General features: G+C 40.7%; 2 protein-coding genes across 2 annotated transcripts; one reads left to right on the top strand and one right to left on the bottom strand.

Annotated features, from left to right (window-relative positions):
* The first annotated feature begins 10,104 nt into the window (after window positions 1–10,104).
* Window positions 10,105–15,536, top strand: LOC149297848 (leukotriene C4 synthase-like). Its single transcript, XM_089488065.1, has 5 exons — window positions 10,105–10,162; window positions 13,349–13,448; window positions 13,767–13,837; window positions 14,462–14,543; window positions 15,401–15,536. Exons 1-5 carry the CDS (start codon window positions 10,105–10,107, stop codon window positions 15,534–15,536), a joined length of 447 nt encoding a protein of 148 aa, XP_089344191.1.
* A 2,145-nt stretch (window positions 15,537–17,681) lies between these two features.
* LOC149297847 (alpha-1,3-mannosyl-glycoprotein 4-beta-N-acetylglucosaminyltransferase B-like) lies at window positions 17,682–127,310 on the bottom strand. Its single transcript, XM_089488040.1, has 15 exons — window positions 127,214–127,310; window positions 63,036–63,215; window positions 61,094–61,234; window positions 60,667–60,800; window positions 55,728–55,774; window positions 52,423–52,536; window positions 50,303–50,378; window positions 49,690–49,804; window positions 37,402–37,532; window positions 27,039–27,146; window positions 26,429–26,622; window positions 25,193–25,271; window positions 20,038–20,125; window positions 18,596–18,708; window positions 17,682–17,705 (listed from the first exon to the last, which is right to left on the bottom strand). Exons 1-15 carry the CDS (start codon window positions 127,308–127,310, stop codon window positions 17,682–17,684), a joined length of 1,641 nt encoding a protein of 546 aa, XP_089344166.1.
* Window positions 127,311–127,835: the final 525 nt, after the last annotated feature.

Below are 127,835 nucleotides of genomic sequence, written 5' to 3'. Positions count from 1 at the left end.
CCTATGACATCGTTTAAGTGACTGTGTGTGTGTGTGTGTGTGTGTGTGTGTGTATGGCCGGCCGATGCCAGTTTATCACAACCCCCCCTACAAGCTCAGATCTCACTCTGCTTGCTCTTTAGAACAATCATCACATCATCCACTGTGACGCTAAGGCATTGGAGCCCCTCGTCCTTTGATTAGGTGCGTCTCTCTCTGCCTTATCTACCTTATCACAGCGACACACGGTCCTTCGATTCTAATACATCAGGGTGAAAAGACAATTTTTGGGGGGATCTGGGCACAAAATAGTTTTTTTTTTAAAAGAGCATCTGTGATGTTCATCTCATACATTTTTTTTTTTTTAATAAAAGCTCCTATTTTTGCATGTGGGGAACACAATTTACTCAAATGATTAGATACCTTAATTGTATGTTGATATGACAGAGTCCTATTTTTATGGAACAGTTAGCGGTATTTTGTGTACTGCATTATCATACCTTCACACCCCAAGAAGCTTGGTGCCAGCATTTTTTTCAGTATAAATGTTTTTTTAGTATTATTAAATTAAACCATGCACTTTGCACTTACTGCCCTGTGCTGTTCACAAAACAGATATCGCATGGGGTTGGGGATATCAGCACTGTGTGTATTTGCTTTTCTTAGGTGAATTCCTCCCTTTTTCCACTATGTGTAGGTATACCGATTTTTTTATTTTTTTTAGTTTACCTTTTTTTGAAACAAAATTCTATTAATTTCCAAACCGATAGGATTCTCCAAAAACTATGCACAAGCTGATTTCACTTCATATACAAAGTACACCTGGGACCGGGAAGGCTATACCCCCCCCCCGACATTACAATTTAGGGGGTCTTTCTTACTTTGAACATTGAATTCTTTGGATGGCCATTCTTCTATCTTCTGCGGTTTCTACGTGTCTGTAATGAAAGGTGCAGGTCCACCACTCTTTGTATTTCTAGGAGGAACACTTCTGTATTTGTACAAGTTTTCTTTTCCCGAGGAGGTACACACGAGGGTGTAGTTAGAGCTCTATAGTGTACATGTATATTTTAATGTACAGCACAGAGCATTCACGGTTTCCAGTCTCCATTCCCACTTTTTATACAGTTTAAGTATTTCGTGTTATCCTCCATACAGCATGGGAAGCTTAGAGAAGGAGGCTAACATTTCCATTGGCTTTCCGAACGCTCTATTTCAGATGTTCTGGAGTAAAGAAGATATTGGGAGGCTTTTTTCTGATATTAAATTGTGGGATAAATGCATTTCCACTTAGAATTGTGGCCCTCGTGGTCTTGTGCCTTTTGCTGTCAGCATGGAACCCATGCAAACGTGAATCAAGTCCTTAGAATCGGACAGATTATATGAATGGGAACGTATGCCCGCACGCTCTTGGTGTATAGAAGCACTATACATGTGGCAAGGAGTTAATATACGTCGCGTGAGCCCGATGTCAGCCGACGTACGTGTACTGCGCCTACCTGTATGTGTAAATACAATGCACCTGTTTGCCATTTGTAAAGCTCGTACTGTCGAGACGTTTAAAGAGTCAGTAATGCCTTAAAGGGGAACCATTTTTTATTTTATTATCACATTAAAAACGGATTTTTAAAATATTGTGGTGTTTTCTGTTTTAAAGCATCTTAAGTTTTCGTACAAATGTGTTAGACAGCTGCATGTGGTCGCGTTACACGGGTTCTGGCTCACTTATCTTAATACAATCTCCCAATGCAGAAGCAAGAGATTGCTGGAGAGTTATGGAGGGCCATCCTAGAATGCTATAAGATTTACTTTTCTCACAACAGTTGATAGGGAAAGGAGTTTCACAAATTCACTTTGGGTTACACAGTGGGTTGACTCTCCTGTCAACTCTTGATTTAGTGAATAAACCGCACTGACTCTTATTCTACCTCGCGGTGGTAGAATGTCTCACTCTTAATCACCCAGCCATACCTTGTGTAAGTCTATGGAGGAATGGTCTAGAGGACTTTATTAGCATGGCAGCAGGAAAGTCACTCATAATATCACACGATTACCTGCAATGGCAACCCATCTAGAGATTAAAAGAAAAATGATTAGTGTTGGAGAAAAGTGTTTTCTTTTAAACTACATTACTGTACACAGCATGATACTTAATTCCCACTGAGATGTTTTTTTAATTGCCATTCCCCCTTAATATGTTTGTTTAGCATAAAATAGCACAAAAGATGTTCAGAAAGAAGGTCCTACAATGTAGTGAAAGGAGGGATAGAGAAACGGGCTGAGTACACAAAGTGGAGAATGAACCTTTTGCCCTCCTGGTGTTTTCACGGAGTCAAAAGCCAACTAGAATTCCTGATTGCCGGTCGCCAGTCAGGAAATAGTTTTGGAGAAGTTGGCTGCTGCTCGTTGATTAAGCATTACTGTCTCTTTAAAATATTATTCTATGTATGTCCCAATACTACAGGTGTATAAGGAGGGGAATACAAATAGAAACAAAGTGTTGCTGGTCCTTTAACTTTGTGCTACGGATCGTGAAAACCAAGAGTGTATCGGGATTCTTGGGCCGCAGCACCCGTAAGAAAAAAACAAACAAACCTACTTCAGCATCAGAAAACTTAAGAGTAGAACATAAATGGTTGGAACAGCTATAGGAAAATTATTCTTCTGTTTAAAATAAAACATTTGCAAGTAATCCGGTTAAACCGGATTTCATCTATGAGCGGCTTGTTCTCCGCTTGACCCCGTGTTCTGCAGATTTTACATTTTATTGAATTCCTCTTTTGGTTACAAGGCCTTATATACTATGATGAAGACAGGTTTGGCCGTTACCAAGACTTTTTCTTAATGTACGCACGTTGCTGTTTACAGATAAACGGCAATGTTTTTTACCTGAAGTGACCCATCAACAGGCTTGAGGCCTGCAAAGCAACCTGGGTTCAAATTACCCATCAGAAATACTTACCGTGATTTAGTGACTATTGTTGCGGTACGGAATTTAATGAACTTGCATATTCCATTAACACATTTTTATGACATTCGAGGAGCACTATCGCTCGATAGCATCGCTTTTCAGTCTGTTTTATGACTATTTTAGAGCATTAAAAAAAGTTGGTACCAGGAATCTGTACATCTGTCCCAAGTGCCCCAGCAGTCCCTGTCCAGCTAACGTTATTTTATATCACAGTAATTGGTCCACCAGTTGTCCAGTCTCTGAAAATATCTGAAATCTGCAGAAGGTCATAATGTTTTGGCTTTTTTTTTTTTACAGGCGTGACCATCAAATGTTTATTATCTTAATGTGTTTATAGAACATGCACATTTCCAAAGTAACTGGCCAAGTTATCCTTTTTGTGGCGTTTATGTAACAAAATTATTTGGGATTCCTTAGAGCAGAAGGACCTGCAAGTTTTCTTGATCGCTTTGGGGTATATTCACTATGAAGGGCCAACGCCGGCAAATGTCTTCAGCAAGAAGGGCTCAACTGGCCCTGTGGGTGAGAAGACTTTGGAGAAATCTCACTGATTTGATTATACAGGGTCAGCCGAGCTCTTCCTGCAGCAGAAGTCCTCTGGGGTTGGCTCTTCATAATGTATAATGAAGCTAAGGAACTTGTTTATTCACTAAAGGGAGTGTTAACAACTCTGATCCATTCTTACAAGTGTTCCAATTCTAGGTTCACCCGGTCAACATACTGTACCAGTTTAGCAATAAGAATTTTATATATATATATAAATGTTTATATATAATTTATTTTTTTCTGTGGGGGAGGAGGGGGGGTCTGGGAGTGATAGTCAATGTACATACCCGGGTGTGCGGATTCATTATCACTGTGGAGCATTATCCTTAACAAACACATTGGCGTTGTCTTCAGTAAGGAATGAGATGCTATTCATTCGCTGAAACAAGTATGTTGTGTTTCTACTTTAGAATACGCTTCCTCCTATGTAAATAAACGTTTACAGTTTTTATATAAAAAAGATGAAATGAGAGCTAGATCCTGACTGTATATTTTTTACTTTTTAAATAGATTTTAAAAGAACTGTAATGCTTTATATATATTTTTTTTCCTTGAGTGTAAGGGGAGGTTTGTAACTTTCTTTCCCCTGCTTGTAAATGGAGAACTTTTCTCGAAAATGTGGGCCTTTTTGTATGTCTTTGAAAATGTGTTAAAAACAATACTTTATTCTTGTACCACAAATATCATGGCTGATACTAAAGAGAAAAAAATCACTTATGTTCTGCCATTCAAAAATATTAAAGTATTTTGCTAGTGTATTAATGTATAGTGTGTTTATTTTCTGCATTCTCCATCTGTTGGTGGTTTGAGTTGGTTTGCTTTGTCTTTTAGTTTTTTTTGTCACTGTCACACTCCTCATTTTTATAACTCACCAGACAGCGGGATGTGATAACGCACTGTTTAGACAAGCTTCTACTTTATTTCTGGGGTTTTTTGGTTTATTTTTTTCCTTTTTTTTCTCTTTTTTTTTTTTCTCATATTGTTATTAAAGGTGCAGTTCAGCCATCATATTCACTTGTATCTACAAGGTACACACACACACACACACACACACACACTTAGTAGAATCCGTTCCCCTATGCATTTGTCTCTTCCCTGTCTCCAGCTCCTTGGCTTGTAGGACATAGGTTTGGCCAAACACATCTCCTGCTCGCCACTGCGCATGCATGCAATACCTTTTTATTTCAATGGAAGCATTTTCATACTGATTATTGGTTTCTATAATGTCATATTCTACACTGCTGTATGATTGGGCTGCCAAAAGTATTTTGAAAAACCAGACTACAGAGGAAGTTGTGTATAGTAGCTCTGAAGCTGCAGTTTCACTTAAAGGTAAGTACTCTATTTTCATACAGGCTACTTTAGTATGCATTCTTCATTGGAAGGGCTTAATGGGGTGCCAGACTGTATCGACGAAGGAGATTTTTATTTTTAAGTTGGCAAAGTTAGTATACAAATTCCAAGACAGTAGTTGATGTCATCAAACTGCACCTTCTCCCCTTTAAGCCGTATATTTGACTATAGGGAAATGTACAGAATGGCGATGATTGTTATAGTATCAATTACATTAAAATGTACCAGACCAGGGATTATCTCACAGATTAAGCAAAACCTAAAACCTGCAGTGTTCAAGGAGCTCTCTGTGTCTTACTATGTAATAGTTTTTTTTATTCTGCTGTTTCTTACATCCTACGTTACTTTATTAAATTATTTTAAATAAATGAAAATTTGAATTTTTTTTATCCGATTAATCGAAAAAATAATCGGCCAACTAATCGATTCTGAAAATAATCATTAGTTGTAGCCCTAGTCTCTAACAAGCCACAGTTAATATTAACGGGATAGTCAAATATACTTCCGCACTATACAAAGGGACCCTTATGTTATAGAAGGGAAGTAAGTTTTACAGCTGGAAACACAGAAACAGGCCATCCAACCACGGATGCCTAATACTATTGCACAGTTCTCACAAGATATATAGTAAGGGGCTTGCATTTCTCCAAGTGACTTGCTTTCTGTAGTTGGCCAGTTCGTGCGCTGCAGCAGCACAGAAGTGGTATATTTGGTAGAATATAAGTATACCAACAGTGGGTTTGTGTCTCAACCAGCAATAAGGTTGAAGGGTTTCTGACAAGAAAACCAAAAAAAAATTTGTTTTTTGCTTAACTGTTTTTTCCCCTTAACTGGGTTGCTCTGTATAAAGGAAGTGGTTAAACTCAGAGCTTGCTCATAGTAAGGGGTTTGCATTGTTTAAGTGGCCAGTTTGTGCACCGCAGCAGTTACAGCAGCACAAGAGGTCTGCCTCCCCAACTTGCTCACTTAAATGGGCAAATTTGTTGGGATGGAGAAACTCTGGACTGGCTTCCCTCTTCCTCTTCCCTCCCCCACTGCAACTACGTCTTACTGTCACCCAGCTGTGTGCCTGACTCCCTTCTGACTGACCTCCTCTCTCATTGCTAGGGGCCCCATCTAAACTCTGCTCAGGAAGAGACTCCTCTCAAGCTGGCTTTTCTAAAATGAGAATATGTGTAGAGGAGTCACTATCAGACTGGGGGAATTTAAATGGAGTTCAGGAGAAATTGGATTATTTAAAAGTTATATTAGGCTGCGCACTAAGAGCAAAAAATTAAAGAAACTGCTGTGGTACTCTGCAGAAGTGGCCAAAATCATAAAAGAAAAGAAGCTGGTCTTTAGTAGATTAAAAGACGTCAGCGGGGCCACTCACCGACATCAGTGTGCAGTCCTGGCCACTTCCCGCAAGGGAAGGCTCCGGGTAGCCAGAGCCCACAAGTTCCCAAGTATGTTCATTTGCTATACAAGTGACATCATCATGGCTCTGTGGGGGCCATACCATCACTTCCAGGATGTTTTTAATTCTTAATGACTTTGGCTGTATGTTTGGGGTCGTTGTCATGCTGCTGAGTAAATTTGGGGCAAATCAGATCACTCCCTGATGGTATTACATGCTGAATAAATATATGCAGTCTAAACTTGCAAGGAACCTCCACCACGGTTCAATGTTGCCTGCAAATATTCTTGGACCGCTGTCCAGCCCTTTAGCGAACTGTTTTTTGTCAATAGTTACATTTATTGGCCTTGTTTCCACGGCAGATGTATGGCTTTTTGGCTACAAGTCTCCTGTGAAGACAACTTCCGATCAGACTTCTATGGACAGTAGGTGTACCAGGGTCCCACAGCTTTCTGCCAATGCTAAGCTGATGGCACTGTTGGACATCTTCCTATTGTGATTGATAGTAAGCATGATGTGTCTTTCATGTGCTGCACTAAGTTTTCTTGGCCGACCACTACATCTACGGTCCTCAACATTGCCAGTTTCTTAATGCTTCTTCAAAAGAGCTTACGCATAACCCTGTCTGCCCTGAGATTTCTGCCTGTGAGAGACTTTCCTGATGCAAGACACTACAAGACACTACTGTGCTAAGTCTTTGCATGTAGGACTTTTGACATTAAATTATCTTCAGAAACCTCACCTGGTTAGTTAATATTAAACTATCACAGTTTTATTATTTAATGGTTATAGTATAATTTGGTTCTAATATTAAAATCCATAAAAGATCGATTTATACTTGAAATACACTTTGCTTATATATTACATTAGTATTTGGGAGGCCATTTCAAGGAAAAGAAGTCTCACAATAGGGGAAATTTCTCCTAACGGCTCATCAGCTTGCCCTGGTATGACAGGTACAAGATTGCAAAGGCAAGTGCTTCTGATTGTGTGTGCACCCAGTCAACAAGGAGCTGCTGTGCTTCTGACACTTGGTTCGAGTTGATACTGTGTGAGTGTGTGTGAGCGAGCGTGTGAAACGAGAGAGGTGGGCGGTGTAGTGTAGCCCAGCCTTCTCACAATGTTAGAGGCAAATGAGTACAGCATCTGCAACAGAAGCAAGGAACATTTTTAGAGAGAGGTAAGAACCTTATACTACAGGCAATAGAAGCTTAGCAGCCTCCCCATGTAGCAGCCATATGTTGTAAAGAGGCTCAATCAAAGAATATATGCTTAATAACTTTCCATACATATCTGGAGCCCCTGGTGCTTTACATCGATGCTAAGGAATAAGAGGAAACATTACAAGATTAGGCTACTGTTTATAAGCAGCAAATATTCAATATGCCAATAAATCTGAATCTACTGAATGAGGCAGTGTCACACCGAGTCGGTGGCATGGGTTGCACAGCACCCAGGCAGCAGGGAGCGGAGGAGAAAAAGGGGCATCAAGCGGTTGCTTATGAAAAAGTGCATGGAGCCCCTGGGAGTGTGAGGCCTCTGTCTCGGTCGCAGCCCCAGTATTTGATGCTAAGCATCCGAATATGACGTCATATCCCAGCGCTCAGCAGTGAAGCCTCGCGCAAGACAGAGGCCTTGCGCTCCCCCTATAGGACTTCAGCAAGGTAAGTGAATAAGAAAGGGGGGTAGTGAGAGAGGAGACGGGTATCTATTCTGATCATATTCTTAATTGTGCATTCTGATGGGCCAACCTTTTATAGTTTGTTCTGCATTCATTGTTTATATACTGTATTTGCTCGATTATAAGACAAGGTTTTTTCCAGAGCAAATGCTCTGAAAAATACCCCTTGTCTTATAATCAGGGTAGTCTTATAATCAGAATCAACTAGGTCTGACTATGAGACTAAGATCCAGATCCCTGGCAGCGATGCAGGGGACCTGGATCCTCATGTCTGTGCGATGAAGGATGTTGGACGCAGACAACCCCCTCTGCTAAACGCACCTCCTCCCGCCTGCAGCGGGAGTTGTGTACGCGAATCGCGTAGAGCTCTACACGCTGCCCGGAGTACGCACCGGGGACTCAGAAGCTCCGGTAAGTTTGGAGGAGAGAGGGGGAGTGTTAAATGGGGGGCATAAGGCACATTTTCACAGTGCTCTGTGAAATGCCTTTTAACCCCTTAATGCCACTCTGCCTCCAGAAATGCATTTTAACCCTCTATGTGCCACTCTGCTTCCTGAAATGCCTTATACCTTCCTATATGCCCCTCTGCCCCATAATATGCCTTTTAACCCCCTAAATGCCATAGATAAGGCAATTCTGGAGGCAGAGTGGCACATAGGGGGTCAAAAGGCATATCATAGGGCACAGTGGCATTAAGAGGGTTAAAAGGCATATCATGGTGCACAGTGGCATATAGGGGGTATAAGGCATTTCTGGGGCAGAGTGGCAAGCCAGGGGGCAGATGTGCATAACTGGGAGGACAGGTTGAAAAAAAAAAAAGGAAATAAAAACAAAATATTTTTCTCAATCATAGCTTTTATTAAAAAAAAATTGTTCACGTAGTTTACATGAATTAACATTTACTGGTAAAACTTTTTTTCTTATAGGGTCGTCTTATATTCAGGCTTTTTCTTTTTTCATAAATTAATATTCAGATTTTGGGGGGTCGTCTTATAATCGAGCAAATACGTTATTTTAAATTGGCCCCTCATAATGTATAATTATTGCACACGTTTTACCTACAACTACTTGGTGTAAAAACAAAAAATTCATTTGTCAATGGCCCATTACATAAAATTAAAAAGTGATGCAAATATACTGTTGTGATATTGGGATTTATACTGTACTACCTTCAGTGTCTGGCTCAGTATATAGGGATGGGAGATATGCCATACAACTGTCTGCATCTTTCTTGCTATAATAAGAGAGACACTGTACCACTCTTAATCTCTGGATCACCATATAATGATAGGAGTTATGCTGTAGTGGTTGTGGTATACCACTGTATCACACTTGGTGTCAAAACCTGAATAAATCCCTGGATTTGGGCATATTTGTTTTACTTTTATGTTTTTAACTCTCTACAGTTCTAATATCATATTTTTTTTGTCTTATTATCTACTTTGCACAAAAAAGCCTCTGTAAAGATGTAGTGGAAGGGCACAATATTCTGTTCTTGCCTTGGCCGCAACGCTACGGCTTTTCCCCTCTTATTCAACAACTTTTTTAAAGTCAGCTCCAGATGTCACTGACACATTTAGTGTAATGCTGTTTGGGGGGAAACGATGTCGCTGAGAAGCTGTTTGGGGGGTAAGATGAAACTGACAAACTGGGAGAAAAGCTGGCACTGTGGGAAGTGAGTGACATGTTACATGGCGAAGTCAGGGAAACCAAAGCGGTGTAACGGTTGCCATAGAATATGGGTGTAGTTAGAGGGGCTATGTTTAAGGGGAGGAGATAGCAATACTGCGACACACTGCGACACTCACCTGGGGGGCCAAAAATTATTTTGCACTCAGGCGTCAGTGACCCTAGGCTCTGCCCTGGAATGAGACAGTTATAAAGCAGGAGATAGGCAGGGAATAATCATGAAAGCTTTACTAACAACCTCAATGCTTTATGAACAGGAAACAAGTGCAGACTCTTCAACTGGGGAAAGATCTACCACCTGCCTTCAAGTCCTTACCCCTGCCCACCAGCAAGCTACCTTCTACCATCAGGATTCAGAAAAAGGAACCTATCCTCTCTGTAGGTGGAAGAGAGATCAAGTGATAGACAAGATTACAAGTGCTTGGTTTGGGTCCCCAACAAGGAGCAACATTTTAGGGCACAGACGGCCTCTGAAGTACCCTGTCTGACATGCGTGACCAAATTGCTCTGCTGGCTTTTGTCACTGTGTTGGCTGTTTTGGAACAAGGTAAGTGTTAGCAAACGCTTAACCTTATGCCGCCAACAGAATAACCTCTTATTTGTGAGTAGCTGCTAGACAGGAAGCTAATGGGTTAAATGCCAGCTTCTATGTAAGCTAAAATAACAGCGTTTGTTAGATTATGGTGCAAGGTTAGCTCTGCGGAGCAGCAGTGCCCATTGTGTCTACAGTTGACAAGATAGTCCGGAACAAGTTAAGCTCGGCATATATTTAAGCTTGAGCTCTTCAGCCCTATAGGTTTTGGGCCAAGTAAAGACTATTTTGTTTAGAGAGGAGCAGTGCAAACTGAAGCTGAGCCAACTAAAGTGCACCTTTTATTTACTTGCCTGTGTTTGGTAACCCTACTTAGTTTCTATGCCAAATAAATTGCTTGTCACGTCCCCTGCGCTGGCTGGCTAATCCGTACTTGGCTCTAGCCATCTTAGGTACTTCAATGCATATGATAGCCGAGAGGTCCCGGTACTTGTGTATTATCCAGGCGCCCCCTAGTGTATTATCCGGGATGCCACCAATTTTTTTATTTTTTTTTATAACATTTTATTTTCACTAAACTTAATTAACATTACAAGCAGGTAATTCTTTATACAATTTACATATAACACATATGTACACACATACAATATACATATAACATTTAATGTAATCACACAATGCATCAAAGAGATTTTCGCCACAAATTCTGCAAACTAAATTTGGATGAATCATCGAAGTTCCACAATGTTTCTTATTACGCCATTTAACTGAACCATCTAATCTCTCAAATGTTTGTGCATGAGTACCTGTTTTTGGATCAACAAAATTATATTTGGGATTTACTGTCAAATGTTGAAAAACTTCAGAATGTATTGTATTTGAAAATAGTATTGCTCCTTCTTTAGCACATTCTTTTATGAGATGTAATAATGTTAATCGCAGATCTCCTATCAGGAATTTGAACAAGAAAACCCCTGTGTCTGTGTCCAACATATACTTTGTCACACACATTTAAACACAATTACACAAATTTACACATGTTAACACACACACTCTCACACCACTTATGCAAACACACACAGTCCATCTCACACCGCTTACACATCCATGCTCACGCATACATATCCATATCCATGCTCAAATAAAACATGTATAGACACATCCATGCTGACACACTTATACTCACATACATGCAAACATATATACCCCTTCCTGGGGAAGTGATATAATAAAAGGGAAAAATGATTCTATTCTATAGGTGAATTGATTTAATCCTTACAGGGGATTTCATATCTCACATCTGTGAGTTGTTCCATTATTCATTAGTACATAAATTAACCTGTACTTATGATTTAACATTTTTGATGATGTTATATATGTATTTTTTTCTTACAAGCAGTGTAGATGCTTATTGGTCAGTTTTAAAAGTCGCTCATCCATCCTCAACACAGCGCTATTTAGGAAGAATAGGTCAGGTGCATGATGGAAAATGTTACAAGAGAATTAGACTTATATTAGTAAAATATATCGAGTTGCTAAATCGAAACATATATTAGTAGATCTTGATTTTTTTAAATATGACTGACAGGAGGATCAAGATCAAGTGGGGCCCTGGGGCACACACATGTACAGCAGTTATAGCAACATATGAGGCACAGCCACATGTAGTTTATTGTATAATTAAATAATGTATTGAGGAATATTATAAATCTATAGCCATGTTTACATACGCTGCCTGTTTCTGGCCCAGTCCTCCTACCACCACATTTATAATGCATGAAATCTCTCCCTCAGAGAAGGAAGAACTCCATATAACCTCTACTGCAAAGCTCCTAGGTATGTCTGGATGTGTATACACACTACCGTCCAAGTGTTGTCCCTATGTTAATAAGGATGTTTCTTTTACACCTACCTCTAATAACCATACCTTTAACATTAGACAGTTTATTAATTTCACCACACATAATGATGTTTATTTAATCATGTGTAAAAAAATGTGGTATGTACTACACGAAGCCATAATGACAGGATTAGGGAACATATTTTAAGTGTTGAGTCATTTGTTTCTTCTTCACCCATTGGCAATCATTTTATTTTGTGTAATAATTGTAATTTACAAGATTTCACCTTTATGGGGATAGAGCGTTTCACCTCTCCCCCTAGAGGTATTGATGTTATTACCCTTCTTAACCAACGAGAGGTATACTGGATTTTCATTCTGGCCACTAGAAAGGGTTAAATTCTTGGGATGACGTGTCCTATTTCTTTGATTAAGGTATTGTTTGCTTTAAGATTTATTCTCATCTTTGATTTTATTTGAGTATATTATATATTTTTATTTGTGATTTATTTCTTTATTTGGGTATATCATGTTTTTTTAATTGTTTCATATTGTTGGGTGATTCATTTATTTTTGCTATTATCGGGTGTTTATTTTTATTAAGTGTTTGATTAACATGGCTATATTAGGGTTGCTTTTGATAAAGTAGTCTCTTTTTCTGCGGATGCTATGATATTCATTGTGTGTTTTTTATTTTCTGTTCCTTTTCTTGCATAATTTTGGACACGCTATTTTTTTTTTGTACATATGGGATCAAGCATCCAAATAAAAGACATTTTTTTATACTTCTATTTTCATGGATTAACAAATACAACGTGCTATTGGAACACAGGAGTGATGGTTGCTGACAAAGGGCTTCTGTACACCTATGAAGATATTCCACTAATAATCAGCCATTTCCAGCTACAATAGTCATTTACAACATTAACAACGTCTACACTGTATTTTTTGGTCCATTTCATTGTATTCTATTGGACAAAAATAGCTTTTTCTTTCAAAAACAAGGAAATGTCTAAGTGACCCCAAACTTTTGAATGGTAGTCTATATAGGTATCTTGATCTGAAGGGTAACTTGCGGTCCACCCATTTCAAATAAAAAAGCCAGAAATGTATTTATAGTGCTTCTGTAAGAAAAATTCCATCTAAAGAATGAACAACAGGAGTTCTGAAAACTATTATCTTGGGCCAACTATAGGTAACGCCTTTGGCAGTCAACTGTAGATGTATAATTTTTTTCACCCTCTAGTGACGCCAATAATGCAAAAAAATATGAACTGTGTATGTGTCTTCCAGTGCATTTCCTCTTGGACTGGTGGGTGGACGTTTGTTTCCCGTCCAAACATTGCTTTCCTTCTCTGCAGCATATTTTTCCATGCAGGTCATCTGGGCACGCCGAAAGTACAACATTTCTCCTCCGAGCACGTCGGGTCATCCGAACTTTGAAAGGACCTTCAGAGCACAGTAAGTGGCTAGTTCTCATACACCAAGACTGGAGAGAAATATGGAATTGGGATATAGACACCAATGCCTTCCACAAGTTTCTCACAGACACCAGCATCTGGATTCAAACACTTTATTCCTGAACAAAAGTGACATTTTAGAACTTATGGTTTCCTGGCTCCAAGAGTTCTCGCAGCCCCTTGATATACCATTAAGAATTGGTAAATAGTATATGTTAATGGAATATTATGCTTTACAAAATGTTCTGTAATGATAAATTTGCTCTTTGGAGTTATCGTTACATCCAAGTTTACTGTACCCTTTTCCGTTTTCCACCAGACTGAACTGCACAGAATATTTTCCTATTTTTCTCTCTGTTCTTTGGATGGCTGGATATTTTTTCCATGAAGGTAAGAAAACCCCAAACAGCTTGTAGTCAGAACTGGTCGACACCAACACAATGAACCTGTGACCTACACTCACAAGGGATGACCTAAGTAGTCTTTAATAGTAATTGAATAATCAGATTTGATCACCACACTCCTGAATAAGAAAAATCAGTTGCACTACCAAGATCACCTTATAAAACACTGTAAACATTAAAAATACACCCAGCAGAAGAGACGGACTTATACAGCTACATAATTCTGAAAATACTTTACTACTGCAACAGAACAAAGTCCTTTAGTTCAGTAGGTGGCCCTCTCAGGAGTGCAAGTGCTGTCATCTAGTAGAGGCAACCTACTAGGGAAGACCACCTATTAGATGGAAGGACTTGTGGCAGTGAGGTATTGTGTTTTACATATGGAACGGTCATATATATATATATATATATATATATATATATATATATATATATATATATATATATATATATATATATATATATATATATATATATATATATATATATATATATATATATATATATATAGCACAGGAGTTCCTTGTTTTGCCGCATAAATAATGCATTTTTAATATCATTGTGTATTTGGTAGACTTCATACATTACTTTTTAGATTCTCTTTTTTAAGGGACAGCTGCAGCTTGTGGTCTCTCTTACCTCTATGCACGTTACAAGTACTTTCATGGATACGCAGCGTCTGCAGTGGGAAGGTAAGACATTAGAACAAGGGAAGAAAACATTTCTCATACATATGGTTTTGCACTTGAGTAGAAGTGGCTAAAAGTAGTGGGAATGCTTTTTTTCTCAAAAATATTTTCTTTTTTCTAGAAAACCCTATAGCGGTCTTTAACTTGGGACAAAATAGGCTCTTCAAAGCTCCATATACATTTTATTTATATATATAATGTAGTGTACTCTAGAACGACTTTTTTTTTGATAATACGGTGCTCATTACAAGATTAACAACATTTACATGGTATTTCTAATCCATTTGATATTTTAATGGATGAAATGTGCTTTTCTTTTAAAAACAAGGAAGTGTCCCCAAACTGTAATTTTAAATATAATACACAATTTACATTAGAATAGCTCATTAACCACCCAGAGGGACACTGCCTACTTACAATCTGAGGAATAGATTTTATTAGCATTGCCATAAAGAATCAGCTAATTGTGGTGTTTGAGCAGGGAAAGTCACCCAAAATATTATGATTGAACAAACATGGCAAAAAAGCTCTGGTGTGTAGGGCATCAAGTACTGTAGGAAATAAGGGGGCTAGAAGACCTGATATAATGACGAGATATTTATGGGTGCTTGGAAATTGGAAATGAAAAGGATTGGAACTTAAAGGAGCTATGGTAAAAGGGAGGTTGGGGGTGCAGGCTTGCCCCAGATTCCATTAACAAGAAAAAAAGCCTGTGAGACAAATGTAAAATAAATACAAGCAAAATGTAACTATTATCTGCCAAGCCCATGCCGTATTGCGGTCAGACTCCATAGCGATATTACGTTTATTGTACAGGCCAGCCGTTGGCTAATGAGGTATCTCCTCCTTTTCATCCACAGATTGAGGCCTATGTACGTCAGTGCGTCACTAATCTGGATTCTCATTGGGCTGTCGCTCGTTGGACTTGTGGAATATTTTATATCTGCTTACTTTGGTGTCCGTATTAAAGAATTCCTGGGCTGGAGACTTTTTTGAAAGCTTTACATTTATTGGTATTTACCTTTATGGTATAATTCATAGGAGATGTGGTTTCTATGCTCAATTTGACCACTGTTGATAAATGTAAGTTACACAGAAAGAAATATCTTATTCCTTGACTGTAAAACACAGTGCTGCATACAGTAATGTAGGTTGGCATCGACAAGATCTTGGTTTTATCTCGCTTTATTCCGTTAAACGTCTTATCTGCAGACTTGGAGGCTGCCATTCCTGCTCCTGCTCAAGCACCACACTGAGCCGATACTTTATGGCAGTGCTAATGAAGTCTGTTCCTCAAGTCTGGGCTAAGATAACACAGCTAGAAAACCTACAAATACATTATATAATCCTGCGGGAACAGGGCCCATCATTCCTCTTGTATCTGTATGTCAATTGCTGTATTGTACTTTGTTGTTATCTAAAATTTTCTTCTGTGTCAGCGCTTTATAAATAAAGTATAACAATAATAGAGTAAGAAAATAAAGATGTTTTAATGAATTGTCATAAGCCTATCTAAGAAATGTATTCACTGTAGCTGGACGTCCCAATGAATTTTATGGGCCATCCCTACTGATTTAAGTCTGCATAGATTGCTTTCTCAATATAATGATGACATGCTCTGGGGCAGGGCATTAACGGGTAGAGAATAGCCCCATTAAGGGCAGGGAGATGGAGGGACTGCTGACCACATGTGGTTTTACTGAAGAAAGATTAATACAGAGCACACCGATGCTCATTCCCCACATATTGTCTTCCGTTTTAGGGAAAAATAAAAACAGGCTACAGTGTCGGATCCAGATAATTACAGTGCACATTTTTATTTTCTTCGTATAGATCTATTAGAGAAATCAATAAAAAATACAAATGACAAAACACATTATGATTTGTAACATAGCCCAGTGTATAACCGAAGTGGAAATGTATGGCATCAGCTTTCTTTAAATAGCAATCTCAATTTTTCCCCAATAACATTTTCTTTATCATTATGAATCAACATATACAGAAAATAGATTCAAAGCGTACAAACTGATTTTGTCATATCTGAAAGAGAGAAAAACTTTTTTTTTTATTATTTTAACAAATGGGACAACCTGCGAGGCACTGGTTGTTGGTCAATGGCTACAACACCCACAATTCTCTGCAAGCTATGGCTGAGAAGAGGATTATGGGAAATGTAGTAGATCAAGAGCTGGAGTGCTCCAACACATCTGTATACAGTGAAGGAACCTCCAGGTGAAGGGGCTTTTTTTTAACCCTATCCCTGTCAAAGAAGCCTGTTTTTGATTGCCTCTATAAAGATTTTTACCTTAGAGGTCTCTACACAGACTGACAACACAGACTGACAACGCCGTCTGTCCCTCCTGTTAAAGACAGATAGTTGGTGGGTGGTTTCCTCATGCTCTTACAGGGCAGTAGTACATTGATTTATTTTGTAACCCCTGCAAGGTTAAAGAGGACTAGTGAAAGAAAAAACAAATCCAGCCATTACACATAACATCTGCATTGCTATAGCATGTAAGAATCTTAAAAGTAGTACAGGAAAGTATCACTCGTAAAAGAAACATAAAAGGAAAGTTACTTTGCTCACATAAAAAAGGCATTTAACTGCTTCAGTACTTAGCAGTACTGCAGAAGTTAAGGTGACAGAAAATCAGTGGTAATAGTGTCCTGCTGCCCCGGTCCTCTAGCGACTCATGAGAATAGTCCTGCCCTGTGTATCCAATGCAGAAAGCAACGCTTTGGCGTCCACTTATTGTGCTTTCCATGGCAATAAATGCCTCAGACTTTCATGTCTCAAGTGGTGGGTTAAGGAGGGCCATGGCAGAGAAGGAGGAGAGGCCAATCAGGGCCCCAAGAAATGTCACCCCATCTAAAACCGGTTGGAGGGTGGATGTCCTGTTGTAGGCCGAACCGCCTGCATCTGTAACAATGCATTTGGAGACCCCTGTGTGGTTGGAGCAGCTTCCGGTCCGTCCCCAGCCGCGTCACATGGGAATTGGCGCCAAGTGTCTCTGCTTCTGTCCCACCCCTGCTCTTGAAGGACTTTCCTGTCATAGCAGTACTGGCAGGAGAGCCGTGTTACGGGGCAGCACGGGAAGTTGCAAAGTCCACTTTTCTGGCATTTTGTTGGTCCAAAAGAACTCAGTCTGCTTTTTTAATAAATATCTGTTTGGAGACAGAGATAATAAATTAAGAGTGGAAAGTGCTCGAGAAATCTGTCGGCCTCGCATGTTCTACAGATACTTCAAACTTTAAAATGTGGTCTTATCACTGCAGCAACCGATGGAATGGTCCAATTAGCAGGACAAATCCATTGGTTGCTATGGCGATAAGACTACCTTTTAAACCTGGCACCAGAATCACCTTATGTAACATCTGTGTTTTCCATTTTGTTTCACGCGATGCAAATCACTTGAGTAATGAAATGAAAAGGGATGTGAAATTCAAATCGAATATAACGCCAGGAGAACCACTTCGAACAGGAATACTTTCTGTATCCAAAAGAATATTAAACCAAAGTATGCTTTTAACTATTGTACGTAATAATGTATCCTGTATAATCAACAAAAATATTAAATAGTCATATAAAGGGTTTTTTTTCACCACATTGAAACTTTGAAGAGTTGAGTGAGCTCATTACTTTCCATTGTGAAGGACAATCCTAAGCAAAGGCTCCAGAGTAAAATATGGCATTGACCCTATATAACACAGATTTGAGTGTTTCACACAAGCTCGTCTCAACCTTCAGTGAACAAACCCCACACAGTCATCTAGCAGTGATCAGAAACAACCACAAGTGCAAAATGTGGTCACAAATACATACAGTGACTGCCAGCCTTTAACACACACCATCAGAGATGTTTAGATCCCTTTAGGCAGACGATGCTGGTAATCAATATCCAGGAAAGGACACTAAAGCTTTATACCAGCACAAAGGTCTCTTACAATCTTTTATTAAGGTGAATCCCCATTTTTTATACACGTTCCCCTCCAGAACAGAACTGGGGCAGTTGTTTGTACATCTTGCAAAACTGTTCTACTGTAACCGTCCATACCTCACTCAAGATGACCCAAACGGGAGAATCTGTCTGGATAGACAGCCGCAGTGCCTCAAGTGGCCCAAACGAAGGATCTACTTCACCTTCTGCAATACCTTTAGTAAAGGATCCTGTGAAACAAATACAATGGCAAGAGTCAACCATCTCGACTAATAGAGTATCTGAAATAAAACCAAAAGCATTCATTTCTGGGTTCTGGAATTGTCTCATGAACACTGCATACTGGATACTTTGGGCAGTGGGTGTTCAGGGAACACTGCTCGTGGTGCCTACTAAAAATGTATTGAAAAGAGAAAAATGTCTACTGCGGTATCGTACACCAAGTGTTTACAACAAGCTAAAACCGAACATAACTTATGACAGCCAAGTGCTGTCATAAGGATGGAATTCCCTCACAATACACCCAAACCACATACACTACCATTCAAAAGGTGGGGGTCACTTAGAAATATCCTTGGTTTTTATTTGGGGGGGGGGGGAGCATAATCTTTGTCCAATAAAACAACATGATATGGATCAGAAATATGGCGTGAACGTTATTACTGTTGTAAACGGCCTTTATTGTGTCCGCTTATCCAGGTTTAAGTTTAAGGCTAATCTATCATTAAAAAACCCTTTTGCAATAATGTAAGCAGAGCATGGAAAACAAAGACATTTCTGTGAGCCCTAACTGGCAGTGTAATATATACAAATTAGTGCATATTATAGGAGCAACCCCTTTGCCAGTCCTGTGAAAAGCTGGTGAATCAAAAATGTGCAATTTGGGATTAATTTTAGTAGTGCCGGTCATACTCCTTTAAGATTGCTAATTACTGCAGACACAGAAAACGTTGGTGATTAAATGCACGTTAACGTGTTTTAAAATATTTAATGGAGAAAACCAACCTTGAAATTTGATTAATGCTGATTCACATGCTATCCGGCTTTTTTTATTATTATTATTTATAATTATTGAAGTATGTTTTAATCTTAATTAATTAGCTTGAAAATGAAAACCAATGTGACATGTTTGAATCGTCTCTTCTCCAGGGATTAGAAATCTTGTAACATCCATAGTCCTTTTCCGGGTAAGCATTTTAGTCTAAATATTTCAATGGGTAAAACATCCCACAAGCACTTTAAAGCTACCATTAGTCTAAAGCTGATAGATACACCAGTTTAGCATATAAGTCCCCTTTTCCACATTCAGATATGTTGTTCCCTTGTTCCCAAACACAGTAAAGTCTGTTTGACCAGCAACCAACAGCAGCCGTCAAGACCAAGTCAAAAATATCTCCAAGCATCTTGCTTAATGTTTAGCCATTAATAATCATTTAAATGGCACAAACAAAAAATTATGCAGCGAACTACAAAAGCAGACAAGGGGCGTTCATAACTCTCTGTTTCTTACACTTTCTGTTAAGAAAAAACAAACAAAAAACAAAGCTCTTCAATGTTACCTATCTGAAGGTATCCGTCTGGCGTGCGGTGATATTTGGAAGGCTTTCCTCTCCCCTCTTGTAGAGCTTCTTTATCAGACTGCAGGCTCTGTATAGGGAAGAATCATCAGATTTTGTATTATTCGTTTATTATTATTATTAGAACAAAAACGTCTGATCCCGAAATAATCTTACATTTTTGAGGGTTACGTGAGTGAGCAATGGATTTGGTCATGAATCCAATTAATTTAAAACAAACCGGTAACCTGTCAGGTATAAATAAGTCAACTTAGAAGCCTGAATCCTGCTGAGCTGAGTGTTAAAGGGATAGTCAACCTCATAAAAAAAGTAAACGGAGGGCATAGAAGGGAAACATAAGCTATGGTCTCAGAAGGACCACCGGTGTTCACATTTCCTTCATACAATCAGTTTCATGCTTTCTCCCTTCTTTGTTGCCTCTCCTTATTGTTAACGTAGCCTTAAAATCGTCACTTTTTCCATAGCATGCATTTTACCAGTCAGTCCACTAAATAAACCAGCGTAATAGTCCTTGCAGATTAAAATAAACAATACACATACATGTAGTGAATGCTTATACTCTTTATATAACATATACTTCCTTCCAGGATGTCTACATGTCTATCCTGCCCCTGTTAAGCTGCCGATTGCTGTTAACTGGTTCAGGTGGCCTTTGTACGGGTAGAGCGAGGAGAAGGGAGAAGAGTCAGGCCAAAGGATTGATAAAGCTGGCTCTGCCAATTTGTGCCTAAAGATCTGAAGAACAAATACACTGTATTAAGCTGTAGTATTATTATCCCCTTAGAGATCCTAGAGAGCCTAGATAGCGAAGCCAAAAAAGCCCTGGATGCAAAGTGATCACTCCAAAGAGCGATCACAAGCACCATGAGTGATATTGGCTTTGGCAAGATGGCTGCCCCCATTAAAAAATAAACAAGTTCACAGGAGGCCCTCTAGAGACTCTGAACACTGAGCTCTAGCACTGTACCTTTCAAAAAAAAATCCTATCCCGGAAAGAGTACTGGCATTTGAAATACTGATGGGTTGTCTAATTTTCAAAAATGTATGGTTTGATGGGGCAAATTGAATTGGCTGGTTCAAAGATGTTCCAAATATGACATAGGCAAAGACTGACCAGATGTCAACATACATTTTTTTTTTAAAATGTGCACCTTCCAAATTTGGCCCTTGCCCTCCCAAACAACCCGGCGAAACTATGAGGGAGGGGAATCACTGTACTCAGGAGATGTTGCTGAACACAAACTGGGGTGTTTGTTCAGCAGTGACATATACAAGAAGCTGTAAATTCATACCTAAATTACATTGTTGGTGGGAAAAAAACCCCACAAAAAATACTACCACAAACTTTGACAAAGGCTGTTGGTAGAATTAGTGCATGGAAAAAAAAATAACTTGTGTGGGTATACTGTGGGTATAATGAGAGAGAAGAAAACTACAGCTAAACACGAGCACCGCAAAAATGTTAAAACAGCTTGGTCCGTAATGGGTTAAAGCTTTTTATTCTGTGAAACCAAGTGGACGTGTTCTCAGTCAGGCCACTAGGGGGCAGCCGTGTCTTATCCTGTCGACATATGAAACAAGGAAAGCAGTTTCAAGGTTGAGTGTGTAGCCCAATTTCGCCAGAATCGTAGCACACAAAAGCCAATTTATATGCGTATTACAGATAAGATGAGAATGCTTGAGAGCAAGATAAATATTTGTGCTTTTTTATTACTATTCTTCGTATGTACGAGGCACAGCGAACTGAGCTGGTAAACTAAAATTACCGCTGTGTAATCCAGTAGGACAAGCGATTCATTCCTTTGCCTGTTAAGAGATTTACAATCAAAATTACAGCAAAGCAAAATATGTTCTCAGAAGGAGGTGCCTGGCCATCTTCCTGAAAGTTATAGTGCTGCCTCTGTAAACCTGGTTCTCTCCCTGTTGGGCGTACAGCCTGGATTCCTAATATTAAACTCTATTTATGACATGTCTTGGTGAATCGTACACAATTTCAATCATCAAATAAAAATATGGGAAAAAGAACTGACTGGAAAAAGAAAAAAGCATCACTCTTTACATAACCAATGCTCTCAACCTCCGGAGCTTTTTTTTCATGCTGGAAACACGAATTTATTAGTAGCTAAGGTATATCCTATTCATCAAGTACAGAAACCTATTGCATTATATAACAGCCTCAGGGGATATACTAATACCAAAAAAAAAAGGAAAAATGCAGTAATATCATTATCTTTCAGACTAACCAGACACACACCTTGAATGGACCATGGAAGGATAACATTTTAGCAACTACCTCCGATATCAACCAAGAGGTGTCCTTAATAAGAATAATGTGGTTTAAAAGACCATTGACACGTGAAAGAAGTATACCTAACGAAAGAAAAACAGAACAAGATGTTTTCTCCCTCATCGGAGAGCTTCTCCCATCACCGCCTCTGGACTCGGTGGAGGTGGCTCTCCTTGATATGTTTCCCGAATATCTCTTTGTTTCACATCGTACACTTTTGTCCCATGTATTGACTGCTGCGAAACTCTGCATAGCCAAGCGTTGGAAGAATCGCGTATCTCAAACTATCCAAGAGGTCCTCTATCCAGCTACCCGCATCATTAAGAAAATGCCCCACTCAGCTTCCAATACCTCACATATTTTCGCTAAGACATGGAGCCAGTGGGTTCTACACTCGCAACTTTTTGACACTTACACCATGGTGTACTAAAGCTCTCTGCACCTGCTGAATCCCCCCCATTGCCTTCTTTTCTCTCTCTCTCTCCTATCTCTCGTGCCTCCTCTTTTCCTTCTTTCTGACTTTTCTTTCTTCAATGCACTTTTGAGCAATCTTTCTTCTATTATATAAATAAGGGGTTTAACAGCCTATTCCCTGTAGTTACCCTTAGAGAATCTACCTTAACAAAATATAAGTGACAACGTGATTCATTAGAAACAAGATCCCAGCTTAATGACAATTACTAAAACTTTTTTTTTTTTTCAGTAAGCTGTAAACACCCTGACATTTATTTCAGTGCATTGTACTAATGAACAATTTGGGATGCCCTTAAATTCCTTAAAATCAGCATGTTGAAAAACCTCAACTATATATGAGCGCAATAGGACCAAGAAACCGGAACACACTTAGCAGAGTTTCCCACTCGGATTTCCTAGAACTTGGCTCTCCGATATTAAATGGCGTGTGGGCCGGGAAGGCAGGTACATTTTATTCTGCTTTATAGTAATGTATTTGTATTCAAGCCCCTTGAGCTTAAAGAGTCTGTGCTAAACTGCATATGGATTCCCAGTTCAATCTGGATGATATACTCCTTTGGGAAAGGATTTCTTTAGCAGGTGCCTTCACCAAGCTCCTTTGCTGCAGATACCTAATCCATAATTTAATAAGAGACGCATGCCCGCTTTGTGAAATACACAGACTGAGCTCTAAACCCAACTAAAAATACCTACTGAATTGTTTCATTTCTAAATTCAATCTGTAGAACACTTACAGGGGAAGTTACAATTCCAGAAAGATTTCAGACGGTATCGTTCAGACCTCCCCCGGGTTAGCCCCCCCATATTAATTTTTTTTACAAAAGATCATGGCATTTGTTAGATCTTTGTTAGATCAGGTTTGATCAACTGTTTTTTTCGTTAGATCTACTCTAAAATAGGCAAAATTAACAATCTTTTTCAGGGGGGCTAACCCGTAGCCAGCCCCCCCTCAACAAAAATTTCAACAAAATGTTACTGATTATGATAGCTCTACGTTAGATCAGGTTTGATCAGACAAAATTTTTGTTAGATCTAGTCTAATTACTGAGATATTGCATATTTAATGAGGGGGGGCTGGCCCCCCTCAACTGAAATTTGGATTTTTTTAATGGATCTTGGTAGATATTCGTTAGATCAGGTTAGATCAACTGTTTTTTTCGTTAGATCTACCACGCAGGAGGCGGTATTCACAATCCTATTTTGTGTGCGGGTGATGGGTATACATACGGTCTGGCCCCCCCTCAACTGAAATTTGGATTTTTTTTAATGGATCTTGGTAGATATTCGTTAGATCAGGTTAGATCAACAGTTTTTTTCGTTAGATCTACCACGCAGGAGGGGGTATTCACAATCCTATTTTGTGTGCGGGGGATGGGTATACATAGGGTCTGGCCCCCCTCAACTGAAATTTGGATTTTTTTTAATGGATCTTGGTAGATATTCGTTAGATCAGGTTAGATCAACTGTTTTTTTCCGTTAGATCTACCACGCAGGAGGCGGTATTCACAATCCTATTTTGTGTGCGGGGGATGGGTACACATACGGTCTGGCCCCCCCTCAACTGAAATTTGGAATTTTTTTATGGATCTTGGTAGATATTCGTTAGATCAGGTTAGATCAACAGTTTTTTACGTTAGATCTACCACGCAGGAGGCGGTATTCACAATCCTATTTTGTGTGCGGGGGATGGGTACACATAGGGTCTGGCCCCCCCCTCAACTGAAATTTGGAATTTTTTTTATGGATCTTGGTAGATATTCATTAGATCAGGTTAGATCAACAGTTTTTTACGTTAGATCTACCACGCAGGAGGCGGTATTCACAATCCTATTTTGTGTGCGGGGGATGGGTACACATAGGGTCTGGCCCCCCCTCAACTGAAATTTGGATTATTTTTTTTTAGGGATTTTGGTAGATATTCGTGATCTTTTAATTACTCTTTTATTCATCATAGTTCAGTTGAGTGTCAGTCTTTCAGCCTGTATGTGTGAAGCATGTAACCAGCCTCAGGTTAGGTAGAAGAAGCAGGCCGTGGACGATGTGCCAGCTCTACTTGGGTTTATAAAAGCAGAGCTACAGAGCAGACATGCACTTAAAGAAATGTAGGTGTACTGGCAATGGGAACTAAAAATAACAGCACAAGTGACTAAGAAACACGATGTGCAGTTTCTGTAACAATTATCAAGACCACTCTCAGTGCTGATTATTTTATAGGCTATATTTGTCTTTTACATGTCTGAAAAGCATGAATAACTTATGCAGAACATTAAAAGGATGTCCTTCACAGTGCTGTATGCTAAATAAATGTTATGAGACTTAATTTCATTTTTTTTCTTTTCTTAAATATAACCTTCCTCTTGCCAACCCAAGACTTACATCGAAAGGCAGGATCTCTACCGTGGTGTTGTACAGCTTATCCTCGGGGTGCTCGATGTTACCGCTTCGGAAAAAGTACCTGCCGGAGGAGGAAGGAAGCGAGGATTAGACTAGATGGATCCTATGCAGCGGGTCGATATTAAGATGAGGCGTGATTATTTCTCAAATTCTAATTAACTGAGATCCCAGGGAGAAGATGAAGCTGCAGCCTGAACAGACAGCGTCTACTTCACATCTGCTTCTAGCTCTTATTTTGACACCTTTTAAAATTACTTACAGCTGTGAAAATTGCTTGGTGCAATCGAGCATTGCTTAATTGCCTCGTGTTACAGAAGGACAAGGTTTACCTCCACTGACAATTTGAAAAGTTCATGCTTGTGTATAATGCTCCTATATCATTTTAAAGTTTAAGTTGCTTTCAAAGCTGTAATGCAATGGCTCGGGCCTCTGCCCTAATTAAAGGGGTGTGGAGGGTTGTCAAAATCCAAAGAAGAGCACTGAGATCCTTAGTCCCACATACATAGATCTCTTGCTATCACTTCCTTTGAGCAGGTAGAGAGAGAGACTGAAATCAATGGGAGTGCACATGGAGGACATTGTTTGACCCTCTGGAATCCTTGTGTGGGCAGAGCTGGACCTCACTGGTGGAGAACATGGTGCACATGCTTAGTGGCAAACAAGAAATGTGTTTACCCAAACACATCCCCTGAATCCATGCACGCAAGAGGGATAAAACAACTTAACGAGGACACTCAGCTATTTGTATGCATTTAAGTCTATAAGCTGTAGTGTCCCTTAAAAGGTTACATTTTTTATATTTAGCAATAATACGACTGATTAATTTGTTTAAAACAATGTTAAAAGCCCAATATATCATTATTGCATTCATCATACACTCAAATATCTGCACACATACATGATATTAACTTGCTAGTCCTCGATTTGTGCCCAACCAGACACCTGGTGCTATGTAAAGGCCTGGAAAAGTGTGAGTATATGCTTGGAACAGGTGTTGGACTACAACTGAAACAACATGTCCACTGAGCCATAGATTTGCCATTTCCCACTAGAGTAGCTCCACATACAGAAGTTTTATGCCCAATTATATATTTCTATATCCAATTATGGATATCTTATACATGTTCTTCTGTGAAAATACATATGAAATGCGAGAACAAACAGTAGTAGCAGCCTACTAGAAATGTTACAGTTAAAAAAGCACATTTGCAAACAGACCTTTCTACCCTTAAAGGCTTAAAGAACCTGAAGCGAACAAAGTCCCCAGCGGTTGGTGTAAAGGCCCAGAAGAAGTCCTCTCGCAGATAAGCCTTCTCCAAGGTGAAGTGCTGGTAGGTTTTCAGGCTGGTACTGACCTCTGCAGCAGGGTTGACATGCTCTTTGCGCAGTGCTTGCTTCCCAAAATCTTTGTCCTGTTTATCATATGAAAGGAAATACATTTGTCCGGATGAGACGTGTTATGCCGTGACGTACTGAAGTGTTGATAAAAGTATGTTATAACATGGGCAGGAAACGGCATCCCAAGGGACATCAACTGGGCTGGGACTAATGCAAAGTTTCACACCGACAATGATAAAAGGCAACACTTCTCAAGATGGTAAATGCGGTAAAAACACAAATTATTAGAAGGTCACATAATGAGTCCACTGAACATAAAACTCTCAACAGCAGCTTTGCATGGGAATCCTGGAATAAGACACACACATGGAATATCTACACTGGTCTCCTATCTGTATTGTTTAGTTGGGGGCAGACAGCATTCACTTATCTCACCCGAGGTCTGCTCATACCTTTTTTTTAATATAAGTAACTAAATGAGGTTACTTACTTTTAATTTCTGTATTTTTCCTGCCAAAGAGGAGTGGGTCCCCACGTGCTGAAACAGTGACGGTTTGAAGCGGATCCTCAGATTAGCTTTTTGACGATCGCAGTGTTTCTAAAAAGCAAAAATAACACAGCAAATGTTTTACCATATGTGTATTGGCTAGCAAATGTTCACTGTTGCTTAACAGTCATATACTTCATTTAAAGGTATATTCAACCGTTATTATTTCAAGCTCCAGACGGCAGCAGCTTCACCGGCTTTCATGCCATGTGGCAACTGCCTTTATACAGAATTCTTATATTCCTATTCAATGGCTTTGGAATAATATATATATATATATATATATATATATATATATACACAAAAAAAAAGTTGCATTTAAAATGAAACCAGCTCATGTATATTCAGGCATATGCAGTACCGGTTACCGTTTTCTGGTATTATTATTTTTGTAATAAGGCACTTGTGAATCATTCTCCACATCCTGTGCGTTTGCCTCATCTCTGCTCATATGAAATGTATTAAGCACTTCAAGAAACTGTGAAGTTATGCACAGCTACACCGGGGTGTAGATGTTAGGATTTCGCTCTAGGAAAAAATATATCCATTACAGACCAATTATTTAATGATTAGAAATTGGCACGCTGCACCAAAGCCCAAATCACTAAACTGGCAGTAAATGTTCTTTTCATGGTGGATTATGGTCCTTTAGTATTTATTCTGGAAGGATTATACTTACTATGACACAGAATTGAGCTTGTTTTGTTACTTTTTCAGACTTTTGCTAGAGGGGTGTATTATGCCAAATGTTCTTGCCAGTAGACATTGGGATGTGAGATGCCATCTAGAGAAAGGAATGTTTTTCTAGAGGCCAGTAAGAATGTGACCGTAAAAAACCCTAAAAACTAGAATAATCAACTGGAAAAAGAAATGCTATAATATACGGTATTTCATTGTTCAATTGGTATATTTTTCCCTTTTAATGTTATTCTGAATTTTGTACTCTTCGTCATAGCATTATAGTATCTAATGGTACTTCATAATTCAAATGTATACAGGTGTAAATTATATGATAAAATAGAACTTGTAATTCAGAAATCTAAACATAACTTAATGAAATGAAACAATAATGAATAAACCATCCCTAATACGTATAAAATAAATAGACACTGACATAACAAATGTGCTACATGCACAGAGTGTATAATCAGGGCTGCATTGCCATAAGACACTTAAAGGGTTAAAAAGCAGATGAATCCCCATAACCAACCCATAGAAGAAATATATGTAACAAAACCAAGTATCAATATGAATAAGTAAATAAATAGATAAATGAAACGTAATGCAGAAGTAAAGTCTGCTACCGAACATCAGACCGCACATCAGCGTCGGGCTGCGAGAGGATTTATCAAACTGGCTTCCCAAGGGAACTGCCGTAAAATCCATTCTCAATTAGAAGAAACCGACGGGTCAGGTAGGCAAGAGGGGAGAACGCCATGTTACGGTTTCATTCCATTCATTTATTTTTAGCTTTATGAATTAAAAGTTCTCTTTGAACCCTTTATTTCCTCTTTAGTTTAGGTATCATGTTGAATGGGTTATCCCCGTACTCATTATTCTGTTTATTATCCAGCCCCTCTTTCTATTTTTTGTATTAAAACGTATACATAATCCAAGATATATTGTCCACCTCACAAAACTTGGCGGACTACAAAAAAATACTACAAGAATCATATTTTCAGCTGATTTTGGTACCGTTAAGTACCATTTTGTTCCTTTTTTTCTACAATGTGAGCATTTGGCCTTTTCTGCGGGCATCTGGCACAAGGCGGTAGTGTTCGAACGTGTGCACACCATTACACACGTCTCATCTGAATCCAAGTAGTGCATCCTGTAAGGCGCTCCACCTTTCACAATCACTGCTTGCGAACAGGATGACCATACTGGCTATTCTTTGCAGGACACTCATCATTGTTCACATTACTTACCAGTGGAGGTAAAGCACTGTGCCCTGCAGTATGGGCCATGAATATCGTATTACATTATGAAGTAACGTATTACATTCTTTGAGTTTCTGCATCCCACATACTGCACGGGGCAGCAATTTTCCTGTATTGGTCAGCAACAAGTGAAAATGGTGTAAAACATGGCCAAATTGTCTTTTTGCTTGTCCCAACCAGTTTTGGGGTTCTCTGTAGACTTGATAGCACCATGGGCACAGGCACCTGCGGTATTTCATATCCAAGTCTAATCCTTCTTACCTAGCACCTAAGGAAGGCATATTGGGTACCAAATCTACCTTAATTAGTCAATGTGCCACATTCTATTGCTGAACTGAGGTGGAGTTGCAGCATGCTTCGCCTTAGTGTTTTACTGCATGAAGGAAGCGACTGCAGAGCTGTAAATTACATGCAATTCTCATGGATGGAGTCTGCCGCGTCCCTCTGCTACATTCTCTCTGTACCTGCTTTGGATAAATACTCTCAGTCCTATCCTAAAATCACAATTAATGATCTAATTTCTAAACAACACAATTACAATAATTAAACAGAAAAACCTATAGGGTTAAATAGCTGCATTTAGCTATTAAAAATGATAGGGAAGCTAACAAAAGAGTAACACAATCTCCACTGATCAATATGCTACCAAGGAGCCATTCACATCACCATAACGGAGATAGCTGTGATTAATAGGAGTTATAGTCACTCACCGGAAGAGCAGCTCTGGGAATTTACAAGTAAGCTAATAATAAAAGTCACATAAAAGTCTGTTTATCATGAACTGAAATTAATGCAATATTCCATAATGAGCTCCAGCACATAATCTTTCATGCAGTGTTAATTATCTGAAAACGCACGTGATAGAATTCTCGTTATCAGCGCGCAAGTTGCAAATTTAAGCAGGGAGGTGTGAATAGGGATTTAACCCCGTAGCCGCCAATAACACGGGGCTACATGCTACCAACAAGTAAAGGCGAAACACAGTAACACACACAACCAGATGATACTTCAAGCAAGAGCGATGCTGCATGTTTGCCTAGGGCTGGGCAAACAGTGAAGACTCACGCCTAGCTGCTCATTCAATGTAAATGACATGCGGGACCCAGCTTAATGTGTAAAGGTAACAACACGTCATCACATCCACTTCACTATGATTGGGGATGGAAAAATTAAAGAACACTGGTAGTGGGTGGTAAAAAAAACCCCAAAAATTATGGAAGTGGGTAAAATTATTTTTGACATAAAAGTTTTTACAGATGTTACTCTAGCCCTTGGAAGAGACCAAAACCTCTCTGGCTCGGCTTATAAATCTGTTATGCGGCAGCACATGCAGACAATAATTAAACGGCACCGTAAACAAAGACCACTGTTTTTAATCAATTTGCTTTGGGTCTCGCAATACCTCCCAATATATCAAGCGTGAGACCTGTCTCTGGTCCAATGGGCATGGCCTGTGATCCTGCATGATGTGGGCCTTTTGACCACTGGAAAGCCTGTGGCTATTAATAGCAGCTCAATGTTTAAGTAAAGCTCAGTATAGAAACATCCCCATGTATGCCTTAATTGGATAAAAATGTCCTGTAATCGATTTAGGAGATTTTCGCACAGCTGCCTGCTTAAATACCTTGAGTGCCGATCATCTAAGATACAGGTTGGCCACCAGCATATCCCATATTTGGTTTAAGGTTTAAAACAGACTTTCGTTTTATGCTCTATATAAGGAAAATACCTAACTAGATTACATGTGCTATATTTTGCAGTATTATATTAGCTGTTTAGAATCATGGAACACAGTGCAGTATTTGACTTTTGCAAAACTGCTTTTCTATTTAACCAGTGAATTTGTTCAGCTGTACTAAGAGACAACAAATGCTGGAATTAGGGATCAGGGCAGATCATGAATGGGGACCACCATCTTGTGGAAATGTCAAACCCAACTCTCTCTCTCCCATGCTACCCTGTGACTAATTTGGCCCTTAATCTGATTTTCCAGGGCTTTTTTTTTTTTTTATATAGAAGACTGAAATTAGGCCTGGGGACCATTATTAATTTTTGATATGCATAGGGTTGGCATCAATGGGGCCTAAAGGGTTAAGTCTTGTGCTTACACCCTGAGACTCTGGAAGCAAGAGTTTAAATTAGTGGCTTTACGGTAAACTCTCCGGGGAAGGAGATGGAGTGTGAGATTCACAAAAGCAATGAACGACGTGACCCACCCTGACCCCCAAGCTGCACCAGAGATGCCGAAGGAAAGTAATATGGAAAGGAAGATTTTCATCACAAATCCTCTTCTGCAGAACCTTGTGGATTATTGACTGTAAACTGCATTCACATAAAACCACCAGGAATTATTACTGAGCAGTAAAACACGATTTTACAGCACGTTTAAGTACATTTCATGAGCTGAGGCTGAAAAAGTTGAAGTGAGAGGGAAAAACACATCCATGGTACCCAGTAGCATCACAGGAGACTGGGAAGAATATGTTCCTCGCTGGGAAGTTCTCATGAATATAAAAGGTACACAAGACAAGATCGATCTAAGAGGAATCACAGAAATGCTGCTTATAGTAACTCCTGAAAAAGGGATTTGTTATCACATCACCGGCTTACTTGGGCAAAAATTGTACATTGATCTTAATTCATAAAATAACTATGTATGTAAGGACTGCTTTCATAAGTGTGCAGAGATGTCTAGCCATTGAGATCCACAAATACGTATTGGTATTTGAGTGGATCACTTTTAGAAGATGCAGGATGGGCATCTTTGGCACCGAGAAGTGAAAGATCACATATATTTATGTCTTTAGCAGTTGACCGCTAGGCTAAAGGATGCCAATTCTGGCCAATAATTAACTACTAATTATTCTAGCACTGTGACATGCCATGGTGGTACCATAGATCATGACTATATAATAATGTGTATTCTAACATCACTTAATAGTGGTTGAAAACACTTACGCATTTCAGCAAGCGTCTCTGTCGATGCTAAAACAAAGGAAATTCAGCTGCTGTGGATAAGAATGATGTCAGAGCAGCCCTGCAGTAACTGCCATCAGCAGCAAGGATATTACATGTACTAAATTATAGGTACATCACCATCATCATTACATTATTATTTTATTACAGTCTAGCTCTGACAAGACTGCTATTATTTAATAAGGCAATTATACAAAGCTCCCTAAAACCGTATTCTAAATTAATCTAGAATTATAATTCTACTTGCGCTGATCCTGTTACCAGCGGAGCTGATGCTATGCTAATTTTAGAAGGTTGAAACAAGCATCAGAAAAGAGAGAGAACAAATACAGACATTCCCTCTTCTATAATACCGGTCTATGTTTCCGATAACCTTTCTGTGCTTAAGATAACTGTTTAAGAAACACCAATTTGAGAAATACAATAAAACCTCAGGTTCCAATAAACTGAGAAATGACCTTCAATATAATGGTTTACACCTCTTCATAATATACCTCCCCAACACTGGGGGCTAAAGAGGGCCACATTGGTTTTAAGAGGTATTTCCTCAAGATAAATGTATGTATCATATATGTACAAACCTACCCTGCTTGTAATGTTTTGAATTAACTGTAGAAACACTTATGTAACTCAAACCGCACATTTCCTTGATGAAGTAGGTCATCATCGCTGTGTATGACCAAGACTCACTCGGCTACACATTTGCTCTTTTACATTCTATATAAATGCATACACTTGGCTGTATATAGTTAAACTAATTTCAAACTTCCCTTACGAAAAAATTACTGCAGTTTTTCTGAAGTAATACTGCAGTTTTTTGGACATGAAAAAACTGCAATACTGCACTTTTACTGCAGTATTACTGCACATTTACTGCAGTTTTACTGCACATTTACTGCAGTTTTACTGCACATTTACTGCAGTTATTTTTGTACGGAAGTACAAATGCAATAAAGCTGCGGTACATTGAAGCACAACTGTAGGTTTGCAATATAATAAAAAAAAAGTGCAGTAAAAGTGCAGTACAGTGAAGTACAAATGCAGTAAAACTGCAGTAAATGTGCAGTAATACTGCAGTAAAAGTGCAGTATTGCAGTTTTTTCATGTCCAAAAAAACTGCAGTATTACTTCAGAAAAAACTGCAGTAATTTTTCGTAAGGGTTTAGACAAGAAGGTCATGTTTTGCACCTCTAATTTCTAATTACCTTAAACATACCTTCCAAAAGTATATATATCCCACATATTGCAGGGCAGCATTTTATCTGGGTCGATCAGCAATATGTAAAAATTAAGTGTTTCCTGGAAAACATGGCCACCCTAAAGTATACCCTCTTTGAATTATATACTATTCTTTCCTGATATGTAAAACCAATCATCTGTTCCTTAGCAGGTCTAAAAATGAGGTAAATATAACCTCAGATGAACAACAACACATGACATATTATACTAGGTCATGATTTATTCAACAAAAATAAAGCCAAAATGGAGAAGCCATGTGTGAAACACTAAGGAATTAAGATAAGTAGCAGACAGGTGTGAAAAAAAAAGGAATTAAGATGATAAGTAGCAGACAGGTGCTGCTAAGCAAATACCCTCGATTTATTGATCATCAGCATGTGTGACCACCTCTAGAAGAGCTGACTTTTTAGAAGTCTGCTGGTCTGGAGCATTCAGATGTGTGTTAACACTATGCCAAGGGGGAAGTACATCAGCAATGATCTTAGAGAAGCAATTCGTGCTGCCATCAATCTGAGAAGGGTTATAAGGCATTTAAAGGCAAACGATTTAAAGTATTTTATTCATTGAGAGAATATTCAAAAGTGGAAAAGATTCAAGACAGTTGCCAATCTTCCCAGGAGGAGACATCTCAGCAAATTCACCCTAAGGTCAGACCATGCAATGCTCTGTTGCATCTGAACAAACCACAAGACTTCTGGAACAATGTCTTTTGGACAAAAGTAGAGATGCCTGGACATAATGCACAGCGCCACGTTTGGCAAAAACCAAACAAATAATAGCAACTGTCAAACACGGTGGTGGTGGTGTGGAGGGTGGATGATTCCGTCTTGTTACATAGCAGGTGATTGGGATTATGTCCTGATACTTTAAACCATAAAATTCAAAGAGGGTGTACTATTTTACATGACTGTAGATACTTTCCATGAGCAGGGAATCTCTATCCTCCACAATTTTTTTGGTTCCAACGCCAGTGAAGGACCGAATAGTACAAACCACGTAGATACTATTAACATGCTTCTGTAAGAGCATTTGGTATAGCGAACATGACCCCAGAATAGCTTTAAATTAACCAGGCATAAAATGGTCTATGTGATGCATTAACACATCTAAAAGTCACTTGTAATGTTAATGCCAGCAGCGTATAAGACTTTATTACTGTAACATTTCCAGCAACTTGCTTTGGCACAGATAGATTAATTAATTAAATAGGTGCTATTTTCTTCGTTGAATTAGATGAGATCTTTGAGAGTCCAATTGTATACTGAACAACTTTCCCAGAAACATACAAAAATGGTTGCTTTTAACTGATATGTAAGTTCATCTACCATTTGAAGACAAGAAGAAGGTTAGAAAAATCAGCTTCTAGTGAAACATCTTGGGATTGATGGGGGGGGGGGTATACCTCCATGATATTGGATGCACAGGTTGATTTATGCTTCACATGCTTTTGTAAGACTGAAGGGTAATCTCAACTAAACATAACCTAAACAAATAATTTATGTTTTGAACAAAATATGGACCAGGTGACTGCCTCTTCCTGACTGGCAGCATACATATAAGGGGCATGTTATGATTTTAGGCAATTTCATTTAGTGTCACCAGGGTCTTAGCATACCCAGACCATTCCATGTATCTAAATTGAGACACCTGTGTTGGGGTAGGTGGCCACAGATGTTGAAGCTTGTGTGGCCAATGTACAGGAGGGGCACGGTCAGGGCAGGACCACCTGGTCACCATTACCAAAGAGCTAACTCTTGCAGCTCTCTGCTTCAGAGCTTTGGGAGGTGGCCATGATGGAGCTGCAATAGAAGTCTGTGCTGCACGGAATTTATAGCTTCTTAAGCCAGTTAGGGGTGATCAGAGGCTCTCCCCAACTAGCCCTGGAGCCTAAGTGCCCACTAGTGGGACAGTGGGGCAGTTACACTGAACATCATGATGGAGCTTGAAAATTGGGCTTGTCCTGCGAAAAGAAAATTGAAGGTATGCTTTAGGTATATTGTTTGGACTGTTTGTTAATTGTGTGCTGAACAGTACTGGATACTGAGCACAGAGTATACTGTCTGCTTTACCACTAGGCTGAACCTATCTCCTTTGACTGAACATGATGAACACTGTTGAATCTTCACATCAAGTAGCTCATGTATAGCTAGTGTAGTGTAGAGTGTCCAAAGTGGTTGTACTGTAATGACCTTTATGAAAGTAGGTCTAAAGGTCTAAAAGGCTGTGGTATATTCTGCATTTTTTTCCATATTTGATTGAAAAGGTAGGCAAGTCAGAAAACCAAACCAATTAAAGGAGGATTCTTAAACATGAGGTTTCTCTCAAATCTTTATTAATTTCTGAATGGCTATCCTTCTAAAAGTATAATGTAACAAAAGGCAGCAAACGGAAAGAATAGCCAGGGCAGGGCTCGACAAGCCTCAGGTTTTTGAAGGACAAGGGGTAAAAAAAAAAACCAAAAACTGGCCGTGGCTGCCATCATAAATACAGTACCCTGTGCTTCCCTGCAGGGGTGCGGTGAATCGGGTACTCTTGCAGGAAAGCACAGGGTGCCGGATTCATGATGGGAGCATGGTAGGTCTCTACGAGGTGAGAGGGGTAGGGAAGGGGAATAGTGTATGTGAGTGAGTATACTGTAGCTTCAGAGTCAGTGTGTATATGCATAGTGTCATATTCAGTATGTCTACTGTATTGTAGTTCCAGATTCAGTGTGTGTGTGTCATAGTCTCTATTTTTATATATGTATAGTGTTAGACAGTGCAAGTGTGAGTGTATGTTAGACAACTTTAATGTCATCTCTACTGACTGCTTTTGGAAAGCCACTGGCCCATTCAAAATAACAGTTGCCTGATCTGCAGGCTTACACCATAATACATTCAGCAAACCAACCGATTTGTTTTCTTCCCGTGAAGCATTATTGGTAGGTTTAGTTGGGACACGCACTATACTGTTTGCTGTGATTTGTGAGCTGACCACACGGTATAAACAATAGTAAGTTAATGCATTTTTTTTTTTTTTTTTAAATTTCCAATAATTTACCAAATACACCCAAGGAGTTGCAAAATAAGAAAGGTGGTAGGGTCAAAATAATGGATAAACGTGCCGACATTCCCACTAAAGAAGAATGCATTTTAAAGGCTCTGTCAGTACCTGAATATGGATTCTTTAAAATGAATAACTTGGGGGTGGGGAAGGGGCAAATACATATGCAGAAGCCCCATTGCATTTGTAAAAAGGAACACCACGGACATGTAAACGGACAGCACATTTATCAAATGCAAAGTGCATTATGACAGCTAAAGTGTCCCTTAAGGTGCCTTCCTTTTTTCATGATTTCTCGTTTCCCACTAGAATCTGTATCGCTACAGACGGAGTGAAATGAAATCATTATTTTGTTTTTGATACATTTGTGGTAAATAAATCTGTCACTCTTTTCTCACAATAAATGATACTTTTCACGCAGAAGTATCTATAGCAAATTACAAAAACCTAGATGGACCAAGAAATGAAAACATCAAAATAAAAACTTACATCAAACATTATCTGTTTATGTGAATGGATAAGATGTGTTGGCACATTTTATCATAAGTTTAAAATGACTAATGCTTAAAGTGACAGATACTTCTGATAAATCGGTTTTATCACACAATAAAGGTTCTAAGAATGTTTCTTAGTCAGTTCGGTGTCTAATTATTAAATCCAACGTGTGTCTCCTCAGACTTCTCTTCTCCAGACTTATGATGAATATACCATATTGACACATTTACAGCTCCTAGCTGTTCATTTCCATATTTAAGGATGTTGTTGGCCAAATGCCACTTACCAAAGTCTCCATGATGGATATGTTCCTTAAAGGTCACTTGGGATTCAGAATTATTCTAGTGAGCTCAGAAGAGTGCAGTATATATATATAAATTGCAAATTACAAATTAGCCCAGAAACTGGAAGCTTGAAATTCCTCTTGGAGTGAAATCAATTTTATTACCCTATATTTTAAGTAACGTACAGTGATAAGTCTCTTGGTTTTAAGGCAGTGTGTGTAATGTTCTCGCCATTAGTTAACTTGCGCTGGCAGGTGTGCACTCTTACTTTGTCGATATTCCAAAAGGTCAGTATCACTTTAGTGCTGCTATAATAACAATATTACTTACAGCGTCTTTCTCCGGGTTGCAGACTTTTACCCACAGGACATGATCCAGCAGCCAGTCGATGGGTTTGTCCTTGTAGAACATAAGGATGAACTCAACAATCAGACTGAGGTCCAGAGACTTAAAGAGCTTTCCTGGTAGCAAACAAAAAGCGCATTTTGTTTGAATGCTTCATAGATATAATTCAACAATACAACATCTCAAATATATCTGACAAAATTGATACCACTTAAATGTTAATGACAGCAATCAAGACTGAAGGACAAGTGTAACGGGGTAACTAAGACTAAGTAAGACCCCAAAATCTTGAAAAATGCAATTTAAAAAAACGCTATGAAGAGCTTTGAATAATAGTCAAGATTTTGAAATTAACTCTTGGAGCCCACAGGCAGCCAGCGAAAAGACTGAGGGAAGAAGTGTTAGTAAAGCGATGAAGGAGGATAAGTCTGGCAGCAGCATTCATGGTAGATTGTAGAGGGGCGAGATGGGTATGAGGTAGACCAGCTGTTATAATAATTGAAGTGGGAGATTATTAAGGCATGGACAATGTGTCGTCTTGTGTTAGGAAGTGATGGATGCAAGCAATTTGGTGAGAAAAATGTTCAACTCACCCACAAAATCAACTTTTAGAGAATAAAGGCAGTTAGATTAAAAGCAAAACCGAGAGGTATGCAGAGATGGCCCCTGTGTCTTCAACCTGCTCTATGACCACCTTTAGATCCAGTTCTCAAGGGCTAAAACGCCAACAAGTTTTGCAGAATGACAGATATACAACACAACGATTGGTGTTTGGGGGAAGGTGATGGTGGATTCTATCACAATACGAGAAAACCAATAATGCGTTGTTTCAGGATAAAGAGACCTTTGAGGACCATGTTTGGGTCTGTACATCTGCAATTTGGTCCTCCAATTACAAGTGAAACTACTTTGGTAAAAGCTTAATAATTTCCATAAGATTAGAAACGTCTAACAATGTCACAGAAGAGGCTTCTTCATTATGGTATGGATCAATGGAGCGTTAGCGTAACATCCGAGATAAAGGAAGATTATCTGCAAAGTTTACGTGGAGATTCTACAGAAAGTCTTTAAATGAAAAGCACAATGTGATTAATGATGAAAAGGAGCAGGTCAGTTACAAAGCCAGAACTTTGAAGTGAATTTTTCAATCGGCGGGAACATGAAATGACAAAATACCAACTCATTATCTCTGCAAAATAATTTTGTTAATGAGCACCATCGAACGGCAAATGCTTTATGCCTAAAATGTATTGTGTATGTGTTCACAAGAAAACGCACAAGCCAGATGCACCAGAAATGGTTTTGTTCACACTTGATCCCTGTTAACTGTATGGTTTGGACTTACCACTCTCAGAAACAAAGAAAGAAAAAAGCCTGCAGGTCCAGAAGCATCCGAGAGATCTATAAAACTACTCTGCAAACTAAGAGCTGGGACATATTAACCATATCCAAGACTACCCAGGGGAACAGATCACAGGCACCTCGTCTCCCTCTAGGCCTCACTACTGTGCTAAAGAACAAGACAGGACATCTGCTAAAGCAATACTCTTATCATCCTCTTATCTCAAAGCCCCTGTGGCTACAGTATCAATTAAATATACCGCAAGCGGTTACTTGGCCACCTGTCTCGGCCTTCTGGCTGGCAGTATGACTAATTCAACCACTGGCATTTTAGAAAGCGGAGGAATGTGACGCGTGGCTTTAGACTAAGCATTCGAGTAGAACCTGTGATATTGGATACTGAAGAGCTCAACATTATCCAACGTAGTCTGAACATTTTTCTATTTTAATAAATGACTTTATGCTGTAAAGATGAAGGTTCCCCTCTAAATGTGATGGTCAAATGAAGAAGTTGTCATAAGCGATCACTGGTTGCAATAAGGCGTATCTCATACCCAGCAAAGGTAGCCTATTTGTTTTGGGACGTTAGACAATATATATTTCATATGGTATCTGTCATAACTAGTATGAGAGCAGCCCTAGAAAATATGGTGCTTACTAGCAACAAAAAAAGATTTACGGTTTTACCGTACACAGAGGAAATGCATGATATTTATCATCAATGACATAAGAAAGATATCTCCACTCGGCCGTCAAATAATGTCTTTGCTTCATACATTTTTTACATTACTGGCTCCCATACATAGTAAGCAGTATTTTATGTAATATAGCGATTGAAGCCATGACAGCTTCTTCCTGTTTCAATGACTTGGTGGGTTAAATTACTGTTTGGGAAATTCAAGGGCTGCACAGATTTCTTTTCTGTGCATAAGCATGTTCTGAACGCTGGGATTCACAGCTTCACTACATGATTTCCTTTTACAAAACCACCCAACACATGAGACAGTAAAGCTTGAGTAAGACCAATGGAGATTAAATGAATCCATAAATCCATCAGGGCTTAGATGGTCCGTGACGGTGTTGTTGGAAGGAACATCGTAAATCAGAGATGTGCTAGTTACCAATAAGAGATTTTTTTTTTTTTTTTAGCCATGTCAGATATATGGCTGTATAAATACAAAAGATATTCCATCCACACGCTGGTTCTAGGTTGGGGATAGGTGACTAGGTGTTGGTTGAGGCTCTCTCTATACATCACACAGCCCCACAGTAGTAAACTTCACAATAATATGTAGTATGAGTGTATCACAGAGCCCCACAAAACTCACAATAATGTGCTGTGTGTGTATCACAAAGACCCCAGTAGTTAAATTCACAATAATATGTAGTATGAGTGTATCACAGAACCCCATAAAACTGAATAATTTGCACTATTACAGAGCTGCATAGCAATAAAACTCTCAGTAATGGGCTGAAGTCAGGCAGACTGGAGTACACTTGGGGTACACTGAGGTTGAGTTTGCTGTAAACCTAACCAATCACCCTGTTTTTATACAGAAGGTTGTAGACTGCAGATTGGGGTATAGCTTGCTCCTCTGATGTTGGTGCTCTTCTCTTCTTCCCTCTCTGATTCTTGATTCATGACCTCACGTGAGGTGAATGCGCTAAGTAGAAGGGGGAATATTCAAGGATATTCAAGTTGTCTGTAGCACAAACTGCAAGAACCCCTGCTCACTTTCTCCCTGCACTCCCAATTCATGGATGCTGTTGATATCAACAATGGAAATGATAGGAGGGTTAAGAACCTTTCCCTGATCTTTGGGCATTGGTTGGGTTCTCCAATCCAATTCAAAGTCCCCTGATGATCATGCAGGCAAAGGTGATGAAGCTGCTGCTCTCCTTGCCCTGTAGTTGCTGGATCCGCACTCTCTCCAACTAACTGATGGAGGCATGGGCAGATCCAGGGGCATGGGACACTCGCACACGCACACACACACATCCAGACACACATGCACCCAGACACTTAGCGCTAACACACACACTAAACAAAACTAGATACTTGACAATAACACAAATGCGCACACACACACCCAAACATACCCAAAGACCCATGTTCACGCACTAACATACCCAGACCAACACGCTTACATATAAGCACAATTTCACAACAATATGGTTGAAGATGTCAACCACCATGTATTACAATAAATTATATTCCTTCTCCCCGAGCTCCCGGGAAGTGTCTTTAACCCCTTGATGACAATTGCCGGTCTGGGCACGTCACGGAAATTCAAGTCGATAACGACAAATGACGTGCCAGGACTGGCACGTCATTAAACGGGTGCAGAAAGCGATCTATTTTCGCTTTCTGCACCGAAACGGCGTTGCTGTAATGCCTCGACCTCGAGGCATTCAGCAACGCCATTATCGGCACAAAGGGGCCATCAACATCCGCCATACTTTGTATGGTGGCGGACGCCCGCCAAAAACTTAAATGGTGTCGCTGGAATGCCTCGATCAGGAGGCATCCAGCGACACCAAACACTTACCTGGGGATGGACTGTGACCGCTCCGGAGAGCGGTCACAGCCGCAGCTGCCGGTGATCTTCGCCATCAGCAAGATGGCGGCGGTCCGGGAAAATTCAATAAAGAAAAACAATAAAGTCTAAAAAGTTCGCTAGACGGTCTCCAGACCCTCTAGAGAACTCTGGCTCCACTTGCAGGTTGAATATAGGTACTGCATTCAACCATGCAAGTCAATGGAGCTCAGCTTTCTAATCACAGTGTGATTAGAAAAAATAAATTAAAAATAAAATAAAATTAATAATAATTAGAAAAATATTAAAAAACCAGTAAAATGTAAAAATAATTTCCCACTGATGTCAGGGGAACCTTCAAGTTGAAAAAAAATGTTAAAAAAATAAAAAAAAAGGCAAAAAAAAAATATATATATAAAAAATATATTTTTGTGAGCAAGTCCTAAAATTAGCATATTAGCTTAAAACAATTCTCGCATGGAAAGAGTTAAAATACTGGCATATTAAATGCCCATGGGGTGTTACCTTGTTTTGAATTCTGCACAAAAATAAGCATTTACCTGTTAGTCTATCCAGTGAAACCGCTGATACATTCACACCTCTATTTCTACACAAAAAACTAGTCAATACGGAGATGCTTGTTCTGCGTCTTGGAATATTATACACAAAGCTGTCCTTCTTAGCAGTTTTACTGAACATTATGCAAAACTGCAGTGCATGAATGATTTAACGAAAATGTATATAAATTCTCTGTAAATGCCTCCAAGGTTTTATGTTCAATTTTTTTTTTTTTTTAAAAGTAGTACACAGTTGAAATTGTGTGCTAGATTTGTCATTTTATTAATATTGATATTATATCTATTTTATAGCTGACAGACAAGGAGCTATAAGATGCTCGGCCAGGAGCTTGGGTGTCGGCAAGCAAAAGGTTAACTAATGTTTCCATCTGAAAGACATGCAGTGCGCTGAGAATTCAGCATGTGAATGCTTTTATATGTGCTCACGTACACCGACTCATTAGCGGGAAACATGTTTTGGAAAGGCCACAGAACCCACAATAGCCAAATTAGTGTCACTCATGAGAGGTAACAAGATACATTTATGCCAGTGTGGTTTAGATAAACCTCAAAAGCTGATGCTACAACAATTTCAGCCCCATTTTTTTCTTCTTCAAATCATCTCATTCTTAAGCATTTGGATGTTGGCTGCCATAGCAACAGAGGTAGCAAGACTTGACGCCTATTATAAAAAGAGGAATGAACCAGCAGCAGGGGTTGGGGAGCTTTGGTTAGTATATTGTAAGAAGAAAAAAAAAAACATAGTATATATATCCAGTTGTATGGTTTATTTTTAGGATCCAGTTTTCAGCTAGATTTTATTTTACCAGCAATAAATATACACAGGTATTTGTGAATAGCATTCATGCGGGGCCTTGCAGTGGATACAAGAAGCGGTTTCCTAAAAATAAAATTTCTTTCAGACTACACAACATTCCACTAATGATTCATTTTGGAATTCATATCCCTATACACGAAAGGAAAACAAGAAAAAAGAACCTTATTCATCATTTAAAGGGACAGTCTATTTCTAAAGGGATTACAGATGCACCAAACTCTCCCTCTGATATTCAAGTAGCACTTCGGTAGGAAATGCTGCTCTGATACTTACTGCCCGTCAAACACAGGATGAGCAAAGGAACCTCATCAGTCATGTAGGCCAGGCTATGTTCTTTTTACAATGCTTAGTGTATTGCACATGGTTGGATGAGTACTGGACTCGTGTTAAAGGTACCCTACCCACACCTTCACAGAATGAAGACTGTTAATCTACAAACAGATGGCATCTAACTCTTTATGCAATACAGAAGTAAAGGGGTCAATGTGTCTAACTCCCCGATGAATAAAACGTAACTTTTAATTTGACACTTAAAAAAATGGGCACCAGAAAAAAAAAGGAATGTAAATTCTGTATGACACCAGCCATGATAGGAGAGGTAAGCTAGAAGCTCTCAGATATAAAACTTGGTGGAGAAGGACATGTCCAGGAGGTGAAACTCACTGGATACCCCATGTACTCAATCCTTCCTCCACCTGTCTTAAAATAGATAGCAGTCATTCAAAATTATTCCAATGTCTGCAACAAATTAGTCTAGTAGTAGTATCGCTATCTAAAATTCAATTGAGGCATCTAACCCCTAAACACAGTATTAAGCCTCTTCAGAAACAACCCGATGCATGTTTCACCGGCTTCATGCCGGCTTGGTGTACAATTAAAGGTAAAGTTTTATTCATCAGCAGTGTTCTCCTTTGATTGATCAGAGCAATTTAAAGGGTTTTTCGTTACAAAACAGAAGTCTCCGTGCAATGTGAAAGATACGGTTGCCCAATGACTCACCAGCCAACAGGCCAGCTTTCCACGGGGGAACTAGAGAGCCATCACCTATAAGTGGTCAGTCTCCTGGCTCCACCAGGCCAACCACATATCTCATACAAGGGTGGCACTGTTAAATATCCTAATGTGTTGCACTAACATAACTGAACAGCCATAAGGAATGCTTTGTTAATAATCATTTAACACACAGTTTAGGTTGTATCCAATAAAATAAGTATATTTTGTATGGCTATAATATGCAATACATAATGACATGAAACGGGGGGGGGGCACTGTGAAGAAAAGATTATCATGTGAAAAATATTAAATGAGTGGCTGATATTTGCATACAAAGAGACCAAAGGATGAAATGTTTACGTAATAAAAATCCAGAGGGTTACAGTAAAAACCAATTTAGAACAACTTCTTAAACGACTCATTTTATTTTATTTGCCTGCAATGTTTTCTGAAATAGTGTATAATTAGTTGAATATTTTAAGCAATGATTATAAATCTCTCTATATTTGTTCTTCAGTGCTCATTTTCTAGGGATAATTGGAAACGAGTAATTTCCTCCGTCTGTGGTATTTCATCCCACTTGCACTTCTTGACAGAATAATTAACTCTACAGTGAAAAAAAATCAGGGGCGAAAAACAGCAGAATAGCAAAAATGGACATGTATGCTAGAGCAATGTATTTATGCACTGTGACATATTGTAAATATTGTAAATGTCAGACGTGTCCCAGGGGCCCAAGCTGCAGGGAGCCCATTCTACCACTTTACCCGTCCACCCAGTCACAAAATAAGAAAAACTGGTAAGTTATATAACAGAAATAAAGCCAAAATGGAGAAGCCATGTGTGAAAAACTAAGTAGATCTTATGATTCAATAAAACCATCTTTAATATCAATAACTTGCTGTACGACTCTCACATCTTTGTGGAGGAATTTTGGTCCACTCTTATTTACAGCTTTGCAAGGCATTTGTTTATGCACAGCTCTCTTAAGGTCCCGCCACAGCATTTCAATTGGGTTAAGGTCTGGACTTTGACTGGGCTATTGAAACCTTGATTCTTTTCTTTTTCAGCCATTTTGTTGTAGATTTGCTGGTGTTCTTGTGATCATTGTCCTGTTGGTATGAGGAGCTGGCTAAACATCTGCATTTTGGTCTTGTCTGTCATTGTTCCAGAAGCCTTGTGGTGTGTTCAGGTGTAACTTTGCAAACCAAAGCCATTCCTGGCAACCCTTCCAAACAAACCATACTTTTTCTAATTGTACTGTCATGAACATTAACATTTAACAATCTAACTGAGGTCTGTAGAGTCTGATATGTAACTAATATGAAATTTCTCTGAGCATTGCTTGATCTGACCTTGAGGTGAATTTGCTTGGACATCCACCCCTGGGAATATTTTTCCACTTTCAAATAATCTCTCACTGTAGAATGATGGACTTTAACTTGTTTGGAAATTGCCTTATAACCAGACTGATTGGCAGCAACAATTGCATCTCTAAGATCATTGCCGATTTTAACACACACCCGAAGCAAACTGCTAAAACTTCGGCTTAATTAATCAATGGCATTTGATTAACAATTGGTAACACACAACGCCGTGAAGAACTGAAATCCTGCAGCGCCCACAGGGTCTCCTGCTCAAAAAAAGCACGTGTACAGGCCTGTCTGAAGTTTGCCAATGAACATCTGAATGATTCAGAGGAGAACTGGATGAAAGTGTTGTGGTCAGATGAGACCAAAATTGAGCTATTTGGCATCAACTCCACTCGCCTTGTTTGAAGGAGGAGGAATGCTGCCTATGACCCCAAGAACACCATCCCCACTATCAAACATGGAGGTTGAAACATTATGCTTTGGGGTGTTTTTCTGGACAACTCCACAGCATCAAAGGGATGCTGGATGGTGCCATGTACCGTCAAATCTTGGGTGAGAACTTCCTTCCCTCAGCCAGGGCATTGAACATGGTCCGGGGATGGATATTCCAGCATGACAATGACCCAAAACACACGGCCAAGGCAACAAAGGAGTGGCTCAAGAAGAAGCACATTAAGGTCCTGGAGTGGCCTAGCCAGTTTCCAGACCTTAATCCCATAGAAAGTCTGTGGAGGGAGCTGAAGATTCAAGTTGCCAAACGTCAGCCTCAAAACCTTAATGACTTGGACAGGATCTGCAAAGAGGAGTGGGACAAAATCCCTCCCGAGATGTGTGCAAACCTGGTGGCCAACTACAAGAAACATCTGACTTCTGTGATTGCCAACAAGGGGTTTGCCACCAAGAACTAAGTTATGTTGTGCAAAGGGGTCAAATACAAAATACGTACAAAATCAGCAGGGGGATCAAATATTTTTTTCCTTCACTGTATGTAAAACCACAGAATTCAAAGATGGTGTACTTTCTTTTTCACACAACTGCATTTCTTGGAAGAGAGGAACAAGAGAGGGGATTCAACCACGTTCAGGAGGGAAGTATATTTTACTGTAGTAGTAATATTAAGACAAGAAGTCATCGTCTTAAACTAGAAGCTCAGATGTAATGTAATAAAGTTTTAGCTCACGGAGAGGTTGACAAGTGGAACAGCATGTGTTAAAGGCTATTCTGAATATAAACCCAAGGACCAGGTAACGTTTTTACACCAGAAACATGAGCATGACTAGAAGGGGTGAATTATTTTTATTCATATTGTATGTTTCTTTTAAAGTGTAATGTATTCAGATATATCTACTGTAGACGTAGCCCAAATTAATTTTACAGCAGGTTAAGAAAGTCAGACAAGATGGGTTGAAATTGCCAACAAATTAGATGATCGAATACCTCATTTGTGCTAGGATTTGAGAAGCACGGCCCATTATGGAAAGCTTTCCAAAGAACACACCAGAGCTGTAATGTGGAAGATCGGTAACATAACAAAGGAAGCCTTTGAATTTACACTTATATATTTTATCATGGTGTAACCTTATCCACAGCTCCATTCATTATGCAGTGTGCATGTGCTGGATCAAGTCCCTCGACTTGTTAAACGCAGGAGGAGCCTTGAAGGCTTCCATTCCCACTTATATGCAGCTTTGTAGCGTAATGTGATTGAGATGCTCTTCTCTAGGGCTGATTGTGCTCCGCAATAGAAGGTGCTACCACAATATTTCTACTTTAGGCAAGCACGAGGAAAATACAGAGAAAGTCAAAGCAATTTGCATTTTCATGAAACTACATTTCCTGTTAAGATCAGCCAGGAACATTACTATTGTATACAATGTCACAAAACATTAGGAAAACCCTGCAGTTTGAGATTTTAAATCACATTAAAATCTTAATGTGTGCTATGGAATTGGCTGGTGCAATGTAATGTAGTTTTAAAAAAGGATTTTTAAAAAACAAACAAACTCATTTTTAACTCAGGGCATACTCCAACCATGATATGAACCCCATGACCCCCAACCCCTGCTCCCTTGCTTGCTGAAGCGTACGGCAGAATGCATCTTTGTACTTTACAACTTACAGCTAGAGTAACTTCAAGTCTCAATAAGGCTTCATGAAAACTTTTGACTTGACCCTTAAGACTCTAGTTTTATTATTATTATACCTTATTTATAAAGCGCCGACAGATTCCGCAGCGCTGTACAAAGATGAAAATCTTACAGACGACAAGTACAATACAGCAATTGACATACAGATACAAGAGGAATGGCGGGCCCTGTTCCCGCAGGAACTTACAATCTAGGTGGATAAGGGGTGAGAAAGAGGTGGTGAGGACTGCGTGGTAGTGAATGATGTTAATGTAGAGCCAGATAAGGGTTGTAAGTGGGTGAGAGACAAGTTTTGATGTTTATGCCAGTGGTAAGTTTTTAGGGAGCGTTTGAAGGAGGGTAGAGTTGGTGAGAGTCGGACAGCACAGGGAAGAGAGTTCCAGAGGGTTGGTGCTGCGCGAGAGAAGTCCTGTAGGTAAACGTGGGAGGAGGTGATAAATGAAGATGCAAGGAGCAGGTCATTGTTGGATCTTAGAGGGCGGGCTGGAGTATATTTGCTGATGAGGGAGGATAGGTACAGGGCAGCGGCGTTAGTTAGAGCTTTGCAGGATAGAGTGAGTAATTTGAATTTAATTCTGCTATGGATGGGGAGCCAGTGGAGGGACTCGCAGAGAGGTGCGGCAGATGCAGAGCGTCAGGTGAGATAGATTAGTCTGGCAGAGGCATTGAGCACAGATTGAAGGGGGGGATAGTCGGGAGAGAGGGAGGCCGGTAAGTAGGTTGTTGCAGTAGTCTAGACGGGAGATTACGAGGGAGTGGATTAGTTGTTTTGCGGTACTCAAGGTGGTGGCTCCACTTTGTCCATTTTTATTATTATTATTTTTTTTTTATACTGAGCCCGATTAATTTAATTATTACTTTATTTGCGGATCATGTTTGCTTTTAAGTTAAATATTATTGAGGCCATAATTAAACAGGGAATTTTTCAGGAAAAGTTTAAAAAGAGAATAAGTCACAATGAAAACCATAAGATTGCCCCTGGTTTGGGCTTGAATATATCCTTACTGGTATTAAAATGGAAACACATACATGTGATGTACAAATGGTTTGAGAGATCTCCGCCTTTACAGTGTAGACAGAATTACAAACCCAGTCATATCATCACGCAAACTGGCACATGTATAACATTGAAAATGTCGCCACTTTAGGATGTATTCAAATGTAAATGGGATTCTACAGAATTCTGATGACATTCTTTTTTTAAACAGCAATGGCGTGATTCACTTACAATGAAATGTAAACACATTCCGGCTTAACAAACACTCCAATTGCCGGGGAAAAAAAGCAAAATGCAACTGAAGCAAGTATTTTTTCTTAGAAAATTAGCATGTTAATCCAGTGATAACATAATTCTCAGATGGAAAAAAAAAAAAACACCAAGCGGTTAATATATATTTTGCAAAGTTAACTGTAGCCATTGTGACTTTGATTCAATCTGTACATATTTTTATGTGATATTTTGTTTTAAACGTCATCTCATAGAAGCCAAGATCAGTGGCTGGATGTCGCAGAGCCAGTATTATGTAATAAATCATCTGTCCTGAAGTTCCCAACCTTCTCCACCTCACCCATTTCATACATGGGCTACTGAACCAAAATAAGCAACTTAACAACCAGGGAGAAATAATCGAAAGGAATAATCATGCAGACCCTGAGCAGGAAATAAATATCAATAATAATAATGATTTGACTTTCTAATATTATTTTATATTTTTATACGTAAATAGCTTTGCATATTTAGTATATGTAACTGAAAAATGATTCACATCAATTATGGGGAAATGGACAGAAGATAACTTTTAAGTTCAGAATTGCCTAAGCAAATAAAAGTCGTCATGTTACATTGACCTTGATGATATGTACAGAGGTCTCACACTAGTGAATATTGTTCCTGGGCTTGATGTCTGGGCTAAAAATGGCCCCTAAGAGTCTGTATATAATGTACTTGTTCTTGCTAATAAAATGACTCCTTAGTTATGTAAATGGTGTAACTAACAATTGTTTTCTTAGAATCAATGGATTAGCAAGGATCCAGTTTAGGGATTGACCAGGAGCTCTTGGACTCAAGAGCAAAACATTGTCCTGGAGGTTCTGGAATCAGAACTGCACACCAGGCCTTAGGTATGGCATTTGTGTTTGGCACTGCCTATCCCTCACCCAGGTGGTGCCCACTACTATCCCCTTTCCCTGAAACTGTGAGTTAGCTGCAACCCGCCATGACTGGTCACGCTTTCCCAGCTCATGCTGTCCTGCCTCCTCCCAGGGTAAGGGAGGCATCTGGAGGATCACCGCTGGAAAACTACCAGGTATATAAATATGGCCAATCGTATGACTGATTATGTTATTATAATGGCTAATGCTAAGGATGTCTTATTGATTTGTAAGTATACAAATGCTAAAATCTACTGTAGAGATATAATATGTTCTATAGAGAAAACAAACATTGGCAACATTCCACGTCACAATTCAGAGTCTTTCAAAACTTACCGATAAAGCCGAGCTGGGAAAATTCCAGAATCATCCACTCCTCAGAGGGCTGCTGGAGGGCAAAGTTCTTCATGGTGCTGAGATAGTTGGGTTTGGCGACAATATCGTCTTCCAGCTGCAAGAGACAATTCAAAGGAAAAACAGCCACGATCAGTGAGAATGACCCAGGTCTGGTACACAGCCCACTCACCGCACAGCTGTGGAAACAGATCTTTTATTAAAGCACATTACCTCCCAGGCCAGGGCCAAAACAGCTGCCGACATAACTATTAGGAGGGGTGGAAAATACTAAGCATGTACGCAAAGTATCTGTATCTGAAAAGCATAGGGCTTAGTAGATATACTATAACGAATAAAGTTTTCTATGCAGGTTGGGTAACTATAGCAATAGATTTTTGTTTTTAGCTGTGGGTAGTACTCAACCCTACGGAATTGACAAGGGGCCATAAATGCAACAGACAAAGTAGCTCTCTCCATTGGCAATTGCACAGTACCATGCACCACTTACCTTCAATCTTCACAAGGGTGAACATGCAAGCTTCCCCATCACAACCTGCGTCACTCCAAACCACATCCATGCATCACCCCAGCTCTACATGTGAGGTACACTTACCTGAACATAGTATGTGCCCTTAGACTGCGCGTACATCATTAAGAAGCAATAATCTAGATTCTGCTTTGTCCTCCATCTGCAAAACAAATAGCCAGTTAGATTAATTTCGGGTTATGCAGCTGAATATTAGAGCTTCTATATTTAGAGAGGCAAATATTCTTCGAATTAACCAGAGAACATATCGGGTTGTGTTTAATAGTCTCTACTTCTTTGAAATATACTTCCGTCCTGCACGTTGTTTGAGTGGCTTTTTGTATTTAAATTCTAAAAAGGATGAAGGTTATTTTAGTCCCAAAGTTGTCAGCAGGCATCTAACTGCCCAGTTCTACAACTACTAAGGAGCATTTCTCTACCTTCCAAAGTAGAGCTCACATTAAGTGGTTACAATATACAAGAAACAGTTAAGAAATTAGGACTGGAAAATCTACCAACTGTAAATAGATGGGCCGAGAAAGTCTGGATGTGTTCTTTGTTGACAGCCTAATAATGTCCAGCAGAGCCAGGTTAAGGTTGGAAGAAACTAGGTTGCATGCCATGCCTAGACCCCAACCCACTCACTTGTAATGGTCAGTAATCTGGCATCAAGCACAATGAAAATGCAAGGGAGGAATGATAGAAACCTATACCAGGAATGGAATGGTCCTTAGTAAGAAACTCTAGATAGAGCGTTTTACACGGGACATTTTTCTCTTTAGAATGAGTCTTCATGTGTTAATTTTACATTGTGGTAACCAAGAACTTCCTAGAATTTGTGCTTTGGCCAAGGGCTTTCAGAATCGCAAGACCTTGTTATATTTATTCTATTTTAGAACAAAATGTAGATTAAACAATGTAACTATATGGTAATGATTGCAGAGACCTAAAAAGCAAAGACGTAGCAAACAGAACGACAAGCAAACCTCGCCCTAGGTCACATTTCAAACCGCTAAAGTCTAGGAAAAGTTGGTTGATAAAAACAGTCACGTTTTCCAAATAAATTCTGCATATCTGAGATGCTGAGTAGCCTAACAGTTCTTAGTAAACTGCACTGCTCTTCACTACCTACTGAAACCTCCTCCCCAAATCCTTTAGATTTTCACTTAATAGGCTTAAACGTGGGCACAACAAACACAGATCATTTTGGGGGTTTCTTGCCGTACAACAACATATATCATTTGCAAACCTACTGCTTTATGAGTCATGTTCCACAATAACATGTCCCATACATAAAATGTTCCTGTGACTTTAGTCCTATAATAACTGTTTGTATCATACACTAGTGTTTATTTTTTATTTTTTTAGAAAAAAAAAAACTAATTAAATGAGACCAGGGGCAGGTTTTGCCTGTCTGAATTTGGCCACCATACAGGAGCTCAGTGATGTCAACAACTTTACATGACCCTATAGTAGTAGTAGTAGTAGTAGTAGTGTGTGTGTGTGTGTGTGGTTGAGGTGTTGCCCCAAAGAAGCGCCAACATTTTCCCGAATGTAGCTGATTTGGCCAACAATCTGTTTAAAATAGTATAAATTGTCTTTACTCTGCTGTTTCTGTTGGAAAGCTTAGAAACAGAAGAACATTCCAACAACGCTTATAACAAAGGAATCAGGATGGTGCAAGTTGTTGTGCTTCAGAAGTATGTTATAAACAAGAAGAAATGAGAACCAAAACACCTTCGACTATACCTGAAACTAACCCAAACACTGCTAGCAAAAAAGACACACAACATTTATCTCAAAAAAAAATAAAAAAATAAAAAAAAGGAAAACAAAGCTGTGTTTGTGTGGGCTCCTCTATTATCTTTTTGTAACCGTAGTCACTTGTAGTGTGCTGAGGGTGGAAAATTCCTCAATGAAGCGGTTAACATTGAAACTGGGAAAAACAAGGAATCCAATTGTAGTCAATTTAAGTGGGTCTTGCTTTAAACAACGTACGTTCTGGATAATAACAGCCAAGCTAACTCAAGAATCAGCAAATTCTTCAGTATGCAAAATGGTAGAAGACACACATATACTATATATATATATATATATATATATATATATATATATATATATATATATATATATATATATACATATACACACACACACACACATATATTACATACATACATTTAAAAAAATAATAATAAAAAAATTACCTGACACGCTCTCTAGGATCACCAAAAGATTCCCTAAGACGTGAAAAATCAGGATAAAAATTGGGTGATGGAGAGATAACTTCCAGAAGGCCAGACTGTATTTCAACCGGGAACCTAGATAAATTAAAACAAATATACTTAATAATAAAAAAAAAAATTAAATACAAGATCCGTTTGTTTTAATTATTGTTATGTGGTTTTCCCTGTTGTATCACCAGTGTATCACATGCCCTTACGTCTGACCAGGTCCTGGCCATAATCCTCTGGAACTGTTTCTCGGCTGGGACCCAAGCAATTGCCCTCTGACTTTTAACCCCTCATAACCAGGACACCATTGACTCGACCAGGGTGCTCTTTTGTAGAGTTAACCCACATGTGGTGGGGTACAGACCAGGGGTGGTTTGGAGAGGGAGCCTCCTATGGAACCCGAGTTTCTGGTGACTTCCAGGAGCAGGGTTCAGCTACCGTAAGTTAAACGACAAGACCACGACTGACGCTTAGCCCATGCCCTGAGTAGATGAGCTATTAGACCGCAAGCTACAGATCCCGCTGGCCACGGAAGCAATTTGGAAGTCGGCATTCATCACCTCCTTCGGCTTGTACCAGTTTAAGGTTATGCCACTTGGGATGAAGAATGCCCCGGCGACCTTTCAGCGGATGATAGATCGGCTCCTCGATGGCCTCCAGGATTATGCTTGTGCATTCCTGGATGACATTGCGATCTATAGCAACACCTGGGATGAACACCTCACTTGGGGGTTGTGTTAGACCGCATCAGGACTGCGGGTCTAACCCTGAAGCATGACAAGTGCACGATAGGGGTTTCTGAGGTCCCACTCCCAAAACAAAGACACAGGCCTTAGCCTTTCTGGGTACGGCCGGTTACTACCGGCGGTTCGTCCCCGACTACAGCTCCATCGCCAGACCCCTGACTGACCACAACCCACTAATCTGGATTAACCAAGTCTCCGGGGACAATGGACGCCTATTACCGTGGAGTCTAGCCCTGCAACCCTACAATTTCAGTGTTTTGGTTTTTTTAAGTTTCATTTTAAATACGAACACCACGCAATCCAAATAAACCACAAACACTGCTAATGTATCAATAACAAAGTGATTTGAGTTAAATCGGTGGATTTGCTAGCATTACATAAGGTAACTCATTAAATCAGATGTATAATCACTCCTAGACAAAACATACCAGGCATAAATAGTACATTTTGTGTGTTTCTTCACTACACCTTTTTATTGTGTATGTATAAATAGGTCTGGCAAATCCGATGCCCTACTGCTGTTCAGGTTGGCTGAACATTAGACAATTATTTTACCTCACATTTACCACACATTTCTTAAAATAGAGTTTGCAAGTAAACACGTCTGAAGCACATTGTGTGCAAACGAGAAAGCCGCATAAGAACACAACAAGCATAAACATTACTGCATGAGAGTCACTAGACACAATAGTGCAGTGGGTTCTATTGTTCCCAGCAGCTTACGGTTTCCAGAAAACCACCTAGAAGAGTAAATGGAATATGTTGTATATGTTGTAAATGCACACGTTACTAGCTGGAGCTTTTCCGAATGTAAGGAAGCATATGGTACACATGACGTTGGGTGTACCATCAGTCCAACGTGAGAACGATCTTCTCTAGCTGTCCTTGACAAAAACAATTAGGCAAACCTTACTTGCATACAAAGTGAGGCATGTACAATAATTCTATTAAGAGATACCCTCCTTTACTTACCCCCACCGATCACTTCCGCCTTTTCTGGCTCTGCACTAAAAATCAGTAGGCAATGGAAGACAATAAAAAGAGGGTTCTCTTAAAGTATATAATTATGCAAACATTACATGTAATAAGGTTTGCTTAATTGTTTGAGGAAACAAAAAACATAACTGGCACTTTCAGGAACTGGCAAGCTCGCCTGTCTGAATAATGTTTTTTCCAAATAATGCTCAACTACCCGATCCAGGCTATCCCTGAAATAAGTAAATCCCACATTATTCTTCATTGCTAAACATAGTATGAAAAACATACTTTATATATATTATAGGCATACCAATACTTTTTCAACCCTCAAGGGTATTGTGAAATAAAAAGGGTTAGTGGGATCAGCGGGCTATACCTAAGAGGCAGACATTAAGTACACGTTGACTGATGACCTGTCCATCAAGAGAAGCAACGCAGCCGGCATAAAACACATTTAGAATTTATCTCGTGGTAATGTCAGCAGCCCCCCGCTACACAATGAGCCCATTAGAAGCAGCCCGTTATCCTCTGATAGCCGTCCGTTATTCTGCGTGTTGGCAGGAACTGCCCGTCGCATCAGAAGATGCATTTGCTACTCTTTGAGTGGGGCCCCGGGCCGAAGGACGATTCCTTTTGTGCTTACGCTTCAGTCTCAAGAGGTTTTTCTGAGCCTTTTCATCCTACAGTGAATAGCTGTATCTAGATGGAGAGTCCTAATCCCACATACTACACAGATTGACGGATCATTTGAAATGCTGTCTGCATGGTCCCCAGGCAATCACAGTGTTAACCATCACTATGAAAGCCATGCTTACCCCTGTGGCAATCACAAAGGTTCATAATAACCGGAACAGCACAAAACTAAAGCAATTGGGGGATGAAACTCTAATTTTGGAGTTATTAACAAACATCTCATTGGTTTCTACGACATGTTTATGCCGTTTGGTCCAGGTGTAGCACTTTTCATCAGAGCTGCTCCGACTTTGCATGGATATGAACGGCACCTTTCTTTTGATGAGGGAAAGATGGAAATTATGACCCATGTCCGTACAAGCTTTTATAAATAGTATAAATACAGAAGCACGTGCTCACATCAGTAGCATGTACAATTCTCCGATGCCTGCAAACGGAAAGGGAGACGTCGGTGCATCCATGCCCCCCCATTCAGGGCAGTTTTAAGGATGTATCAATTGTGTCACAAATCAACTAAGAAGAAAACCAATAAACAAAAAAGTACAAACATTTATTCAAGTAAAAAAGGTTTTTTTTTGTTTTTTTTTAACCAACAAAATGTTTTGTTTTTTAAATGTTCCTATATTTTTTGCCAATATGAGTGAAGACGCATTAAAAACTTGAAAAGGACAAATATTGAAATAAAATTAAAGTTTTTTGAGTGTTGTTTCCAATCCTGCCCTAGACACCGCTTTTTCATCTTATAGTGTTGTGTTCTCTCTTACAACAGAGTTTCTGGGGTAAGATATTGTATTGTGATTCTACTCTATAGATTTCTACAGCCTGGAAAATATAAATGGATTTGGTTACATCCAGACTTACGTGGTTTTGATGTTTTCTGCCACTGACGTTGCATACTGAGCATCGGTCTGCAAGGAAAAAAAAATAAAAATAAAAAGAGAGAATGATAGGAAAAATAACCCGATAAGAAAGCGCTGGGATCTTATCAAACGCACAAGTGAAGTTAATAGAGGCTTTTTTGCCGATATTGTCTTTCCCACAGTTACACGAACTACGAAACAGACGCCAGCTGTCTGCTCATCCAGCTCAACGGGTCCCCAATTCGTGAATCAATAAGCTATACTTATCACCTTCTGTAGATGTGAGTCAATCCTGCCAAGCCACATACCCGCCATATTCTTTAATGATGGCTAGTAGTGCTACAAAGTCTTACGTCAAATGATTTACAATAAAAAAAAAAATTAGAAAAAACTCCCAAGATGTCTCAGGTTTTATTCTGGTGGAAGATTTTTGTAGTGGCACATTCTGGAGCCAGGCCCTTCGTATTCTACTGTGATTAAAATGGGAATTCCCACCATGCTTTTTAATATAACATTAAGTATGTAAATAATACATCCCTAATGCTTTATCTGAAACCTCCATAATAATTTAATTTTATTTAATGTTTCACAAGAGTAATCACCTACCCATGATACTCTCCAAGCTTGACCTCGCACACTATAGCAATTATGTGAAACACAGCATGTAGCATAATCACATTATATATTATAATTATATTATATATATATATATATATATATATATACACACACCATAAATGGCATCTAACATCCCATACGTCAGTGGAGGATAGCACTGCCCATTACTAGGTAGCCTGCTGACCACGGAACTACATCATCAACTAAAAAACGGGGAGTTGCTCTTTAAAACAGAAATATTTTTCCCCAACTATAACTAAAAAAGGTAAAAAGAAAAAAAATATATAAAAATATATATTTTCATGTCGTAAAATGCACTTGAGTCCGTGCAAAGTGAGCTCCAATGTGCATTAAAAGTATACATGCATAATTAAGGACCATCATTTTCCTTTATTAGTAACATTTATAGTCCAGCAACACTGTGAATTTAAACAAAAATAAAAATATAAACTCTTGATATATCGCGGCAAGCTACGGCTTTAGATTTTGAGAGATGCTGCGTATCACTCATGTCCGCTGCTGCAAGCGACAGCCACAAATAGTGTTACAAGAGCAAAAAAGCTCCGGAATTATGTTTGACACATATTGCTGAAGACAGGAGGAATGTTTAAAAGCAAAGTCCCCGGAGTTAGATGACAATTTACGGCAATACTGACGGGGATGCCCAAAATACTTCAGTTCTGTGATATGTTTGCACAGCTATATTTACCAAGGAAAAACGGCAACCATTAATTCTTGGCCGATAAATTCTCAGAGAGGTTTAAAGACCGGACTCTTGGCAGCGTCTATTAATGTTTGACGCTGGTTTTCTTTGCTTAGAGGCCAAGGAGAGGTGGGAAAAACACTTCTCCCGGGTTAAATAACCCTTAGCTCGGGGACAGACATCACACTTTCACACCATTCTGTATTTCACGATGTTAAAGCAAGGCTGGCTTGCCTGCGGGCAAACATGTCTCCAAACATCTAAAATAGCCAAAGAAGGACACTTATATTCCATGCCTGACCCGCGGCAGAGCTTCACCACTGAGACTTGGTACTGTGGGAACGGTACTGTTCTTCCTAAATACGGACACTTGGGACGTATGGTTATATCAGGCACCACAATTCCAACTAAGTGATTCGTGGCACATATCCGGTAGAATGGGTTTGCCCAAACGGAAGTCAATGGATCTAGAGTACCCCAGTTTAGTTCTTCTAGGATCCCAGCCTGGAACTTTATACACCATACTTGTTCTGCATACATACATACATACATACATGACCCGTGACATAAACATGATGGCCAGTAACGGCCTAACACATGCTCCATCTTTGACCTTTACAATAAATGCAGTCTGGTGTCAAGGGGCAGCATAAATATCGCTCCTGTCTAGATTTAACACTTTCTGAGATGAAATTATCTTAATCATTGTAGTTCTAGGAGGGGTGAACTCGAAGCATTAAATGGTTAAACGAAATCTACAGCCCAAAAACCGACGTCAACTAAAAAGATTATGTAGCAGTGACAAACACCGAGACATGTTGACATTGTGTGTCTCCAACACCCAGCGAGGAGCTAGATTTAAGTTCTTGCTCTCCTCTTCCTGCTGTGTTCTTCAGTTGAGCTCTGCCCTGAAAGTTTCCACCGCGAGAAAATCTCTTCCCCGGTTTGGTGGAAAGTACAATGTGACATTTTAAATGCATCAACCATACACAACAGTGTTAGAAAAGGGTATTTTAAAACCAAAATTGCAAGGTTATATTCTCACAAGACAATAGCTAAAGTTTAAAGAGCGCTGTTATTTGAGCAGAGTTTACTGTAAGAATACAGAAAACACATGAAATGTTACTACCATATATATATATATATATATATATATATATATATATATATATAACAAATTAAACATATTTTTATTTTAATGGTGGATAAGCTCCTACTACTGTGTTGTTCTCCACATCAAGCTAGAAAAACTCACCAAAAATTGGATCTCAATTATATGTCTTTTTCCAAGGAATCGATTCTATCTATTTTTAGGTACATAAAAACATATTTTTTTTTTGTTTGGCAGATTCGCAGTAATACAACCATGATACCTGGGATTTGATATGATTACACACTTTAAGAGAATGGCAGGGGAAATCCAAATAAAAATGCTCTTTAAGTTCCATATAAAACTCGAATCTTTTAAGGGGTGCAGGTCACCGGCTACAGGGGTTCGCAAATCATGATACTGAGATACAGCCTTTACACCTGTGCTCATCCCAGTTGGAGCAAAATGGGTTAAATTACACTAAAATTACACAAATCCACATGTCAGAGAAGAATTGCGGAGCTCTCTTTCTAAACACAGCATTTGCCCTAATTTTCGATATATATATATCAGATATCAGTTTCTATTAGAATGACATCATGGGAAAACCGTTGTCTCGGCACAGATGGACGCACCATGTTTAAATTAAAAGCTTGTTAAAACAGGTCACTTGAGGCCGCCGCTATTTAAAATAAATATTTGCACTGGTTGATGTACAGCAAACAAAGGCAGCGGTCCTGAACTTCGACCGCTGTGATCACCCAGGTCTGGGTGGGCTCCAATTATCTGTTCTGCCGCCAAAGCAAGTTTTGCAATGGAGTGACTGCAGCGTTAATGCAAACGCTACCTGCCAACGCCTGGCCAGACTACACGGGAAATATGTCGGACTCCACCTCGGCGTCTCGGTAACAGGAGAGCGGCAGATTAATTCTCAGGAGCGCTCTCTATTTCTCGGGAACTAGGCTAGCTCATCATTATCTGCCCTAGATTGCTATTGGTTTTCTCCTTCTCCAGCCAAGGTCAGAGGGAAAAAAAAAAAAACAGGACAAAGCTACTAAGAATACATAATGATTGAAAATATAAAGTCTTTAACCTCTGTTAGGCTTGCGATTAATAGTTTTAGCTTGGACGCAGTCCTGTAAAGGGACGAGAAACGCAAGGTGTCATATTCTAGAAATTCCCAAACTCATCAGCTGTAGATGTCTACAGCTCTCTGCGGACAAAATGTATTAAATAAATGACAATTCTAGAGATCACTTATTAGTTGACTGTTAATTGCCAGATTTTTTTTCTACAATCACCAACCCTGAGACCATAAAATTCTGAGATTGTATTTTATGAAAGGCCCTACATTTCAACACGGATAAAAGGCTGGACATTTCACCTCGCAGAAAATTAACTTTGGTAAAAATAGGCATTAAGAGCAGAGTTCAGGTATCAGACTTTACTGTGCACTAGACGGGACCTTCATCAGTGACCCGGTTCTGCAAAATTCATAGTTAAAACCTTCTTTGAACAATGCATTACACGGGGCCAGCTCGGGCCATCTACAAGATCACTGCTAAGGCTGGCCAATCATAATGCAATCTGTGAATGAAACTGCAGCTCTCCTGTGAACTCTCCATGGATTTGGTGATGTTGAGCAGCCCCCCATAAAGTTTCATGGTGTTTTTTGTTGTTTTTTTTTGTTTTAAAGCTAAAACTTTACTTCCTAAATATTGATCAAACATTTTACTCCCAACAAAAGATGAATACATTGACATTGTAACAAAGGAATGAAAAGGAATGAAAAGAAAGGGGAAGTGCCAACAAATGATGGGTTTTGGGGTTTTTTTTTCTAGAAAAAACTGTTTTTGAATTTTCCCTTCCCTTTCCTGAGCTGCTGGATCTCTCCTCCTTTTCTATCTCTTTTTACTTAATAGCATTGGCTTGGGATGGTGTTCTGCATTGGTAGACTGTCTAGTTCCCGAATCTGCATTGTACAGGAACAGTGTCATCCGAGATCAAACTACAACTAAATCTAAATACCATCTCTAGTGTTATTTTGTTTTATGGTTTTCTTTTTAAGCTACTCATATTTTTTCCTGCCATCTCTTATGCCTGCTTTTTTACCCAAACAACAAAATCAAACTCATGGACACGTACGCATCAGCTGGACTATAAAATAACAAAAGAGGACCTTGTCAGCAGAAGACAGAGACAAATAAACCTTTATGCACGTAAGAGAGATAGCAGGAAGAAAGCGACGGGTTGCATAACCAGCTCTCATGTTACCGTAATTCCAGTGTCAGGCCTTTTTGTGCCCGTGGCCCTCAAAAATAAACAAGCACACAAAAGGTTAGCGCTTATCAGTATTTGCCAGAACAAAGCTTGGCTGCCTCAACTCAAACAGATATCTTGGCACCTAGCAACTATAATCTGTAGTCAGGTTGAGTGACGAGTCAATGTCCGCTGTAAAGCTGTGATACCAAACGAAGGATGGAGAATAAATTAAGCATTATGGATCAGGTTAGCAAAACACCGCGGTACCTCAGCTATTAGCACTACGATCACGCAGTCATCCTTCTCCTGCTGATTGAGCTCGGAAATCAGCGAGCTTAGGGTGTCCGTCAAATAGGAGTGAACTTCCCGCTTCACGCTGGGGATCCCCATCACTATAGATACTGAGGGTCAAGCAAGGCAAAATAATAAATTACAGAGTACACATCTTGCATTAAAAAAGCCAGTTTTAATAAGTTATTCACTAAATCAAGTTTTAAAACCCTAAAAAACCCCCATAAAAGAATAACAGCTGCCTCCAACCATATCCTATTTTTAAGCTCTCTAATGTCAGGCCTGTTACCGTATTAAACGTCTATGTTGCTAGCGGCATTGATTAGTTCATATATATATATTAGTCATATATATAATGCTAAGCTTCACCTATGTTTCAAACAGAACCGATGAAAATGCTTACCTCCAGTCCGACCCTGGCCCACGTGGACAGCCGGCTGCAGGCTATTCTCCTTGGCCAGCAGGTGTGGCAAGTGATGGAAGATAGTAGGCAAATGCAACACATTCTTATTTGTGATATTCCACAGCTTTAGCTTTGTTTCATCTTGAACAAGAAGTTTGAGATGAGAAAAAAAAATGAGTTAGACATAGCTGACGATCAGTGGGTAGCATTTGGACTTGCTGTGATGTAATACGTAGGGGAGGAATGACGGGACTCTGTTTCTAGGCAACTCTAGTACTTCAGATAAACTTTTAAAAATAATTGTGTAAGTGACAGGGAACATTAAGGAGAGAAACATTGACAGACAGGTTTCTTTAACTTCTCTCTACACAACACAGCAGTTATCTGGGGATATATTTAGAGGCCCACTAGGTGGAAAATCTTCTTTAATTAAAGATAAACCAAGTAATACAGCATTGTAAAAGAATGCATGCCATTCTTTGTCACCATATGATTCAATGGAAGGATTTTGCTGATTGGACCTTTTCGCTGGAGAGCAGAAAACACTTAACCTTTGCACCAAATTTCTTCTTTATACATATAGTCCGGTAAAAAAAGAGAAAGAACACCCTCTTTGAATTCTATGGTTTTACGTATCAGGACATAACAATCATATGTAACTACAACTTCAGATGAACAACAACAAATGACATATTACACCGTGTCATGATTTATTCAACAAAAATTAAGCCAAAATGGAGAAGCCATGTGTGAAAGTACGCCCTTATTCCTTCCATATGACTTAAGATGCTAAGTTGCAGATAGATGCTGTAAACTAAATGTCGTTGATTAATTGATCATGAGCAAGTGTGACTACCTCTATAAAAAAGAAAGTTCTAGCAGTTTGCTGGTCTGTAGCATTCAGGTGTGTGTTAACACAATGCCAAGAAGGAAATACATCAGCAATGATCTTAGAGAAGCAATTATTGCTGCTCATCAATCTGCTTTTCCAAACAATTTAAAGTCCATCATTCTACAGTGAGAAAGATTATTCAAAACTGGAAAACATTCAAGACAGTTGCCAATCTTGCCAGGAGTGGACGTCCCAGCAAATTCACCCCAAGGTCAGATCGTGTAAGTCTCAGAGAAATTGCAAGTGTTACATCTCAGACTCTACAAGCCGCAGTTAGCATGTTAAACGCTTAAGCTCATGACAGTACAATTAGAAAAAGATTGAACAAGTATGGTTTTTGTTTGGAAGGGTTGCCAGAAGAAAGCCTCTTCTCTCTCTAAAAAAAAAAAATAAAAAAAAAATACATGGCAGCATGGCTTAGGTTTGCAAAGTTGCATCTGAACAAACTACAAGAGACTTCTGCAACAGTGTCCTTTGGACAGACAAGACCAAAGTGGAGATGGTTGTGCTCATATGCTGTGGTTCTGTGCGTTATGGCCAAACATCAACTGTTAAGCACGGTGGTGGTGGGGTGATGATTTGGGTTTGTTTTGCAGACACAGGACCTGGGGACCCTGCAGTCATTGAGCCGACCATGAACTACTCTGTATACCAAAGTATTGTAGAGTCAAATGTGAGGCCATCTGTCTGACATATAAAGCTTGACTGAAATTGGATTATACAACAGGACAATGATCCCAAACACACCAGCAAATCTACAAAAGAATGGCTGGGGGAAAAAAATCAAGGTGTTGCAATGGCCCAGTCAAAGGCCAGACCTCAACCCGATTGAAATGCTAATATATTTGGGTGGATTCTGCAGAGTACCCCCATACATTTGCAAAATGGACCACATAAAAATGTAAAGGGGTCATGCAGCTATCGTATTTATTAAAGTGCATACGACGGCCTGAGTGTCCTTTAAAGTGTTGCCAAAGCATTTATCCTTCTGGTTTCTGTAACCAGCCTTGGCGTTTCAGAGATTACTTTTTAGTTCCTGGTATCCCTTACCAGACAGGCTGCTCCACGTTCGGTTGATATCTCGCAAGGCTTGTTTTTCGGATATGGCCCTTTTTATTTCATCCAATACAAGGTTCAGTTCTTTGGAGCGTTTCAGGTTCTCCTGCTCTGCCGCATGCAGCCGATCCTTGAGGCCCAGGAACTCCCGCTGGTACACATCCACCACATCCCCTGTAGACAGAAGATAGAAGCCTTATGAGATGAGCTGCTAATTAAAATGAAAGCAATAAAGGACCAATCTTTCAGATCTCAACAATGGTGCAAAATTCACTAAGCTTTGAGCTGTAGAAAGATGACATGTTTCATGTTACAGATTTAATGATATGCCATCAAGGATCCACAGAGTTTGTCCTTTTAGAAGAACTGCATCGTTAGAACAGAAAAGATGTATTTTGATCAATGCATTTCAAAAGAATGGGTAAGCCCATAATGCGTAGTTAATGTGATGAATGTTTTATCCCACCACAAATTCCTGCTTACCAGATAAACCCCGTAGTCTTTTATAAGCACCATTTCCATTCTCGCACGTAAACACAAGACCTGGCGTATTCCAGCCACAGTTCACGTGGGTCCGTTACCTATAACTTGTGGGTAACGTGACCTGCTTCAAATAGGACATTAAATTCCAATTTTTTGTACAACGTGGAAGCACTGGTAGATGAAAGCGAATCTTTCGTGAGGCTGGGGGCACTGGAAATCTCTGCTTTCCTAACATTTTCTGTTTTAAAAAAACCCTGTTTTATGTTTATCAAGCAAGTAACAATAATAAAAAATATAAGACTACTAAAAAAGCTAATTTGTGATTTGTAGAATAGGGCACAAGACCATGCCTGGGAACTTTCTAAATGAGTCGACCCTGAGACTTTTTAAAAAATATTAACCCTTTAAGGGCCCATCATGCACATTCTATGTAGTGACTCATTAAATGTGTTAACCAAGTGGCTCTACTCTCTAATGGAAATGGGTGGGGAGTGGGGCATGTCACCCCACTCCCGCAACCTAGAGAAGCAGCACTTCTCCCATAGTCTACGGACAAAACCCGGAGAGTTCCTGGGTATGTTCATGTCACATGCAGCTTAATCACATACGTACAGTGGCTGTAAATGGCATTCTTTGTCCCATATGGAGGCCATGTATTGCTAAAAAGGCCACAAAACACGGCCTTGCTTTGGCAATATGCAGCTTCACGTCGGGTGTGTGGCATCAGCAGAGAATAGCACCGCTCCATCTGGTCACCCCTCTAGCTGAAAGAGGCAAAGCTGGACCACCGGAGACAGCCATGTAAAACGTCGGGCACATTTTCCAACTAATCCCACATGACTGCTACTGGCTACACGACTATGCTACCAGTGAAAAACTAATGGAGGATCCATTAAACACCAGCCCTCATTTCCGGGACCCCATTAAATTTGTCCCCTTGTGTTCTCGAGTCAAATCGTGTGGTAGAAACAAAAGTGAGGAGGCTGGGTGAAGAAGAAAAAAAATCTTAAAACACAAACAGGTCCCCGCTGGGATCTTTATCTAGGCCAGGTAGATTGACGTTCTACATTATAAAACAGAACAAAGAGAAAGTAAATAAATCACTTGAGTTTCGACCAGCAGCCCCCACACGCCGGCTCTGCATCCATTACATTGATTATTTCATCTCCGCCTAACAATTGCTTGAATGCAGAAGACAATGTGCATTGGATTCCCTAGAGATGTAGTCAGCATTACACACGTTCACAAATCCGTTATGATGAAATACGTACTATGCTAGAATACTCCCATAATCCTTTAGGCATGTTGTTGGAGACAATACAGATTTTTAAAATCAAATCACATTTTATAGCGCAGAATAACCCGAGATTGTACATATATATAAACCACAAACCCACTTTATGTATAAATCTCAGGAACAGCCATTTTAACTTTCTCCACTTTTCATAAGTTATTGTCCGTCTTTGGTGGGAACTGATTTGTTCAGGGAACATAACACCAGGATAGGACGTTACAAAGTTCTGCCACCTATTGTCACAGAACCCAAGATCTGTGAGAGTCGCAGTTACTCTTTAAAACATACCCTACCACTAGAAAGTGTTACATACATATATATATATATATACATATATATATACATATATATATATATATATATACATATATATATATATATATACATATATATTACAATTTCTTTTACTAAAAAAATCAGGTATTTAATTATTTTTTTTTTAACCCCTTAATGACAAAGCCCGTACATGTACGGGCTCAAAATGCATTGTTTTCAATGGCTTTAGGGACCGCCCATTGTTGTTATGGTACAGTCCCTTTTGTTTTAATTTAATTTAACTAATCTGTGTTAGTTGCCTGTTAAACAGAACAAAAATGATACAGACTGAAGGTGACCAAAAATACAGAATTTAAAAACTTTGCAAAAGTATAAATCAGCTTTAGGAGACAGCTATGCCCAGGCTTTTAAACATGTAGTGAAGACCAACTGAAGAGGAGGAGCACTTTAATTTTCTCTTTCACGGCACATCGAGCACGGCTTGGAAAGAAATGTCATTGCCTACCTAATCCTGCGGTACACCTGGCTTCTGAAGCATAAACGTCACACTTTTCATTAGGCTCAAAAGGAGATGCTCGTGTGGCTGCTGTAGCAAAAACTAAAAATAATGAAATACTTCTAGTTTTAATGACTTCCTCCGCAGCCACCCGCAGTGGGCTTTTCACCGAGCTCTTAGAAGTAACACCAGTTAGTGTTCCCAACAGGTTTATTAAGGCGTCTCGTGCAGGGAGATGCAAGGGCAGGGCGACTCGGAGGTTGTTAAGAGCTCAAAATGTCCTTAGGTTTAGTAAGAGAACTCTCCTAACAAATGATAAGATCCATTGAGAATGCTATGCTAGGAAGATGAGCTTTTAGGAGCAGACAAGAGAAAAGGTAAATGAGCGGTTTTACTTTTTAACAAGTAATACTAAAAGAAGTCTTTTTACTATAGAGGAGTTACCATAGTCTCCCAAAGTGTCAAGAAGAAGAAGTAGTCTGAAGGGAAGTAAACAGTAATGGGTGAGGAGCTGCCCCTGAAGAATACCGTAAGTAGTGGTCTCGTTAAAAGGACTTCAACTCCCTTAATACCAAGTATTGTTTGAAGGGGGAGATCTTGGACGGCAACGGTTAAAAGTGATTAGTTGTATGATTTCAATTTGTAAATCAAGTTCCAGCTGGAACGGCTTGAGAAGTGACAGCATGGCTTCAAGTGCAAGTGTTTACTTAGAAGATCCCTGGAAGAAAACCAACTCTAAATGTTAGAGATAAAACCCTTTTGTCTCGCACAAGAAATAAAAATCTACTTCAAAATTGTAACTAGTCTATCTTAAGGGACTACTGAGGTTTTAAGATTTTACACGACCCTCCTTCTTACTCACGGCATCGCATCATAGCGTCCTTTGAAGTTTCTCCTCGGTGGCCAGTACCGAAATATCTATATTTGTTTTTATAATATCAAAAGCCTTCACTCGTATCTTCCATTAACATATACATTCCTATGTGATTGTTACCCGCTATTTGGGCGCTCCTCACCTGTTGTAGTCAAATTGTTAGGTTATATACTAGTTGTTATGTGGAATATGATGTCGCTATATAAAACAATAAATAATATTTCTGGCAGCGCCAGAAGATGATCCCTCTCCCTTTAGCTATAGTGCAAGGGTTAATGGAAAACCAGTGTAACCTTTGTAAGATTAGAACGCTCTTTCTTAGTCACTTAGACTACTTGCTATGAGGAGGGTAGAAAATAAGATTTTGATCAAAATGTAAAAGGGGGGGGGAAATACCCTTCATGTCAAATCAGTTGAGATAAACATTGCTTAATTCTTCCACAGAACTAGTAGTGTACACAGAGCAAAAGGCCAACAAAATCACGCAGGAATGTCTAGATCGAGTCAGATTATGTTAAAGCGCAACTTCATGTAATTTAGGATCTATTGCAAGTGCCCTATTTCGAACTGACAGGGTCTTCTTCAGTACCGTCAGTCACATCAAAGGCCTTCCTTTGACATCCTGGAATACCTCCAGCTAGAGACAAAAGATTAAAAAGGGTCCTTGTTTCATGTTCTGTTCTTTTCGAGATGGCAATATACCGGATGAAGGGTATAAAGAAGCGAAATGAATCGTTACCAAGAACTTTAAATGTAAATCCAATTAGAAAGAGGATTATATAATAATAAAACTGCTAAAATAGACACAGTCGGTGGCACTGGGGACAGAAGGGGACAACTGTCCCTTGGTTGCTGTAACTTAGATACTTTGGGCCCTCCTGATGGTTTTCTACTTTTAGTGGTTTTCATCAAGTTTTGCAAAGCCCTCTATTTAGCATGACTGTTTTTTCTTTTTGTTTAAAGTATTTTATTTGCATTTAAGCATGAATAAAAGGAAAACAAAACAATAAATGACAAGACTAAAGTGTTAACAGCATTGCAGAGCAGGAATCAGAGACGCATAAACACTGCACAATTACCATGTTACAAAACCACAGGCAAATGCAGATTAACGCCACTTAGATGCATCAACGGATACAGATACCGACTCCCAGACCCCGGGGGGTACCGGGTGTAAACAGTGAGCCGACCCATGGTAAGGCAAGGCGAGCAACCTACTGTCAAACACTTCCCATGATAGGGGGAAGGGAAAAAGGGACGGGAAGGACGAAAAGCAAAAGAAGAAAGAGACAAAAGAGACAGAACAGAGAGAGAGAAGAAAGGCAAAACCGGCTAGGACGGGTCACCACCGAAGTATTGCATGGGCCGGGCGAGAGCCCGGAAACGTAGAGAGCCACGGCTGCCAAATAGACTCGAACTTGGACATATTATCATAGATCTTGGCGGTGATCTTCTCCATACATATGAGATGCCATATATTAGCCTGTATTTCGCCGAAGGTCGGAGGGACGCCCTTCCACCTCCTGGCAATAGCTTGTTTGATCGCAGCGCAGATCCTATGAATAAGCTGCTGGTTTGGTGCGGACAAGGTGCCTCCCGGGACATCCATCAAAAGAAGCGCCACCTCAGGGGTTAAGCGGACATCGGTAGCTAACACTCTCGACAACTGGAGTGAAAAGGAAGACCATATAGATTGGATTACTCCACACGCCCACCACGCATGCAGATAGGTGCCTTGTTCGCCGCAGCCTCTGAAGCAGCCATCGCTGGAACCCCTAACCATACGAGACAGTTGCATGGGAGAAGTGTACCACCTCGCAACGACTTTATAAGCCCTTTCCTTAACCAGCGTGTTGACCGTGAGTTTGTGCAAAGTCGTCGCCGCCGAGTCCCAGACGTCGTCAGGGTAAGTAGTGAGCAGGTCAGCATGCCACTGGGAACGATATAAAGGAGGAGAGGCGGAGGTAACAGAGATAAAGCTGGAGTAGAGCGCTGAAATCGATCCCTTAAGTCGTTTCCGAGCCAGAAAGCGCCGTTCAAACACTGTGGGAGCGGACATCTCGCCCCTAGTCAGCAGGGAACGAATAAAGTGACGAATTTGTAGATAGCGAAACGTTTCCGCATTAGGGATATTCTTAGAGTCCCGTAGCGCGGCAAAAGAAAGCATCCGACCGCCTCGCACAAGGTCTCCCAGAGTAGATAAGCCCGCTTCCGACCACCAGTGAAACGACAACCGGTGCATTCCCTCCGGGAAGAGGGGGTTGGACAACAGCGGCGTGAGTGGGGACAGAGGCCCCGCAAGGCGGAGACGGAATCTCCAGGTCCGCCAGAGCCGAAGCGCTGTCGACACAACTGCAGATGCGGGAGAGCCGAGTGCCAGCGGGTGATCCTGCCACAATACTTGATCGAGGGGCTGGTGAGGTAAGTACGACCGTTCTATATCTACCCACGGGAGGGTGTTTGCAGGTAATGACCAAGCCTCCAATTGCGACACTCGAGACGCTACATAGTAGAGGAAGAAGTCCGGAACAGCTAGACCCCCTAGGTGTTTAGGTTTGAACATAGTAGACCTGTTGACACGTGCCCTCCTCTCTGCCCAGACAAATTGGAAAACAGCAGACTGAAAGGCCCCAATCTCATCCTTCAGAACTGGAATGGGGAGCGCCCGAAAAAGATATAAAAGTCTGGGTAATAAGTTCATCTTGATAGCGTATATACGCCCTAGCCACGATATGTTGTACCGGGACCACACACGTAACTCCGATCGCAGCGTTCGCAAGAGAGGCGGATAGTTGGCATGATACAATGTGTCAAAATCCTTGGTCAGACGTATGCCCAGGTATGTGATGGAGGACGGCTGCCAGGCAAATTTGAAATTAGCAGCAATGAGCTGTTGAACAGAAGGCTCTAAATTGACATCCAGCGCCTCACATTTAGCGTCATTTATCTTATACCCAGAAATGCGAGAAAAGTCCGTCAGGAGGCGAAAAAGGTTGGGGAGTGAAACCTGGGGATTCGTTAGCGTGAGCAAAATGTCATCGGCAAACAGGCTTAATTTATACTGGACTCCTTGGACCATGATCCCTTGAATATCTGGACTTGCCCTGATAGCCGCCGCGAGGGGTTCCAAGCACAGGGCGAACAGAAGTGGAGACAAGGGGCAACCCTGACGCGTGCCATTTTTGATACTCAGCACTGAAGACTCACAACCCATCAGGGCCACCGTCGCCGTAGGAGAACTATAGAGTGCCCGGACTCCCGCCAGAAAGCTGCCTTGAAAGCCAAATCGATTCATCACCTCCCACATATACGTCCAGTCAATTCTGTCGAAGGCTTTCTCGGCATCCAACGCCAACAGCATCGAGCTTTGAGTGGAGACCTTGGCAGCCCCAAGCAAATCAATTGTGCGCCGAATGTTGTCAGGGGCCTCCCTGCCCGGAATGAAACCGACTTGGTCTGGGTGGATTAGGGAGGAGATTACCGAGCTTAGACGGGACGAAAGTAATTTAGCATAGAGTTTGATGTCCGAATTGATGAGGGAGATGGGGCGATAACTCCCACATGTCGAGGGGTCTTTACCTTCCTTATGTATAACCACAATTTTAGCTCGCAACATTTCAGTGGATGGGGGTTCACCTCTGAGGAAGCGTTGAAAGAGAGCCATCAGACGTGGAGCAAGCAGGGACCGGAACTTTTTATAGTATGAACCTGGGAGCCCATCAGGGCCAGGAGCCTTGGAGGACTTGAGAGTGGCGATCAGTGCCTGGACCTCCCCCTCTGAGATAGGAGCATTAAGTGTCTCAAGTTGAGCGGACGAGAGACGCGGTAGCGCCACCGAGTCCAAAAAGCAACGCAGAGGACGGTGATCCCGGAGATTGTGAGGGGCCTTATTGCCATCATATAAGTCCTGATAAAATGTGGCAAACTGGTCAGCTATGTCTTTCGGGTGCACCCAACACTTCTTATGGGAGTCAATAATCCTGGAAATGTTCTGAAGTTTCCGCTGAGCTCTCAGGCGCCTAGCCAACATGGCGTCAGGTTTATTTGCTTTGTCGAAAAATTTTTGTTTGGTAAGGTTCAGGGAATATAGAACATCTTGGCTCAACAAAAGGTTCAGCTCCCCCCTCACCCGTACTATATCATGCAGTATCGAGCTATCGAGCAGCTGTTTGTGACGGGACTCCAGGGCTTCCAGCTGAGACGTAAGGGCCTCGATCTCAGCTTGTCGCAGTTTCCGGCGCCTTGCCTTAAGTTTGAGGAAGGAGCCTCTGACGTAAGCTTTATGTGTCTGCCAGACCAGAAGAGCATCAACACCCGGGGTCTCATTAAAATTGAAAAACTCCGACAAGTCTTTCGTAATCTCCGAGACTAACGACGGGTCCGTCAGCATAAACTCGTCAAGCCGCCACTGTCTTGCGCCTCCGTGACAATCCGTGAGCTGCAGCACACATTCAACCGCTCCATGGTCAGACCATATGATAGGATGGATCCGCGCCTCATGAAGGGAACAAGCCATGTGCTGACCAACAAAAATATAATCTATCCTCGAATATGTCCGGTGGGGGTGGGAAAAAAAAGAATAATCAAGGGCTTTAGGATGGAGTAATCGCCAAACGTCAACCAGCGCCACCGTCTTGGCAAAGTCTTTAAGGCGACCAGAGTTTGGCGGAGCATAGGAAAGAGGAGAGTCGCTCTTCCTGTCCAGATAGCCGTCCCAGAGCGTGTTAAAGTCCCCCCCAACAATGAGATTGTGTTTGCGGTATGGCAACAGTAGATCCGTGATGTGCGAATAGAAGTCAGCAGCTGCCGTAGAAGGAGCATAGACATTCAGGATTGCTGTAGGATGATTGTGAAGGAGCCCCAGGATCAGGATGTATCTGCCCCACTTGTCTCTGTGTATAGACTGCAGTTGAAATCCCAGAGAAGAGCGAAAAAACACACTGACTCCATTTTTCTTTTGGCTTGGATGCACGGCGTGGAAGTGGGAACCATAGGACTTGTCCCAGTAGGCAGGTAAGTGAGTACTACGCAGGTGAGTTTCCTGAAGGAGCAAGATGTCCCCATGTAGTTTACGGTAATAACGCATCGCAGCTCTACGCTTCTGGGGCGAGTTCAGACCCTTGACGTTGTGAGATATAACCTTAAGGGTACTAGCCATGACAACTGACATCGTGGCACAGCATGAGGAGGCTGCAGAGGAGTGGAGATATCACCGCCAGCCGTGTTCTAGAAAAAAAGAAAAAGAAAAGAGAAAGAGAGAGAGGGCAGAACGAAAAGAGGGTAGGAGGGGGGAGGGAAAAACAAAACAGAGATACAGATACAGTGCATAACCAACAAAACAATAGAACACAGGGACACTGGTCCCCTGAAAAGGTGTCATATGAAGCGCATAGAACCAGTGGAGCGCTGCTCTGACTAAGCCTATGGTGAAGTGTGGAAAGCATAAGTGTATGTCAGGCAGAGCGTGGACCAACTCAGGTCAAGGGGGGTGTAAGGAAAGGAACCTCAAAATGGTACCTCCAGCCCGTCGGGGAGTAGAATCACCTGACATGAGTAAATAGCCAGGGCCCAGATCTATATGGTCCGCAGCCAGAGGGCAACAGGGGAAAGAAGCCAGACGCTCCAAATCTGATGCCCAGTTTAATAGCCACCTAGGCGGTATCATGTGTAAAAACTAAATCAAAAAGCAAAATAACAAAACGTGTGCGATGTTGTACCGATAGAGCGAAAACACAAGATAAACGACGCAGAAAAGAAAAATACGCGATACGGAGCGAGCGAAGAGCCGAAAGTTCCAATGTCGAGACCCACCGAACTCCTGCGGTGGGATCAGCATGGCACACAGTCAAAGCCGGGACCGTCGACCAGTCCACCCGGGTGCTTCAATGCTTGAAAACCTCAACATGGAGGTGCCGCCGCCACGATGAAGTAAGCTCCTCGCTTCCCAGGGCTCCGAGAGTCGCGGAGCACCGCAGAAACAAATGGTGTCCCGGCAAACGCGTTCCAAGCGGCAAAACAAAACAACCGAAGCGCAAAAAATTATAAAAGCAGTAAAAACGAGAAAACCATAGCTAGACGTCCGGTGATCTGTCTATGGGAACGGTGGCTTGGTCGCTCCTCCTCGTTGCCGATGGAACCTCGGACCATTCTCCTGCTGGAAGGGAGCCCGTATCCTGGCGGCTTCTCTTTCGGCTCACAGGTAAGGGCTGTAAATCCAGATAGTGTAGGAGCTCAGCAGCCTCCGATAGGTCCTTAATCGTGTAGCTTCTGTCCCCTGCCGCCACTTGAAGGGCGAAGGGGAACCGCCAACGGTAAGTGACACTCTGGGCCCGCAGGTGATCCGTGAGGGGTTTGAGGCCCTTACGCCGCATCAATGTCCGCGGAGACAGATCCGCAAAGATGTGAACCTCCAGGTTGTCAAGCGAAAGCTTGGTGCCTCTGGCCGCTCTCATGACCTCTTCCTTGACCGCATAATCCCGGAGCTTCACAATGATATCACGAGGCTTGTCGGAGGGCCTAGGTCTAGGCCTCAAAGCTCTATGGGCCCGATCCACGATGACCTCGTCGGGAGACTTGTTCGGCAGGAGTTGCTGAAGAATAATGCCCAACACCACCTCGGCATCTTGATAGGCTTCAGGAACACCACGGATCCTGAAGTTAGCTCTGCGCGACCTATTCTCCAAGTCCTCATGAGCCTCCTGCAGGTCTTGTACCTCATGGCGCAGCGCGGCTATGTCAGCCTCCATCGCCCTCTCACCACGTTGCATGTCAGACTGGACCCTCTCCAGGTGGTCCGTACGCGTGCCAATATCAGTGATGTCCTTCTTGAGGTCTCGGATCTCGTCTCTGATGTGAGCCATCAGATCCCGTTTAACGGACAGGACGAGGTCTTTAAGCTCATCTATGTCACGCTTCGAGCAGGCCACAGCATCGCCATCCATATCCTGGCTCTGGGACGCCATTGGAGAAAGAGCGGGAGCTTCAAGGTAAGTCGCCTTTTTCTGAAAAATGTCCGGCACAACTTTCTTTTTAGCGGACTTGCGGATACCTCCCGGCATTCCCACACTCGATCCTGCCAGAAAAGCCGGAAAACGTCAGGTGAAACGCTGTTATTAAGTGCTTAAAACCGGGCGGCTTGGAGGAGCAGAATCACTGCACAGCCATCCTGGAGTCCAGCCGACCACGCCCCCCCCATGACTGTTTTTTCTGTGTTTCTTCCGCTCCAGAGCTGCAGCTAATTGGAAGCGAGTGCATTGGGTTGAGGGAGACGAGGGAGATACAGGACAACTCTTGTATGGCATTTAGCTGGGGGGTGGGCAAACGGGCAAACGCATATCTGTGAAATCCCCTACACATTTGCAAAAGGGACAACACTAAAAGGGATCACACAGCTACCAGATGCATTAAAGTGTCTATGATGGCTGGAGAGTGCTTTAATGGAGGAGGCAACACCAAACCCTAGAAACATAAGTTGCTCCCCTTTAAGAATTTTGTAATATAAGGACCTTTAACTTTACTGAGAGGATGGCAGATAAACTGAACAGCCTCCCAAGCAAATGTGGTAGAAGTTAATACGGTAAGGGGAATCAATAACGCATGGAATATGCATACGGCTATCCCGAACCTACGATTAGGACAATAACTGATTAGGGTCTGAGTCTTTACATCAGGAAAAAATGGGCAGACAAGATAAGTGAATGGCTCTCCTCTGCCTTCAAATTATACGTTTACACGGTTAGAAAAAACCTAACTAGACTCATTTCATTCCATCACTTTAAATCCACAGTTCTGCTCCTGCCACGTGACGTGAAGCCGATAAACAGACACTAAATAATTAAATCCCACATGAAATGACTTGTCAATTCAAGATCCTTTTTTTTTTGTTTTGTTCTGAGCAGTCAAAACTTCCGGCGGTCTAAATACCAAGATGCTCGGTAACATTCTGAATGGAGCAGTCCTCCTCCCTTCTAGATTGCTTTATTCTCTTCCAGTCATCTTCTTGTCACTTTGTTATGCGCTAATTTACTTTCATTATTGAAATGTAGATCATGGCATTTCTCTCCGGGAGAAAAACAAAAAAACGAACACGAAAAGACGGGATCGAGTGTCCCTTAACAGCACCGCCGTAATAGACGAGGATGTACCCTGTGCTATGCAACGCGTTTCCAATTACCTCTGCCGGAAGGCTGTAACGGGGTGATACACCAGCACCAAACGCGGGGGCCAAGGATGGTAAATGATGAATCAGAGTCAGGAGCACCGGGTCAAAGGCCATTAATTAAGTCGGTCCTACTTTTATTTACTTGTTAGTGGTCTATAAACAGAAAAGAAGCTTTGAGGATTCACTAAAGCAGGACTTGGCAGCAGAGTTGTGGTTTCAACACCGTAAATTCACTACGCAACATAAAGGGCCATCATTGGCTGAGCCGGCCCTGAATAATTCATAGTTCAAATCAATGAGGTCAATTTCAAACAATCTTACTGTATGCTTTATCCAGGGCCACCCAAGCTATTTTACTAGATAGTCAATTAAGTCAATGAGATTGCACCGTTCCAGCATGCTCTCCAACCAAGTCCCTGTTTAGTGAATAAACACCTTTTGGGGATTATTCATTAACAGGGTGTGTGGGCATCAGGTCTGTCTCACCTCATTGGCTATGCATTACGACTGACCACCTCACACCTTTCGTGCAGAAAAAGGTCATCAGGGTCGACACGATGCATAGTAGCTGTAAATTTCAACGTATAGAAAACATCCCCCACTATACTATTGCTAAGACATCTATGCAGCGTGTATCCAATAGTCGCAGTTTGATAACTCAAGAAATAGGATATATTGATTGCTCCCCCCGGGCTGGGTGCACTTTTATTTCTGGTGCGTCGCCGTCACCTCGGAACAGCACAGTTTTTATACACAGTAGAGCCGACGGTCGGGCCAAAGTACATTTAAATATTACATCTAGTGATCACTGCGTTAAGGCATAGTTTACCATGCAGAAATAAAGGACGGCCGCTAAACATTTATTTTAATCAATTAAGCAAACTTTACTTACAGGGGAAAAAAATGGCCCCCTAGAAATTCTAGTGTAGCAGACACAATTAAGGCTTTCTACCTTAAATAAAATTATAGTATATCGTTCTTTTTGAGTTTTGGGTCTGTATAAACAAATAATTCTAGCATTCTTCTGTTCCACGAGGGCTACTGCTATAAATTCCTTGAATGACTATGCGCGCCGATGCTTTTCTCCGAGAGTCTGGGTAATCTAAGGGACAGCGCTTAGAATATCCATTACTGATTCGTGTTGTTGGAGGGGATTTTTGTCTTTGCAGAATCAGTGAGGATACACGGGGGCTCTGGGACATTGTAAGCATGCTCAGATCATATTTCAGCCTAAACTACCAATTTAGTTCCTATACAACATCTAGACATAGGTGGTCTCTGGATAGGTGCACCACCCATGGAGAGAAAAGCAGCAGCTTCAGGGGTTAAAGCATACAAAATGACTTTTGTGAAAAATCTATGGCATTATCGCCAGCTCAACTCATGGAGCAATTCCACCCCATTCCTCTGGGCGTTGATGATGACGCCATATTTCAAACATCGCACTTGCTTTCAAACTCTGCTCTCGAAGCGTGTCCTACAACGTACCCTGTGTTATATTGAAAGCATTAACTTCACTGGAACATTAGCTTATACAAACATTGGTTTTCTAGGTGCTGGGTAAAAGGCTAGACAGAATAAATTAAAATGTGGCTTGACATATATATTCAGTTGCCGGGGAAATGGACTCCTAGGAACGCTCCAGGTTTGGCCCTGGGGCTCCAGCAATCACAGCTGGTTAACGGGTCTCTGGGGCAGCATTTAATCTGTGGGTGGGGGAAAAGGATCCTTTTGCTTCACTCGCTCACTCACTCCTGCCCAATTTAGCATTTTGGTCCATGGGGTAGCATATTAAGGAGATAGCACACTCTATTCACCAATAATACATATTTTTGTGAGTAATAAAAAAGAATCCTTTACCTACCTAAAGGAGAAGCTGAAGCTCTGCCCTGCTCAACACCCCCCTCCCCCCGCAATTAGAGCTGTATCTTGGCTGGGCGCTGCCCTAGGCATAACATCACATCTGAGAAGAATAAGGTAACTATGTATGTTGTGCCGGTATAGCGCTCCACGGCGTGTATGGGCTGGTTACAAAGGATCTCCGCACCCAGTTGTGGCAGAGCGGCTGCCGCCCCTGGAACTGCTGCCCCAGGGGAGAATGGTGGGAAGCGGGCAAAGGCACATAAGGGGGTCCTGAAGAATCACCCCGGGCATTTGCAAGTGGAACACCACCCAAAGAGATCACTTTAACGTTTATATAATGGCTGGCGTGTCCATTTAAAGTCAGCCTATCGTCCGAATGTTTGTTTAACAAAGAACTAAAAAAATAAAAAAGCTTGTTCTCGACATAGAATTTAAAAGCACTGTGCATGCAGCGTTTCTGGGCAACCAGACATGACCGCTCCAGCAGACACTTGATGTGATTACAGATGCACAATTGCCCTTCAATGCAGCTGAAGGCGTACCCTGCAGTTTGCGTACAATACGAGCAATTTAACGTGACAGTCACCTACATAGTAGTTACGCTGGCACATGCATACAAAATGATCTATATATCGTGTCAGGAGAATGTGAGGCAAATGTGTAAATCAGGGTTTTTCTTTTATTTGGACTACCTGGCATTAGCAATATTATCACTACAATGAAGAACAATTCATTTGCTCATAGCGTGACGTGGCGATGTCATATAATGCGACAGAGCCCACAAATGATCCCATTTTCTTACTCTTGATTTATGCATTTGCTTGGGATTCTCCTAGCGGACTGCAGAGATTGCATACTCTGCTTCTCACGCTGGGAACTCTCCTTGGCTGACAGAGTAGCCTAATTATTTTCCTAGCCATGTAGCTGGATGTAATGTTCAGTAACATTAATTCTCACTTCCCAGTTGGTATGTAAGTTGTGACATTGCGGCTTCCTAATGGTTTGGAGCTTGCCATACAGACAGCGTGAGAGATTAATATTGCCGCAAGTGCCTGCCAGATGTTAAAAAGAAAGCTGCTTATAGCAAGATCCATACAAGTCTTCAAATCGGGATCTTAGGAACACCCTATGGAAACACTATACAGGGAACTGCGGTCACTTGCTGTATAATACGGGAGCTGGTATGTTTCTGCACCCGCCACAGATTTACATATGAAACGCCAAACTGTTCTATAATTATCTTTGATGAAGACAAGCCAAGCTGCATAGCAAGCTCCAGCTGTCATTATTCCATACCTGCCAAGTGTCCCTGACCCAAAGCCTCCTGAACCTCTTTTCTGGAATGCGTGCCGTGTATACCATCGTTCACCAGTCAGGGTGAATAGAAGTAGTAGATAATATGTTTAATAACGTATTTTACTTAAATGCCTTAATGTCTAGTGTTCTTAAAAGAAAATTGCCAATTTTAAAACCTTTAAATTGAATCAACGTGCAATTGTGTTTATAGATTAAAATAAGGTGGGTTTCTGATACATATATATATATATATACTGCTTGTGAGTATACCGCTGCAGCGTATTTATTGGGGAATATTAAGGGTTAACGGCTACACGCTAATGATATTCTGCCTGTTTGGCCACCGCTCACAGCTGATGTGCCCCACAACGATGTGAAATTATTTAGGGCATGAGAAATATTTACAAATGGTAGAATTCATACTTTCCCATCAGGTGTTTTTTTCTTTTCTTAGAACGATATAATAACGAAACACTTTCAAGGTCGGAAACTGGCCGCTCTACACTCGTTATGACGTTCCGCACATGCGATGATAATGAAAGCACTCCACGTCTCAGTCCACCGCTTGCATCGGTGGAAGGTTTGTTCGACTGCTGGCACTAAAAGGGCTGCAACAGTTGAGCTATCTATCCGCGGCCAGATTCATTTGGAGAGTAGAGCCATCTTTTCATATTAAAGTAAGCAATAAGTAATGAAACCGGCTTGTAACGCTGATTTGCCAAAGCCATCTCATTACAGTCAATGAAAATGACACTCTAGTGTCCCAGGAAGCCCCCCGAACAACAAATGCATTTAAAGGTATTTTTTACGAGTTCATTTCATCTACAAAAACTAATATTTATCTTAGACAAGGTCCGAGGTTTCTTATATCGCGCTACTTTCGGTTTCCGGTGTTTCGGGCAGACTGACGGCTTGCATTCATCACGCAACGGCTCTGCCGATTCCTCCCCTCATTTATTTTAAGGATTTTAATATTGATGCTTCCTTTAAGTAGCCCCCTTTTTATATTAAAACACTACACTATGACAGCCTTGTGCTGTGCTTCTGTGTTTTAGTTTGGTCTAACACTGTCCCAGGATTTGGGGGATTTTCCTTACACGACCGGCAAACTTTATGGACCTTATTTGCCTTCCGGATTATTATTTGTTCAAATCTATACATCTATCGTAACTTTTTATTGTATGGTTTTGATATCCTCGTTATTGAGGAATATATCTGTTTAATGGAGACCAGGTTTTCTTTATTTTCCGTTTTATTGTTTGATACATACAGTACTGTGGAAAAATCTTCGGTGTGAAAAAACGCTATGAAGTAAGTTATTTAACAAAAGGAAGAAAGTAAACAAAATAAAGATCTAAATCAAATCGATATTTGGTGCGGCCACCCCTTGCTTTCAAAGCAGCACCAATTCTTCTAGGTACATTTGCACACGGTTTTGTTTAATGAACAAGTAGGTTTTTTTACGAACATCTTGGAGAACTATCCATAGTTCTTCTGTGGATTTGGCCAACCATGGTCCTCAACATCTGGAAGCCCCTTTCTGCCCTGAAATGTCTTCCTGATGCAGTATAACTACCCTGTGTCTTGTTGTCTTGCCATGGCGTAACGCTTCACATTAAATTACCTTCAGCAACCTGACCTTGTTAGTTTGGTTGTTTTTCACAGAGTATTATTCCTCCTACCTGGCTGTTTTTTCTTCTCAGTTACTGATTGTATTTCACCCTATATATTGAATTAACGATCATCCGCATCTGTATGGTAAAAAAAACATTATTGTACACCTTACTATATGCCTACAAAACTGCTGACAGTGCACCTAGAAAAATTGATGCTGTGTTGAAGGCAAAGGCAATAATGATTTGATTTAGATGTTATTTTTTTTTTGTTAAGTGATACAAATAAAGTATTAACATGCCTAGTTTTGAAAAGCATTCTTACTTTACAGCCTAAAACATTTGCATATATATAACATCCTTCTTAGGACAAAAATACATCATGCTCTTATATTTGTGGTGTAGAACTCTACTGCACCTGTTGTCTTTTTTGTATCTCCAGTTGACTCTCTCACAAATGCTCATGAGATCTAAAAATGCTACTCACCTGCAATGTCTCACTTTAGTGAATAAACCCCTTCATCTACACCATAATACAATTTTCTTCTTTTAACCTCTAGTAGCAGTCAGCCTTGCTTTCATGTGAAAGGCAGTGACGTTAACCTGGCATTTACATTGCTGGTTAGATTCATATTGGGGTCAGTTTTAGATGGACTCCAGCACATTTCACTGGTTAATGGAGTTCTTCTGTCTCATTTAACTCCCCCCATAGGTGAGTATACTGCAAGCAGGGAGCATTCTACAGTATGCCATTTCACTTTCATTCTAGCCAATGGGAGCCGAGTTCCTTTTGAAATCAATGAAAGAAGCAGCAGCCAATTACATGAATGTTATCTAAATGTGATTGGCTGCTGCTTTGGCGACTTTATTTTGAATGCAACTGATTTTAGTAGAGGCAACCATGTGAGGAATTAAATAAGATTAAAAAGTCTAAGTCACTAATTCCAATAACTAATCAACTAATTTTGGGGACCACTGTAGGTGGTGATGAATTGTGCCGTGCAAAGATTTTTCTCATCTGAGAAAAAGTGCTGTGACGTGATTAGCGTGCTGAAAGTATCACACTGGGAATTTTCTACTGAAGCGACTGAACATGAAACAGTTAATTGCGTCTTTTGAGTAAGGAAATGAGCAGCTGAAATGTTTGCTGACTTTGAGGTTGCGGTGTATTTTTCAATGGACCATGCAACCTAAAAGTCGAGTAGCAGATGGCCCGGCCCTTTCCTTCCTTTCATTCTTGGATGCTGATAAATTGCTTTAGAAACTGCAAAGACATCAGTCCTCCCAACTTCCCTACGAGGACGTTAGAATCTGGGGTATGCAAATTAAATAAAGCCTAAGTGGCTTGGTATATAAAAAAACACACAAACATATACACACACACACATATATATATATAAATACATACACACACACACACACACTAATATATATATATATATACAGAAAAAAGAAAAAAACATATATATATATTATTATAGCTAAATACAACATAAGGAACATCATACGCAGTATTGTTAAATGCTCAAATTCTTCCCAGAAATACTGTATTTGCTCAATTATAAGACAAGGTTTTTTTCAGAGCAAACGCTCTGAAAAATACCCCTCGTCTTATAATCGGGGTCGTCTTATAATCAGACCTCAAACAGGTCTGACTATGAGACGACTAAGATCCAGATCCCCCGCAGCGGCAGGGGACCTGGATCCTCCTGTCTCCCCCCCGCCCCACTTACCGGTGCTTCTGAGTCCCCGGTGTGCAGCCGGGGCAGCGGAAGGAGGTGTGGCTAGCAGCGGGGGTTGTCTGCGTCCAACGCGCAGCTCAGAGTTCTCTCTGACAGTCGGGGAAGGTCTGCACGATGGACGCAGACAACCCCCGCTGCAAGCCACACCTCCTTCTGGCTGCAGCGTAAGTGCTCTACGCGATTCGCGTAGAGCTCTACACGCTACGCCCCGGCTAAATGTCAGCACGGGTAAGTTTGGAGAAGGGAGGGGGAGGGAGTATTAAATGGGGGCATAAGGCATTTCTGGATGCAGAGTGTTCTATGAAATGCCTTTTAACCCCCTTAATGCCACTCTGCCTCCAGAAATGCCTTTTTAACTCTCTATACGCCACTCTGCCTCCTGAAATGCTTTAAACCTCCCTATATGCCACTCTGCCCCATAATATGCCTTTTAACCCCCTTAAAGCCAGAGTGGCATATAGGGGTATAAGGCATTTCTGGAGGCAGAGTGGCACATAGGGGGTCAAAAGGCATATCATGGGGCACAGTGGCATATAGGGTTAAAAGGCATATCATGGGGCACAGTGGCATTTAGAGGGTTAAAAGGCATATCATGGGGCACAGTGGCATATAGGGGGTATAAGGCATATCATGGGGCACAGTGGCATATAGGGGGTATAAGGCATTTCTGGGGCAGATGTGCATAACTGGGGGGCAGGTTGGAAAATAGAAGGAAATAAAACCAAAATACAACAAATACTTGGCCTTAGGATGTTACCAAGTTAAAAACGCTATTCCACCCACTCTATTTAACTTCTTGCAAACCTTCTTAAAGATTCTTAAACACTGTTTTAAGTGATTAAAGCTTCTGGAGAAAAGATAAATTGACAGATCTGCTAATGTCCCTAACATACTAGAAAGAGCATTCAATGGCTTGTTTAACGGTCACATCTTTAAGGCTGAATACTGCAGGTGGTGGCACATCCCAACCAACAATCGAATGTTCCTTTCAATAAAAGCAATAGTTTATGTTAGAAGTAGTATTAAACAGCTTCCGATTTCAGAAAATTGATGATGGCAAACTGAACAAGGCTGAAATCATAAATCAGGGATTTTACTGTACGGTACCAGGGACCAACAAGCATGCTACCATTTAACATACAGTGCCTTCTATAATAAGAATAGGCGGGTGGAATCTCTGGAACCATGGCCCCCAAAGAACATTCTGCGTGTACCTATTCCCTGGCTCTTAGGTAGAGTAAGAAGACCACAGGTTAGCTAGTCTACAGCCAAACCAAACATGAATGCTTATTAAATTACTTAGTAAGAAAGTTAATTTGGATTTTTTAAATTTTTTTCACAAGAAAAAATGTGATTCGATCCCCTGGAAATCTCATAGGAGTGATCTTGAAGCTGGTTAGAGGTGAGTGCCGTGCATTAAAGCAGTCCTTGGCAGAAGATATGTTTGGCCAACTCCTGCAAAGGACGGTAAGATGGGGGATGGGGGAGACATGCTCAGTTTTGGCCAGCTAATAACTGGCAGGAAAGCATTCTTACTGCCAAGCCAAGAGTTTCTCCGTCCCAAAAAGACACAATATAGAGGACAGGATGACAAGCGGAATAAAAGGACATGAGATAGAGACACAGAATTTTACTACAGATAAGAACCATTTGGCCCATCTAATCTGCCTTTCCTGCTGTAAAAACCTCAATCTTTATTCACTCCTTGGTCTCATCTTATTTTAGGTTAGCTTTATGCCTATTCCAAGCACGTTTACATATGATCACTGAACTTCTACCACGTCTCCTGGAAGGATGTTCTACCAGGCTCTCAGTGACGTTAAAGGCCCTTATATTACATTTTACAACTAAGCCTCTGGTCCTCTAGATATAGACTATGACTGCTTGTCCTCACATTTAAAAAAATATATATATTTTTTTTAAACTAACAGGGAGACTCCTATATGATTTTACAAGATAAGATGTGCTCTCCTTCGAGCAATGCTAAATAAGGATTTCTAGTTAATATTTACCAAAAAGAATATAAATCTCACCCAATGCGCAGAAGATAATGCACCTAATAATATCAACCAACAATTACAGCCTAAATAGCGGAAATGATAATCCCGTGCAATAACTGGTGTCTGGTTCTAGCAAAGGGGATTTACTTTGCATTTCTCGTCAAACAGAGTTTTTTTAAGGAGATGCACGCTGGGCGTCAATATTGAAGATGTTTCCAGTGGTTTATTTCCCTAAATTACCAAAGGCCTTTTCTCGTATGCCTCCTCTTGAGATGACAGCTCTGGATTCATAGCGACAGCGAGCACAGTAAGCACTCCGGCAATCCGCAGAGCAAACACGCCAGACCCGGGGAAAGTTTATTAAAACGCAGCATGCCTGGTAAACGATTAGCCAGAGCTCCAAGGGCGACCACAGAGTCATTACAGGGGTTTATTTTTCTCTGGGCTTACAATGTTGTTGAAGGGAAATGAGAACAAATTCACCTACAGGAATTCATAAGCTTGACCTAGAAACTACGGTAATGGATAGCAAGCTGTCCAAAACCCTCAATTTATGAAAGCAACATACAGTGAAAAGCAATTAATGTTTTTTTAAAGCCACTACTGTGTTTCTTATTAATACAAATCTATACAAAATCTATACAAATCTATAACCAGGCTTTTACAATTAGGCACTAATCACTGTATATCACACAACAGCAAATTCCAAGTTAGCAGATAAGGTAGAACATAACATTAGCAAATCTACTTTTCTTCAATGCTCAAATCAAAACAGTTCCTCATTCAATAACCCAATTTTCTTTCAGATTTGAAAAGCAACCAAAAATGAGGGTATTTAAAGCATTTTGTTACAGCTTTAAAGTTGATGTAACAATTATTAAAACTGTATAAAAACATATAGTAGTAATGCTCCCAGCCTGGTCGCAGAATTCAATGGATTCCATCTGGCTGTTTCTCGGGATCTCTTAGTTCCGGTGAACGGTGATGTTAATGCTAAGGTATCCAAAATACATTTTAGACAATTGTATGCTTCCAACTTTGCGGCACTAGTTTAGGGAAGCCTTTTCCTTTTTTTAGAATGACCGTACATAAAACAAGGCCCACAAAGTGATGGTTGGATGAGTTTGATGTAGAGGAACCCGACCTTAACCCCATTTAACACCTTTGGCACAAATTAGACCATTAACTGCGAGCCAGGATGTCTCGTTCAACATTAGTGCCTGACAAATGCTATTTTGGCTGATGGACAGAAATTCCAAAATCTTGTGGAAAGCCTTCACAGACAGGTAGAGGCTGTTATAGCCACTTGGGACGGGCCAACTCATATTAATGCTCATGCTTTTGGATACTCAACAAGCTCATAGGAGGTGTGACAGTCAGGTGTCAACAATAGTGTATGGTATAGTATAGTGTATTATATATATATATATATATATATACACACACACACACATATATACATACATACACATTCATATACACAACATATGGATCAGTAGCACTTTAAGCCTATCCTGGGTGGTACTCACTGGACAGCATGCCCTAGGACAAGGCCCACTGAACCTTATACTGTGACAGATGCCTTCAAAAGCCCCAGAGCAAAACAGAGCTACTTTCCGAAGAGGACAACAATCACACCACATCTGTAGCTGAAGACCTGCTGTATGGATGAGGTCTGGATAATACAATTCACTGGTTCAGAAATAACTTATCTCTGTAATCATTGGAGGGGGCAGAGACAATGCAGTTCTGATTACTGCTGCTGGAGAGGTCACTTCACTTAACTCTTTCACTCAAGTCCCAATGTGGTTGGACATAAATGCAGCGTTTAGGTATTGAATAGTAGCCTATATGAGGCTTTTATGGTTCCTGTACTTCCTTTTTTTGTAATTACTTAATGAAGGATTTTTTTCTTTTAATGCAACGGGTAGGATATGAATGCATGCGCGGGTCATATTGTGTATCATAATAAGTTGAGAAGGTAGTCTCCTCTTACGGACCACCGGTAAGGGTTGTAGTAAAAAGGATGTAGGTAATCCTCTCCTGCAACCCAAATAGAGATTCATACTATGGGGCATGCATCACACATTAAGCGGTCTCATGAAACACCAAAAACAGCGTGACCTGGTTCTTTTTATTTTAGAAAATTAGCCCTTATCTTATAAAAGAGCTGGTTGGACGTGTGCCCCCGACGGACTTCGATTGTGGCCACCATAATGCAGAGAACCAAAACTTTGTTTTCAGAAATAAATGAGCTACCATTCCTCATTGTGTAAAAGTAAAGAAGGATTCTAGAACACAGGGTATATTTTAAAAGGGAGAAGAGTGAAGCTGTGAGAACATTTCTGTCTCTAGAAAGACCCAAAGAGGGGCATTCCGAAACCAAGAGATGCCTACAGATGTAGAATTGTGTGATTGCACTATGCTTATGAAATGCCAGTCTGGCAGGGAAGCAACTCCACGGAAATGAATGAAAGCACTTTTCATGAATGCACACAGGGGGTCTGAACAGATCTCTGCCCGCACCGTTTGCTGAGCCGGAGCTGACTGAAGGTGAGTATTTCACCTGTATGGAGATGTGTTCAGGCAAACATTTCTCCTGGACAGTAAATAGTTGGGGATGGGGAAAGGGGCAAGTGCATATAATGCATAAATCCCCATGCATGTGCAAGAGGGAACACTACAAAAATGTAAAGAGACCACGTGACTGTCATATGCACTAAAGGGCATCTGATGGCTGGAGTGTACCTTTAAAACTGTGAGATGACAGTCAAGAAATTATACTGATTTACTTGTCGATTATACAAAACCAGCACTTTTTGCAAGAGAAACTTGCCAGGGTTGCCACTTTATAATTCTAATTGAAGCTGATGATTTCACCTACAAGCCCTCTTGCTATTTGTGCCAATATTCAAAAAGGGGACAAAAAGTGACCCGGGGAATTATAGGCCTGTTAGTTTAACTTCTGTTGTGTGTAAACTGTTTGAGGGTTTCCTAAGAGATGCTATTTTGGAGTATCTCAATGAAAATAAGTGTATGACTCCATATCAGCATGGGTTTACAAGGGATCGGTCCTGTCAAACTAACCTGATCAGCTTTTATGAGGAGGTGAGCTCAAGACTGGATCGGGGTGAATCGCTGGATGTCGTATATCTTGATTTTTCCAAAGCATTTGATACGGTGCCACATAAAAGGCTGGTACATAAAATGAGAATGCTTGGGCTGGGGGAGAATGTGTGTATGTGGGTAAGTAACTGGCTCAGTGATAGGAAACAGAGGGTGGTTATTAATGGTACATACTCTGAGTGGGTGACTGTTGCTAGTGGGGTACCACAGGGGTCAGTTTTGGGTCCTAATCTTTTTAATATATTTATTAATGACCTTGTAGAGGGATTGTATAGTAAAGTATCAATCTTTGCAGACGATACTAAGCTCTGTAACTTGGTTAACACAATAGAGGACAGTGCACGATTACAAATGGATCTGCATAGGTTGGAGGCTTGGGCTGGGATGTGGCAGATGAGGTTCAACACAGATAAATGTAAGGTTATGCACATGGGGAAGAAAAATCCAGGCTGGGAATATGTATTAAATGGGAAAACACTGGGGACGACTGACATGGAAAAGGACTTAGGAGTTTTAGTTAACAGTAAATTTACCTGTAGCGACCAGTGTCAGGCAGCTGCTGCTAAGGCAAATAAAATCATGGGGTGCATCAAAAGGGGCATAGATGCCCACGACAAGGAAATAATTCTACCACTGTACAAGTCACTAGTCAGACCACACATGGAATACTGTGTACAGTACTGGGCACCAGTGTACAAGAAAGATATAGTGGAGCTGGAGAGGGTTCAAAGACAGGCAACCAGAGTAATAAGGGGAATGGGAGGACTACAGTACCCAGAAAGATTATCAGAATTAGGGTTATTTAGTTTGGAAAAAAGACGGCTTAGGGGGGATTTAATAACTATGTATAAATATATAAGGGGACAGTACAGAGATCACTCCCAGGACCTATTTATACCCAGGACTGTATCTATAACAAGGGGACATCCTCTACGGTTGGAGGAAAGAAGGTTTCTACACCAGCACAGACGGGGGTTCTTTACAGTAAGAGCGGTGAGATTATGGAACTCTCTGCCAGAGGAAGTGGTTATGGCAAACTCAATAAAAGAGTTCAAAAGGAGCCTGGACGTGTTTCTTGAAAGCAATAATATTACAAGTTATGGATATTAGATTGATAGGGACAGAACGTTGATCCAGGGATTTATTCTGATTGCCATATTTGGAGTCGGGAAGGAATTTTCCCCCTGGTATGGGGCAATTGGCATCTGCTTCATAAGGGTTTTTTTGCCTTCCTCTGGATCAACACAGTAGGGACACAATATGTATATAGGTTGAACTTGATGGACTTTGGTCTTTTTTCAACCTTATGAACTATGTTACTATGTTAGGCAATAAACCCCAAACACATACCGTGCAAAAACACAGGTCGACACAGAGACAAGAACAGCTCAAAGCAGCTGCATATACTGCATTATGATAAATACAGTATACTTAAAAACTATAATGTATAACTCATATTTTTGGAGAGCTTTTGAAAGTCTCAAAAGCTTTCAATCCGATGCACTTCTGTTAGCTAATAAAAGTAGCATTAAATTTGCTCATTTTCTTTCAGCATGTCATTTTTGGTGGAATTTTCCTTTTCATCCAGAGTCCTAACAGTCTAACTGTGGCTTTCCAGTGCAAAAAATATAAACCGGTGCCCTGTTTTTATTATCTTATTGATCTACATCAGTAGATCAGTAGCCAGGTCATAATATCATAAAATTACAAAAGGAAGAACATTACATTTTGTGGCTGATTTTCAGGCATCTTAAAGTATTTCTGGCGCACACACTCTTGTGGACAAAAAGGTCCTCGGACCACAGGTGGGGGGCCATCTGCGATATCCTGCTACTACTTTTCCCTATCGTCGGTAGAGGACACGGATATGCCTCCTAGTTTCTCTTTGCCAATCACATACCCCATACACGGATGGCACTAACAAGAGTTATACTGCTCAATTCTAGTAGGTGACGGGTCACTGATCTCCAATAACCCTCAACCAGACCCAAAATGCCTCACCAGTAATATATCCTTAAGGGCAAGGGTACATATAAAACACAGTGCACGACCGCAAATCCCTAATGGGATAGCACGCACCGACGGTTAAAAAAACACCCTGTCCACTACATGGGGAAACATTTTAATTACCAAATCTTTTCCCAGCTTTCATTACTTTTGCCAGACATCTGTTTGTTTATGGGTCAAATAAAGTAATGAAGCATTTATCCTTTGTTCCAATCCATAACTTCGCAATGGTAATATCTCCTTCCATCGTGCCATTCTTCTTTAATAACAAAAGGAAGGAGTAAGCATAGCAGCGATAGCACCAGTCTGTATTTAGCATGATCGTAGCTGTCACAATTCTAGTGACAAGTGGTCCTTTTCATCTTCTGCACCAGCGGAAGCCCAACTGCATCAAGATGATGAGACTTCCTTATACTAAGAGGAGTCCTTTTTCCCCTTGTTTTTCTGCTTCGTGATCAGTGATCGCAGATATTCCTTCCATAGCTAACCCGCTACTATGAGAAACAATTCATATTTCTATCAGTGGGACATACAAGAGAATGAAATGGAACCTCTCGAATGCAGCAAATTACGGTTGTTTGGTGGAACATATGCTTACACTGTTACTAGCCCCGCTTAAATGCCAGATGACGAGATCGGCACATTAAGGGAAACAAAGAACAGATAAAGGCAGTATTCTCTACAACAGCTACGGATGCACAACATCGGGAAATATCTTTATTGCGCTCTGTAGGGAGTGGGACACTCGGATCAGTTTCTTAACTTTATTCAGATGTTTGTGTCATACCACTGTATTCAAAGGTTTTAAATATAATATTATTTGTCTTCTGTCCCAAAAAAAGATAGAAAAGCGGCCTTATTGTCATAGCAACAAATGGAAAGTCCTTACAAATTGAAGAATTCCATTCAGAGCTCGTATCTGAATCTCTTTTTATACATCCCCCCAGAGACTCCTTCCTTATCTCATATTATCAGTCATGTGTAATGAGTATAGTTGGCTCTAAAACAAGCACAGGTGGATATTTCTCCCAGTAACTTTATCGCTTATTGATCCACCAGCACTCGTTGCTAGATACGCTCCAGGGCAGATATCGAGAAGCTATGTCTCAGAGAGAATTCATCTAAGCGCGTGGAAAAATAAAAAGGCAGAGCTCTACTTTCGTAAGCAGATAAGATTTTTGGAATGGCATCCAATGATACCTCTTCTTGTGAAACTTAGTTGGTCTTGGTTAACTCTGGTAACAGTTAAACTCAAAAGAACAATGCTGGCGTCGGTAACCGTGAAGATAATGCAACGGCTTGGTCAAGGCGCCTTCAAAGTTAAGTCCAGCTGACCTAAACGTCTTTAGTGAATAAATCCCCAAAAGTCTTCGGAAACGTTTACGCTGTTTTTAATAACACATCAAAGCATTTCCGGTGTAGCCATGTACATGTGTGTATATTCACCGCCAGCGGCCTCCAGCACTGGCTCAAGTGATATTTCCAAGTGGTCGAAAGAAACCCTAGCATTTAGCGCTCCCATTGACTTGGAGCAGCCAAATCTGGTGGGAATTGGTCAGGAGTGGAGGGGGCTTTCCAGATAATGTTGTTGAGGCTGTTTTGAGGTAGCAGAGGTGAGGTAATCGCTAAACAGGTAATGAATCCTATGGGATCCGCCAGGAATTCTATTTGTATTTGTTTTTATAAAGCCAGCCCCTACTTATGTTGATTTCTTTAGGGGCTTTACTGTGCTTTACTATAAATATATGATCAATTTTCTAGTTCCCACGTGTCTAAACTTTCACCATGTCCCCGAAGATTAAGTTTTAGAAAGCCAAATATTACCGTGCATGCACCTTCTCTGCACGGTGATGGATTGCAGCATAAAAGGGGTCTTGCTAACGTTTTAATTAGCTCTGCTGGGAGATCCGAACGGCTCACAGCTGATATTTTATACAGCTGCAACTTTTTCATAAAACAGAAAATTACCTTCCGCGCGCTTCGTCTTCGTAAAGAAAGTGCGTGGCATTTCCAATTTAGCTGTGCCAATTATGTCCCTGATACCAAATATTTTGCGTAATTTACATCAATTACGCAAACGAGGGCTTAACAATTTTCAGAACAGGGAGATGCGTTGGCGCCTGCAGTTTATGAGCTGCCATATGTTCTGACTGTTAAATAATCGGACATAAAAGGGCTTCCTTAATCTTGAAGAAAGAAGTCTTGCTGTAGCCAATAATGAAGAAATTACGAGGCTCATTAACATTCAAGTGTCTGGCAACTTTTAGAATAGAGTGGTCATCCGCAAGTATGTAGATGACAAAGTCCACTGCTGTTAAGCATGACACTTCATACATATATATAGGTTTTTTCAGGCTACCAGTTTGCTATTAAAATAAACCACAGGTAAGCTTGCTGCACGTTTGAAAATTAGCAAATTAGATTTCATGATTGCAGCCAAGGAGGCGATTAAGAAAGTAATTACAGGTAATGCTCAGATCATATGGGTCTGAGAAACCTGTACAGAGAACATGCACACAGCAAACTAATACGTAATTAACAAAGCCCAGAGGAATACAGAATGTGTACGTTAAACAAACTACATTATTGGACTGCTCTACCATTTTGACAAGTTGTGGGCTTAATAGGACAAATGATAATACTTTCCACCAGTTTAAGGTACCCCACTGTCATTAGAAAAATGTAAAATAAAAAAAAAGGAAACTATCATCCATTTGTTACGTGGGGAGGGGATGTAGAAATCTATAGCAGTATGACCAAATCGCTTAAAAAATGTTAAAAATTTTGGATATTCTTGTGCTGGAGCTTAAAAAAACAAAACAAACAAAAAACAGTTAAAGACTAGGTGCTTCCAGGGTTTTACAGACATCAGTCTACTGTTACTTTCATGCAAACGTCAACAAATTCCAGGCATCTGGTTGCCATTTTGACTATGAATTGCCCGCCGTGTCTAAGGTTTTACCTATTGAGGACAGGAAACGGCTGTATGCAGTGACTTGCAAAAGTATTCACCCCCTTGCTGTTTTGTTGCATTACAATCTGGAATTAAAATGGATTTTTATTTGGATTTCACGTAATGGACATCCACAAAATAGTCCAAATTGGCGAAGTGAAATGAAGAAAATTGTAAAATTTTTAATGAAAAATTCTGCAAACAAAAAAAAAACAAAACATAAAAGTGGCGCGAGCATATGTATTCACCACCTTTGCTATGAAGCCCCTATATAGGATCTGGTGTAACCAATTGCCTTCCGAAGTCGCACAATTAGTGAAATAAAGTCCACCTGTGTGCAGTGCATTCTAAGTGTCACACGATCTCAGTATACACACACACACACACACACACCTGTAAAAGGCCTGGAAAGGCCCCAGAGTCTGCAATACCACTGAGCAAGAGGCACCACAAAGACCAAGGAGTACAGAGTTGAGTTATAAAAATAATATCTGAAATATCTCACAGAGCACCATTAAATCCATTATTAAGAAATGGGAAGAATACGGCACCACAACAAACCTGCCAAGAAAGGGCTGCCCACCAAAATTCACGGACCAGGCAGGGAGGGCATACATCAGAGAAACAGCAAAGAAACCAAAGATAACTCTGAAGGAGCTACGACGCACCACAGTATCTGTCCATAAGACCACTTTAAGTACACTCCAGAGAGCTGGGTTTTATGGAAGAATGGCCATTGCTCTCCGGAGCGGTCACAGCCCATCCAGAGGTAAGTGTTTGGTGTCACTGGATGCCTCCTGATCGAGGATAGCCTCCTAAACGCTTTTAAAACGGGCGTCCGCCGCCATACAATGTATGGCGGCTGTTGACGCCCCGGGGAGGGGCCAGACATGGCCCCCGATGCCGATCTCGGCCTTGCTGAATGCCTCGACATCGAGCCATTACAGTAACGCCGTTTAAGCGAAGAAAGTGATCGTTGATCACTTTCTAAGCTTATTTAATTTTTTGACGGTTCAGGACCGTCAAAGGTCATTACGTGACCGTTTTTCCATGACGGTCCTGAACCGGCAAAGGTTGTTAAGGGGTTAAAGAAAGAAAAAAATAATCAAACACGTTTGCTGTTCGCCAACAGAGACTCCACAGACATATAGAAGAAGGTACTCTGTTAGATGAGACTGAAATTGAGCTTTTTGGCCATCAAGGAATACTCTGTGTTTTCTGCAAACATCCTTGTGCTGTGGGGATGTTTTGCAGTTTTGCCTTGATGAACGGACAAAAATCCCAGTGACTAGATGAGCCAAGTTTATAGAGACGTACCCCAAGAGACTTGTAATTGCTGCAAAAGGTGTCTCTACAAAGTAGAGGAGCACATAGTTATGCACACTCAAGGTTTCTGTTTTTTGTCTTCTTGTTTGTTTCACAATAAAAAAATATTTTGCATCCTCAAAGCGGTAGGCATGTTGTGTTAATAAAATGATACAAACCCCCCAACAAATCAATTTTAATTCCAGATTGTAAAGCAACAAAATTGGAAACATGACAAGAGGGGTGAATACTTTGGCAAGATACTGTGCATAGCAGATTCATAAAACCAGAAGGTGGGCGCACAAGGAGGTCATGTGACCCAAAAGTAGTAGTTTGGCAGTTCCTGGCTCCCGCGTTTTGTGGCCGGTTCCTGCACTGCATTGCAGTGATTATCTTGGCCCAGTTTGCTAATCAATAAGAGTGGATGAAGAGAGGCGGGAAAAAAAGAAGAGGTTCCAAGCTTCATCTCACATTCAATAAACTAGCCCAGGGTGAGATTTTGTGATAAGCAGAAAGGGGAAAAAAGCATGACACATGAGAGACTTCAAAATGAATATAAAAGAATATCAATATTGTTCCCATGAGTTCAGGCAGTTTTGAAAACAAACGTGAACCATCACAGAAAAAAAATGTCATTTTCTTGTTTTCTCGGCCTTGTCCTCATTTGCCTACATCCTCAAACTTTGTGTGAGCTATACATAGCTTTCCTGCGGATTGACAGCTGCATTAAAAGGGGGTAGGAAGAAATTTTACCCATGGAACAAAAGGAAGCATTTAACATGACATCCAGAACACATCTTCAGAATATCCAGCGTACGTCAAAGAGAACGACTCGGGTTAATGCAGATTTATCGCTTCTAGGTCGACAACTGGAAAATAAATGCAGTGAAAACAGGGCAGCTCCCATAGTTTAAAATGATGTAGAAGCGGAACACAAGAAATTAATCATTAACTAAAACCGAATACATCATAGGCTTAAAAGTAACTGGTTTTAAGCGGTTTCAGTAGAAATACTCCTTGTTTGGGACCAAGGTTCTACCGGCTGCTAACAGGTTAATATTGCAAAAAGACAGTCTTTATGAAGATGGGTACTCGGTTTATAATTGCTGAAAGTTCCCCTCTGCGTAAACAATCTGCTCCAGAATAGACTGCCAGGACAGGGATTAGAAGAGGACTCCTACGGAGAACAACCGCTTCAATAACATCCAAGTAAAAGGATACAAGGCACTGACATTTCTTACATTCACTGGTGTCCATTCCCCACAAGGACAATGTCCCTGTGCTTATAAAATATTATTCACTTTGAACAAATTGTAAAAAAAAAATAAAAAATATGTAAAATTGTAAAAAGTATTAAAATACGAGAAAAGTTTACGGTATCATCTCGGAAAAAGAATCTTGGCACACTGCTTACCTGAGCAGGAAGCATACTCAAGTACATATCCGGTATTCTGCAGAGGCAGCCAGGGGGAGGAGGAAAATTAGACAGCATGTCAACGTATTTATCTCATTGCCCCTGAACATCCTAATACACTGTATGCTGCCAAGGACAGGGCCCTCATCTCCCCCTGTAGCAGTATGTCTTAACATGTGGAACTGTAATTGTAGACTGTGTATATTGTCAATGTTATTCTTCAGTCTCCTCTATTGCAATAATAAAATCTGGCATTCTATGCATAAAATGCAATGTTACTCCAATAACTAAAGAATAAATTCACCGATATGCATGCAGTAAAAGGAGTCAATGTAAATATGCAATATCCATTTTAGAATTCATTAGTTAAGACTATTTCTACTTCTTCATCTCGCTAACAATTTAAGTAGGAACTTCCTAATGGACCATTACAGACAGACTATTCTACACATCAGGTGATGTAAGGGTATTATTTCATAACACTACAATACACAATTCTCCATTGATGTAGCACCAACAGGTTATACATATCTTTAAGAAGACAAGTAGAAGGTAAAGCGAGTCTAGTTACAGCCCCGGCACAGATCGGGTCCTGAAGAGACAAGGCTATACGATTCAAGATTCTGTTTCTCAATCAAGCCATTTTGCAATTTTGAGTTTCACTTAAAATCCCGCGTGCATTTAATCTTATTTTTTTTATCTACGGAGTTCACAAAATCCATGAAACCTACATAAGCATTTAAAGTGAATTCATTTATTTTGAAAAAGGAAAGAACATTTTTTTTTTAGTTTAACAGATATGAAAACATGCTTACATGCTTCTAGTAGGATAGATAAAAAAAGTAGGAATGGAATGGTGAAAGAAGAAAAAAAGAAAAGGGTTCCCCTACTTTTTGCACCGTATGTACGTCATGGATGATACATTTCATTTCTGTGACCCTATTACAATAGGTGAGCGTGCAAATGAGCAATAACACAAAAAACCTGACAATATAAACATTACAATAAACACACATATTGGTACAGAAGGAGAACAGGACACTGCTCCCGCACGTCTACAATCTATTAGGCATACGATCAATAACATATGGTACTTGTCCCAATTCTCTCAGCATTTCTCAGCCATTCCATGTACTAGTAATGAGAACTTTAGTGAAAATCAGGTAACCAGGTGCTATACAAGATCTATTAACATTTACAACCTGCAGCAACGCCTTTTGTTATTTTTTTACGGTAATATATCCACTTCAATGGCAACTCAATGTTTAAACAGCTGATCTGTTTATTCAACGTAATATCCTTACTTCAAATTGAGATTGCTTACGTTTTTCAGTGCCCCTGGTGATGATATACACTTCCATGGATCTCCCCCCTCATATTTCCAGATTTTTATTCCATTGCATTTTCATTACGAAAGTTAAATTAACAAAAATAATAATGCATAACTAGTACGTTATATTATAATCTGTCCTCAAAAGCTTCATTACTTTCACAATCTAGCACCCATAAAATAAAAAAAGTACATTTAAAAAAAATGCTATAAATAACAATATTAATACATAATACTTTTATATTTCCATTTGCTTTCAGGAATTTTTTTCGACAAATTATCAAGCTGTGTTAAACTCCCGCGAAGTAAAAAATAAAATAATCCACAGCGTACCATGTAAAGAGGACGAATATTAGAGTCAGTATTATTTTTTTTTAAAACATGGTAATAACCTGGGAGTCAGTTGACAGCTTAAATTACAATTTTCTCTTGCTCCTACCAGAGTACTCTGTTTGTTTCATCAGGGCTTGATGGCTCTCCCTCTGGTATGAAACAAGAGTGAAATTAAGACTCCATTTAGTTTTCTAAATTTGTTCAGTGCCAGAAAGCCTTTAATTACCAACAGACAGTCACTTTGACAAAGCTGTACGGTACCAATGTATTGCAAGAGAACATTATTTGCGAAGAACACTACTATATACTTACAATAATAAAAATATTATTACTAATATTTTTGCATCCGTAAATGCTACAGTGAAAGCTCATGAGGCCGTACAGAACATATAATTAATTCTCTATTCTGAGGGAAAGGTTAGAAAACACTATCCTCAAGAATATTGGCATTCACAAATTCAAATCACTGTTAAGAAATTGGTCGTAATGAATAATATGCTAGATCACTTTTTGTTTATATTCGGTTAGCAAACTTTCCAGCTATTTCAGTGACAAAGCGATTAGTATAAAAAAAAAATAAAAAAATATGGATCTGCATCTTTGAAACACCCTTGGGGTTCACATATGACCCCGGGGTCTCTTGTACTCTGGACCAGTAGCGTACCTAGCCGGGGGGGCGGTCCACACCGGGTGCCGCTCATCAGAGGGGTGCCAACTTGCCGGCACCCCTCCAGAGACGGACAGTAATGTCCGCCGCTGGAGGAGCAGGCTCGCAAGGGAGCGGTATCCGAGGTTTTTAACAGACCCCTGGCTCCCTTGAGTGATTTTAAGCCGGTTCAAGGATCTCCCTTGAACCCGGCTTAAAATCACTCAAGGGAGCCGGAGGTCTGTTAAAGACCTCCGATACCGCTCCCTTGCGATCCGCACGGCAACAGATGCTGTGCGCCGGGGTTTGTTGTCAGATCCCGGCGCACAACACTGAAGCCGCGCCCACTGCTGTCCGTACCCTCTGACTCGGAAGAAGACAGAAGAACTGAAGAAGAGGAGCGAAGAAGAGGAAAAGGAGCTGTAAGGAGAAAAGAGGAAAGGTAGGAAAGCATGAGAGTGGATTAGTGTATGTGTGGATTGGTATGTGTGTGGATTGGTATGTGTGTGGATTGGTGTATGCGTGGATTGGTGTATGTGTGGATTGGTGTATGTGTGGATTGGTGTATGTGTGGATTGGTGTATGTGTGGATTGGTGTATGTGTGAGAGTGGTGGGTGTTATGCTGTACCATTTCCAATGTATTTTTCATTATATAATTATGCTCTAAAGTACATCATAACTCCCATCACTCTATACTGTTCCATACATTGGCAGAGCTGGGAGACAGTGCCTTGCACCCCCACCGCAGGACTCCTGAAAAGTAAGTGAACTTCAAAGAGGGAGAGGGTAGATAGTTAGGAGGGGGTAGATAGGGAGAAGGGAGTGAGACGGGAGATAGGGGGTAGATAAGGAGAAGGGAGTGAGAAGGGGTAGATAGGGCAATCATACTTCTATCATGCCAAGTCTGCGAGTACATCCTGGAATCTGGGTATGCCTGGGCATGATAGGAATGTGATTGCTGTTAATTATATATATATATATATATATATATATATATATATATAATTTAATTGTTTTGTCCTATTTTGGTGTGTTACTTACTTTAAATAAAAGTGTTAGATTTTTGTTATGGTGGGGGGGTCATATTCGGTTTCGGCCAGGTAAATGCTGCATTTTCGGTTTCAGTCCAGAATTCATTTCGGTGCATCCCTAAGCCAGACAATGAAGTGGTAGGCCTACACCACATCAATGTTTGTCTTAGTATATAGTGATAGGAGTTATGCTGCACTATTGTCAATGTCTGTCTCAATGTATAGTGATAGGGATTACGTTGTACCACCGTCAATGTGTGCCTCAGTATATAGTGATAGGTGTTATGCTGTACAACCGTCAATGTCTGCCTCAGTATATAGAGATAGGTGTTATGCTGTACAACCGTCAATGTCTGCCTCAGTATATAGTGATAGGTGTTATGCTGTACCACCGTCAATGTCTGCCTCGGTATATAATGATAACAGTAATGCTTTACCACCTTCAGTGTCTGCGCCGGTATATAACGGTAGAAGCTATGCAGTTTTAAAGTGTGTCTGTGGGAGGGGGGGGGTGCCACATATAGGATCCGCCCCAGGTGCCAAATACTCTAGGTACGCCCCTGCTCTGGACCCCTGATACACATTTAACGTGCCTGTCTTACATCGGTTATAAAATAACCCATGTAACAGCAAACACTCTGTTTGTTTAAAAGTCCTTTTTCAAATTTATTTTTTTTTTTTATTATTATTATTTTTTTTTATTATTATTATTCTTTTTTATTTTTTATTTTTACACACACCAGGAGATAAAATGCCCTAACAAATAATATCTCCTTTATAAAATGTCACAATCGGCACAGAAAGAGTTGCTGATGCGTAGGCTATATGAGATGGCTGGTGAGCTGCCTTTACAAAGCTGGAGAGGAGGCCAAACAAAGGAACGGTTATCTTAGAAGTCCCCAAATGAGACATCTTAGGGAGATTCACAAAGAAGAATTCCAGAGATCTCGGTACCTTCTAAACACCATCTTTAAAAACCTGTATTTGATCCATACTTGATTGGAAGTGTACAAGGCAGTAGAAATAAATGCAATCAGACTAGTAAAACATGGGGACATGTGCTAAAATAAAGCAACAGAGAAATAACTTCAACATATCGCAGTTATATGAATAAATTATAATAAAAATATAATGTCATTAAATCGCATACGTGGGCTAATAATGTATGCGCAAATAGTTGTAGAAAACGACTAGAAACCATAGGTTACACGTGCCCCTTTTGTTCCCTAAATCTTGCTGTTGTCCAATGTTCTTATGGATGATCATATACATAAATGTTACTTCCCGACTAATAAACAAGGGGTCAGATCAACACATAATGATTGTGTCCCCTGGGCCGAGAAGACTCTACAAAGAAGCAGATCAGAGAGAAAAGAGGTCAACTTAAGGTTCAACTCTTAAAACTCCTTGCATCACCACGAAATGATTATCTCCGCGGAGACTCCTCCATGGGTATAGATAAAAGGGTTAGCAACAGATGTTGAACAGTTAGAAGTTAATCAGAAAAAAAAATAACAATGTACAGTTGATTAAAAAAAAAAATAATTGTACCGTGAATACACACTGAAGGTTAGCTCCAATATAAAGTAAATAGTTTGCTCTTAATTGTTACCAAGGAAATAGCTCAATCTTCTTCGAATTCACAAGAGACATGGATAAAAAAATAAAATAAAAAATACAGCAATGAAAAAAAGACGAATAGTTTGTACAGTGATTCGGGGATATGAATCGGATGAAAATAAGGGTTATTTATATGTTGATGAGCATTCCCTACGAAGCGAGAGCTTCTGATTTGCTCCATTATCTGACAAGTCTGGGTCCCTGCGACTACATGACCGAAATAAAGAAACAAAATAGATGTGAAACTGTCTGCTGTATTTGCCGGTAATAATGTTCAACCAGCATAAAATTATTATTTCTTTTTTGCCTTGGTTTTATCTTCTTGTTCTTTTAATTTGTGCTCGGCCTGGGAAACAGAAGAGTAGTCACATCTTCCTTTTCTGCCGTTAACAGCCTCCATTAAAACGCTAGACTTCTCAGGAGAGGCATGCATCTTAATTAGGCTACCGTTCCCCTTCCCTGACGCCGGCATTTTAAAAGTGCTCAACAAGTAGTCGCTGTGCTGGGATGCAACTGACCGTGCATGTAGCTTACAACGTGCTACTACTTGAAAAGTCCTGATAACGCGGTTAAGTATGGAAGTAGCGTGTTCAACTGCAATACAATGGATCGCTGGGCTTTTATTTCAGTACAATTAAATATTGTATATTATATATTATTGTATATATATTATGTATATTAGATAGAGACACGTCAACCCACAATCTTGAAATAAGGCACTACCTCACATACAAGGGCAAAATAAGGTCCATTACTTGCAAGCTCAGGGCCACAACTGAGAACGTCCCAGGACAGGCTACCTGGAGCTCTTCTTCTTCTGGAGAGTGGCTTAGTGAGGGATGGGACTAGCCAGCTATGTGGGTGGGGCTATCTGCACACCTGGGTGTGGCTAGCCCCAGACAGACCTCAATGGGAGGGAAAATAGTCTGGGTGTGGGCGTGGCTAAATGCTGCTCCCCATGCCCAGAGATACAGCACTTCACGCAGAAAGCTCCCAGCTGTGCTTATAGGATTGTGAGGCATGAATGACTGAAGATTCAGGCATATACACGTCCATAAAAGAGCCAAATGTCTAGTTCTCATCATCACTACCCAGCAGAAAAAAAAATTTGTATATTACACATATATATATATATATATATATATTTGCCCTATAAAAAGGACTCATTGGTGATATTTTATTTTCTATTTATGAATGAAGCACACACTGCTTGCTCCACTGATGACTTTCCATCAGCAATGTCACCTTTAAATATTTCCCCAACCACTTGATAAGCAGCACTGATGGATCTGCTACACTGAGATCAAATCCAGCTGTGTCCCATCCATGCGCAACCCATCCTGATGAAAAGGCTGGCATGACACGATGGAAATAAGCAGGACCAAGCAGTTTTACATGTGCATAGAAACGCTTGCCAGTTTACAGGCAGCGTGTATGTGCAAAAATCCTAATAGACTGTAAACTCACGCAAGCATGGCCATCATCTCATCCTGCTGTATCAGCATTTCTATTGTTTACATTAGTGTTAATTGTGATTTACCCCCTAGTCCCATAAAAAAATGTCACTACCAGACGGGCCAAAGTTTCTATGACTCTTCAACTTACTACTGGAGAAGTTGAAATTTCAACAAAATTATACATATTAAAACAAATTGATGAGAAAAAAAAAAAAAAAAGAATGTTCTACTTGACCATTCTTCTAAACATTAATGATGATTTTAAGCTTTGTGCAATATTGAAACGTTTTTGAAAGTGTGGCAATTTATTTCCCTCTGCGTTCACAGCTCATCAACCTGACTGAATATATATATAAAAAATAATGTATGTTATTATGGGCAAAATATCAGAAATCCAGGGAGAATTTTCGCCTTTTTGTTAGATTTCATTTTAAAAAAAATGACCCGAGGTGAGTCACTTTAATAGTTGCATTTACTTGGCTAGTGCCAACTTGTTTCTACTACATCAAAGCTGAATAAATGCCAATTCCTACATGTATTGTAGCACACATATGTGCTGCGCATAAGTCAGATTAACAAACACATACATCAAAGGGCCTAGTATATAGTTAAATTGTCTGTACTCAGCAACTCTTCAGAACTCTCGATTGTCAAGAAACAGGAGAGAAATCTATCACTCGTCATGCGGATCCTCCCCACGTGCAGTGTGTTTAGTCCTCACGCCGACTGAAATCACAAGAACATGTCACAGTAAACTCACAGTTGACGAGTTGCTGCAAGTTGAGCAACTCCTGGAAATGAGGTGAGACACTTTAACGAGACTGATCTAAGATAGCGAAATGTCCTGGAGAGTTTACCACAGAAGAAGAGCAGAGTCTCGAGCCTTTTGTGAGCTAAATTACACATCCTAATCTAGCTCCTGCGTGAAACACAGCTCTGGGTACCAGTAATACAAATGTATTCCCGATCAAAGCCGGCTTATACCTCTGAAGGGTTCCCTTTTGTGGGCATCCAAATACCCCTTTCTTGCCCTGATGTCCCTTTTGATAATTATGGTATCAGAAGATATACTGAATTGGTGGCAGCGATGGGATTTCCGAAAACCCAGCAACTCTACAACAGGCACTGGAAGGTTTTAAACTGTGATTATGTTCATAGTATCGATCCACATCCAATTAAAGCTGTTTGTCCTATGAGGCAACAGGACAGGGTACACGAAACTTAACTGAATACACCAGAAGCGCAGCACAAAATCATGCTACTAGTTGTAAGGTTGTTTGCAGTAGGGTTGCCACCAAGACAGTATTTTTACCAGCACACTGCTTATAAATAAAAACCCTTGGGGCAAAGTTAAAAAAAAAAACCAAAAGCAATTTAAGGGAAAGTATTTGAGTAAAGTTGACAACTCGTAAGTTAGAAGACTGCTTCAGAACCACAGGGTTAGGTCATGACCCACACATCAGTACTGTCTCCTGACCAACGATGCTTCATATATATTACATTAGCATTTCAGTCTTGAGACTCCCTGGTTACAGGCAAACGCTTTTGTATATTCAGGTTATCCTAATGAATAAGTAATGACTGTTTGTGTCATTGGATCTGGAAGTGGGGCAAAAACATAAGGAGTTGGCTTCATATTCCGACCAGAGCAAAAACATTACGATGTCACTGAATTATGTTAGTGGAAATAATCACATTTTTGGTTTTGAGTCACACACATTTAAGTGATGTCCTTAAGTTAACGGGTTACTTTTATCTTATTGAAGGCTTTACCAGTCTAGTATCCACGTGAGGGATACTTTTTTGGTATTTAATTAATAGAGCCAATTCAAATACTGCCGTAGTCTTATATTATATAACTATAACCTAATAATGATTTTGTCACATACATACATACATACATACATCCACCAGTCAGCCATAACATTATGGCCAGTGACAGGTGTCCCCAATTTTCCTTCACGTTAAATGTATTAAAATTAAACAACATGAATGATAGTGTAAGAATTTCTTTATAAATTTTCTTCTCACAATATACGAGTGGCTCCTTATTCTTCCTGGTTAATATCCGATCTGAATTTTCTTCAACATTCTTCTTTTGTAAAAAAAAGGCTGCACATGAAACGCAATCTAACATCTAATTCATGAGTACAACGCATTTCACTTTCCTGTATTATTCAAAAAATTGACAAAATACAGAAAATAACTAGTAATTAAGGTTATTTTGTGGTCATAAACATTTGTTTGAAAAGTGGGTTCCCTAAAACTCACTTTCCAATGATTGATTTCTAGAGCCCCAATTTGTATTTTATGCATACTTTGATTGAGATGAAGTAGAAACTGTAGATTTCTTCAGATGTGGGACTGTGTAGGAAGAAGACACAGAGGAGCGGTAAAACATAGTATAGAATCTATACCGCGTGACTTAATAAACTTAACTAGATCCCACTGAGCTGATTATTGCATTAAGGAATATCAAGTATTCAACGTAACAGGTCTGAGATCATTGTAGGCCATTTTTCTTAGGAAATCTTATATCTGGACTATGATCCACAGTGGGTCTCTACAAGTAATTGGCATTTTGGAGTAAGGGAATAAATAACACATTTTCTGCGAGCAACAAATGACGTGGTACAATCGCAATCTCCCAAGACCAGTCCATCATCTATTTCTCATGGGACTCCATTACTTACTTTAGAAAGGACTCAGAAAGCCACTCAGTAACCTGCGTTCTTTGTGTGCGTAAATTAACACCCGGCACGATCTTTAACTTTAAGGCTGGAAAATCTATATCTGCAAAAATATATCCGGCCTTTGCTGAGCTATTTTAGCACATGAACGGCCGATTAAAAATTAACAAACACCTGCATAAAAAGAGTACCCGGCTGGAATGAATGCTTTATTACCTTCTCTGGCCATAATGAGACAAACAAAGAAAGTCTCTCGCAGCAGGAGAAACAAGAAACAAATGTAAATTAGATGAAGGAATTTCAACGCAGATGTGAGGAGGCAGAACACGGATTTGAAAGGTGAAGCTTTGCGTGTACATTAGAGAAAGCTTTTATATCTCGTCGAAAGAAATCCTTGGAACCATTACCTTATTATTTTGTCCTCCATGCAAACTGTGTTCATGAGGCACAAGTAACCTACAGAGATCACGCAGCTGAGATAATTATCTGGATCCCTCTTTATCCCATTATAGGGTTTCATCCGTGTCCTGGCATACAATAAGCGGATTGCCTCTCCGGCATTATTCGCTCTCTGTTGTTTCAATCGCTACTGGAATTATCTCTGTACTGTAGAATGAGGTGGGGGCATCAGCGGAGGAGATTACATGGATTTCTGCTCAGGCTACAATGCGTGATGTATAGCGGGAAAAAAGGTACGAATGTACAACTGCCTACCTATTAAACCAATAATTCAGTGGTTTATTTAAAAAGTCTATCAAGTTCAGCCTGTGGACAGGTCTGTTACAGACACGTGGATATAGGCATGGGTGGGCAGGTGGGTTAATGTTCCATTATGCAGCTGTTGACCTAAAGGACTGATCACTTTCAGGCCGTCCACGGAGAATAATCTTTTCTAACCTGCAACAGAGCCAGCCCTAAGTGTCAGAGAAGACTTTGTGTAAGTTTATATGAAAATTGGTCTATATTCTAGGCTAATATATATATATATATATATTGTGACAAACCCTGTTGCATGAGGGCCATACATGTCACATTTAGGGGCTCATAAGCACAGTCCTCTAGGGCAATCAGAGTTGGGAACAACAGCTTTGAACAAAACAGCACTTTATTTTAACCGCTTAAACTCCCAAAAAACAAATGATAAAAAGAAAACCTAGCTCCCAATTGGAGCCCTCTCTAACTAAACAATGCTGGTCCTGACTGACCGGCTTAATCACCCACTAACTACACCTCCCAGCCAGACCCAGCTACGCCAGGCTCTGGAAAACCTCCCCCAGACAGCACACAAAAGGTCCAGGCAGGTATTGCCTCACTTGGCTCAGGGATGGTCTTCTCGTTCAGGGCCTCTCCTTGCCCTGGGAGGGCAGGGAACTTCTTCTCCCCCCAACAGTCTCTCTCAGTATCAGGCGCCAGGGGTTTTTAATGCCCAGCAACTGTGCCTCATGCTGGCTCCAAAGGAATCCGGGACCGGATCCTGCAGACTTCTAACCTCCTGGAAAAGCCGGCATGGATTTTCCACAAAATGGGGGAACGGAGAATTGCCCCACCCTGCTTTCCAATTGCTCCACCCCAGGGACCCATATTTATGATCTTCATAGCAGTTGTACCCAGATGCCATGCTAATCATCTCCCTGGGGTTCACAGTCTCACAATATATATTATAGAAGAAGATATTCACACAGAACTGTAATGACACTTAAAATCGAAACATAGAAAGTAACGGCAGATAAGAACCATTCGGCCCATCTAGTCTGCCCAACCTCAGAATATATCTTTCTTAGTCCATGGCTTACCTTATACCAGTTGCCACAGCTCTGACCATTTAGTTCACCTAAATCATCTGCCATTTGGTTTCTCCCTCCAGGAACATCAACCCTGTTGCAAATCTTTGTGTCGTCAGCAAAAAGACATATCTTTCCATCAAGACCTTCTGCAATATCTCTAATAAAAATATCAAAGAGAATGGGTCCAAGAACAGACTCCTGAGGTATGCCCCTGGTAACAGGACCTTGCTCTGAATATTTACGAGATTGACTACAACCCTCTGTTTTCTGTCACTCAGCCGCTGCCTGATCCATTCAACAACATTGGGATCTAAACCCAGAGATTGCAGTTTATTAATAATTTCAAATGACTTTTTTCCTGAGGTCCTTTTCCTTCATTTTCATTTGTAAAAACTGAGGGGCAAATAGTGGTAACTACCCTATAGATCTACTTACCTCAAGTCAATGTAAAAAATATGCCTATGCTTTTGATTAAAAGCTATCCAGCCATAATTGCCGAAGACCGTCTGTTCGGTGCGGTGCTCTCTGCCATCTGGATATATATTTTTTCGGTCGGAAATGTTATACTTTTATGCATTACACAGCCGACTAGCACTTAATTTTCCAGCGTTGGACTGTTGCCACTTTAGTACATTTTAAGTTGATTTATAACGATTTGTCTTACTTCTGCCAAATAATTGGTCAAACAAACTGCGTTAATCCTTAACAACATTTACTTTCAGACGGAAACACGCCAGCAGGAAAACCAATGAATTGTGTTTTATATGACTTAACCTATATCCAATGAGGCAAATCCAGAATAGAAAATAAATATTAAGACCTGAAACGTGTCCTTGACCTGCTGATCATGGATATGCCAAAAGAATGCATTAACGATATTTATTTCTGCGGCGTCTAGTTGTAGCTGTATTTAAATTATGGATTCTGTATCGATCGACGCGTAAATCCGCCTTCTAAGCTGTGTGCCCGTAAAAGAGGTCTTTTAAGAATGTAGATCAAGGACCCGCAGACAGGGGCCATGAAACTAAACAAGGCAGCCGTCAACAACAACAAAAAATGTCTATGGTGTCATAGTTATTCTTCAAAGCAAAAACAAATAATTTTACTAAAGTGATTAAGGCTATTCGTGGCATTTAATGCCTCCCAGTTTTATCTTGCAGAATGTCCAGAATATCATACAACTGGATTACTGCCGGCAAGATTCTGCTCTAAATAAGTATTCAGGACACCAGCAATTCAATATTTCTACATCATAAACTGCAACTAACCAGCTACGGGTCGTTTTCAGACTAAAGATTTAAAAAAGAGAGAGACACTCGGTACTAAAGCTGCCATTATGAGTACTTGCTTTGGCACTGTAGTGACAACTACAAAAAAATATAGGACTAGTAACCTTATAACATCTAATGATAAGCTAGGTATTCTCCTCTTCTTCACACATGTACGCAAAACAAGGGGTTTGATAACTAAACAGCGTTTTGAAGCATTTTGTCTCGCCGAGGGGTGTTCTCCTGCAAGAACAAAGTTGGCCCTGCATGCTAAAAATTAAGATTTAAAAAAGCTTTATACAGTGTATTAGTAAACGGTTCAACTCACAGTTTAGTGAATTGATCCCTAAGCGACACATATCGCACCCGTCCTTACATCGTGGTACCCTTGACAAGGTCAGCTCCTAGCCATTTAGCCGCATTTGAGCTTAATGATGTTGTGTTCTGCTGGAAGAGAATTCTGATGACAAAAACCACACATATTCACCTCTGTGAATTTATTTCCATAATGTCTGAAGTAGTAACGGAGCAGGAGGAGGGATTTCAAGCATTAAATGCTTCTTTCACCTTGAGAACGGGAACGGAGAAAACAAAACAGATCTCTTATTTCTTTTTTTCTTTTCTTTTAGTTTTTGTTAGTCGGACTCGTTTTTGAATTATGAAAACCCTTATCTAGTACTGCAGCCTTAAAAATGAAAGATGCATATTAAGTTGGGAAGAGTCGCCTTTGTGACAGATTAAGCATCTCGTTCTAATGTGGTGCTGAAATCCTGGAAATGTCATATCTCCACCAGGTATTTATTACCCCTATAAATCTAATACGTGGAAAATTCACCGCACCGGCAGAGTCGCGATAAAAGATCTTGTCATAATAATCCTGCCTTCTAAATCCTCCACGTTTTCCTTATCTCCAAAAGCAAGACGTTACGGCACAGTAAAGATGTAATAGAGCATTTCTCCAAAGCCTATTACTCTTTTGTGGGTCTAATTTACTCCCCACGTCCTCTTCCCTCTAACGGGAGCGACTCCATCGGAACAAAAAAAAAAAAAAGGACAAAAGGGTAAATAACCAAATCTTTTTGCTGGGATCAGCAAACGGAGCTCCCCAAATAACAGCCACAGATACACAGCAGGGCCGAGGGCTCCGTGTAGCCGTTGGGCATTATTATTGATGCGCATTAAACATAACCATTATATACAGGCGTGATTGTGTTATTTTAGAAGAGCATGATTGTGATAGACTTGCTGTACAAATTTGGGACAGACAAAACACTTAGGGGGGTGCTAGATCTCTATAGTAACGCCAGATACACGTTCAAAAGTTTGGGGTCACTTAGCGGTTTTTGTGGAAACCAATGAAATGAAGCTGCGTGACATAATTATATAAAAAAAAAAAGGGTTTTCCAGCGATCAATTAGACTTTTAAACTTTATGTTGGATTAGCGAACACAACATGCCATTGGAACACGGGAGTGATGAGAGGGCCTCTATACATCTATGAAGATACATCATGTTACTTTAAATGTGCTTTTCTTTCAAAAAGAAAAAGAAGTTTCTAAGCGACTCTAAACTAAACTTTTTAACGGTTATGCGTATATATTACGCGTATACTAAAGAGCCTCCTAAACATGTCGTGCAGAGTGCTCATTATTCGCACATAATTACTCTCGGGTAGGAACGGCACACGCTGGGAATCGCGCTCCCGCTTCTACGAGTGTCTGGCTGCTCTCTCTTAATGTGAAGCGACACCGTCCCCACAGATAGGGAATGCACACTGGAGAAAGAGGCCCAATGGACGGAAGCCCAGGCAAGAAGTCAAGAAATCAAACACACTCCGATGAGAAACTGTGCATCGCCAACTCAGTAATGGCAAAGCTAACTGGAGTGTGTTTATTTCTTTGCATATACATATATTTTATTTTGTAAGTTGCTGATGTTTAGCCCAGGGCTTGACAAATTTGTTGTAAATCTAGGCGCCAGCTAAAAAAGTTAGGAGCCAGGAATTTTTTTTACACTAATTGTTGGTTAGGAGTGATCTGATCATCATCAGCCCACTTACTAAACTCACAGCATTTGACCTGGAAGCACCCTGGACTTTTTAGGTCAGTGCTGTTTTTTTGTTTTGTTTTTTATATTATATATATATATATAATTTTTTTTTAACGCTTTCAATGCTGATGTTCCATTGGAGCACAGCATTGACTGATATTTAGTCCCCACAAGCTTGTGGGGACAAATGTTAACCCCTGCAATGCCACAAATGTGTTATAGACAATTGTGGAATTGAAGGGGTTAACGCTGCACTGTCGCTCTCATGGAGCGATCAGGCAGCAGGGGGGGGTTGTGTCAGGTCCCCACACTCATGTGGAGACCAAAGAACCCTCTCCCCCTGTCCCTGAAGCTGCCTCTGGCAGCTGTGACGCAATTGCTGGTCTATAGACCAGCCATTGCAGGGGGGAGTCTCTGATGACTGCTGTAGGCTTCCATGCCTACAGGAATCATGAAAGGGCTTGTGGGGGCTGGTTTTTGCTGTTGCTGGTCTGCCTGCAGCAGAGCCCCTTACAAAACGGGAATTAACCCCTAAATGCCGCGATCGCGGCATTGAAGGGGTTAACGCTGCCCTGTCGCTCTCATGGAGCGATCAGGCAGCAGGGGGATGTTGTGTCACACTTGTGTGGGGACCCAATCAACACTGAACCCCCTTTCCTGAAGCTGCCTGTGACAGCTGAAAACGCTATTGCAGGTTTTCCTGCAATCGCGGTTTCAGCCTACAGGATCACTCCGTGGGAGTGATCTCAGGCTCGGGGGCGGGATCTGAGTGGCTGTGGATGTAAGAGGCTGACAAACTCCTAGGCGCCAGGACAAAATTCTGAGTCGCCATGGCGACCTGGCGCCTGGGATTTGTCGAGCCCTGGTTTAGCCTATATAAATATTTATATAATATATTGCAGTACAGATTTATTTAGCTCCAGGGGCTAATTTAGCAAATTTCCAAGCCCACTCCAGTCGATTAGACTTTTACATAATGGTTAAGGGGTTAAACGCAACACAAACCCTTCATCAGACAGTTGCAAGCTAATGGGGCATGCAAGACAGAAAATGAGACGGAGACGTGCTGACGTTAGAATGAAAATAACGGCCGGGCAGTCAAAACACAACCCTGCTTTTAATAAGTATTAGAAACAAATACTATTAAGCCAATAAGCAGGAGGCAGGTGGCCTTATCGAAGTCAAAGTGCATGTACTCAGTCTCATTCGAGACCCCTCAACTCTCACCGAAGCCGGCGCTGCAGCTTGCTGACAGTAAGCATAGCGTGCATGCAATTTAGCAAGCAGGAGATGCGTTCAGCCAAACACAGCTTAGGAGCCGGGACCAGGAAAGCAGCTACTGCATACGAGAGGATTCGTTACAATCCCTCCATGTATTTGCAAGTAGGGACAACTTAGCCATCATATGTGTTAAAGTACACACTATGGCTGAAGTTTCCTTTAAATATAACATGTCCGTGGTGACAACCCTGCACCCTCAAATGCGTGGATTTGGTAATGATGGCAGCTTTAGTAGCCTCCTGATTTGAGCTATATTGCAAGCTTTTTAAGCCTACTGAGGTTTCTTCTTCTTTTGGTCCTGCTCTACAGGTCATCATTTTTTTTAATGAAAATATATGAGCAGTGTCTGTGCTATATTAGTATTCCTCTATTATTAATGTTCCAGTATGGTGGGTCTCAAGACATCCTAGCCGAGAATCCCTGAATTAAAGAAAAAAGTCTGAGTCCTAGCTATCTAGCACAGGAATGGGTTCTTTGTCCACCTGCTGCCAAGTGGTGGAAATTCAGCTCCATCAAACGCCCAGTCATACATCTTTGGTGATCTTTTATCTATGCAACAAGATGGTGTTTCCATGAGACGCAAGCGGAGATGAGGGATGGTCTTGTAATTTGGATTTCTGATGTGTCCCCATTACAGGACAGGACCTTCAATTAATATTAAGCTATGAGAGCAGAGGAGGAAAAGTGACAGAAAACCTAAGAATGGCAATTCTGTCAGCCAAACAACCTTCAGTATAATAGATAGTTAAACATTTACCCCATGAAGGTAAAAACCGGCAGAAGCCTCTGACAGGACCTGCATTATCTAAACAATATGGTGCCCTGGATTTATCTCCTTCTCCACCAAATGTACAAAGGCTGTCTGATCAATAATCAGTAACTTACCTGGGAACTTCAGAGGGCTGGCTATTCTGAGGGAATGGGGATAGTCACACATGAGGGTGGTCTAGTGGCTCACAAAATAAGCCATGGGAGTTAAGGGGCTAGCTCCAAGTGCCATTAAATGGTTTGAGAGGGACAAGAGAATTGAGCAGGGAGCGTCAAGCCACCTTACAGGTTTCATAACTCCGAAAAATATACCTGTTGATAACGTAACCAAGAATATAGAATTCCATTCATTGCACACCATTCTACAGCTAGATATACCGTATTGGCTCGGATATAGGCCGCCCCCGTATATAGGCCGCACCCTAAAAGTTTGGTGCTTTTTTAAAGAAAAAGTTTTTTTCTTTAAAAAAGCACCAAAAAAACATGCTACCACTCTGTCCCCCCCCCAAGATATGCTGCCACTGTCCTCCCTCCCCGAGATATGCTACCACTGCCCCCCCCCCCCGAGATATGCTGCCACTGTCCTCCCTCCCCGGGATATGCTGCCACTGTCCTCCGTCCCCTTCCCCCTCCCCCCGAGATATGCTACCACTGTCCCCCCCCCCGAGATATGCTGCCACTGTCCTCCCTCCCCGAGATATGCTACCACTGCCCCCCCCCGAGATATGCTGCCACTGTCCTCCCTCCCCGAGATATGCTGCCACTGTCCTCCGTCCCCTTCCCCCTCCCCCCGAGATATGCTGCCACTGTCCTCCCTCCCCGAGATATGCTGCCACTGTCCTCCCTCCCCGAGATATGCTGCCACTGTCCTCCGTCCCCTTCCTCCACCCCCCAAGATATGCTGCCACTGTCCTCCCTCCCCGAGATATGCTGCCACTGTCCTCCGTCCCCTTCCCCCTCCCCCCGAGATATGCTGCCACTGTCCTTCTGCCCCCCCGAGATATGCTGCCACTGTCCTTCTCTGCCCCCCCCCGACTTACCGGTAAGTCCCCCCGGCAGAGGTAAAACGCATCGTGCGGACGGTCCGCACGATGCGCTTAGACAACCTCCCGTGCCGGCACCCCCCCCCCCCGTGGGAAGTGCTGGCAGGGGAGGCTGAGCGTATCGGGGAGTAGGATGCAGACCCTGAATATAGGCCGCACCCCCACTTTAAAGACTTAAAGTGGGGGAAAAAAGTGCGGCCTATATTCGAGCCAATACGGTATTTGTAGGGTGCAAGCAACTCTTGCAATACATACACGGCCTTGTCAATGACGCCGAAGAGCCTGGGGTTTTCCAGCTTCTTCATGTCGAAATGTTTATAGGATAGTGGGTGAGTGTTACAGCGTGAATCACGTAGGCCAATCTTAATTGGAAATCACAAAAAAAAGTAATGTATAAACCTTTAAGCTCATCCCCAAGCCAAAGGAATACATTGCTAAGCAGCCCAGCAAGTTAATAATCAAGATACATATAGGCGTATTTGTCCAAAAGAGGACAGAGTCTTTACTCTAAGGCAACATGTAAAATTAAACAAACATTTGGCGTTTTATACCCTCTGAAGAAGAGATCCCTGAGGTCCGGGAAGCTTATGTGACAACTCTTTCTACATTGATCCAATAAAGAGTGTTAACATCAACTAAAAAGACAGCTAAAACAGCTAAACAAAAGTTCAAATGTTACAGCCTATACGCCAAATTCATTGGAACTCTTGCGTTAACGTCCAAGATGTAAATACGTTGCAGAACAATGCGGATTTGGCAGAGAGGGCTCCGCTCGGAGCATTACCGCATCTTGGACGTGTTACGATTCACTGTGATTAGGAACAGTCTTGGTCAGATAAGGACATCCAGGGGCCCCACCAGCACGGTCACATCTGGACTTACAACAGATGTTTGTTACATTACATACTGCGTTTCCATGTTATAAAGATGAAAAACAAGCTCTTGTGGGCTATATACAGCTGTCGATGCATTACATATAGAGCATCTTTCCAACTTTAGACATTGTTCATATGTTCTCGGACGCAACTTCTGGGTTCCGGATTGTTGGCTTTTGTTTTTGTTTTGTTTTTTGCCACACGCAGACATTTTGGGGTAAATAATCCCTGTTTTGCGGTTGTTATAGGAGGAAATAAATAATGATGATATCAGGATCATAAGATGATGCACATCAAAACAAAATTTCTTAAAGGTCGTGAGAAAATATTACCATACAGAAGTATGATCGCATACAGAAGATCTTCCAACGCAAAATATATACATAATTAACTTTTTGGTCCCAAAACAACAACAACGTGGTTCTCTAATCATTTGAAGGGTTTCTGTCCATCTTTAAATTGCAGAGCTTGTCCCTTTGTGATAAAACCAAGAGCATTCACAATCAAGGAACTATGACATTTTCCATTGGTAATATTGTATCTTAGACAACAGTAGCATGAGTATCTAATGTATCCACATTGCATCTAGCTTGTCTTCAAGTTACATCTAAATTAGGTCCGACACAACGTGAAGCTCAGCTGATGGTTACAAACATATAGAACAATCTGAAAATCTGCCCCAAAGCTTGACTGACAGCTGACAACCAGTTCAAGATATAATCACGATGAACAGATTGAATAGTCTGATCCCATGATAGATAAAAAAAAAAAAAAAAAATCTCATTGTGACCCATTTATTTATTTGAACAATTTACATGTTGGCTGCTTTCCCCAGAACACCAGCTGTAAGCATTATGATATTGTACAGCGTGCCCGGCGCTGGACGCTCCATAATCAGTTTTCTGATTATTTTTTTTTTTTATTATGATTTGTGAAAAAGCAGCAGTGGTGGCTACTATGGTACGAGTTACACTGGGTAGGACAAATTCAAAAAAATAAAGGCAGACAGACACATACATAATTCTAATAAAACGCAATATACAGATTATACAAAAAACAAACACACGCACATTATATATATATATACACACACACACACACACAACTATTGTCAGTCATTCTATAAGAGATGGTCCTCCTAACCATATCTTACAGCTGTATCTCCGAGCCGGACCAAATAACGACCTCATACAATATGGATCCAACGGCTCTAAGGACAGGTACTTTTGATCATTCGCTCTAAACATTGTGTAGAGCAAAGCAATAAAGCATTTTTTGTGCCATTGTGCTACTGGTGCAACAGGTCAGCAAGTAAGGTGGGACCCCACATACAGTGCTGTATATAACTGTGGGGCTCCCCTAGGCCTGACACAGGTCAGTGTTCACAGCGTCCTCCACCTCTGTGGTCGGGATCTCCAGTACAAGCGAAGGACTTGCGCGTTTCTTGCAAACGGCTTAAGTTGCCCCAGCGATGTTTGTACTCTTTTTGTAGGGTGTGCTTTCCCCGTTCTAAATATGCACAAAAGAAGCATGATTATTAATGTGTGGGTTATTATTAATGCATGTTGTGGATATAACCCTGGAAGAAATGGTCTCCTGGCTGCTAGTGGTCACTTAGCATGTCAAAAGAATCCACCATCTACGAGGGGATACAGGCATATGGTGGATTAGTCAGCCAGTTTATAATGAAGCTAGACTTTGAGGCAACTCATCTGTAACAATTGACAAATTGCAGAGGGCACGGATTGGCGTCCCAGCTTCAAAAGAGAAATCCATGTTGGGAAACCTTATGGCACCACATGCCTATACAATCAAATTAACCCCTCTCGTGCTGAACCGGGTCTCTACCGGTAGAAAATTCATGTATGCACAAATCAGTGTGAAACGCATCTTTAAGAAACGGAGCGCTGTATCTTAAAGCGCTTTAATGAAGTCAATAGAGCCTCCATGGAACGAATAAGCCAGTCTCCATTGTCACCAAACCGAGCCGCAGCAGGACATCAGGGGGCTGCCACATAGTGCCCCGTGAGCATATATGCAACGCACAAAGAAAACAGAAAGCTACATTTTGCTAGCACAAACATCTTCTATACAGCAGACGTGCCATCTGTTCTACTCCTCAGCTAAGCTCCATCCGTTTCTAAGCTTAATATATGGGGTGAGGAAATCAAAATATTTGTCAAATAGATTTGAGACAAAAATCCACAACACACATTTTATACGTCCGCCTCTCTACTTTATACTAGAAATGAAAAGTAGGATGTAGGCTTCTGACCTTGACCACTCCATATTATATTCCAATCCACACTTTAAATATACTCTACACCTCATATATAACAGTTTAGTGTCCCTGACAGCGCCACTAAAGAAGATTGCATATTAAAGAGTACTGACGGGCAGTCAATCGCTGGCAGGAAAGTGCGCTTTCCACACATGGGGGTCTCAATAAACCCCTGCGTCAGGCGTTTGCGGAGCCAGTTCTGGAGCTGACTGGCGGTAAACATGGAGATGTGTTAAGCTGAACATTTCTCCTGCATGGAAAATAGCTGGGGGTAGGCAGAAGCATTAAGACTGTGAAGACTGGAGTGCCCCTTCAATATAATTCTTGGAGTAACATACTGTTCTTCTTTTTAAAACTGCCTCTAAAAAAAAATCCTTCTTAAAAACGTAAGCATAGTTTATTTACTGAAGACTCATCTTAAAGGAGAGTTACAGTCTCAAGAAACAGCTTTTAAGACGTATATAGCCCCAAAGGCTTACAATCTAATGCAATTCAGTTAGATAAAAAAAAAAAAAGGCATAATCCTAAATTTGCGTATTTGCAAATACTATAATCCAATACAAGCATCAATAAAACCCACATAATGATCCTTGTACTTACTTTACGTGCCCCAGCACCATACAACAATGCTTTTCAATTGCAGGAAAATGCGAAAGCATATTTTGAAAGCCAAAAGGAAAAGGTTATTGCAAGGTCACAAAAGATATGAGGTTAAATAAGAAAACAATCTTCCAAACAAGATTCTGAAACGTGTACATAGAGGTCATCTTTAAAGAAAGACAAAAACAGGAAAACACACAAAACTGGAAAGCTAACTTTACAGTTCCCTTTTAAAAAGGAAAAAATGAAGCTAATCACATTAGCTGTATTTACATGACTTTAGCTGAAGATTCTATAGGCCTATTATTCAATTAGAGAACGCTCTGCTTTCCCTATCCAATTGTACATTCTTTTTATCCCTTTTTCTGATGGCCTTTTATTCATAAATCCAAGATGCGTTTTAAGAATCCTTTTCATTCTCAATAGACTCCATTCATGCATCAATTGGTGGCAATTAGATCATAATATCCGTGCTACAAGAGCAGAGCTGCTGTCTCTGACTTTTAAGACTGGAAAAGTGCAAACAAAGGACACCAAACTCACTGCTTGCAATCACTGCTTAAAAAGTAATCCCGCATATCTTGCTTGTACATGGAAATACAACATGAAACTCGTGAGAGTCCAGAAGCTGTTGCTCCTGAACCTTTACCGGTGGCCCCACTGTATATTTGTTTGTTATCCCAAAATATATATCCATCACTTGCATCTAAACAGGCCAAGCTAAATGTTAAACCCCATGTTTGCATCCATCCATGACTAAATAAACCCCGGGAACCAGGTGCTATGGCTCTAAAAACTATTTGTTCCATCTCATATTGATCAAAACAGATAGATCCCTTGTTGCCTTGTAGAAAAGTCAGGTTGACTTCTCCCGCAGTACATATGTTTGCTATCTGTAGTTTTGGACATCCCAATCTGAGCCATGGATATTGCCAATGCAGAAGGGGCCTTGAATCTATTATATTATACAAAGACATGGAGCCCTCAAGCAACCGTGATAACAGAAAGCCCATGGGCATCTAGATGAGCAGCCAAGGCGTTCTCCTAAAGAGACAGCGGACGCCCCATGAGCTCCCTGCTCAGCTGGTATCTCAGCAATCCTGGCTTTGGGTTTAGATTGTCTACCTTCTGCCAGAACGTAAATGGTAATCAGCGTCACGTTCACAAATGATATTTTGATCACGGATCCATTTAAAAGAAGATATAAAAATGCTGGCAGAGGCAATGTTAAATAAATTAAACTGGAAAGCAGATTCGGGTCATCAATACATCACATGTATCTTTATCTCTACATCCCTGCTTTCCCTGCATTCCCAGGCTTACCATAACATAATAGGTTAACAAAGTTTGTAAAATGTTTCACATTTGTGCTTAAATACATGCATAAATTACCATATCATTTTGAGGACTAAAAATCTATTTAAAATGTAATTTTAATTTGACAAAAAAGGGAATACTCATTACTTATGGTATGTAATATAATCTTATATTACAAGAGAAGGTGATCCGTCGAAACCTTCTAGAATAAAAGAATGCAGCAAAAAGAAATGGGGTGTGTTAATTGGTGATTAAAATCATAGACTGGGAATAGAATAATACTTTATACATAATACTAAGTGTATAAAAGTAGACGGTGTATTCATGCTCCCTGTCCGTAGCACCAAGAAATCTTCACTGAGACCAATAAATACAGCTGTGTCGACTTTTATTAAAGAAAAATATCCTGAAGCGTTTCCAATGCAAAAGCAAAGAAAGGTCCTAGGAGGAATTTCAGGGAGGACGTCGTCTCAAACGAGATCAATATTGGGGACAAAGTGAGCGGAGATCTTGTTCGGTGAAATTGCATTAACATTCACACAGTTATATTGTTTTCTACAAAAGGAGGATGCTGCTTCCCAAACACCTGCTTCAGATCCCATCCAACCATTTAAAAGGTGCTGGAGCGGATTTTACGTATTGCGCACTTGCGGCAGTAAGGAGCGAAGCGGTTCCACATATTTTTGACCTGCAATAAAAACCCCACGTTGCCGCAGCAGAAGGGGCCTCGCGGCTATTACTCTTTGGATATTTCACAAGGGAAAAGTGTGGAAATCTCAAAACAAACAAGTTTTACTGAGCCAGCACGGCACCGACACAGCAAAAATGAGTCCTTGCACAAAGCACACAACAAACAATGCTTAGAAGTGGTGGACAGAATCATCCCATTTACAAGGGAACGGCCCTGTATGAGATTAAGCCATTACTAGATCCAGCACTGAAAACCAGTTATCGGTTTACAGCACACATAGGAAGTTGGAACACGCTTGCTGGACTTTGACAATTTTAGGTTGCCAGCTGATGGAGGCAAAAGCTGAGCCAGGGGCAAGCTAGACATCAGCTTGGTTTTTAGTGGGCATTCTAACTTTACCATCAGCCTTTGCCAAAGTTCGTCGTAGTAACCTTTTTGTGTTTTTCCACACACAAATTTTACTTCAGGTATAAGTTTACAGCTATTTGGGTCATCTTTGAACCCGGCCAATTTAATTTACTCTATCAAAATCATATTATTTTTTTAAACTAGACACCCCATGGGTCTATGGGCAAGAATTATTGTCAAGATATAGCACTAATTCTAGGACTTGCTCATAAAAATAAACTTGTTGCCACAACAGTTTTCTTTTTGTTTATTTTACTATTGTGATTAGTAAGCTGGGCTCCAATGACTTGTACGGTTGAATAAAGTACCTGTATTCAACCTGAAGCAGGAGCTCAGAGTTCTCAGGAGGGTATGGTGAGACCCTCTTGAGAACTTGTTTATTTTTTAATGGGCGCCATCTTGTGAGAGGCAAACTCCCTCACTATGGCGCTTCTGACCGCTCTCCAGGGCGGTCACTGTGCATCTTAGGTTGAGTTTTCAGTATCGCTGAATGCCTCGTTATCAAACCATTCCACTGACACCGTTAAGCCTTGTTGATTCCTCCTAAACAGACCTCTGGTGCTTCAGATTTCTTGTTGCTAAATGCCTTGAAACCAATTTCACTATATATTTTTTTCTTTTAAATACATTTTTTTTATTTAAATAAAGGGCCAACTTCAGTGAACATCTGCAAAAAGGGCTCAGCTGACCCCATAACAAATTTGTGAGATAACTCAAGAGATCTCCTTAAAATTTATTAGACAACCCTGCTTGGGCTTTCTTGTGGGGTAACCTCCCTCCATCATTTATAATGTAAAGTCAGTGAGTTGAAACGCTCAGCTTGCAGTTTAGTGAATAAAATACATAAAAGCAGTGGAATGTTGCTATTAATATAGCTGTAGTTGCCGGCAGTTGTGTCCCCCTGAAGTCCTTTCATCACCTTCTGAACAGCACTACTGTTCCTTGGCATAGATGTAGTCTAATCATTATTTCCATAGTTAACAACGCTAAGTTAATCAACATTTCAGCCATATGACCATGCAGCAACCGGCACATAATGCTTCTTGACATAATTATGGGGGGGGGGGTTACATTAATTTTAAGGTGTGGGTGGTAGTTAATTTCCTCTTCCTCATAATTACATAGTGTGTCATCTAGTTTAGGTATTATCAACATTGGATACACACACTGGAAATATGCATGCCTTCAGGCAAGAGAGAAAACTTTTACAAGACAGCTCAGAAGACATACTGAGGAGTACCGAGGAGCAGAGTAGAAAAAAGTAGCAATTTCAAACCTATGGCATGCATTCCACAACGGGCACACCAAGGCCCCCGGTTGTGGCACGTGACCAGGTTGCCGATTTACCAATTAATTTTCGAAAAATTTACCAATGTATGCGAGTGCTTGCATGCATGCGTTGTCAGAACAACACTTTACCACACCAGGGGTGGGTACCAACATAGCTCACGGTGGACAATTTAATGATATTCTATGGACCTTCAAAAACCTTGTCACGAACACTGTTGGCCTCATACGGACACTTTGTCTGATACTGTCAGGAAGCGATGCCAATGATAAATTAATAAAATATTAGTAAATTCTATTCAGTTATTTAGAGCACCTCTCTCCTTCATGGTTTTATATAATAGTGTTTACTGCAAAGAAATTAGGGAGACAATCGGTATAAACATGATGACGTGTGGGAGCCAACAGCAATGATCAAACGTCCTTGAGACTAAAAGAGAGAGAGAAATATGTTTCTACTGTGAAAAGCTAAACAATTAGCATTGCGAGCTGGTGAATCCCAAGTTTTAAAGGGCAATTGTTGCGGTCGCATTTTTTCAGAATAAGTAAATTAATTTACTGAAAATACCAACAGCTTGTGCATTTTGCCTGTCAATCAGTGTAATTAATCTAAAAATGACTCTTCTAGATTGTAAGCACATTCAGTGGGTTTTCTCTACCTTCTATTTCCTTAATTCCTAACTGGTATGTGATTCATCTCCTGTTTAGCCACTGTACAGCGCTATGAAATATGATGGTGTTATATAAATCCATACATATATAATAGTTACTTTCAAAGTTCACCCCAAGCACCGACATCTACTTTAAAACATATATATATAGGCTGTGTTCTGAGAACAGACATGGCTGCTTCCATACATAGTCAGGTGGTGGTAACCTTTTTCATCAGCATTGTCCAGTGAGAAATCAAAAGTGTTCCGGTGTAGTTCTTGTCAATGCATGTGTTTTCATGACATAAAGGACGAACATCAAACTAACACAGAATTAAGGCACCAATGCACTTCACTTAATATACAGAAAGGGAAGCACTGGGTTTCTATAAGATACTTTAAAGGGTTAAAGGAAATGCGTATGTGTAGAGGTCTTCTTTAGATAAATATTTTGACATCTGCGATTAAACATTTTTCACCCAAGAACACTTGGTTAACCTGCAAGCTCGACCTGAATGAAGAAAGGAAAAAGATCCATGCTATTGTGTTGAAGGGTGCCTGCTGGACAAGTTAGGCTGCCTTTCATCCGCCATGCCTTCACTAGCTTGGTTACTTTACCAAAAACGGCATTTTAAACGGCTTTTATGCAGATGATACGTACAGAACCCTCTGCACGAGGCTCCGTGTCAGGGTATGATTTCAAACGGGAGCGAGAGGACAGTGTTAAGTATTTCTAAAGCCAATGAATGCGATCGGAATTTAGTTTACTTTTACGCTGTACTCGCCTCACATTAGTTTACTCCAATGTCGCACCACTATCATGAGAAATCGATATGGATTCCGGCCAGCAGAACCTGGCAATGTAACACCGCTCTATTTTTACTGGAAAAAAAAAGGCTCACAAATCTTAATTCCTTTTTTAATCAGTAATTCAAATGGACGAGTCTCAAGAAGGCTGGGAATTCAACAACCCTGCGTTTCAGCATTATTACCAGTGGTTATTATATTTATAAAGTAAAAAAAAACAAAGCAAAATACAGAGAAGCAACACTGTTTTCAGAGCAAAGATTTAGAGAGAGAGAAAAAAATATTCCTCTGCTTAATGTGGAAGGACGCTGGGAGACGTATTAGCTGATTGTATAAAGTGGATGAGATGCCTGGAACATGATACTCTCTTGAACTGCTTTACAGGGTTTTTTTTTTCATCTTTGAAACCAGTTTTACAAAAGAAAAAAAAAAAAGTTATTTTCTATATGATAACTCCAGGTCCGCCATGAGAAATCTTGAGGCCTGTCTCACCCCAATACCCAGGAGGGCGCCATCTAGGCCCCAAGGGCCCAGATACGGGTAGCAGGCTCCAGGGGACAACGACAGATAAGGGAGGCCAGCCCCCCCCCCCCACTCAACTAGACCCCAGGGGTACTGGTTGTAACTTTCCAATGGTGGCTCTGGACTACTCTGTTGGAGTATGAAATGCAGATAAACCCATAGACCGTAAGCATCGATTCCGCCGTTCACAGGGTTTTCAAAATGATTTGTACTCACAAAGCATTCAGTCCTGAGAACATTGTGTGTCGGACAAAGTGACACAATAATGAACGGCATGTGAGTGGATTTGCGAAAAGCTACCATGGACTTTAATTCCATGTAGGGGGGAAAAAATCCATTAAATAATCCCAGATAAAAATAGTGTTTATGTTTGGTTACTGAATAAAAGGTGATGGAAACCCTTCCACTTGTCTGGTGTCTGTAGATGAGTGTTTAATAATACTTCTACTACCCCTTAAATTTAAATGGAAGGGTTTCCATCACCTTTTACCCACTATAACTTATGTAATGGTATTTCTTAGCTACCCCAAAGCCTCAACTATTAAGCAAGTATCACAACCTCATGCTGACGAGTCCCATGAAGGATGAAACAGCTGTCCATGAGTGGTGATCTGGCTATTGTACCTCTTCCCGAGTTTTGTCTAAAGGCTGTCCTGTACAGCGGGCAATTACTCTCAAGGGATCCATGTATAAAGTGGATATAGAGGCAAAGGTGATAATTGTTAACCTTATTTGCATGTGCCTACCCAGAATCCCTTGTGGTTGTGAAAGCACCATGAGATTTCTGAGGAAAAACCAAGCCTTCTGGCTTGTCTGGTGTCTGTAGATGAGTGTTTAATAATACTTCTGTTACTGAATAAAGAAACATTTAACTAGACATAAGCAAAAGAAGTTTAGAAGAGCAGTGGGGACAACATATCAGCTAGGATAGCTTTAATGGCTAGACAAGCATTCAGAAATGCCGCTTACGGGTGGCATGAGTGGGTATTCTGTGACGGTAGCGCATGCTGATACATGCTTCCAACGCATTCTTACCCTGCCAGCATCCATTCATTCATTTCCTGGCCCATGGCCGGCGTAAAACTTTCCACCAGCTAAATGAATCCAGCAAGGTCTCATCTTATCGGGACAGTCTAGTCCCCCAAATTATGTAACACATATTGAAGCGTGTTGCACATGGACTTTTAATTGGGCTGCATGTAAATAAACACATGTATGCTCCCCATGGCTGCCTCTGCTGAATGCAAGAAGCCCTCCAGCGGCTCCCTATTTCACCAATAATTACATTTGTAAATAGTTGGAGCTATAAAAAGATATAACAACAAATATTATTATTATCACTAACTGCACACAAATCAATAGCGGTAGTTGCAGCCAGTCCCGGAGTGTAATAAGGCAACCACTGCTCTAAGCAGTTTTGGGGCTAATGGATAAGTAAGGAGCGATCCGCAAGAACATCCATTGGTGTCCACGGTGATTGCCCCACAATAGCGGCTCATTATAAACATGATGTACGATTTCTCTTGGAAGCAGTATTTTTCCATCGCACTCAGGCAGTGTGTTATGACCAGAATATTCTGGTGGTTTTTTATAACACATAGACAGACTTTTAAACAGAAGTAGTCTTTAAAAGAAAAAACAGTTGTCGAGTCATTAGTTTACGCCACTTACACACATCGGGAGTTATTCCACAGTATTTAAAAATAAATAAGACAATAAAAATGAATGTGACTTTAAATCAGTGATCCATTGTGTGCACTACAAAAGAGCTTCATTAACATAACAAAAAGTACACAATCCACGCTGCCATATTGCTGTTTTAAGATGTGGGAGTAAAGGAAATGTAGCATCTGTGAGGCTCTCGAACTCCTCAAAAGATGTAAACCTTAAAATCTAGCAGGATGATGTTTTGACATATAATTTCTAAAATATTTACTGAGATCCATATGCTTCAGAAGCGTAATAAAATATCACCATCAAGTTCCCCAAGAGCTTTATTTTTCCTCACTAACTCTCCCTATTTTCCCGCCTTTTCCTCACTAACATGTGCACCATTGCCAGCCCTGATGAAGACCAGCGCAGCGAGTGTGTATGCCTCGGCCAGCTTTCCAGGCGGCATCCAGTACGAACATGATAAGCGTTTTATTATGAAAGATGGCCTCGTCTAGATTTCTATTCTTTTGCTGCAGAAAATATTTTTTTCTTCTGTTAATATTAAATGAGTGCTGAAATGTGTCATGCGCAAAACAAGTACCTGGCGGCAAACATTAGGTGCACCAAATGCGCCCACCATAGATGGCACCTTGCTATTGAACAGCGCTGCGGAATAGGATGGCGCTACATACATCAATAAATAATAATAGGTTTTATTACTTCTCCTCCCGTTGGGTCCCAGTAGTGATTGGAAAGGCACTGTCTGTCTTGAATTCTATATTAAGTATTTGTTTTCCTATCAAGACTGGATTTTCGTCCTCAAGCCTTCTATTTAAGTGCGTATTACTGCCAAGGCAATTTTGGCAAATGTCTTGGAGCTCCTTAAAAACTAAACCCCAGCGGTTAATTCTTAAAGGTCAAACATAAACAATCTTTAGGTGAATTTCTCCCGGATACAGAGTGCGTTTAAGATTACGTGAAACAATTGTCTAGTCTCACGGGTGAACAGCAGTAGCCCACCATTAAGCCATCTGGGACTGAACTTCCACAGGCACAATCTATTACCTGGCCATCTGCCGCATTACGCTACTGCCCACACCGTCCCAAAATACAATACCATTACGGCATTGAGATTTGGGAGGTAGAATTATTCATGTAAGGGTGGTGGTATTTGACGATTATGTAGAATATACTATATTTGGGGTGTTTGATTTATAATCCAGGTTGTTTTTTGTGTATACATGTACTAGAGATGAGTTTTTTGCTTTACCGACGACATCCTGAATAGGGAACGTGCCGTAGGATTCACTAAGTGCCAGGTTATTCTCTGCTTAAATTAAACGACTTGCAATATCCAATTGGAAGGATGCAAAGCAAAAGATGGCGTGATACATGGCAATTTGGTTAAGTGTGAAGTTTTAGTTGAGATCCGTCACGCCTCGGTGCAAGTACTGTCTGAGATGCCGACAGATTATTAATATCACCGACGGTGGATTAGGGAGGACAGAAAAGGTCTAAACATTATCTCAGCACTTGTGTTTTAAAAGGCTTTGAGTGATACATTATTGCAGCTTCTCTAATACTTATTTTCTCCCTTACTTTTCATTTATCATCCCAGCCTCGTGTTTCTCCACTGAAGCCACCAGCAGTAAATCTAGACAAATATCGATGGAAAAAACACTTTTTTGTTCCCTTACAGAGCCACCTCAGTGAAAACGTCAGCTCGGAAAACACTGTATATTCGGTATTACCACTCGAGTCCCGTTAGGTGGGGAAATGTAAACACTGGGGTTATTGTGTGTGATCACATGGGGTAGGGAGAAATTCTTTAAATAGTAATGGAATACTTAAAACAGCACTTCACATTCTCCTACATTATATTATCACAAAGGTATAATTTAACGAAATGAAGTTTTAACTTACCTAGATGGTAGAAAAAGGGAAAAGCCGCCCCGGAAACGAGGTAGAGACTAATACAGGAGTTTATTTAAACATGCATGGGGTAGGCGTCCAGCTATCCTTAATCAAAGACAAGACTGAGGACAGATTAAGTGAGTCTTATCTGCCGTCAAATTCTCTTTCTACATATCATACTCCTTATAGTAAATACAAAATTCGATATCCCGAGAAGATAGAAGCCTTCTACAAAAATGAATTCGCTTGTCAATTGTTTCATGCCGCGTTTTCCCCTCAAAGACAAGCATCCTTGTGAGAAACCTGAAGTTATAGTTACAAACAGTAAACTAGAAAACTAAACATAACAAAAAAAATAAAAAAAAAAATCACACTGGATTTCAAGCAGGACCATGCATGAATTCTTTATTTTAGAGATTATTCTGAGAAATTCAGATAAAGAAAGAGGGCAAGACATTAAATTCAGCATTAAAGTATTAATGATATAGAATAAAAGAAGTCAAACTTAGTATAAGAGTTGTGGTTAAGTCCGGGCCGTGACTGTCATGGGGCAAGAAAGACCGCTCCCTGAGGTGGTGCATGGTGAGGAGGACAATGCCCCTGCACTTCCATACGAGGATGTGACATCAGGATGACCTCACCCCCCCCCCGGCACCGAGGACCCTGGTTATGGCACTCCTAACAAATACAACCTGTGGCATTATCATAATCTATTCTGATGCTTTTTATTGTGGTGTTGAAATATATTATACCCTCCTACACATGACTGTGGGACAATACAGCAAGGCACGCTAATGGCACTCGTGGTCAGATGCTATGTGTTTTGGGATTCGCCCAGTAATGAAGAAAATTAATGAAATCAGCAACCCAGCCGCTCACCAACTGTGCAGTTATGGAGCGGCTCCAAATTAGGTGCATTTGGATGTTACACAACCCACTGTACACATAACCACCGTTATTACAATCCATCCCAATCACCGGACGCAACCGTCAAACAATAGAATACCGAAGGCAGTGTTAGCATTTGCTGTGTTTAAATAATAAACATACAAACCCAAATTGGACAATTCTGCTGGAAATTTGTATCTCGTAATTATGTATACATAAAACAGGACTGACACATTTTCTTAAATAAATAATAACCCCTACAATGCTATCATCTGCATAAATAACAGAGACGTGAAGCCAGATTCTCCAGGCCTGCTGGCGAGATACAGGCTGGATGATGACCCCTCATTAGTCCACGTTTTCAACATCAGATTCGGATCATTTCAGCAGTAGCCTCATCTACAGTAAAGCATTCAAAGCCAGACCACTGTGCGACACATGGCCATACAATTAGGCACATGCGCTAAGAAGGGGTTAAGAAGAGAAACTTAAAATGCGATCAATGCCGATTAGCACAGAAATAAAAAAAAAAAAATAAATAAATAAAAAACCAGCAGATATTTTTAGCACATTTCCAGGCTATAACAATTTAAAAAGCTTTCTGAGAAGGTGCCCCGGAAGGTCTGTGTTCCAGGAGATGATTAGCTCTGGCACATATGATAAGAACAAGCACACGTCAACACATGTGAAATATATCACCTACAAAGGCTGCAGCCTCGCTCACACTCTCAATGCCCCGGCCATTTCTGTAACAAAAGTTATGGTGGGTAAAGATGATGGCCGGCCATTTCTACACATTTTCAAAACTTCATTCGATAAATGTTATTTATTACTAGAGTTTGGGGGGGAATATCCAGCTTCTCAATAATTCCTCCTTTGGAATTACATTTGGCTTGCCAAGGACATAAATCATAAACATCTTACAGCGACAAATAACAGAACGTAAGGGATAATGTGTCACAGTATAATGAGGCACTTAGCGCCAACATCTCATATTTACAAAGTAAAAAAGAATAATCTGAACAAAAAGTACAGCAAATCAACAAAGGTGAGTTAAGGATACAAGGCGTTAGACTATAAACTAATATACCTATATATATATATTGTATAGACAATGCAGTCAGATGGCAATGACAAACCCATTTAACTAGGTGTAGAAAGGACAATGGAGTAAATGTAGGATCACACAGAGGAATTGCACATGTTGTAGCATCATCATCATCATCAAGAGTTGGATAGGCAATGGTGTGTGTGTATGGAAACAAGAGACAATGCAGATCATAGACCACCAGTAACCATAGCAACCCCCACAATACATATAACGAGCATGAATCGGGTTATAACAGGCCAATATAGTGTTACTGTCAACCTCAAGAAAGAAACCACACTACTTCTCGCAAGGACCCAACAAGAATGCCCCCCACTGCCCCACACATAGAAGGGAGTACTGAAGCTACAACTCGTGGATGCTCTGTCCCAGAGGTGATGGGGTAGAACCCATGTGCGAACCCTGACACCAGAACTACACAGATTACGGATGAGCAGTTGTAGCCCTAAAAATCTTGTTGGATTACAACAAACATCACTCTCAGCCAGCTGACGTGGGGCGATGAGAGCAGTGGTTATTGCTAAGGTGTTTTGGGCTTGGATATGCCTGATGCTCTCTTCGTTGGCTTTTTCTAAGAGCTGTGCCGCTGCCAGGTGACAGATATCCAAACCCAAGTGGTGGTGGAAGCTGGCTGAGGGTGATGTGGGCTGTATTCCAAAACAGATGATAGCTTGAAGTTATTGATTCTGATCTAGAACGTGCTAAGAGATGAATACTATGACAGCCCCAAAGTAAAGGTTCCCACCGCACACCCATGGTGACAGCCGTCACAGTACAGACAACAAAGCAGCTGGGGACTGGCAGACAAGCGATGGATAGTGACCTTGGAGTGGGATCCCCGGCAGCCATCATCTGCTTTGGATTCAATGTGTCAGGGTCATATGAAGAGGTGTGGGGCGCTTTAATCCCCCCTCTCCTGTATTCATGCAGGGTGTGGGGTGCATTAAAGATGGCTGAATCCCCTCACCTTTCTGCCCGCTGAAAGCCGTGTACCAGGACAGGGATAGGAAGATGCAGAAGCAGAAAGCGAGCAGAGTCAGGAAAGTGCCATTGCGGAGCCTCATCTCCACCTCCTGGGGCTCCTCAGCCTCGGCGGGGGCGGCTGCATGTCCGGGACAGGGGGGTAGGAAGGTAGTGGAGGGGGGGGGTGAAGGTTTCCGGGTTTGATTCCTCCTGTATCCGCTGCTTCTGTAGTAACGACGGCTGCCGGTAAATTGAGATACAAACACACACAGCGAACTACACACGGCCTCGGGACCTTCGGAAAGCGCACAGAGGCGCGCACCCGAGAGACTGGGGCTCGTGCCCGCGGACTTCCGGGTCATGCGCCCATCGGGAAGAGAATAAGGTGGGCGCGCGAGTGCGCGTGGACCACTCTGATAGCGGTTTTGGAGAGCGCGCTCACACCTCCAGTGACGTCACGCGAAACCAGTGACAGGAGCACAACAGCTTGAAAAGACACACAGTGGGCTAAAGCAGCCCTACATTCACACATAGCAGTCACACGACGCCGAATACACACATGGCTAGTACCTTAGGCAGTCACACAACGCTAAATACACACATGGCTAGTATCTTAGGCATTCACA

This window comes from Sceloporus occidentalis, unplaced genomic scaffold (assembly GCF_023333645.1).
Source record: "Sceloporus occidentalis isolate IW3139 unplaced genomic scaffold, rSceOcc1.0.p SCAF_36, whole genome shotgun sequence".
In the NCBI taxonomy this organism is placed as follows: Eukaryota; Metazoa; Chordata; class Lepidosauria; order Squamata; family Phrynosomatidae; genus Sceloporus; species Sceloporus occidentalis.
Note: the sequence above shows the minus strand (reverse complement) of the source record. Positions and strands in the feature narration are given on the sequence as shown.

What these genes read in the sequence shown, in the direction of transcription:
- LOC149297848 (XM_089488065.1), top strand. Translation starts at nt 10,105, where the DNA reads ATGCGTGACCAAATTGCTCTGCTGGCTTTTGTCACTGTGTTGGCTGTT. An exon ending in GTTGGCTGTTTTGGAACAAG is followed by an intron (nt 10,163 to 13,348) that starts GTAAGTGTTAGC and finishes CCTTCTCTGCAG; the next exon opens with CATATTTTTCCATGCAGGTC. An exon ending in TGGATATTTTTTCCATGAAG is followed by an intron (nt 13,838 to 14,461) that starts GTAAGAAAACCC and finishes CTCTTTTTTAAG; the next exon opens with GGACAGCTGCAGCTTGTGGT.
- LOC149297847 (XM_089488040.1), bottom strand. Translation starts at nt 127,310, where the DNA reads ATGAGGCTCCGCAATGGCACTTTCCTGACTCTGCTCGCTTTCTGCTTC. An exon ending in GGGCCAGGGTCGGACTGGAG is followed by an intron (nt 60,801 to 61,093) that starts GTAAGCATTTTC and finishes CTTGACCCTCAG; the next exon opens with TATCTATAGTGATGGGGATC. An exon ending in TCGTAGTGCTAATAGCTGAG is followed by an intron (nt 55,775 to 60,666) that starts GTACCGCGGTGT and finishes TTTTCCTTGCAG; the next exon opens with ACCGATGCTCAGTATGCAAC.